Raw genomic sequence first — 107272 nt, forward strand, 5'->3', positions numbered from 1 at the left:
TGGTCTGGCCCTTGTTGGAAGCACAGCAGCCTTCCCAGGGAGTCCTGCTGGACAGGAGGGAGCCTGCACGTGTCCTTACCCAGTGAGCCAGGCCCACAGCTCTGGGTGCTGCCTGTACAGGGAAGAGAAAGGCTGCATTGCCATGTGGCTCCCACACTGCCTCTGTCCCTGGGCTGCTTTAGAGCAAAATAGAGCAAGAGCTCACCACAATGCTGCTGGTTTGCCCAGCCAGGTGCCACAAAGGAGGTCACCAAGTGCCACAAAGTGTAGCCACAGATGGAAAGCTTTTCCCTTAAACTCCTGGCTGTACTTGTGAAGGCCACATCAAATGTCCCATAAATATGCTTGTCATAAGTAATAGTGCTTTTTTATCTTCTCCTTTTATGCTGTTGGGTAGCTATGGGTGAGGTTTTTTCCTTTCTTTCTTCAGGGCAACAGTTGGCTGCACAGTTCTGCTCCTTTCCAAAGGAAGCACTGATAGCTTTCAGTGGCCGGAGGGGAAACTGACCTAGAAAGGAGAAGGATTTGCAGGTCACTCAGTAACATGGCAAAGTTAACCCAGTAAGGTGGGTTATCTTTAGTAATGCAAAGTCTGAAAATGAAATCACTGCTCCTGAGGGCAGCCTCTCCTCAGCTGCTCATGGTGGCCTCATGCTCTGATGAGTTACTTTGTCTTCTTGATAGCTGCTTTCCATAGCATTGGTCATTCTTGGCCTCAACAGCAGCAGTAAGCTCAGCTCAGCAACTGCCTGTGGCTTTTACTGGTTTGATGCCAATTTCAAAGCAGTTAATTTCACTAAAGAGACTTGATCGTTCTCAGTAGTCCAGCCAGCAAAAAGGAAAGGAGGGAATACACATTTACCTTTTATGTGTCTAACTTTGCTACTGGGACCTTGGCACAAGGACAAAAGTGTGCATTGGCACATTCTTATGAAAGGCTCAGTTGTCCAATACTTCACAGGTATGTTTCTAGCTATTCATATGTTTGTGTTTGCCTCAACATTGAAGGATGGGTAAGAGGTTTTTTGGTTTGGTTTTCTAGGCATGAAATGTAACAGGTAAGAAAGGTCAAAATTCAGCTTCAAAAGCACCTGTGTAGAGTGTGGCTTAACCTGGTGTTACGATGGAACTCCAACAAAAGAAAGATTTTCTTATAGGAGGAACTCACTTGGCTGGAAACCAAGAAGACTGCAGATACCCAAACGGACTGGCAGAAAGAGCGGTGGGTTTCAAGGCTGGCTTTACAGCTGGATCTCCTTTGGCTGGGGCCAGGGGTGAACAAACAATAGGAGCACAGAAATGCCAGTTGGCAGAGACCTCTGGAGATCTGCCATCCAACCTCCAACTCACCACGCTGGCTCTGGCCAGACAGACTTTTGTCCAGGAAGAGCCTCCAGGGATGACACGTCCTCCCCCAGCACAAGGACCTCAGGCTGCCTGGGACAAGAAATGGGTATCATCAGCCAGATCTGCTGATCTCCAAGCCTTTGGGAGCTTGGCTGTGGGGGTTGCGTGGTTGTTCTTGGTATTGTGGCCCTGCACAGAAGCCTCATCTCACCAAGTATTGTACTGTAGCTGCAGGAGTGCATGGACAGACAGTGTCCAGCCAAAATATCCTGAAAGAAAATACAGCTAAAGGGCTGCATGAAGGATTCTGAAGCTGTTGAGGTGTTGGGGCACAGACCACCCTGGCTGTTCCCCAGCCTCTGCCCGCCACTGAGCAGAGCCGTGCACAGCCAGAACACAACTCTCACCTAAAAGGAGCCCATTTCAGGAAATGTACACCCACACAGCCATAGGTAAATGAGGTGACTGCCACAGATCAGGCACCTTTTCACAGACAGAAGTGCCAGATAAATGGCAGAGCACTGGTAGGAATGATGATGATCTGCTGCAAGCTTGCTGGGACACTCTTGGCATGTCACTGAGGGGAGTAATAATGCCTTTTCTATATCCATCTTCTCAATGTGCACCTTGTCCCTGCTGTGCAGAGGGACTGCATCACTGACACATGTCAGTGCTCTGCCCCCCAAATGCTTAATTCTGGAAGAATTATCTAAATAAAAGTATCTCCCAAAAGAACGTTGTCTTTCCGTTCCCAGGGTTCGGCTGGGGACAGGCTGTTTCCCTCAGGGAACTCTATTTGTGTTGCTGAAGACCAAATCCCTGGGCAGAAGGAGGCAAATTCAAATCCATAGTGGGTTTTTGTTCCCCAAAGAAAACACTTCACATAGGAAAATATTGGTTTGACAAAATGGAAGTATTTTGGGGGAACTTACCAGTGCATTTACAATCATATATCTAAAACATGATAAAAATATTTTGTTTCCAAAGAAATCAAACCAAAAGAATGTAATAAAAAGGCAAAGGGCTTATATTTTATATTTAACACAGTATATTCAGAATTGCAAACATTAAAATGAACTGCTGTGACTATGTCATTTTGAAGTGTCCAGAACAGATTTTGGAAATGTAATTTCTTGGAAATTTCCAACTGTGCATTCCAATTTAGGCCTGAAGGATTGTTTTAACATTCAATTTCCCACATAGGAGGACCTGCCAACTTAAACTAGCTCTAAAAATAACAAAAGCGGTCAAACAAATCCAACTAATACCTGAAATTAAAATGAACTTAATTGACAGCCTCATCCTGCATGTAGCTCTGATGCTATCAATCTTCTTGCCCTCTTTTGGAGTTTAATCCATATTCCAGCCAGGGCTAGAAATGGGAATCACAACAGGAGGCTTCTGAGGATGTGATGGTCCGAGCCGGTGCCTGCAGTGCTGTCGGTGGAGGGTGCCACATGCTGTGGACAGACCAGGAGCACACAGAGCAGCACCCCCGGCCTGAGTCAGGCTCTGGCCAAGCTGCTGGGCCTGCTCCACGCAGCCCATTCCCGTGGCCGAGCCAATGGCAGGGAAGCATCGCTTTGTGAAGTGCCAGAGTGGGACAAGCAAAGGTTATTTACCCCAGCTCAGAGCTGAGGCACTGACACTGCTGGGCACAGTTTGCTTTAGTTTGTTGAAATGCTGTGGTTTGCTGATTTGGAAATATTCTTTTCTACTATGGTTAAGTCAGGGGAACAGTGGTGGCTGGGATTGATGTCCCAAGTGGCTGCCTGTTTGCAGCAATGCAGGAATGTCTTGTTATTGGGGTTTTCAAAATTAACCATAGCCCGGATGTGCTTGGCAGCTTTCCCAGTGGAAGGTAAAGAGTAGTGTCGATGACAAGATGTAGTGATGTGAAAGCATTTCAGGGTTGGCACTTTAAAGCCTTTAACCCAAGGCCCCGAGCAGACCAGCAGGAGCGAGTGTGGTGCCAGGGGAGGAATTCTCACACCTGCTCTGGCATAAGTGGAGCAGTGAGCAGTCACCACTCCTAAAGCCAGGTGGTAGCCAAGTATTTGTGCCCATACTAGTGGCACTAATGGACTAATGTCCCATCCCCTAGGGATGTTCTTCTGTCCCCAGTAGTTGGGACAGCCTGACACAGGGCCAGTGAGTAGCTAAGCAGCACGGATTGTCATGGTTTAGGAGATTTGTCATCTTACTGCTACAGAAGGACACGTGGGGGACATGGAGCCACCCAGGGTGATAGCCAAGCATATGTCTCCACTGTCACAGCTAAGCAAGGCACATGAGGTGCCTCACAGGTGCCAGGCTGAGAGTGGCATGTGATGCCCCCAGGAAAAGTTATTCTGGGGTGCCTCCATGTTTTCATGTCACCATAAACTGGTACTGTTTGATGGAGAGACCTCCTGGTATTTTTTGACTGAACTCAAATTCCACATAGTCATGGCAATCAAGACCAACCCTTGCCTTATGTTGCTCCCTAGCCAAAGCCAATTCCATATTCCTAGCAGCCTTGCACTTGGCCCTGGTAGTTAATACTGTTACGACCTTGAAGCCTGTTACTCAAAGTCACAGCAAAATGAAGAACCTCAAGCAGGTTGGAGGCAACTGGAGGCAGCCTGCTGAGCAACCGCGACGGCAGTGCCTCTCTCTGCAGTGCTTCACTCTTGTGTTTGGTTTCTATTAAATTCAGCCCACTTCAAGATCTCCTTCACAGGGTGAGAAACCTGGTGGCAAGCTGCAAAAATTCTAATTGCTCGGTGTGGCGATAGCTTGGAGGGTTTTGTAACAGCTGGCTCGGGAATCAGCTGATTAATACGTGGTTTTGCCAAAGCAGAGTAAATTGCTTCCAGCACATTCCTGCTTTGGTTCCTGCTCTACCTCAGCTGTAAAACACCTTGAGGTGACCTTATGCTGCCTGCTCTGAGTTCAGCACAGGAGGTTGGACCTGCAGGGCCTTTTCCAGCCTCGGGACTCTGGGGCTCTGGGGCAGGGATGGCAAGGAGCTTCTGGAGGTTCCCCTGGCCAAAGGGTGGAAGCGTCAGCAGCAGATAATAAAAGACCTAATAAATAAGATGGAAAGCAGTTTATCTGGAAGAAAAAAATCTCTTTTCTAGCAGCTGAGTAGCAGTAGGGAAAAGCATGAAGCATGGCTGTAAGTAGCAAAAAGAAAAAAACAGTGCTGATCAGTGGGCTTAGGAGACATTTTGTGGTAAGGACAAGTCGTGGTGTGGCACAGACAGCAACTGGACAACCCCAGTGACAGCAGCTGGAGCTCAAGGGGCAGGGAGGAAACTTTCTGAAATAGATTGCAGATCTTTAGTTCTGTCTGCTCTTTTTTGATACATTGAAATTCACTTTGCAGCTCAATGACTGACTTAAATTAAATGATTAACATCCTCACTCTTACAGAAATCATCCTCATCCCTTTATTATGAATTTAAACATTACTTTGCATTTTCTGAGTGTCAACATGCATAATCAGGCTTGACTTCCTTTTGAGAAATATCAATAAAATAACAGCTTCTACTGTCAGGCTCTGGCACAATTCCCAGTCATTGAGCTACTTGAAACAACATTGTCATTGCTAAGAACCATTTCTGAAAATAACACGAACTGCGCTGTAGAAGTTTAACTGCTGCCCTCTTTTGGGTAGCATAATTACTGCTCATCTCTGTCGGGATGCCCTACCACCAACAGATGCAGAATTAACTCTGCGTCGAGAGCACAGTGGTGGAATGGTTCTGTACACAGCATAATATCCTTGAATAGCCCAAATTCCACGTGCTGTTTGTGCTTTACAATCAACAGTGGCTTGTGTATGAAGGATTGATGCAGTCAGTGGTTTCTTTGTACCTCTGTTCTCTTCTACGGTTCCTGTGGGCACTGAAAAACTCTGTGCTGCAGGACACTGCGGATCACAAACTCACATTGCAGGCTGAGTTTTAAATGAGTTTTAATTGCTTGCAGAATACCAGGGAGAATACTGTAAATTTATCCAGTCTCCATAGCCTGATTTTCAGATGGTTTTGTCTTGTGCTGGGAAGCCCAGAGTTAATATGTACTTATATTAACATGAGCATATTGTGCTTCTATTAAGATTCTTTCCCCTGGTGTCTGTATTTATTTTTAAAGCAAGTAACAGCAGTTAAGTGGTCACAAGGGGGATAACCAGAATCTGTCAGAAAAGATACTGGTAAATGTCCCGAGACAAAAGCAGTAGAAATGTAGAGACAGGAAAGGATGTTTGAAGCTCAGGGAAAAGACATTAAAGAACACCTGTGCCTTTGCAAATCAGGTTCTAGTTTATTTTTAAGTCCTGGGATGTGAGTCAAAGGTGAAACATTTCCCTTTGAGTCCCTGAACAGGCAGCTATAGCTGATCAGTGAGAAGAAGCAAGAGGTGGCCAGTATGGAATCAGTGGAGATTTTTGGGGAAAATGCCTGTGCCTGGGTGGCGTGCTTTCCTTCCTCTGCCACACTTCCTTTCAGTGCACAAAAAGTGAAACAAGGGAGATGCAGGTTCAGAAAATGTGTTGTTCTGTGGTGCCTCCAGCCTGCCCTTACCTTTGGCTTCACTTGTAGCGCTGAGGCTAAGCAGAGAGGGTGCAAAGACTTGTCACAAGGATTATCTTCCCTTCCCTCTCCCTAACAGACTCTTGAGCAGTGGGTTGAAAGATGAATGTATCATATGTCAAATCTATGAAAGTAGCTGAACCACAATTCCTAGAAGGTGTTTACAAGCATTTGATTTCTTAGCTGCCTCTCTTTCATTTAGACAGCTCTGGCAACTCTCTAGATGCTGCACAGCCATCACAAACTGTTGCTCCTTCCCAAGTCCAAATCCCATGGAGTCCCGGAATTCATAGTGCAAAGACGCTCAAACATCAAACCTTGCTCCACTCCTTACAAGTTGCTGGGGGTCCTTCTTCAAGCTGATGCCAGGTTGGCCAAAACAAGATTCTCACTGTAGACAAGGGAGTGCTGACCTGACCAGGAGAGCCTATTTTGTTAGACATGTTGTGGGTATCTCTAAGGAAAAGGGTGGCTAATTGTGTCTTGCTCATTAGGGTACTGGAGTGGGGTGTGGGGTGAAGTTCCTGCTTCAGAACAGGATTTTTCAGCTTCTTTATTCCATATATGAAGGCAGACGCTATTGTATAACTTGTATAAATTTATATGCGTTTTCTGCAAGAGATTATTTTGGTAAGTGCAAGTATTCATCTTTCAAAGAAGTGCCTTGTTAACTGGAGATAGATGGTCCCTCTCTAGCTTGATATTGCTATTTATACAAAATAAAACATCTTTAACATGTGAAATCAAAAGAGCTTCCACTGTATGAGAACCAGTGCTCTGATGAGATGGACTGTCACAAGAGGGGTAAGAGAAAGTTTGGCTCCAGGAGATCTGAGGTCCAAGATCCCGAGCCCCGCTCCCACCTCCAGCCATGAGGCCACTGACTACGCTCAAGAGAAAGCAGCTTCCTGTTTGTTCACAGGGGAGAAAGCTGGGTTTGGGTGTCTCCTGCCCACAAACACATGCAGAGCTCTGGTCAGAGGTGCCAAATAGGTGACATAGGTGATGGGTTTTTCTCTAGACCAAAATTGGTTGTCTCTGGTGGTTCTTTCAACAAGGGGCTGCATTTATTATAAGCTTCTAATAAGATATCCAGCTGACCCTAAGAGTTATTTATGGGACCTGGCTGTGTACTTTGAGGCTGTATAAAATAAGTGACACCACAAGTTCAGGCACTGATGTCCCTTTTGTTGATCTACTCTCGGTGATTGTTAAGGCTGAGGTCTGGATGTCCTCAGCATCTGCTGATGCTAATGAGAGCTGAGAGCACCCCATGAACTCACTAGATTAAGTGCTAACCTTAATAACTGCTGATCTAAATGTTCCCACTCCAGCAGCCAAGGACAGGAAAAATGCTCTGGAAATTTAATTTAATCTCTCAGCATGAGTGTCCTGCATGGGGCTCATCCCTGCTGCTGGACTGTCTTCTCACAGAACGCCTCAGGCACCACCTTTGAGGGACATGCTGATTCCATGTTGAAATCTCATTCTAAATGTGATCCCTTTAGGTGTTGTTTGGCTTTCACATAACTACAACCAAGTTAACTGTGCAAAAATTTATGTTCATGATGTCTGCACCTTCATGAGCTGGGCAGAGAGGAGGACTCATTGTTTAGTAACTGTGGAGCCCAAGGGTAATCCCATCACACAGGCTTGCAGCGTTGGAAAACCATTCTGTGGAGTAATGATGATAATAATCCCCAGATGCTGTAGGAGATGGAAGCCAAAGCTGTGGCTGGTAAAGGCCATCTCATGGCAAGGCACTCGTGTTGTCATTTAAAAACAGTCCATCAGGAGATGCCCTTAGGTTAAAAGAAATAACTTGAGCCACCCCCAACCTTTCTGCATTACTGATGGTATTTTAGGGAGCCAAAAGTGAAAATGACATTTTCCAATAGGCACATACTGGGCAAGGGCTTGCCAACAGGGACAAAAGACAGTCTGGCCCCAGTCACAGTGTGAGCCGGGCTGCAAAGAAAAATGAATTTTATCTTTTTGAGGTAGATTTTAGAAACTTCTCACATTTCAAATTTAATTGCCTGGCAGTTTTGAAAATGGTGTCCAAGAATGCTTTTTAAAATAAATGCCATAGTTATGACAGCTCCACAGATACACTAAAACAAGACTGTAACAAATCTGCTAAACACAGGCTGCCACAGTCAGGTCATCATCTTCATGCTGGAGCAGAGCACAGCAGACTGCTGTACAGCCAGTCAAGGAAGTGAACAGTGTGCTGCCAAGACCTGAATAATTTTGGAAACTGCAATGGAAGTGCTCTGTTGCTGCATATTTTGGCCAAAGTGCAGACACTTGCACACATTCAGTGTTCTTTGAAGCAAAGCCAACATATCTGTCACCTCAAAAGGTGCTTACAACCAAGTTACACTGTGTTGTAACCAGCAGCAAACTGATGGTCTTCTGAAATTTTCCAAATATGAAACCAAATAAGAAGAGTTCTTATTTCACTTTAATATCTTGCTTTATACCAATGAAGCCTTGAATTTGAACTACATTATGTATTACTTGTATGTTGTTCTCACTGTATCCTTAATTAATTATTGATATCTAACAAGGGGCACTTACCTATCTGATTTTTAATAGTTTTCAAAAAAGCATCCATTCATAGAGTTGACTATAAGGTCAACTCTGCTTCAAATAACAGGTGACAGCAAAATATTTGAAGAGTAGTTCCAGTACCTACAAAAATAATTAGAAAAAAGCACACAGAAAGGTCATCTTCTCTTCATGCCAGAGAAACTGGATGAATCACTGTGTTACTCTGGGGGCTACTATTGCTTGATGGGTGAGACCTACTCTGCTCTTTCCCAGCCTGGATCCCAGTTTAGGGTTGATTGTTGCCATACAACTCCCTTTCCATCTGTGGTGATGTAACAGAACAGATTGATGATGGAGAGAAGCTCAACTGTATCAGGTGAGGAGGAGCGTGTACAGGACCACCGCTCAGCTCAGACAGAGGAGACAACTTTTCTTTTGCCTTTAGTTGTGCTAGACCAGCTGTTCTGCCTCCATTCACCATTGCAAATATGCAGCACCCCTGGAATAAGTGCAGCAATATCTTACTTCGAAAGATAGGAAAGGAAGGATGGGATCCACACATAGGCAGCTGGTGTTCTTTTCAGGAGCCTCTGGATACAGTCCTGACTTAAACAGGTCATGAAGGCTGAATGCTGCTGTGGTTTCCATAAGAGATTCCTCCAGTTGAGGATGCTGTTAATCCGCTGGGAAACTGCATGGCTGCTACCAGCATGGGAGGGGGCATTTTGCCAAACTGCTTCATGAAATAGAGAGAAGGTGGGTGCCTCTGGGACCCCACTTCCCTCCGAACAGTGTCATGGCATTTTTTAAGAAGCTGCCTCCAGCAGTGACAGCTGTTGAAGGGGTCTCTCAGGTGCTCCTCATGCCTCCCCTGTTTGCTCTTGCCATTTCACATCATGACACAGTGCAGCTGCCATCTCTCCAAACACCCTCTGTGACAGTGGTGGTCAGTCCTGTTTCATGAGCACCATCTTCACCAAAATATTTACAACAGAGAAACCAGGTTCACCCCTTCTAAATAAAGGTGGATGCAGTTGCAAGAGTGGCTGAAAAGAGATGAAATTGCTTGTTCTCAAACAAAAGTTAATGCAGTTGCCATGATTATTCCAGGATTTCAACAACATTGAGAAAATATGACTGATACATACAGTTATGTTGGCGTTGGTACATCAGCCTCCAGCACATTTCCTGACAATTTAGTAATGACCACTTCCTGGCTAATAAACATAGTCCTGTAGTTTATTTGCCTTAATCACCCTGGCCTTCCGCTTCAGAGTTCATGCAGTCCAAAACAATGCTCTTGCATTTCTTCTTTCTTTCCTTGTTTTATTTTTCAGACACATCCTAATGTCATAACTACAGCTAGCAGAGGAACAGGACAGGGGACATTACATTGTCTGAACTGTTGAAATGTCCCTCTGTTGGATCCCACAGACCTGCTATCACCTGTTGTGTTGTGTTTGTTCCCATTTTCCAACATATGAACACTAATGCATCTTCTACTTAGATTATTCTGGGGGGTTATTTCTAAATGAAGTTGCTGACAGTAAGTTATACCTATGCTAGCAAATAAAACAAATTCTGTACTAACAGCTTTAAAGAATGGAGAGATTCAAAACAGCAGCTAGAGAAAAAGCAAACACAGTCTTGACCTGACTCCTATCACGCTTACTCTCCCAACACCCCAACAGAAACTTCCTTCAGCATTTTGTTCAATGCACAAGTCCTTTGAATGCCCAACATGAACTGACCAAATTGAACTCAGCATAACACCTTCTTGTTACACATGTGGCATTTCTCCCTCCTTTGTCTGTGCCAAAAGTTCATTTGGATGACAGCATTTTCTCTAAGACAAGGTAAAGGACAATTTTCAGTCGGCATTTCTGCACACGAAATGTCACTTCTAAGCCTTAGAAATGTCTTCTTTCACTGCATTTTACTGAGACACACTGAAAACTTGACCCCTCTGGCCTGTTGAACAATTAGAGTCTGAGAAAAACCATCCTCTGAGTAAATCATCAATACTACTCTCCTCAAGGCTAACAGAACTGTTTATCTCAGTTCTAGTCTTTTAGGCAAGACTGTTTACTCTGCTGCTCACTTTCAAGTGACACATTATGTAAAGTTACTGAAAAATGTGCTGGCAGACACTACAGCTAAGAATAATGTGAAGCAGGTGATTTGCACGGGGAGGACTTCTGCTTATGAAGATGAGTAATAGAAGAAATTATCTTGTCTTCTTCAGTTAAACTCCTAATTGGGAATATTTTTCTTATGACAAATTATCACTACATTATCAATTTGCTTCTGAAATTTTAAGGTGAACTGTCACAGCATGTAGAAATGATGTGTAGATATTGTTTATAAATTAGGATTGCTGTCTTCAATTTGCCAAAGCAGGACCCTTACCTACTGTTTTTGATTGTATAGGACAATTACTCTCAATATTTAAATTTGATATTGGTTGTTTGTTCACTAAGTTGTGTTGGGTTTTTTAGTTTAAGTTGGTTTAAAACTTGAATTTTTTCATACAGTAAATTCATAATGAAGCATGCTATCAATGCCTCCCAAATCTCCAAGCCAAACCCAATTCAATCCCCAAGGAGTAAGAGTGATTCTGTCAAATCCATGGTATTTGGGAAGCAAATTTTTAAAATGTGTAAGATACAAGATGTATTTCCATTATAAGATTGTTACTGTTCTTTCCTCAATGGGTATTGTTTTGGGGGCAGACTAGGCTACTAATAAGACTGCTGGGCTCCCAAAGCTGTGATGTGACATTCAGGAACTGCACTATCTGAATATGTTCTTGGTACTCGCTCTTTCCGTACTGCAATGGCTTTTCAGCTCCATGTCATTTTCTTCCTGGGACCAGGGTTTTGGTGACCACAGGACCTTCCATGTTAGGGAATTAACCTTGCTGAAAAATAAACCTGGAGGGATGGCCCCCTTTTTTTTTTTTTTTTTTTGGTTAGGAAAGCTGCCCAGCAAGGGTCAATGTGCAGCCTCACAAATGCTTGTGCCAGAGCAGTGCTGGAGGCGGAGGAGACATGGCAATGGCAGAATCCAAATGTTGCCTGTTGCATTTGCTGCTGCCCACTGGCCCTGCCATGTCCCCTTGGTTGTGCTGGCATAACTGAATCACTGGTCAGCACACTGAGAGCAAAGAGCTTAGGCCAAAAAACAACCCAGTGAAACACTGGCTGTTAATTTTAGCTGGATTGATTTTCTGAACCACTTCAGCGCATGGTGACATGGACAGTCATGCCAGCACAATGGAGGAGCACAATGGAAGTGCAGGGAATGGAAGGATAATGTCAGCGTGGGCAGGGTGGGGACTGCCAGAAGTGTTATTCTTGCTGAAAAATGTCAGTGTAATCCTATTGAAAGTAGTTCTGTCACCACAGGAAATCCATTAGTACAATCTAGCCTGTCAAGTGTCATCAGTTTCCACGTTACTGTTTTTCTCTTGGAACAGATCACACATTGATTTCAGGGCATCAGCTTTCACCTCTAATCCTGCCCTGGGCACAGGCTTCCATGGGAATTACATCTGGAATAGGTCTCGAGGTTTTGCCCCTATGAGACCAGGAGCTCATTAAGAAAAAAAGATTGTTTCAGAAATTCAGCATTATGGTTTTCTTTAGTCACAAAAATATTTGCAAGCAATGGCAATTTTAACAGACTTAGTCTGGGAAGATGTGTTCCCAGCAAATTTCAGCTGTGTACTACAAATAGCCCTTTGAGAAGTCAAGGCTGCTTATCTAAGAGATATAATGCCTTATAATGTAATATTTCAATTTCTTTATGGGTAACCAAATTATTATGTATTTGCTTTTCCGGTCGATGCAAATGTAATCACAAAACTTCTGTGTGGTTAAATAAATCAAAACCTTTATCTGAAGAAACGAATGCAACTTCACCTGAATTTATCTGCATAATCACGTGAGTGTAACTTCACTGACAACATTACACATGGACAATGATATTTAAGTCACTGTTGAAAACCTTTTCACAATGCATTCCTTTAATACTCTACTGACAGGGAAGTTGTGACATGAGAAAGCTGTGATGGCATCAAGGAGTTAAAGCAGATTCTGACAGTACATTGGCTCACAACATCTTCATGTCCTTATTGTTCAAAGTACTCATCTTCAACCCCATCCATTATGTGAATCCATCTCTTAAATCAGCTGCAGTGCTGAAGGGTTAAGGGGCTGGCCATGATTGTTCTTGCATTGTAAAATAACTCTGTGCTGACATGCATAGGTCAGCAAACCTTTTATATGTATCTGACAAATTTGTTGAGTTGATACTTAAAGAGAGGATGCAAAAATGCCTAGAAAATTGTGCAATGCTATGCTAATGTTTAACTAACATGCTTTCTGTACAAGACAAGATAGTCATCAGATCTGTATAAATTCTGATCCAGAATGGGAAAGCCTATGTAGATATGCATTTATTTTATAGAAACAAAAAACTACAGAGTCAAACCATTATTTTACTCTAGATTAAATTTTCTGGAGCTCAAAAGCAGTTGCTCCATTGTCGCACAGAAAATTATTAGTGAAACTAAAGATGTTTATTAGAATAGAAATTATCAAAGAAAGAACTAGAATGGATTATACTGGAAAGAAAATGAGATGAGAGGATCATCTAGAGGAGTGTCTAGAGCCATAAAGATCAATCCATTGACAACTTTCCTCACATGTTCCTGTCAGTGGCAGCTTACAGCTGCCATGCAGTAGATCCAGTGTCTCAGCAGTGCAGTCAGGGAACCCCAGCTGGACTGATCAAAACTGACTGCACAGCACATAATTGGTAAGCAAGCAGCAGCAGTCACCTGGGCTTCTCTGGCCACTTCCAGGCAAAAACCCTTAACTTAGGTGAGATATCTATGGGAAGAACTGTGATCTTGCTAAACCCCCCCTTGAAAACAAGAGACAAGATTAAATACTTGTCCATCAACCTCCCAGGACTAGAACACCACATCTGGGGACCAAAGGGAAACCTAAACCAGGAAATAAACACTTTCAGAGAATTATCCCCTAGTTCCCCTATGCTCATACTGGAAATTGAGTGGCAGTAAAAGGATTTGCTGGCCACTTTCTTCAGCTAAGGTCACAGGGCTGGCCACCAAGGTACCCATTTGCTACCACGTCAAACCTCAAAAAAGAGAAGACAAAGCAGGGTCAGGGATCTCAGCTGCTGAAAGAGGGGCTGGCTGGGGGTCTCTAGAACTCCTGCTAGGAAGGGCTGGCTAGGAGGTGGGCACATACACAGATGGTGATATAATCTAAAATTTGTATACAGCTGCCTGAGAACTCCAGGTTCACCTGCAAGATGGAGAATTCCTGTTCCTTATTTATTATAAGGATTAGGAATTTCTTTATAGTTGCTTAAAATAATTGCCCTATGCAGAATTTATTCTAGTACTAAGAAAATCCATGGTGAAGTCCCTGAGGAGCTGCTGCTGAAGAAGAGAGATGGTATTTCTGCCATACAGACTGCATTGCAAAGGGACATGGTGAGGGCTGGAGAGCCTATAAATAGATCAAATTTTAATACTTTTATAAATGGCTTGAGAACAAAAAGTAGAGCACACTAATGAAATCTGCAAATAGTATTCAGGCACATTCAGTAAAAGATTATTAACAGCACTGTAAAAGGGAAAACTAAATGACTTTGATACATGGAATAACAAAAATGCCATGAAGTTTTTTACTGTGCAACTTCTGGAATTAGCCCTCCAAAATTCCTGCCATATGTGTATTCCTATGTGTGTATGTGCATCAGCTGCTTTGGGGACACCTAAGCCACTAAAACAATACAAATGTGAAACTAGGGGAGACAATTTTATCACCTTAGTCTATGCATTTCCAACAGCTACAAAAAAAAGCAATGGCCTTTTAAAATGTCATCTGGAAAATCACCATTCTGGTGGTCATTTTTTTGAGAAAGATCAATACATGTCAGAATAGATTAAGCATTATTTATGGAAAGGAATTTATTTATGGGAAAAATCTCTTCTAATTCTATATGAACTCACAAAATGAAGAATAAGGGCAACATAATATTCTAAATATACCTAGGATAAACATGAGGAAGCAAGGAAGAAAGTCTAATTGGGAGAAAGAATAGTATCTGTCCAAGTGCCAGCAAATATAGTGAAAGTAAATAAGCTTTTATTATTTATGCCAGAAGGATTTACAACTCTCCAAGTCAAACTCTGAAATAGCTGTTCAACAAGAGATGTGAGGACAAGCAAATTAACTCCCTTAGACACTACCATTTTGTGCATGGCTGCACATGACTCTGCAAAGTGAGGGGCTTAAATTTAGAACCCTTATTACTTCTGATTTATCACTATCTGATTTATCAGAATGACATGATTATTTTAGGCAGTAAGCTTCCGCTCATAGGTGATAGACAATTTTTTTTTTCCTGTTTGACTTCGTTAGGCTGTCATAGTTCTGGTCATACCAATGATCCATATGGATACTAATCTAATAATAATCTCTCTAATAAGGCTACCAAAAGTTTGAGCTATCTGCTGTAATTAGACCTGCTAAAGGATCTTTCTAATGTGTCAACACACAATGAACATTAATACTAATTTTTTCAATAAAACAGTCAAATCCACATGAGGCTAACAAGAAGAGTTCATTTCTAACAGTGCAGTGCTGTGATGTGTTGCAGGAGGCAGGGGGGATGTGCAAAATCCAGGCAAGGCTTTCAGTGGTTCAAAATGAGGGTGCCAGTAGTTGTCCCCACAGGAAACTTGGCAGGTAAGAGTGATGGCCACAGCTCATACTAACTTCATACTAACAGGAATCTCCTTCTAAGGTACACTGTCATGTTCCATCCATAAAACTCAAGGGAAGAAAGAAATTATTTGAAAATCCAAGTTTATTCTGGAACTGCCAAAGCCGAAAAATCTTCTCATTCTTAGGATAAGATTTTCAGGGAGCTGGTGCAAACTACAGACCCAAACTGAAGCAGTAAAAGGGTTCTATGCAATGATCATTCTATCCATGGACCCTCAGCTACTGGAGAATCTGTCACTGGCAGGGCAGGTATTTCTACTACTTGCCTCTTCTGTATACGGGACAAAAGTAAAGAGAAACTAAATGACGAGTCCTGTTGCATATTTCTGCTGCAACTTCAGAAGTTAGCCACCTTCAGATAGCCTAGCTAACTACTGGACCTTGCATTCTTTATTGCAGTTGATTTCATTATATGGCACACACTTATGGTGATTGTACAGAGAACTGGCCAGCTGAGCAATTAGCTTGCTTTCCATGGACTGCCTTTCAAAATAGGAAATGGCTAGATGATGAACCAGCTTGTGAGTACTCCATGGTATTTCTGCATCCAGGAGGAAAATTTTTCAGCAAAAGTTTGTGTCAGAGCTGCTTAAGGGAAAACCTCCAAAGTAGTATGGCAGCATTTCCAAACACAAGTAAAACAAGCCTGTGGGTGTGCACATGCGTGTGTTTGCACTAAGCCATAAAGGCTCCATTGGCACCTTCTGTGAACTACCACAGGTATTTCACCTGTCAGCTTCTCCAGACCCCACTCTTTTGTACCTATACAACACACAGGGAGAGTCACACATCCAGATTAGGCCCATGAAGGTGGTAAGTCTTACCCAAGGGTCTTGCTGAGGATTTCCACTTAGGTCCTTGCTTTTTATGCAGGATCAGTGACAACTTGGCTGTGCCTCGTAAGTTACTGAAAGGAAGGAAAAGTCACCTCCTAAGCAGATGACCTTAGGAATAAACTAACAGGAGTAGGAAGCCCTTTGCAGGCATCTTTAGAGGAGGGTCAGAACAGAAAAAATTTCAGAGGACAGACTGAAGCATCAGTACTCTAGCCTGTACTAATCAAAAGTGACTCAATCTTAAGTGAATGACACTTACATGAAACAAGTGTTTAAAGACAGTAGCCTAAAATATACTGGTGCTGCACTGAACCCTTTTGGGTTGGTAAGTTTGCCTTGACAACAGCCTTGAGATGAAAGAGGCAGTAAGCTGGCAGTCTGAGTTGGCATTTGTGTCATTCAACAGAGATACCTGCTGCATGAAGATTTTTAAGTGTTTGTTACAGACATGTTGAAAAAGGCTAGCTTAAGCTATCATCCTACCATCTAGTGTACTAGGAAAGTGTTCCCAAATACTCCAGAAGTCCATGGTAGAGGCAGCACAGAGGCTGTGTGGAGGAAAGCATACATATTTTCCAAATACTTAGTGTAAGTTATCACTGATAAACTTTCAAGTGTGAATCATAAGCAACATATTCTGGTCAACCAGTCATAAATCCTAAAGATAACTCTGAAGGTCAAAATAGCTAAACTTAGTGACTGTTCTGTTCAGCTCTCCCTTTTCTCAACACACTGCTAACACTGACACAGTGGTTGCCAGACAAGTGGAGTCAGGAAGACACAGGACGTAAGCAGATACAAAACCAAATATAGCAGGTTTCCTGCAAACCAATTAATGCACTCACTTGTTTTAAACAATGCTTAAGCTCTTACAGCTTCAAATACAGGAATGAGTATCACAAGATGCCAAATGTCTGTATCTAGTAACACTGCCCACCTAGCCTAATTTTTTAACTCTACTGACACTTTGCCACCCAGTGTCAATCTACTCCAATGTAAGGACTCGTTTGTGAAAAGCCAGTTCAAGTGCAAGGTGTGTGCCTCAATTCTTGGGCAGAATATTAGTTTAATAAATACTGAATGTGACTCAGTCATCTGCGTGTCTGACATCCTCCTGAATTCCCCTTCTGCAGGCTGCTGTTGTGGCAGGTCGACTGCTGCTTGGTGTGTGCTGTGGCTGCTCCTGGCCACTGTGACTGTTCACTGCTCTGACAGTGTTACAAGTGTGTGCCCACACACAACAACACAAAACACCAATTCCCTATAACCTCATTCTTAACCCCTGTATCCCTGTCTGTGTAATATGGTTAATAATTGTTTTGAATCTTGCTTCCAGTAAGACCCAGTCTCTCAGTGCAGAGGCTAAATACCTAATATTTTGCTTCTTCCCAGTTAAACTCATCTGTGACTCATGCATTCCCTGTCAAACTCCATTCTTGACAAAACTGAGAACTTGAAAGTAATTACTTGAATGACTAATCCAGCTTTGCAGCACTGCTTACTGTTGTTTTGTAAGAAATTGAGCACAAGTGACCAACAGCACTGGGTGGTGTTATCAAACTTGCTTACAATAATTTTGGTAGAAGCTTTTCCTCCAGAGGGGAACAGTGACTTACTGTGCCCAGGTAACTTGACTGAGGCCATTTGTATGGAAGTCTAGCCAGGTTGTCTGAAGGACTTAATCTGAATTGTTTTGAAGTGTCTGGTGGAAGATCTTCTGTGTCACTGGAGATGAGCATCACACACCACCACAAGTGGAATAGCTAGTACTGGAACCAGTACTCTGAACAGACCTCTGCTAGGGACTGATGAAAAGACAGCAATAAATCAGGAAGTATTGCAGAATTCATTTACAGAATTTATTGCAGGAATTGTTGCAGAAATCCATGCAGTGAAGGTAGGTGTTAGGAAAAATGAACCTGGGAAAGGAGGCCAAATGGACATCCCGGCCAGAGAAGTGAGGTCTATGGAGAAAATAAATGCAGGCTATGTAGGAGGAGATCTCTTGAACACTGTTGGAAATCAAGCTTAGGAACACCTTAGGAAATCAAGCATAGAAAATAAACCAAGATGTACATCCTTATAGGAGAGGATGATTTCTAAAGCTTCTACCTAACCAGTGGTGAAAGATTAATTCCTCCCCAAGCTTGCCACTTGCATGCGTGCAATTGTTATTGTGCTTTTGTACTAGTGATCCACTTCCCTACTGACTGTGATTTCCTTACCTCATCTAATTCACTGCTCAGTCACTTCTATTTCCTTGCACTAGACTTTGTCAGATGCTCCTGACTACAGCAGACCTTTGCTAGTTTTATTGTATGTGTGCACAGGAACGATTAACACATTTAAAACAAAACAAACACAAATCCACGACTGGTTTGAACAACCAACTGTTGTTTCATTTTCCTTAACATTTTACTCTTTAGCCCAAATTGGCAGTAGTTGGCTGTTTTCAGCTGCAGGAGAAGGCAAGGTAGAGAAGGACTGCTAGAGCAGGAAGCCCAGGCTCCGCTGCCAACAACACTCTTTCTGGCAACAAGTCCAAAACTTTGAACTATTTTAAGAGGATTAGCACCACAAAAGAGGAAAGCATGAAGGAACAATGTGACGCATCTTTTTTAGCCGATAGCAGAAATAGCTTCAGCATTCCCTCTGACAAGATAAATGAACAATCAGCTTTTCTAAGACTGGCCAAGAGAACATTAAGGTTGTAATATAGCTCAGAGAAAATGTGACTACTTCAATGTTGTGGTGGCTAAGTCCACTTTACACGCCCCAAGTCGCCTTAAAAGTGATCTCTCCCTACAACACTGTGCTAGAAAGTTCTCCCTTTGTCTAGATCCTGCTGGTCACTGGCCCTCTCTCCCCTCCCATCCCTTTTCCCATTGGCCCCTACTATGCCATTCAACCTTGCCTCTGGCCCCTAGCCCTCAGACTATTGGTTTTGGATGCTCTGCCCACCTTTGGGAGCTTTCGGGATAAAACTGGTGCGGGCTTTCAGTTTGGGGTTCTTCTTGCCTCTGTTCCCTTCGGGGTGTTGCCATTAAACACCTCGGAATTGCAGGCAGAAAAACCCCTCTTGCCTCTTCATCTCCGGTTCGTGCACAGCCTGTGGGTGTGAGCGGCTGTTCACAACCACCAGCGAAGGTGAGATCATGTGCACGCGTAGGTGCTGGCAGAGTGCTGCCTAAGTGTCTCCACGAATTCTCTGGAACAAACACGGCATTGATCCACCAAAGCCCTCATTCTATACTTGAACATGTAATTTTTACTGAAGATTACTCCACTCAGTCCTCCTACTCAAAATGAGGACAAGATATACCTGATGATGATATGGTAAAATGCATGGTTTTTTCTGCACATATCATACCACTGGTGAAAGAAGAGTGGATTTAATGAGCATGCTAAAGTGTGCCCAAATAGACAACTTCAGGGCAGAAGGGATAGATACAGATTGATCAAACCACTATGCCTGTTCAGGGAACTGAGAGATGGATCCTGTGGTATCATACCTTACCTAAAATGGAATAACCACTACAGCAGTATAGACTGAAGTCTGACCGAAGTAGGAATCTGGAGGTCCTGGTGGACTGGGGCAAGGACAGCATGAGCAGGGCTACTCCATGAGGATGAATAAGCTGAGGCTGACCACAGGACAGGCAGGGAGGGCAGTGCTCTCACCAACCAGGGTGCAGTTCCATAGGATTTGGGTAGGGCTGGAGTGGTGACAGGTCTTCTTGAGAGTCCAAGACAAGGCAAGATAATGAGTCATGTCCAGAGTCCAGACAGAAAGTGAAGCCAGAAACAGTAGAAGACAGAGTCAGAGTAAAGGTCCATGCAGGAAAAAGGGTTGAAAACAAGGCTATATAATACATAGGTCCATTGAGGAAATACAACTGATGAGCCACAATGAGAGGAGACCGGACTTGGCACAGGCAAACCTACAGCACTGTACATGCTGAAGTCCCAGGTGAGGGTGTCAGGGCAGTTAAGGCCCAGCCATGAACTTTTCTTGGCCTGACAGGAACCAAACTAAACATAAGTGAGCAGAACACCACAGCAGTGAGCAAGGCTACCTTTATAGAGACATATTAGTTTGTTTTTACAGGCATGCAGCCAGTAGATCAAAAGAAGTACTAGTCCTCTTTACTCAGCACTTGTTGCATCACGTCTGGAAAACCGCATTACACTCTGGGGCCTGCACTACAAGAAAGAAGTTGACAAATTGCAGTGAGTGCAGCTGAGGGCAGTCAAGTTGGTGTGGGGGTGGGAGCACATGCCCTCTGAGGAAAGGCTGAGGGAACTGCATCCAGTTGAAAGGCAACCCAAGAGTTTTCTTGGGTTGAAAGGGAACCCAAGGCTTGAAAGGGAACCCATGAGTTTTCTTCCAGTACCTGAGATTATCAAGAAAATGCAGGAACACTCTCTACTGAGGTGCACAGCAGCAGGATGAGAGGTAACAGTGACATGAGGACATTCTGATTTAAGTGGAAAAAGAGGTCACCATGACACCAATTAAGCATTGACATGGTTGCCCAGAGAGTCGTTCACTCTCCATTCTTGGAGGTTTTCAAGACCCTGCTGAACAAAGCCCTAAGCAACTTGATCAGAAGGCTGAAGAAAGAAATGGTATGTGTAGAGACCACTTGAGTCCTCCCAACCTGAAAAATACTACTTCTATTGCTTTCATGGCTATTCAAGTGTGCTGCTAAACACACAAGGCCACAGGAGAATGAAGGACCTTTGAGCATGCTGAAAAAGTTGTTGAAGAATCTCATTTTGAATATAAGTTACAAATACAGAAAAAAAAAGGACTGAAGCAGTCCTTTACTGAACACAGAATTCTTTAAAATAGTTTTTTCCATACCTTTCAGGGATTTTTTTGACATTTTACCTCTTTGTTGTCTTCTAAGTCTTTAGCTCTCATTTCACTGACACTCATTGTACATTGCCCTGTTTGCCCACACACTCCAGGGCTTAAGTGTGTTGTCACACACTCACTACCTTCGAACTGCTCCATCTCTGACTGTTGTATATTCATCCCTCCTTTCAGTTCAGCTGTGCTGATCTCTCCACATTTCAACTTTGAAGTTGAACGTTACCCTGAAATGCATGTAATATTCTTGCATGAATTACATTACCTCCTAGGTTTTACCCCACAATCAATCATTTACATGGTTCTGTTGCTACTTTTAAACTTGTCTAGTCATAAGCACTGCCATGCCCTCTTCAGCATTGGCAGCTGTCATTTCTTAGGAGAAAAATACTTGTATTTTTCTTTGGAGTAGGAAAGATGGATTTCTTGCTGTCATTCATTTCCTTGATTCCTTCTTCTGCCTTTGGCTATTACATTGTATCACCTGCATGGAAACATTGTCCACTTACACGCAGACTATGTGAACAGTCTACAGGCATTCAACACTCCTATCAGCCTGCTCAGCTAGCTGATAAACTCCAAACCTTGCATAAAATCAGCACTTGAGGTCAGCTAATGCCTCCCCAAGGCTGCGAGAACTATGGCTAGAATCACCTGACTGTTAAGAGCAGAGTGCTCCAGTGGGTTCAGGGGAACAAAACAGCTGATGGTGCCCAGTGCTCTGCACTGTGAGGGATGTGCTCTGAAGGGGATCTGGCCTCCTTGACAGTTGCAGACCTTCCATTTTGGCTTCATCTGAAGGTATCAAAGCTCCAAGTCTGCTCCAGTGTGCAAACTGAAGTGGAAACCATCAGATTTGCTTAAAAGGCAAATGCCAGTGAAAAATGAAATGCCAATGAAGGCACAATCTGAGAGTCCTTTTGCTCCTATAGGTGCACAACGATGTTCTCTTCAGCATATATTTCAGAGTTGACACTGTCTTGTAAGTCACAACCAGTATCATGGAAGGAGCTCCAGATGGTGGTTATAAGGGGGAAAAGTGTGTTTTAGAACAGTTTTAAACATTGGCTTTTTTTTTTTTTTTTTTTTTTTTTTTTTTTTTTTTTTTTTTTTTTTTTTTTTTTTTTTTTTTGTCTGCTGTAAACCAGTTCATTTGTAAAGATGCTGGCCACCCTCTCCCAATCTCCATCATTTTCTAAGCTATATTTTATAAACTCAGCTTCTCATCCCACCACAGATCTGCAAGCACTGCTATGCACAAGGGACTGCCAGCACCCAGTGCCTGCGGCCGCGCTGGCACCTGAGCTCATTGGGAAGCACAAGGAAGTGCATGTTAAGTCTCCACGGCGGGTGCCAAGAGGATGGTGCCAGGCTCTTTTCAGCGGTGCCCAGCAACAGGACGAGGAGCAATGGCCACACTTGAATACACAGCAAGTTCCACCTCAACATGAGGAAGGATTTCTTTCCATGGAGGGTGGCAGAGCACTGGAGCAAGCTGCCCAGGGTGGTTGTGGAGTCTCCCTCTCTGGAGACATTCCAAACCCATCTGGACGGGTTCCTGCGCAACCTGCTCTAGGTGACCCTGGCTTGGCAGGAGGGTTGGACCGGTTGATCCCCAGAGGTCCCTTCCACCCCTAACAACCTGCGCGCCGGCCACGTGCAGCGACCGGCGGCCGGCGGGGAGCGGCGGCGGCCCCGCCCCGCGGCTCGGGAGGTCCCGCCGCGTGCTGCGGGCCGGGCCCGCCCCGGAGGCGGCCGGGAGGGGCGTGAGGGGAGGGGCCGGGCCGGGCAGGCGGGACGGAGGCGCGCGGGGCGGGCGCTGATCCCGCCCGGCGGTCGCGGTGCTGCGGCGGCGCCGCCGCTTCGCTTCCGCGGCGGGGCCGGGCCGGACCGGGATTGGCCGCGCGGCCGCCTCGCCCCAGAATGCAGCGCATGGCGCGTCATTGAAGAGAGACCATGATGGCGGCGGTGGCCGCGGCGGCGGGGGGCGCCCCCGAGGTGATCGCCCAGTTGGAGAACGCAGCCAAAGTGCTCATGGTGAGGCGGGCGGCGGCACCGCCGCGCCCGGAGCGCCGCCTCGCCCCCGATGGGGCGGCCGCGCCGGACCCCTCTCCCCTCCCCGCCTCCGCTCCCGCTGCCCTCGCCCCTCGGGCGATGGGCTCGGGGCGCAGCCTGCCGGGGCGCGTCGCCTCCGCTGCCCCCGCTCGCTCTCCTTTCGGCCGGGCTCCCTCCCTCCCTTCCTGTCCCTCCGCCGCCGCGCCGGCTCGTCCGTGTGGCCCCGCAGCCGGGGCCGGCCCCGCCGCGCATGCCGCGCCGCTCCTCCATGTGCCGCCCGCTCCCCGCCGCCCCCGGCAGGCTCTGCCGGCTGCCCGCGCCCCGCGCTGCCCGCCCCGGCTGCGGGGTGCCCGTCCCCGAGCCCTCGCACCGCCACCGTCCGCCGCCGAGACCCTCGCCGAAGTTGCCAGCGAGCAACTCTCCCTCCCTCTCTCCCGGGGCCGGGGCCCCGGGCACCTCCCGCGGCGACGGAGGACCGGCGGGAGGTCGCGCCCGTCCCCAGCCCAGCGCGGGCAGCGAGGCGCCTTGGGCAGTTCGGAAGCGGCCTCGGGAGTGGCGCGATCCGGTTCCAGAGTTTTCCTTTAAGCGGAGGAGCACCGAGGAGCCAGAGACTCACGGTGCTGCCGCCTTGAAGCAAAGCCATTAGTGGTGCTTCGCACTTGATCTGTTTATTATCAATTAAATGTCCCTGCTGACTGTGTGTTATCTTGTTTTCGTAACTGCGTGGAAAAGCAAGCCCATATGGCAAAGATCAGAAGTGCGATGGAGCTGGATACCGGTAGTGACCATTGGTGTTAAAACATCCTAGTTTTGCATTCTTGTAGAAGCCTTGTTTGAATGAAAAGCTCTGTGTTGGGAGGTATAGTTTACAGATCTTTATTGAAGATCTTGTATACATGTCTAGATGAAAGGCTTCCCCACTGAATTTATCTTACCAAAAAGTGATTCTGACAGAAATAAAGTTTGTAAGGTGTTGATATTAATGGGATTTCAAAGGAGCCAAAGAAATAGTAGCAAAGTTTTTCTGATATCAGTAATTAATCAGTGACCAAAACCTGAATGATTGTGTTTTAATGTCTTGCTGAAGTAGCCTGACTGTAAAGTGAGAGGTGATCAGCTTTACTCCTGGGTGTCCCATCAAAACATGCATGTTTGTGAGGTCAAAGCCTGAAAAACACTGGTGTGTTTCCAACCAGGACAGTAAAGGTAAATAGCTTGGTAGCAAGCACTAGTCCTTTTAGAAAAATACTTCTCAAAGTATGCCACCAGTGATGGGTTTCAAGCTTTGAGCTGCTTTGGATTCATGCATGCTGTACAAAACATGTCTGTGTAGATCGTTAGATGTTCTGGTAAGGTGTATGTATCTCTGTTTCAAAAATAACACAAATGCAGTAATTACCAGGAGAGTTTGCATAAGGAAAATCGCTAGTAAGTATTACTGTGTAACAGAACACGTGTGTGGAATGAAGCTGGTGGTTAAGTAGTTTTCAGTATCAAGCTGATAGCATGTGGAGTGGCACCTCCAAAGTCTTGCATCTGTGCTTGAAGACTAAATGTAACTTGTGTGGGCATTGTTTCCCTAGCATAGCTCTGCTAACACAGAGAGGGAAAAGCAACTTACAGAGTTGAATGAAATAAAAACCTTAATACAGTGAAAAGGTGCAGGCCTCTTATGGTAGTGTTTGTGCTTCTGTTAAAGAATAGTTGCTGAACTTGCTGGTAAAAATACATCTTGGGTCTGCAAGCACATGGATGTTAGGATCCTTGTTGAATTTCTACCTTCCTCCCCACAGGCTCTGACAGTATGAAACCTGACTTGTGGTATTCAGCTTTTTCTTCTTCTATTTCTTTTCCACAGCTGATTTTGGAAGTTTCATAGACAACAGTAAACTGAGAATAATTAGTTAGATGGCTCTTACCGAGGAAGCTGCATGAAACAGAGATATTCACTAAAGCTATCCATGAGGGTGAGGACCCAGAATCAGGTTTTAAGCAGGGTTGGCTGTGGAAGAGCTGTGAGAACTGTTTAGGGTTATTGCTCTGTGTTCCTTCTCAAAAATCATCACGTCTTTGGAGGGATGCAGGAGAGGAGTGCAGCTCAGCAGGTACTTCACAAAGGTGGACGTGAGACCCCAGAGACTGAAAGAGTTATGAGATCTGCTCCTGTTCTGTCTCATTAGCAACTATGCAAAAAGAGGGGCCTTATTGTGTTTCAGGACTGCACCTGGACAGTGATGATCTGAATTTCATTTAGCCAGGGGACTGCACTGTTGTAAAAGGTCTGCTTGGGGATGAGGGCAGGAAGTTATCTCTGTGTGACAAATGGGAGGGGTGAACTGATCAAGCAAACTTCTGGGATCACTTAGGAAGGTATTTATGTAAAAATCTGAGGACTTTCGGGGTGGAGGGTGATGAACCTGGTGCTAGAGTCGGAGGTCATGAGTTAAGGTGGGCACCTTGCAGTGGAGCCATACCTGAAGCAATGGGAAAGGACAGAGCTGTGAATGGTCTGACAATAGATGGCAGAAGGTTTTACCTGGGCAGGGAGCTGTGGAGGGATTCAGCAAGGTTTTCTTGTGACAGTCTGTCAAAGCTGAGACAGTAGCAATCCTTGCAAAATACAGATGGCTAGGGATGCATCAAAGTTGTTTCAGCATTTCAAAACACAGAGCGGGGAGTGGTGGTGGTTTACTGGATACTTGTCTTGACTTTAAAATGAAATATTGAGCCTTGAGGAGAATAATGGCATGCTAATAAAAAGACCTGAATGTGTTTAATTAACTTTCTTTGAGGATAAGTATGGATTACTGTGAACTCTCTAAATCTTTGATAAGTATTTTCAAGGTTTTTTTTTTTTCATTGCTCTGGGTTAGTAGAGTTTTCCTTTGGAAAATTACTTTTTAGATATCAGATAAAGTACGCCTAAGTTCTGATCTCCTAAGTTGCTGATCTTTACGGACTTTACAAGCCATGGTGTGCCATGTTTGAAAACTGGAAATGCTCAATCTTTTCTCTCACCAAGCTCTTCTACAGCTGCATAGAAATGCTTTTCCTTTTTTACCAGTAATGCCTTTCAACAGGTTAGAGGTAGCTCACATTCAAAAGACTTAATTTGAAAAAGAATTGGAATTTGGTATAATTGAGGAGTTGTTATAAAAGATGAAACTTATGTTGTCATTAGCTGCCAAATACGACTTTGAAGGCTAGTACTGTGACAATTTTCTTTAATGTGTGTAAAAGTATTTGCAATAAAAATTTGGGTATGTAATTCCTTTCCAGTAAAGCTACATGGTGTTTATTTGAACTAAGATCCCCATTAGTGCTTTGCTGTGAAGTTTTTCAGTGCCACAGTCTGGTATCCACCTTTGGCCCGTGTGACTTTGGCTTAATAAAGACCGTGCACCAACATCTGTATGAACTGAATTAGTTTACTCCTCCTTCATTTCCTACTGGCATGGTGTCCCCTGACCATGTAGCTCCTATCTATTATGTTCTGTTTAGCTCAGGTGGTAATTAATGCCAAATATAATTAGTACTAGTTAAGCACTGTTCCAATAGCTGTCTTCATGGATTAGAGAAGACATTGGTTGTATTATTAAGGAAAGAAATTTAAATTTCGTCCCAGAAGTGAGAGGATGAAGTAGGAAGCATGCCTAACACCATGTAGTTATTGCTGATAGTTTATTAAAGCAGGTTGAAATACTCTAGCATATGATATTCTCTGACACCTAAATGTAAATTCACAGGTTATTGCTTGTTCACCACAGCTCCCTCCAAAAAGGGGTGCTCTGTTCTACCTGCAGCTCTGCTTTCTCTCTTGTGACCCTGTGCAGAAGATATTAATATTGCTGAGATGACATAGGAATTAAACAAGGGAATGGATTTCTGTCAGGTTAGCAAGATGTATTGGCTATCTGTGCAGCCATTTAGGTTGCAGAGCTAGCACAGGGGCACTGAAATTAGATTGTTGGACACATACGGGGCTGGTCTGCCCCTGTTAGTGGTGAGCTGTCAGGTTGGCTCAAGTGTATAATATACCTTCACTGTACAATTTACTTGCTAACACAGACTCTCCTGATATTAGAAATGCCAGACTTCACTTAGAGGTGCACACTGAAAGAGAAGAGGTTGCAAGTTTCAGAAAGGAACATTCCAGCTGGAGAGAAGACAAAAAAAATCACATTAAGTGTGATTGGTGAAGGCAGTGGAGCAGACTGTGTGGAGAGGCTATAGGATCTCCTGTCTTTGGAGATGTTTAATACTTGACTGAACAAGTCCCTGAACAACCTGATCTAACTTTGAAACGAGTTCCTTTTTGGGCAGGGGATTGAGCGAAGTAGGTCCGGAGATCCCTGTTAGGCTATTCTGTGTGGTGTGGCTCTTGGAAGGTGCAAAGAACATTTGAGCAAAGGCTTTTGCAGAAGAATTCCATTCTTTGAAAGTTTGTAAATGTTCTGTTTTGACTGTGGTCTGTTTCAAAGGGTGGGTGTTGGGTGTGTGTGTGGGGTGATGTGGATTCTCACATCACCACCTTCTCAGGCTACCACTTAGTTTGTGATTTATCCTGCTATTCTGGGGGATATTTCAGGCTGAAGTTGGGTAGTCTGACAGTAGTCATACAAACTTACTTTCAGAGCTTCAAATAAGCTTACAGAATAAGAGCATAAGAGAGCACATTAGTAAGACCAGATTGTTTATACCATCAACCATGACAGTTTGTATGGTTGGCTCTTTTTGGCTGATCTTGGAGATCAGGGCTGTTGCGGTAAGTGTATGAAATTGTCAGAAAATAAACTCCCTTATCTTCTAGCTATTCCTCAGAGATCAGAGGAGCTGGGTGCACGATAGGCTTAATTTCTCATTTATAACCAGTTAGGCACTAAAGTCTGGTCACATTGAATAAGAACTTTCATGGTTGTGGAGTCATGAATAGTCTGGTTTATTGAAGCAGCAGATTACAGATTCTTGTTAGATGCTGATAACTGCACTAGACCTGCAAAATATAAGTGCATAGCTCTGTGAACAAGTGTTCCCAGGTAAGCTCCAACACAGTCAGAGACACAAATCTTACCACAGAGTTGTGCCTGCCTTGGAGGGGAGATGAGCAAGCCCATCAATTTGTCTGCAGAGTAGGGTTGTGTTCTTGTCCTTCCATAGTGGAGGAGTTCAAATATCAGTTTTATACTTGGGACAAATGGGTGAATGACTGTAGTCAAAAATCATTGGCTGCCTGTTGCTGCGATCATAGATGTGGGGTAGGGCGACATCTGTTTTCTTATTTTTGTATTGGTAGGTCTGGTTTTTAATATGTAAACAAGGATAATGAGGGTCGTTGATTACCTTCATCAAACCGAGCTACCTAACTTGTGGCTGAAAAAAGGCAGCACTGTGGTACTTCAGTATGCTCCTCCACACAGCTGAGGCAGCAGTGGCAGCCATCAGACCTTCACCAGGTCTTTATTCCCATTATTGTCTCCTCAGAGGAACAGATCTAAACCAAGGCTTGCTGTGCACAGTGAAGGGGCAGTGAGGCTGAGGGCTGGCACAGAGACGTGGGTGGTTTTCTGCACTTCACTGAGACAACACTGGGCTGTGGGCCCTCTGCTTCAGCCCAGACACCATTCAGTAGTTAATCCTTGCTCAAGCTCAGGTGCAAGATGAACAAGTGGCTTAGCTTGTGGTTTTCCGGAATCAGCCTCATCAGTTCTTCTCCATCTCACATCTTGACATAACCCGTCAGTCTGTCTTCTACAAGGGCCATGACAATCCTTATTCCACAAGGAAGATCAGTTTCTTGTTGCAATTTGTCTTCATTGTCAGGCAGTTTTTCAGACTGTGAAACATGGCCCATAGTAAGGGTGAAAAGGAGAGATGGACTAGCTCTGCTTTTGTTATGGCAGGTTGCCTGTTGGAAGAAATCAGACAAATGAATCATTCCAATGCTGAGAAGATTTGTGAAAGTTCTCCAAGTTGTCACCCATAAAACAAGCAGGATGTGTGCTATATCATGTCTGGAATAGACAAAACATCTGCTCAGATGAATTTTTTCCATTGGTGGCCTCTAGCTGCTGATTTAGAGAAGGTCTGAAAAGTAAGGATAATCCTTTCACTAGTGGACTCTTTACCTTATTTGAATTAGCAATTTGAAAAGCTTGATGTGTTATCGTTGTTTTTCTTCCTCAAATATGTCCAGTTGTTTTTGGAATGCTTTTTTTTCTTTTAGTTTTTGTGTATATTATTCAGTGCCTCTCTCTCTCTCCCTCTCTGTGTATATATATATATATATATATATATATATATATATATACATGCTTGTCTGAGTGTAATGGGGTTTACAAGTGTCTTTGGAAAAACACAATATAGTTGAGTGAAGCCTGCTGTTTGATAATTTAATTCTTAAATTATGAGAAATACCTATAAAGTGTTCTGATTTTTCTTCTACAGTATCCTTTGTGATTTTATAATTTTCTATTGCATTGCACCCTCTAGTCATCTCTTAGCTAAACTGGAGGGTCTTGTCATTTTTTTATGTGGGATATTCCCCCATACATCAAATCATCCCTCTGTAATTTTTTGGATTTATGATACTGTATTTAAATGAACTGACCAGAACTAAATTCTTTTGTGATGTAGGTACTTGAGGATTTTAGATGGTTGTAAATTTTTTATATTCTTCTGTATTCCTTTCCTAATAGTACTTAACATTGTACTTTCCTTTATTGCTTCAGAGCAGCAAGGTGATGTTTTCAGAGAATCATACCCAAGCCATCCAGATCGTTTTTTGGGGCAGTACTGAGTAACTTAAGAATCCATCATATATATGTATAGTTTTTTCTTCTTTTGCTTAAGAACTGGTATGGTTGGTGCATTTTACAGGCACACAGTTCAGATTACAGCTTGGGAGGTAAGTACATGCAGTGTGCACTGTGCTAGTGAAACTCTTACCTGGGAGCTGAGAATAAATGTGCGTGGAGCATATCTGTACTAAGGTAAAGAATTGAGATTAGAGAAGTGAGAACTGATAGAGATTCTGATATCTTTGAGAAGTAAACATCGTGTTTGATGAAGTGAAAATCTAGTGAAATGGGATTCTGCATGCTTAGGGTTTATTCCCCCTGACTGTTTCACAGAGGGAGTATTTGTCTTTTTGAATCAATATGTTTCACACCCATTTGACATGTCACCGTTACATTGGCATATTTCTATATTTTGTTCTGAGTAGTTGATGTAAATACTGTGTGCTTGCTTCTACAGTCATCTGCTGGGGTGCTTCATTAGTCCATAACTCCATCTGGATAATTCTTCTTCAGGCACTACCTACTGCTGTTTTCACTTTAACCTGCTTCCTAAGAGTCTTATCGTTGTTATGCTAATCTGTGTTCATTAGTTAATTAACAGCTTTCCCTATGGAGAGGTGGAAGAAATCCTCTTGATTGTTAAGTTTAGCTGATCCTGTCACAAGCAGATAAGTAAAATATTCCTTTTCATCAGTTTCTGACAGTGTTTTGATTCTAAAAAGTCTGTCTGAGTTAGGTGTACATAAGATCTCTGCAATTTTGATGTGTCGTGGGGTGTGTGAGTGGCATAAACCCACATATGTGCTGGGAGATGTGGTGTACAAGGCAAGGTATCAGATCTGAGATGTAGGAGACATTGGTCCTTTGAAGTCCAAAACATCTTGTTGAATAGGGAGTGGTTGTTTAGATAGGGATTTTAGAGAATGAAGGATAACTGACAGGAGGGTATTTTTTAAATAGTCCCTCTTCTTCCTCTTTCCTGTTTCCCAAAAAGGAAAACCCCAAACTTTCCTACTTCAGAGACATAACCATGAGTGGCTGCTGTACAGTGCTGTCTTTGGTTCTGCCAAAACATAGGATAATAGTACACCCACCTGAGTGATTGCACAGTGAACTAGATTGGGAAGTGAATGCAGGGAGAAAAGAGTCTTTTAATTACAGTAATTTTCACTATGTTGCATTAGAGACAATTCTACTGCCTTGACTGAGATAAGAGAGCTTGCCTATGCTCCTGTAAGAAATTTTGGTCAAATTGTTGTTTAACGTCTTAGGAATTAGCATATACATTTCTCTTTCTTTTCAAATCAAGACTGATTTTTTTTTTAGTAGAAAATACAGTAAAAGTTATTTAAGTGAATGGAGGAGTAAGTGAATGAAGGTTTTTGCTTGTGTTGCTTTGTAAGTCAGATAAGTTGGTTTAGTGGTGCCTACCAAATTCAAAATTTAAACTACAAAAGTGAATATGAAGAAAGACTAAAGGTATATCATGATTTGTGCTGAAATTATGAATTTTGGTCTTCATTGCCATACAGGCCAGCTGTGCTATGTGCAGCTGTGCAAAATGCTAGAGGTGCAGCTGTGGTAGTGTTAAAAATATGCCTTATGCCAGGGTCTCTTGAAGGCTTTGTATAATTAATCTGTGGCTGTGAAATCAATGAAGTGCAAAGGGTGTTTTGCCATGGAATTTTAGAGTTTATGATGGTGGTCCCTGGGATTTCAAAAGCCTTGGCCAAGGTGAAGAACATCTGCAGTCCCAGGCTTGTAAGTGTGTTGCAGACATAGGCTGTGTTTTCACGGGAGCCTAAACTAGTCTAACACTGAGTGGCAGAGAAAAAACATTACTTGTCTTTTTTCTGGATTGATTATCTTCTGGGTTAGTGAGCTGGACTGGCTGTCAGAAGGACTTGCCACTTGCCAAAGCTAGCACAGGATAAAAATGTGTGTCTAGGGGCGGAAAGGAATTAACATGGCTGGAAGGAGAGGAAGATCTCCAGGCACCACAGCCTTGGAGTTCTGGAGAGGCAGCCCCTTTTCGTTACTGTTGACTTAGACTGGGATCCTGTTGTAATGATGGAAAATAATAGTACCAGCATCCTTCACAAATGTGTTTTGAAATCTGTTCCTTGGAAGAGCTGCAGAAAAGCTACGTGGTATTGTATTGGAGTGAGTGGGATGTTCCTCAGCTTTGTATTTCCAGTCTTTCAGAAATGGGTAATTTGATAGCTTTTAAGACAGCAGGAAGTGATTGAGCCATGTTCAACTACTTCTTCAGGCTGCTTTGAAAGAATCTTGAATTTGCCTCTTTCACATCACAAGTAAATACTCTGGCTGCATAGGTTTTTGCTCCAAGAATGTGTGAAGGAGGGCAGCGGCAGTTTGTAGAATTCAAATAACGTGTTGCAGCATCATTAACATGGAGTGTAAAAATCCAGTAGCTGTGTGTACTCCAGAGGCTGGTGCACTGACCTGTGCCATAGAGCATCTGTGGCTCTGGGACTTAAGCATTGGTTTGCACATAGATCAGTGGTGCAATTGGATGATAACCAACACTCAGTTATACCTTCCTTTATTACTGTGAAACAATGTTCCAGCTATCATTAATTGTGGCATTAGTGATGGCATGCAAGCATTATCAGAGCTAATAAGCAGCAGAAACAATTGTACGAGCACAAACCACACTGGCTCATTGATGTGCTCATTGATGAGTTACGGCAGAACTGCTACCTTTATCTTGTGGCAGCACAAGAGACGTCACATCTCTGTGCACTGCATGTCTGGGGACAAGTGGAAGGTATCCAAGCTGGTGATGTGGGATCAAGTGTCATCCTTTCTGGCCCAACATCTACATGTGTCACTTCTCTGCCTTGGGCAAGCAGCAAAAGGCTCTTCTCCTTTTGCTTATTTTGTTTGGCTCTGCAAATAGGTGGTCTTCAAGTTCATAACAAGGTTTTGTTATTAACTTCCCCAAAACTGATCTGCCACAGCATGGTCTTGTATTGGTAGTCCTGGCATTCACATGGTCCCTTAAGTCGGTTGCTCAATCATCTTGCCATGATGAGTTGCTGTTGGTGCTGGCAGACGCTGCCTGCCACTTCTGGGTTTCGCCTTACAGCTCAGTTGGTTTCCTCTTATGTTACACCCCTCATCTAAAAGCCACGTTTTACGCATTTGTCACTGGTAGATTTAATGAGGATATCTCCGCAGCATCTCTATGTAGATATGTGTATACAGGAACTGGAGATCCCCAAGTGGGAGCCTGTATCTCTGTTGCACAGGACTGCAGCCCTGGGCGGGGGGGAAGGAATGTGTTCCCCCTGTGCAGCTAGCTGCTGGTTTGATACTAGGTGCCTTAAAGCTGAATTGTGTCTTGTTGAAGCAGTGGCTGAAAAGCATTACATTAACCTTCACTGATCTTAAGTGCAAGGAGAGCTTTGCATTTTTTCTGCATCATCATTTTGTTTTTGTTTTGTTTTTCATCAAGGTCTTAACTGTTCACATTTAGTTTAGCTTTTTCGTCTCTTAGTTCAACAGCTTCTGCTGTTTATTTTGCTAATAATGTTGCTGCTGTTTGACTTCTCTTTCAACCATAATCTTGGTAGCTTCCCAGATGGCTACATCTTGCATTGTTATTGAGGAAATGTGCAAATAAGTTTACAAAACAGGCGCACTCGTCTCTGGTGATGAGAGTATGAATAGTGCTTTCCTCACCTGTCAACAAGAACCACCAAAGCCCAAGCAGAAAAACAACTGTGCTTCTTCCTGAGAGAATTAGGGAGGGTAAGCTGCAAACCCTTTATTTTGTGAGGTTGTTTTAAGTGGGATTAGGAACAGATGTTGGGTAGCTTCAGGATAATGAATTGTTTAGTGGGGAATATATAAATATTGAATTCTAATATCAAGAGAAATGACAATATTGTTTCTGGAGCTAGTCTCCTGTTCATTTTACAGTAATATTCCCTCTAATAGTGGTGAGAATAGAATATATAATTATGACCACATTTCTTCAAGATCATTTTTCAGTGAAGCCTGAATATATATGGAGCCCTGTGACTGTTCAGAACTTGAGACTTGGCTAATTTGTGCAGGTTTGTTAGAGTGAACTCAGGCACTCACTTTAAGGGAGTCCTAAAAATTGCATCTTCTAAATGAAACCCCAAAATGTTTCTATGTAGAATTTAAAAACCCCAACTTTGTAATAATAAACTCCTGTCTAGAAGAGGTTTTCTCAAAATACACATTGTGTGTCTGCTCTCCTGTATTCATCCTCCAATATGAGCCATCCTGCTCATATTGGAGGATGAATACAGAGATGTGTAACTTCTTCAGTATCATTGTTCAGGCTGTATTTGCAAGAGTGGAACAAAGTGATGAAACAAGGTAAAAGTAGAAGACACTTACTGTCTCAACTATGTACAACTCTAGATGGATTTTTGCTGTTTCCCAGTATGGACAAAATGGGGAAGGACCTTTTTCTAGGTGTGTTCAGTGAAAGTTCATAATTTTTCCTGGGTTTGAGTGAAAGATGTTATTCTCTTCACAAAATTAATTTCAATTTCACAATTTCACTTGGCTTTCTTATCTTCCACCTAACGCAGATGATGGACTTCCTCCTCTGGCCTCTATTCTGCTCCTCTTTTTTGCGAAACTGTAATTTCTTACCTGTACCTTGTATCTGTCTGTATCTTACCTGTTTTTTTACATGATTCAGATATTGTACTTTGTGTGTGTTTGACTTGTGTCTGTAAGTTTTCATTAATGCCCTAACAGTTAAAAGCCATTAATAAAGGTAGGTGTTCTAGACCATGCCATTTTGAAAGTACAATAAACCCAAAGGAGTTTTCCAAATAAAGTTTAGATCAACTTTAAAAACTGTCCTATCTTGCTTTTAATCAACTCTTCCTAAATAATTATGATAGGACAAAATGATTTTGACATTTTAACAAGATTGATGGTAGAGGAAGTGCTAAACTCTGAATTTTGGCAGGGAAACTGGCTGCCCTGTATGCCTGCCTTTCTTTCCTAGCTTGGTGGGAGGAAATGCCTTTTTGATAGGAGTCAAAGCCTAAAATGCTCAGAAACCAAAATTCATCACTCTCTCTTTAAATATTTCATGTGGTGATGGCTTTTGAATTGTGTTTTGGGGTCTGTATGTGAGGTGCATGGGGTTTATCCCTGTGATGTCTCACTCCACTGCATATGCTTACTGTAGAAGGCTACATGCAAGTAAAAGTAATGCCACCCTTACAGCAGTGGGTGGTTATAGCTGTTCTTTTAGCATGTATAATTTGAAATTGGACAACAGGAAAAAACAGATAGTATAAGACACTTCACACACAATATGAAAGTTTCTCTTGCAGAAGGAGAACAGATGCTGACTGTATTTAATGTATAGAGAGCCTGATAAAGGGCTCATGTATTAGTACATCTCAAGTTATGAACTTTGGAAGATGAGTATTGCCATTACCAGCATTATTGTGTTCTCCTGTGTAGTAGAAGAGGGATCACAATGGTTCTTTCTTTACTTCAAACTTTGTATTGAAATTCACTGTCACTATCCTGGCACTTTTTTTTAAGTGGTGTCTGTGCTGTCTTATAGGCACAGAAATGAGCAATACAGGGGTGAGCTACTTGAATCTTATGATCAAGTTGCAATCAGGATTTTGGAGGCTGTGGGTAGGCTAGAATCCTGTCTCTTGCTGGAGAACCAGGACCTGTCATGCAGATAGTCCACCTTGCAATGAAGTTTGTGGTGTGTGTTGATGGTGAGACTCCTTTCCACCCAATACCCGAGTATCTTGCCTCCTTGTGTGGAAAGAGAGAAGCAGCTGGAATTGGTGGGAGCTGAGAGAGAACTTTGGTTCATTTCCATCAACTCTTCTCTTTCTTGCTTCAGGGTAAGGAGGCCAAGCTCACTCCAGCTCCAGGAGATGGTCAGAGGATGGTGTTGCCAAATTGGCTATCACTCAGAATTTAAGGCCAGCCACCACCAGCCCCTGTGATACCTGAGGAGATACTAGAATGCATGGGGGTTATTTTCTGCAAAATCTCCCATCTCTTAACAGGAAGATTTTGCTTTTACACAATGAAAGGAAACAGAAGAGCAGGACTTGAGGCTAGTGTGAGTGTAGTTGTTTTAAGGGCACTTTGACCTTTTTGTATCCAGTTGTCTGCAGTGTGGTTGCCACAAAGTCATGTATCTGACGTGTGTTGTGCACATAAATGAAGGGCAGTTTCAGTGGAGAGCCTGTAATAATCTATATTTGTAGACCAAATTGTTAGCAGAGAAATAAAATCTCAGTAGTGTTTGTTGCTTGCCTTGGAGAGAAGTCTTACCTCAGAAAATGTTTATTATTGATGGTAATGATTTACTTTGGCTCTTTAGTAAATTAATGTATATGTATAGTATCTTATATAAGACCATTACCAAACTGAGAATAGCTCTTATTACAAACCACAATTTGTCTCCTGTTTTACTTGCAAAAGACTTAATAACATATTTCAGCTTAAAAAATACAAAGCAAAAGCTGATGTGAAAAAAATAGCTCTTTTTTCCCTATTGTTTAGTTTCATCATGAAAGCAAGATGTGAGTGAGTAGGTGTGTAGGATGCAATTCCACCAGCAGTCACATATTTGTTCCAAATATATACTGAAAAATGCTGGGCACTCTGGGGTTTAAGTAATTCAAGTCATAATTACTTTTAGGGAAGATTTTTTTTTAACAGTCAAAGAAAGTTTTTGTTCAGAAAGTCTTGCATCTCCACCATGTTGGCTCTAGTGCAGGTCTGATCGGAAGTTACTTATTGCATCTTTCTTACCAATCTTCAGAAATAATCTTGAGTATCTTTTAAATTGGAAGATGAGTTACTGCTGTAATTTAAATGATTGTTCCAAAGGTAAGTGTAAAGGAAGTCATTGGAACATAGTTAGAGATGTTTTTTATGCTAGCTAAGTTTTCTGTAGTAACTATTACTCAAAGCAAGGCAGTCATGCCATGACATATCTGACTGGGACAGCAGAAGCTGCTTTTGATACCAGTTGTCTAAATTTCTTCTGGCCTTGTGCCCAAGTAATGTCTGATCCACATGTAAAGCAGTTGCCAAACACTGCAGAGCTGAGCATCTTCATCTAGTCTGAATTGCTGGCTCATGACATCTGCTTCATGAGAGGACCAGACATCCTTGCATCATTAGGTATCAGTGTCTGCTAGATAAGTAGGGTGAATATCTAAGAACAAAAGTGTGGCTAATAGTCCAATTCTCTGTGCCTGACCTGTCCATTTAATCTCTTGGATTAGCTACTTTATTAAGACAAGTGACAGTTTTTGAGGGTGCTGTGATATATTGTAGGAAAAAGCTTATTTGAAACACTTGAAAAGTGTTACTGCTAAAACCGGAATGGAAACTTGTTATGGCTTGACTCCACAGAAGTCAGGGCAATGCAGTCTTGGGGGATGTTGCTTGATATGACTTTGGTAGAGTTAAACTTGGAAATCTCCTTATTCTGAGAGTCTGATTCTTTTGTATAAATTGCTTATACAGCAGAACTATTTTGGGGAGTAATTCTTTCAAGGTATTTTAAGATACAGAAATCGGTTTTTAGTGGGTTTTGGTCTTCTTGGTAGAATAGCCCAGTAATTTAAAATTGAATGACATTTGATTATTTAGTTATGTTGCAGCTATAACAATTGCTTACATGGGTGGAGTTGTATATTTAGCTGTCCTAAATGCAGTATGTGCACTAGTTAAAAATGATTGCTTGCCCTTGTGTTGATTACTTTTCCCCTTTTTTTCTCTTTCTCCTTCTATTTTTGCCTGTACTCCTCAGCTATGTTATCACCATCACATGGTGTTCCCCTGCACATGCTTCTCAAGTTCACTCATGATCTTTCTCCTTTGCATATGCCTCACTATTACTTGGCTTCCCTGCCTGCTGGGACATGTTGGCAAGCCATCTGGGCTTCCTTTATTCCTTGCTTCTCTGAGCGTGTCTTGCCTGATGGTGGCTGTCAGCAAAGTCCAGACCCAGCAGTGCCATTGCCATCTGTGGTGGCTTTTGCTTATCCCTGTGTATCGATAGAGATCTCTTTCCTAAGCTTTTCCCCGTTCGGTTTCCAGGCTCTCTGCAGCACAGTCTAGACGCCATTGTGAAGAACAAGAATGTCTTTAACTAGGTTTTCATAAGCCAAGAGTGGCCCACAGACCAGTTTGGGAACAGTTTTGTTGTACCTTTTGACTGTGAGGAAGGCAAGATTTGGAGAGTTTGTGGTGAATTTTATGAAGTCACACTTCAGTAGAAGTATCAGATTTTTGTTTCTGCCCTTGTCAAGTTTGTAATGTACTTCACTTGCAGACATAAACATTGCCTTTGGCAAGAAGGGCTCCTACTTGGCTTTAGTACTAGCAGGTACAAGCAATTTGATCCTTTTTTTTTTTAAACCCAGAAAATTCTCTTAGTAGGCATGTTTACCTTTCCATAATCCTACTAGTGTTTAGGCTGTACTGTTCATAGGGGACCTTTTTTGTAGGTGAGAATACTGTGGGTGTCAGCTTAAAACATTCCAGTGTACTCTCTCCATGTTCTCCCAAGCAGCAAAGTCTGGAGGAGTGCATGACTGTTCTTTGTGACATGGTAATTTGCAGATTTCCCCCAGTGTAATTGTAGAAAGATGCTAACTTTGGTTGTATTCAGTGTTGTCTTGCCATAGCAAAAGTGAAAAATAGAAATTTGTCTTAGCAAGTTTTTTTCCCTGCAAGGAATGAACGCTGCTCACCTCATCCTTAGTTATGTTTATATTTGATCATGGCCAGGATTTTTCTTAGTAAAATTATGATGCCGAAGTAGCAATGCAAGCTGGTTAACTAAATATTTAAATAAAAAACTACTCCATTATTGATTTTGATAATAATATTGTCACTTGAATGGTAGAAGTTGTTACTTTTAAGATACTGTCAGTGTCTTAAGTAAGCAACAAGTACTATTCAATGATATTAGAAGAAACTTCTAAACAATCGAGGTGTTGAAGATATTGAAGAGGTCAAAATTCATAGTCAGGAGCCAATTCAGTCTTTTTTTATTGGCTTTGTAAGAAGATAGAAATTTTTTACAATGAGGGTGGTGAGGAACTGGCACAGGTTGTCCAGAGAAGTTGTGGGTGCCCCATCCCTGGAAATGTTCAAGGACAAATTGGATGGGGCTCTGAGCACCCTGATTGGGTGGAAGGTGAAAGTGTCTCTGCCCATGGCGAGGGGTTGTACTAGATGGCCTTTAAAGTTCCATTCCAGTTCAAACTTTCATGGGATCTTGCAATTCTATTCTGTGATCTAAAACCATTAAGAAAATAATGTAACTTCTAATATATGATCAAAAAAAGTTGTATTTTGTATATCTGTGATGATTGACATGAAACTGCTTGAACAGAATCACTTGGGAGGGTGGAATTTGATGCTTTTATTTTTTTAAAGCAAAAAGTGTTTTCAAATAAGAGGAAGGAGCTAAAAAAGCAGACTTCAAATGTGGATGTGGTGCTACTTCTTCAGCCAGTTATTGGCAGATACAAAGTGACTTCAACTTTAGTCTTAATGAACATCTTGTATTTGCAACCTGTTTGCTTCTTTTGTCATCTATTACCTTAATTTCTTGGCACTTTCCATCCTGGCAAGTACGTCATCATTACATTATATTTTTAAAAGGTATGTTACTGAGGTAGGAAGTGCTTGTACAGAGCAGATGTTTCTGAATACATATGTGTAGGTTCAGTTCCTCTGTATACATCTTACTATTCCTATTGAAAATAAAAAAATCCCAAAGCCCTTATTCTTTCCACATGTACGTCAACAGATGTTTCCTGGTCATGTGTGTACTTTCCATGACAGTTGGTCTTCTGTCTTCTGCAGTTACATTACTTTCTTATTACTTGGCCAGGCTTTCAGATGAGTGTAGTGGTCCTGCAGGTATTAGTGCTAGTCTGCTACAGGGTTTCTAGTCTTGACTTTTTTCAGTGTCTCCTTTGAGTGGATAGCTGCCATTTGAAACAGTAGTCCTGCTGGATCCTGTTTGTGGGCACTGCTCCTTCTGCTCCTTTTCTGTATCCAGACAGCCTTGGTAGCTAAAAGGTTGTAATTTTATTTATAATACTGTGTCATAGAGGAACTCTCTTCTTATGGGGCAGTAGCTTGTTATGCTAAAATCAGAAAGATGATCATTGTCCTGGAGAAGTTTTTATACATAACTGGCAGGGCAAAAGAGAGAACAAATGGGTATTAGAGGTAATGTCAGTCAGTACAGGAAGAAAAGTGATGTAGATCCAAATGGTTTCAATATGCCAAAAGAGCCTGCTCATTGCCTTACTGTTTTTTAATTCCTTGTTAGTTGGATAGTAGAGAAGAGTTTGAAGGATACAATTAGAAAGAAAAAAGTGAATGGATGTATGTGTTCTAGGGGACCTTCCAAACATGATGAACGCCTTGGGTACGTTTCTAACCCTATTGTGCCAAGGAGGTGCTGGCAGCAGGGTACAGGGCTCTTGGGCTTATTAAGCCAGTGTTCTTATAATATGAAATTTCCACAGAATATGTATATGCTGACCTTTTCTTAAAGCAAAAATTAGCTGGACTTTACTTTCATTGTACAGATAAATATTGTCTGAATGCAGTGAAGGCAGTAGACTATGAGCTTTAAGCTCCCTCTGGTGGCTTTACAGTTCAAACCTTAACTGTTGCATTTGTCTGTTCTGGACAGTTTCGAGAATCAAAGTTTGTAGTGTATTATTAAGTTATTGTTATTTTAAAAATTAATACAGGAATATGATGTGCCATATGCCTTTTCAAGATGTCAAAGGTCTTCTGTAACTGGGCTTCAGAGAAGTAGAAGAGTTAAAATAATATAAAGCAAGAGGTCTATTTTCTAGTTATTATAAGCATAAAGGAAGTATTTCCTGTAAAACTTTACTTCTCTGGTTGTTTTTTCAGTGGTGCCAATAGTTTGAAGCTGATATCCCTGAAAGTGCCCTAAAGTATTACAGAACAGTGAAAACAGATAGGATCTCTGTATGGCAAGCTTAAATATAATGTGTTAATGCAAAATTAGTTTTTGGATCAGGTAGCCCTGATTTGGTCTTCTTGCTCTAAGGATGTGAATATAAATGACCCCAGGCTTGCAAAAACTTATGCTTTGTTACACCCAAAGAATTTGTTCTAAAATGGCTATAGTTAGTATAGCCATGAGACTGCAGAGCTGTGAGCTGCAAGGTCAGTAGTGTTGAAAGGGAAATGTCTCTCCATGCCTTTTCTCCCCATCATTGCACTGGCTCTGGCACTTGTCTGGCTTTTTGATGTTTATTAGGGTAACAAATGTTCATTCCCCTTGCCCCTGGATTTCCCCTCTATCCTCTTTTTCTTTTGTGGACTAGTTGATAGAAAGTATCATGCAAAGAGGTACCAAGACCATGCAGTTGGGACCAAGAAAGAAATAGGACCTCTCCTTTTGGTAGCAGAAAGTTATTAAAATAAGTCACTTGTCTCAAGAAATTTGATTCTTAGTTCTCATGATATATCTTTGGGAAAGAGCTGTGTGTTCCTTGAGACTTAAAATTTATTCCCAGGCACTGCACAGCAACAGAGGCTGTAGATTAAATGCACTTTAAATGATAACTGGTGCTGAAAAAAAGCAGCCTATCACCACCCAATGTGTCCCATACTGTGCTGGTTTAGGCTTTTTTGTTGGGTTATGGTAAACCAGACTGGGGAACTGATCCAGATGGAAAAAAACCTGCTTTTTTTTCTTGTTGTTCCAGATGAAAAAAACCTGGGATGATTTTTGGTAATCACTTCCCCAGTCTGGTTCTCTGCATTTGCACAAATGGTTGCCCATACAATGGGGGGGGGAAAAAGTGGGGACTGGTTTTTTTTTGGTTGTTTTAGTTTATTTGCCACAGCTCTGTCTGAAGTGCTGTTGCTGTGTAGGTCATTCCTGAATGTTTGATAACCTGCTCCAAATATTTTTCTGGCATTCTGTACAGCTGGTTCTGTTGCAGTGAATGTAGCTAGAGTCCATGCAGAGGACTGTCCTTCAGACTGCAGAAAACACAGATGGTTAGGAACAGCTCCTGCTGCATGCAGGAGAGTTGAGCTTACATCACAGAAATGTCTGTTAAATCAGATTTCTTATGGTTTATTTACTGGAAAATATTTCACTTGGGTTAAAAACCTTGGTCTGTACGCTAAGGTCTTGGTGCTTTTATTCCCAAAGCAGTGGCTATAAATCACAACTGAAAGATAGGTGGCACACATGTTCTCCTCAAACTGCTAGGGACAGAGCTGGAATGTGGAGTTTGGAAGTTCCACTGAAGTTCACTAACCTATGCTGTCACCTTGATCCTGCTCTGCAGTTTGGATGTGATCTTTGGGTGTGTGCACGTTCCTTTCTCAAAGGTGCATCAGTTTTGCTTACCCTGTTTGTGGTATCAATCCCCTGCAAGAATGCAGTGCCATGTGCATGTTCAGATAAATCCCAAATAGCAGAAGTGAGAGAATATTTATTAGTGATGGAAGTGGAGAGCAGCATGGTGCTGTGAGCTTCTGGTACTTTCTGCATGGTTGTGTTTACCTTGTAGGGTGGGGGAAGGGGTGTTGGGGTTGCTTCATGAAATGAGGCTGCAGTGCAGGCAGGTTGTCTGTGCTCTGTAGGCACCTCACAGAGGTCCAGGTAATTGCATGGTTTCATGCTTTACCTCTAGCTGATTTTCAGGTGGAAACCACCATGGAGGTGGCTTTCAACAGGAGAGCAGCAAGTGTTACCTGAGCAGCCAAGTTGCCCAGGATGTAACGGGGTGGGTGTACATATGGATGGGTGTAAGCTGAGGAACCACCATAGCCATTCCCAAATGGGCTTACTTGTCTCATCAATCACACCCAGTCCTCAGGATGTCAACTTTAACATTAAACACTAGAGGGTAGTATGTTACTGGTAATACTTTATTTTAGAACATAACTGTAGTTTTTAAATCCCTTGAATTTATTATACAATTAAATATTTTAAAACAAATGTAGAACTAAAGAAAAAACAGTGATTTGCTTCCAGGACCGTGAGCATGTGTAGCAGCATTTAGTCATGTGCAGTCGTATTTTTGGTCTGAGCAGAAAAAGGATTGGTTTGAATTTAGATCTGACTTTTAATTTTCTTCAGAAACATCATTAGGAAACTACACTTAAATTATTCACTCTCTGCCTCGTATCTTGATATTCACACCTATGTGCCTGCGATGTAAATACACAGTGGTGTATAAGAAGAGGCTGTGTCTGAGAGCAAGCAGTTTTGCCAAGAAATACTTGGTTTTGGTGTTAGACTTGTTAAACATTTATAAGTTCATGACATATAGCTCTTACTATGTTTTTGATCAGTGCTTGAATAATGTTTTTTTTTCTTTCAGGCACCACCTTCCATGGTCAATAATGAACAACGCCAACATGCTGAGCACATATTCTTATCATTTAGAAAATCAAAATCACCATTTGCTGTTTGCAAACATATTTTGGGTAAGTTTCAATAAATGAAGTTAGGTGTGTACATTCTTTTATAACTGGAACTGTGCTGCTCTTTTACAGCTGGGACTATGGGCATCAGTTTTGATTTTGATATGGGGTACTTTTTGGTGGAGGGTGAAGCCTATTACTGTCATTTTCTGTTTTATTTCTGTCAGTTTCAAAGCTGTAAGGTGTAACTTCATGTAGCTAAGTTCCTAAACTGATTTAATAGATTTCCTCTGCAACATGATTATTGTAATACTGTCTAATCTGTGCAGCTTGTGCAGCTGCCAGTAATGTGGTTGCTTGGCTTTGTGCTCCCCATTAAATCAGCCAATAATCCAATTTTATACACTTCTACCAGATTTTGCATTGGTGCTGAAATTAGAGTTTATTTCCAGTTGAACAACTTAGTTGCTGTTGACAGCCCAGCCAGAGGAAAAGAGGAAAAAGCTAGAGAAGTTTCTGTTCACCTGGTAGAAGCAAGAGAGTATTGATTTGAAATTTTGTGTGATTGTATGTGTGGAGATAGGAAAGAGGCAGATACCACCCTTCATCAGAAATTTCTTCTGTTTTAATGGAAATGCTATAAATGTGGTTGTGTAGCAAGTTTTTAAAAATAAATGTTTTTACAGGTGCTATAGAGACTTATTAGAGTTTGGCAGCTAAATCTGAAAATTACAGGTGCAGTAGGGATGTAAGATTGCTGCTCAGCACTGTGGTACTGACCACATGTGAGTGCTGGGGACGGGTGAGGGGGAGTTTCAATGAAAGCCGACTCCTGAGACCTGATGGGGGAAACCTCAAAGTTTGCTCAAAAGAACACATGCCAAAACCACAAAAAGCAATTTTTCTTTTAAAGAATTTGCCAGAATGAACAGAGAAATATTAGAGTTATGTTTAAAATATTATTTTCATATTTAATTCATTCTGCAGTATTTTTTAACAGTTATTTCTAAATTTACTGGGTTAGAAACTTACAATTCATGAATATTGTGATGTCAGTATTGCAGACCTACTCGTGTGTTATACAGACTCAGATGTGCTTCCTTTCCTACACCCGATCTCCAACGAAAATTTCTCTCTACAAATTAGTTTCTTCTGTGTTTAGTATATTATATTAGTACTCCATCTGGTTTGGAAGACTGCAATCACACTTTTTGCTTGATGGGTCAGCAAAATTGATGCTTCTTGTTTTCATGCTGATTTTTAGAGAAAACTAAGTGGGCAAAAACATCCTTAAGTAACTTTGTTTGCAGACCATTTGGAACTACGTGATGCATTCATAATCGATCAGAAATGAATAATGAAATTTCATTAAATCTTAAATGTGGCTGGTTGCAAGGAATATGATGCTGATTTTAATGCCTTTTGAATGTCTAGAAATATTACATCTTAAACTGTTCATATGCTATCACCACGGAGAAGCTGGGTGTTTCCATGGGGGGCAGGTTTTTTGTAGGAATGTAGGCAGTTATGATGCTGAGACCTGGAACTTAGAGACTTTTTCAAAACTTTGTGCTTCCTCAGTAAGTATCTGTACAGTCTGGACAGAAAGAACAGGTAGTTAAGATTTGGGAGTTGAGGAAGAAGAGACGGGGATTGTGAAATCAGGAACCAGGGAAGGGAAGAAAACTGTTCATGATGAAGAATAGAAGAGTTGAAGTGTACTGAAGGGATGTGTGCTGGCAGAGGACTAAGTAGATGGCTTAAAAAGAAACAAAAAAATGGTCAAGACAGGAACTGGAATGGAGGTAAAGAGAGATAACAAGGAGGTTGATGTCATTCGTAGAAAGAAGAGTGTGTGAAGGACACAGGGAGAATAATGGAGAAAGTGAGCATATTGGAAAAGGGGAACAGCCACTACTATGTTGTTCTTTAGAAACCTGGAGTTGAACCCAGGAAGCACGAGGCTCTGCGTTCTGCTGTAAGGTTGTAGCTGTTCAGTGCACTGGCAAAACTTGTCCTTCCTTTCTTTAGTAAGTTCCTGTGGGGGATCATGGTGCTCTGGCTAATTACAGGCCTACGCTGGGGCTGCAGGTGCGTGCTGTCGGCGATCGCAGTTGTGTGGCTGTGGCACTTGGCGCAAAGGGGAAACTGTCCAATTTTAATTGCATCCTCTTTTTTTGGGTGTGTGATCTTTTTACAGTTAGAAAAGCTGAAGACCCACAGTAACAAGTGCCAGAATTAAAATTCCCATGCAGGAATAATTCAATTTGTTTTTATATGTGTTAGACATATGCATTAATCTTTTATTTAAGTGGTTACTTAGTTTCCCAAATTAAGCTAAGTAGATTTAAAGGTGGTTTATTTTCATTTAAGCATGTTTACCTGGGTGGGTTTAGATATGGAGCCTGATTAAATTACTTTAAAATATTTTAGCAAATTATCTGCTATTTTGGATATAGTATTTGCATATAAAGGATATTAATATTATAAACTTGTGTGTATGCAATTGGGGGACGAAAATTTTTGTAGTAATTTAAATCCCTTCATCTCATGATTGAGTTTTTTTCAAAAAAGCCCAGTTTTTCTAGTCCTGGCAGGTCACCCACTATAGCTCAAACTCTGTTTCTTGTTTGGGAATTTTATTTCATCATTTCATATTTTATGCTTTTGCCACCCTGTGGCTGCACCCTTTCTGAAAGTTCTGTCTGTATTTTCTACACAGCTCAGAATGTTTTGAAACTGGCTTCTGAGATACTACCTGCTATTTCCAAGTTAAAATTTTTAAAAGCAAAGAAGAGCAACAAAAACATCTCTGTATCTTTTTATCATCACAGAAATTACATTCATATTCTGGCATTTCTCTTTAAATTGTACTTTGTAGTCACCAAACTGTTACCTTTCTCTGTAACATATTTTTATACTTTCCTTAGTGCATCTGTATACATAGTTATCCCATATTCAGATAATAATGCCAAATGATTCCTATACTGTGGTCAGAAATTGTATTTTGATTAACTCAAAATAAATCTGGAAACTTGAACATGAGGTAGAACACTTTAAGTACACCACAGTGTAAAATTTTTCTTGGATAATTAAATACAGATGTTACCTTTAAGTGTAAGTGGATTTGCTTCTTTTTGTTACCCATAAAATACATGTACTTTTATGCACTGTTGTTTTCAAAGGCAAGCACAGAAATTTTCAGCTTTGACATGCCTGTAAGATTAATCACTTTTACTAATTAATGTATTGGAACTAAAGCTGTCATTTTGTTTATTTTATTCCCCCTGTTGTTAGTATTCTTATTCCTGTTCTTTGAACCAGCCTCCTAGTGCAGACAAGTTTTCTCCTAGGTCACTGACTTGAATAATGTTGGACAATTTGGTATTTGGATTATTGACTATTTCACCCCCTTCTGAGTTGTAAATTCTTTTATCTGTTTTCATAGCACCAATATTCTATTTAATAATAAATGATAGTAAATTCCAATAATTTTTTTTGTTGGAAACACATTCAAGCTGAATACCTGTCTTCTAATACTCAAGTTGCCTTTGTTTTTTCCCACAGAAACTAGCAAAGTGGACTATGTCCTTTTTCAAGCTGCTACCGCAATAATGGAAGCAGTTGTAAGAGAATGGATTCTCTTGGAAAAAGCAAGCATTGAGTCACTGCGAACATTCCTTCTAACCTATGTCTTACAAAGGCCTAAGTAAGTATAGAAAACATACCTCAGAACATACAGAATTCTGCATAAAGGCTGGGTTATCATTTTTGTTTCCCTGGGTAGCAGTGCAAAATCATTTCAAGAATAATTTGTTTTTTAGTCTTAGCAGTTAACTTCTGTCACCTTTCCCTTATGAATTCACCCAAAATATTTGAGAAAGAAATGTTTAAAATTTTATTGAGCATCTATGTCCAGAATTATTTGCAAATATATTTGTGCAATGTTGTTTACAGCCTTCAAAAGTATGTTCGGGAGCAGATTTTATTAGCGGTAGCGGTGATAGTGAAACGGGGATCATTAGACAAATCAATCGACTGCAAAAGCATTTTTCATGAAGTCAGCCAGCTAATCAGCAGCGGTAACCCCACTGTGGTAAGTACTCAGGTTTTTTTCTTCAAAAGTTAAGCAGTCTGTATCAGCAGCTTAGGTTATGTACTTAGTGGCTATAAAATATTTTATACCTCTCTTAATCCAATTAGTAATTAAGTTGATAACTATTAAATCATTTACCAAGTTGGAGACGTTTTAATGTGTTGGGACTGGGGGTACTATGTGTACTTCTTTGGTATACAATGAGACCATATTTTTAGGGAATGGTTTTCTGAATAGCTGCTTTAAGTGACATAGTTGTGGGTTGGTGGTTTGTTTTGGGGTTTTTTTGTTTGTTTTCTTTTTTTCTCTGGTTTTCTTTAATCGAATCGTAAGATTTAAAACAGGTTTTCCATTAGCTGGAAGGTTCTTTGCACACTGTTCCCCTTCCATCTGTACTGTGCTGCACTCTGCTGCAGCTCAGCTGTTGAAATAGACTGCGAGCAGGAGGCATAGGCCTCTGCTGTTCTCTGGGAGACAAGTAGGTGGAGAGAAAGGGGTGTGCAGAAGTAAAACATGGAATGGAAATACAAAACTTATTCTTGATTTAATGTCATACTACAAGGGGTAAGTGTTACCTTCCATACTGAGCTCAAAGTGGAAACAAGGTGTCCAATATCTATCTATGCATTTAGTGAAATTCCGTTTGCTATGCCAGGGGATAAGTTTAGAATAGGTCATAATAGAGGCATGTAACTAGAGCTTAAAGAGGTGATTTTGTCTCCTACCAAATGAAAATCAAAGAGTATATAGATTCCATGCTGAAACTTTAACTGAAGCTTTTCTCAGACAAAAACCTTGAGAGAACTGGCTCCTAACACTGCTGAGCGTTTAGAGCAGCAGTTGTACTACACAGATGTGAGTGGCAAATGTTTAACTCTGAAAATTCAATCAAAGTGTACTAGAAGTAATCCAGCTCATGTCATGGTCCTAAAAATAGTGTGTCACCTCTGAGCAACAAGTAATATCCCTCCAGGGTATGGAAATTTCATTTACTCTTGTAAACCTTAATTTCATAGTTATTTACCTTAAGGTAACTGTTTTAGCCTTTTGATTCTGAATAATGCAGATAGAAATGGGTATTTATTAAGAAGAACCGAGCTAATGCCTTTTTCCAGGAAGCATAGTCTGGTCACTAAAACATAGTTACAGCTCAGGTTTTCGAGTTTTTTGCATGACACTGTGTATGCTCATGTAGTTTGTAGGATCTTTGCATAAAGATACAAAAGTGGCGCAAACAGAAGTGTGGGCTTTGAACTGGGTCGTGCACGGTCCAGCTTGTGCAGTTGTACTCTGTGCATGCACTGACCACAGATGCATTGCACTGACCACAGCATACAGCAAGCTAAGACTGCCTGCTCCAAGCATATCATCCTGGGCATGCTGTGGAGCAGAGCACTTTGCAGAGGAGCTCTGGCTGGGGGAAGGGGTGTTCTTCTCCAAGTTCAGCTCACTGCCAAGCTGAGCTCAGTTTTTTATTTCCTTTTATTTAATTTCCCTCTCTTCACAAGCATGAATTTTTCCATAGTTTTTCCAAAATATTTGTGCTCAAGTTTTAAGAATGGTATTGAAAATGTCTAGGGTATTTAATGATGATTTCTATTCTGGTGTGCTAATAAGACTTAATACCAAAAAAAACCCAAAAAACAAAAACGTGATGCTGCTGAAAGTCTTTTCTGTACGGCACGGTATATGGTTGTTAGTCTTTGGCAAACTGGTTATAAGCACTTGCTCCCATGTATATATGAGGGTTTATATTGTAAACCAGTTCTCATTCATGAAAATGTTCTTGTAATCTTCTGAGACTTAGCTGCAAGGGAGACTCTGGTACTGGCACCCAGGACGGGCATGTACAACAATAAGCTGTAATAAAATGGCATTTTAGCACAGTACCTGCCAAAACTGCGTTCTGAAGGGGGTCTGGGCATGCCTCTTGTATAAATATATAACTTTGAAAGGTTGTATGAAATAATTCATACAATGAATTATTTATTATTTTAGTTATCTTTTCAAATATGGCTGGGTGGTTTTGTTTCTTTACTAGTGTCCCTGTAGCATTCAGCCGTGCCTGTGGGGCCATGTGGGACCCCAGTGGTGCAGTTGCCTTGCTGCCGTGGGGATTCTCAGCTAAGGGTGCTTCAGGGTATGGTGTGAAGCCCACATCCTGAAGGGAGTGGCACTGCTTTCAAGATCCAAGATGTGCTGTCAGGATGGTGCCATGCACTGTCACAGGTGTTTCTGGAGATTGGTTTATATTAGTTACTTATAGGCGTCCATTCAAATCAGGGAAGAGGCTAGGATGTAGGTATTGAAAAAGATTGGCAGGTATTTTCCAGTCCTCTGTGCTTCCCTGTGGAAGGAATCATTCCACTTTTTTGACATGTCTTTTCTGTGGTGTGATACACATTCTTGCCTCCTTGTACACTCAAGTTGCGGAAGTCTGTCATACCTGTGACTCCTAATTCTTTTTCCGGTCTCTTTTGTCACTTTCTGTATCCTTCTCAGCCTTCTGCTCTGACCTTCTGCCCACCCATTTGTGTCATCCTGCCTGAGGTTCACTGCACGTGGAGTCAGCAGCCGGTCACTTCATATTTAAAAATGTTTAAAGCTCTCAAACAAGAACTATCGGCAGCTCTTAGCTGCTGCTAATTGGTTAGAGCATGGTGCTAATAATGCCAAGGTTTTGGGTTTGATCTCCGTATGGGCCATTCCCTTAAGAGTTGGACTCAATCCTCGTGGGTCCCTTCCAACTCAGAGTATTCTGAGGTAATGGCTTTCTACGGCAGTTTTTAAATGAGAGAAAGTCATTTTGAAAAAGCAAAGCATTCTCTTGTCTGCTTCTTGCTTACTTTTTGGTCCCTGTTGGCTGTGAAGCTTCTTGATCCATCTTTACCTTACAAGAATAATGTAGGTACTTAATCTTTTCCATTCCCTGCAACACTCCACCCGGTTTCTGTCAGACATCTCTACTAACTTTGTGATCATTAACAGTCCTACAACATGAAATCTTTGGGACTTTTCAGTAATATTTTGTCAAGGTTAAGTCTTGATAGTTGAGGTAATAAGGAGGGTAGTGAATGTAGATGGTAGTCTCTGTTATGTGTGTCCATTTGCAGGATTTGATGTGCTTAAATACCTCAACTTCTCAAGTACTGATTAAAAAGATCTTTAGAGATGGATTTATTTTGAGGCTAGTTATGTAGTGGCACACTGTCAATGTGAGCAAGACTGATGGATGAACTGTTGAGAATGAAAAAATAGGAGGTTGGAAGGAAGATAAGGAGAGGAATTGCGATGAGAGTAATAAAATGGCTTTAGTATTGAGTAATCTTTTAATAGTGGAACACAGTGTACATGTTAAGGAAATAACAGGACACTAAGGAGAGTTAATACTTCAGGGATGGGAAGGATGCATGGTTAGAGCCAGGTTTAGAACCTGGAGTGTTGGCTTCTGCTGCTGGTTCTCTGCCATTTGGTGCTTTATGATTCTCACAGAAGAAACCTTTGTCTGAGAAGGGAAAGTAAACTTTTAGTCTGGCTGCCTATTTATTTATAACTGAGTTTAGGTAGTAATCCTCTAGGAGGACAAGGATTAGCTTTGGAGTTCTTAGTTTTGTTTTTCCTGCCTCCTCCTGTATTATCGATATAAGCCATCCCTCTGCTCAGGAAGGAGAATCTGTAATCTGCCTCCAATAGCAATTTCAGGATCTCTTTTCAAAATCTTCATCTCTGGGGGACAGAGATTCTGGCAGCAGACACAGTATCATGAGCCAATCTTAAAATGCTAAATACATGTTTTCTATCACTGATTTCAAGATTTTGGAGAATTGCGTGGGCCAAGTTCTTCTCAAGTATACATGTTTTCAATTTCTTGGCTTTTTCTTCTTGTGTTAAAATATTCTGCTTTTGCACAGCTGAAGGATTTCATTTGTCCTTCATCCCTGCCAGAAGGACAGGAATCCTGGCAGCTAAGTGACTGACTCCCAGGAGGAGGATCTGGTCTGCATGTGAACACAATCAGATAGATTTTGTTTAAAACCAGACTGAGATATGGATCACACCTCAATTTCTTCCAGCATATGTATAGGCAGATGCAGAGGGGTCCAGCTGCTATAGACTTGACATGGGACTGGGAAGCAACAGAAGCTATGTTTTTAAAGACCTACAGTGCATGCGGTAGAATGTATTTTAATAAAAAGTTCCATATCTGAAGCCTACATATTTTTTTGTATATGGAAGATGACTTGTCAAGACTCACTGGAAAAGCTCTGGAATCCTAACCGTTCCTTCTCTTGTAAAATTTGTAAAACTGTTGTTCTGTTTCCCAGTGTTCCTAGTTGGGCTAGAGAGAAGATCTAGCTACTTCAGATTACCTAAAGCTTTTGAGGGATGTGCTGTGAATGGATTTCATGTGAGCAGTGGGAAATATTAATAAGCAAAACTCTAGGCATTCATCTTTATTGAGGTTAATCTATCCATTATAATAGCTGCCTGGATAGCTAGTTATATTTATTTAGTATTTACAGTTCTTGTTTCTATTATTTAAAGGGAATTTTACTTCTGGAAATCTGTCTAGCTGTTACTGTTTCATGTGGTAGGGTAGGAGTTGGAGAGGCTCTTCTGACTTTCACGTTTTGACAAAAACATATATATTATCCCACTCCCAAGCTATGTCTTCTGGTGTAATAAAATTATTACCTTGTTCTACGAACCTCATTGCCCTTCAAACATGTTGAATATAAAAAACAGAGGGTGAACCAGGATATTTAAGCTGATAAGTGCTCTATAAAGGCCTAAGTTAGTGTGTTAAAGATTGTTTTGGGAATTTTAGGAATCCAAAAACTAGTCCACATGTGGGGTTAAAATTCAGTAATAGAAATGTAAGAGAACTTTAAAATGCAAGTGTATTTAGTAGTTGAATTAATGAGGGTGCTTTTGGAGTTTTCAGATTTTTCTGTTGAAAGGGATCCGGTTTTACCAGAGATGCAGTACAGCAAGTCTCCAGCTTAGTTGCTTAATAACTACTAGAAATTGATAACTCCCCAGTATTATTTACACTAAAGCCACAGTTTCAAAGACAGAGCTGGGAAGTGAGGAAATGTGTTCCAAGTGGTGAGATGTGCATCACCTGTTCTAGGTATAGCATACCAAACCCTTTCTTTCTTCTGTTTTGCCATCTCATGAGATTTGCACCTGTGGAGTCCCTCACCTGTGACCTCAGAGACTCACTGGGAAAGAAGAAATTAAACCTTTCCATGTGTTACACCATGTATTTTTTTTATTACAGTGGTGACACACAAATAAACAGGCTTGAGGGGAAAAGCCTCTTTAAGACATTTGTTGTCCTTAGCTGCTTGGTGTTTAGTCATTCTTCCTCTCAAAGGTACCGCCCTTCAGAATAAATGTGTTCAGTAATATACTGGATCTTTCTGTTAGTCTGCTTGGAAACAGCCCCTTCTCCCTCACAGCTTCTCATTTTTTTCTTTGGGTGATCTGCTGTGGAGCACAGCCATGTAATGCAGCTCATTTGAGATAGCTGGTAGTATGGCAGTCAGAGGCAGGCAAGAAAGACCAGGAATGAGTACTGGGAAAAGTGGGGGAAGGCAGGACACCTGCCCACCAAAGAGCACTTGTCAGGATGGTGTATATTTAAAGCTGGGTGCTGCTGATGGTGAACTGCATAGCTAGCCTTACTTTTCAGTATTTTGAGTTTAATTAAAAGTCCTGTATTTGTTCATGCAGCTATGGTAGGAGTGAAGATCCAACTGATGCCGTTCAGACAAGAACCTGGAGAAGGATATGTTACCTTTATAAATGGTTTTCAGGCCTTCAACTTCTTTTATGAGATTACTACATTTTTTTTCCCCTCCTGATTTCTGCTTCACAACTTTGCCTGTCTCCAGAGAAACAAAGAAAAGCATGTTTTGCACCCTATGCTCCAGCTAACTCTGCCTGGACCTCTTCCATTATTAGTAGAGGCTGCTACTTCCCTTCTCTCTTTGTCCAAAGCCTGCATGCTTCACATGCCACAAGATTATCTTCCTCTGGCCCATGGTGATTCACAGGCAAATTGATTTTCTCTTTCTCAGCTCAACCCTGGGGGTTTCCCTTGGTTTGCCTGGTTCCCTTCAAGGAAGGGAAGGAAGGTCTTGCCTATTGTGCTGCTGTAGCTCTGATGTGTTAACCTGGTGCTGCTCATCTGTCTTTGCACAGTGGCAGAAAGGGGAAAAGAGGAAAGGAGTGCACTGCCCAGCCAGTCCCTTATTGCTGACAGCACAGAACTGCAGCTGTGGGTCCTATTGCTATCATCCTGTCGCTGCTCTACAGCTTTTTTCCACCAGTTGGCTCATTTGGGAAGGAACAAACAGATAAAAATCAGGGGGTTCTTCCTGGTGTTTGCTTACATTTCTTCAGATATGTTCTAGTTTTCTTTGGTTGGGAACCATGACTTCAACTCCTGGGTCCCCCACCCACCTTGCAATACTCCCACGCTGAAAAGTTGGAGTGGCCCCAGTTACTCTGCATACATAAAGATATTTCTTTTGGCCCTCTGGCCATCCTGTTAACCTTTCAGTTTGGAGTTGCAGCTTACATTCTGGAGATTTAGATACTCTGAAAACGTTAGCAAATACAGCTGTGCTTATTCAAGGAAGTTAGAAGTGTATTACTGCCTTTATAAAGAAAGCCTTGCTTTAAACAACTTACTTGGAAAAATTGCTTTTGATACATTCTCATTACAGAATTCTATCACCTAGGAGTAACACAGAAAATTCTGCTTCTGATACATTTACTCTTTGATTCTTCCTGCTCTTGTGCAAGTTAAATTTAGGTAGTTTAGGGATATTATTAAATCTTCACATGGCTTACTTTTGGTTTCAGTAACAAAGTTTACGTTATACATGTGGAGACAAAAAGTCCTCTAAATGCACAGTCAAGTTGGCAGTGATCTAATGTAACAGGGTAGATGTTATGATTTGCTCTATTCAGGAAAGACCTTAATTCTTTTAGATATGCTTACTGCTTTTCCTGTAGGTATAAATGATACTTGCAGAAGGCACTGCATGATAGTTTTGTAGGTTTTGTTGTAAAATGAATTCTTTAATCAAACCTCTGACAAGCTAACTGTATCTCTGCTCTGAATTCAAAACAAGGAAACAATTTTGGTATTGGAGTTCATTCAGCTTTGTCTGTTGGCTTTATTGCTGCAGAGCTGGTGTACCACATGTCCATTTTTTCCTAGATATTTGAACTCCTCTTCCTTTCAGATGCTTTGTAATCCAACTACCCTCAAATGAAGCACTTCATTTATTCCATGGGCAGCCCAGGCACAAGTGTGAAATCCCTTCAAACATTATGACTTTAGCGTCTTTTGTAGGGGACATTCCATTTGGAGGAATAAGTTGTATTTACCTTTTGCGTGTGAGTTTTATGAATGGTATATAAATGTTGTTTACTGTTAAAATGGTGCATGGTCTTTCTGTAGTGTCTGTGTTTTATTAAAGTCATTTGAAAAGAAAACTACTAAAACAGTGTTACTACTGGGTGTCTGATTGCCAAGTTAATCTCTTATCACAAGTCCCATTGATCTTCTGTTTGAGCAGCTGAGTGTCTATTTTATGTATAGCGATCTTTCATGAAGTTTACTCCTGGTAATAAAGCTAACTGGGGTGAGTGCCAAGCTATTCTCAGAGGCAATCCTCTCTCTCAACAAGAGAAGGATTTTATTTTGTTAGATGGGCTTATTGTTTGGGCATGTAGTTGTGGCAGAACTAGTGAAATTGCTAGCGAATGAGTCAAACTAGGTTCAGAGGTGTACTCTTACTGGTATGAAGTTAATGGCATTGCTGCACAATAGACACTCAGATCTGGCTTTTAATATGATGCCCAGAGTCACGTGCATTTTCTACTTATTACAGTGTGGTATTACTAACTTGCATTGTTAATCTCCTCTGCGGTGTGGCAAAAACCTTAAAAAAAAAACTTTAAAAAAGAACCAAAAAACCCCCACCACAAAACAAATGAACAAACAAACGAACCAGCCAAAACCACACCAAAAACAACAAGAAACCAAACCAAAAAACAAAACACAAAAAATCCCAAAACCCTCCGCCCTAGAATTTTTTATGTGTTAGGTGCATTGAATTTTCCTACATTTACAAGGAAGAAATTTTAGTTCACAGAGCACACCAGTATTGGTTTCTCTGAAATTGTTTCTTTTAAAATTTTTGAAATCTTTCTTCTGATAGTATTTGTGTTGAGGTACTTAGTGTCTTCACACCAAATGTAGCTGCATATTAAAAAATGTGATTCAAAATATTAGTAGTTAACCTTCAATAAAGTTACTTTATGAAAATAAAATTTTATTTTTAGTAAAATTTACTTTAGCTTTATTCCGGAGCTTCTGAAGTACTGCTGCATATTCAGGAAAGTTTACTAGATGGCAGGGCAAACATTCTTTTAAGCTAATAATTTGTTAGTACTCATGAAAATGGCCATCTTACTGCTATACACAACAGTCTGTATAAATTCCTGTAGCCTTATGGCAATTTTGGGAAGCAGTGGTGGTTTTGCAAAGCTCTGTGCAAATACTTGACATTGCAAGGACAGGTTAGAGTCTTGATCTGTTCCTCTGCTCTTGTCTGAGAGCTAAACTCATGGAGGCTGGCACCTGCCTTCTAGGAAACCAGTCTCAAGCCATCTCACCTCAGCCTGTTGTTGCAGTAAATTTTAAATTACTGGCCAGTATCTTCTCTTTGGTCTTCTCCTGCCCTGATGACCTGGAATATATGGGAGTGCTTACAATTCCTTATGGATGCAAGGGGTAAGTGCAAGTGCGGATGGCAACAGAAGTGTATGGATGTGCAAATATTGCACATGAGGCCCTTGGCATGGTGAGGGAATGGGGCAGGCACCCCAGGTATTGAAATACCAAGTTAAGGAAGTTGATGGGATGCTGGGAATTCAGTAGGAGGGAGTAAACCAGAGGGATGCAGTGTGCCCTAGCATTTGCTGTGAGCTAGTGTGCTGGACGGAATAAGGTGTACAAATCTAGTAACATCATTCTTCTCTTGTCATGCTCAAAGCAGATGCTGATGTCCCAAAACTATCTGAACTAGTTCTCACTGTAATCAAGGGTACAGGTCACTGCTCAAGCTGCTTTATTGGACTCTTAGCAGATTTAGTCAGCCTACCTGTACCCATTGCTCTTTACACTTTAAAAAAGATGTCTTTACTATCAGTCATAAAATGTAACCTTCCTTTTAATTTTTCCTTGAAATCAGGAGAAAAACACACAAAAAATCTGTAACACACTTTTACCATGCAGTAGCACATTACTCTCCAAAGAGAAAGGATTAATTGCTGCATACCTATAAACAAATTGGAGAAAAAGGAAGGAGCTATTGCAGCTAATATTAAGTATTTGTAATCACAGTGGAAACAAACTTTTTTTCCTATTGTTCTTGCCTATTTGAACTTGGTGATTTTTTTCCAGTAATTGGCAATGAACTGCAAATGATGGGTAGTCTGCATTGCTGCCCTGCTTGTTCTGTGATGGTCTGGATGGTGTCTCGGTGGCAAGATCTTAATATGATAAAGCAGAAGCAGTTTAGTTTTAGCCTGGTTGGTTGTACTGTTGGAGCCACTGATAGCACTTGGTAATCAGGGTATGTTACAGAGCATCAAAGTGTACAGATTTGTAATTGCAGCTAGTGATGTCCTTACATTGTGGTTGCTTTGAGCTGAAAAATGTGAGTGAGTCACTAATGTAAGCATCAAATAAAAACTTATATTTTTAACTATTTAGAGAGTCATGTGAGAAAATTGCCTTATTTCTTTAAAAACATGTATTCTTATCGTAAGCATTGTCCTAAAGTCAGACCTGAGGGGTTTTTTTAGTTGTTTGGGGGTTTTTTTGTCCTTTTTTTTTTTAATCCAGGTTATTTATTTATTTTCATATGGAACTTTTAATGTTGGATTTAAAACTCAATACTAGCCTATACTGGTTTTTTTTTAATATTAGATCAAATCTGTATTTCTTCTAACTAAAAAAATACTCATTGTGTGAATACCTTGCATAGAAATAAATAAAATTTTGGAACTAAATTAAATAAAAAATAAATAAAATTTGGAAATAAAATACTGAAATGTTTGAGCTAATTAGAAATACTTCTAGTATAGAAGTGGCAAAGTTGCACTTTTACTGGAGTAGTTTAAATTGTGATGCTGGTTTTCACTGTCTAAATGCTTCTTTAGTCATATATGTTGTTTGACAGAGCTGACTGTAAATGAGAAATAGTGCACTTGAAATAAATAATTTCTTTAAAATGGGAAAGCTTTTACTTAGTAACTGATCAGCAATATGCTGGTCTGCTGTACTTACACAGCTTTACTGCATAGTGGAAGAGAAAACCTGTATATTATCACAAAGCTGCTATGTTTGATCTGTCTGGAACTTATTTAGTGAGTAAGAATGTTAATTTAGTGTACACTGACTAAGATAACTAGTTGTCTGGGGGGTCAAGGTACTGACTTCAGAGGCATTTCTGAACAAAGATGTTGCAGTTGGTGGGTGGATGGCGCTGGTCTCAGCTGTTGTATGAGCTTGCATAAATAGTATCATCTCCACTTTAATCTTTCGGGTGTTCAGAGGTAGTGTGCATATTTCTGTTTAACCCCTGGACACTTGCTGGCATGCATGACCCTTTAACAATTCCTATCCCTCTGTCCATGCCTGGCACCTTGGCTCCAAAAAGTCTGGAGTAATTTTGGAGTTTTTTGTAAAGAACATCTCTTTAACAAAAAGTCTTTTCATTTCAGCAGTATACGCTTTCTATTCTGCTTGTTACAGTAGTGTACAGCACAAGTCTGAAGTACTACTTGCATCTCCACTGTGCAATACTTACTCCTCTTTGTGTGCAGGGATCAGTTAAAAGATATTAAAACTGGTGATGATGGTTTCTGGACTTTGGCATCAGGAAAAAAAGCTTTTTTTATATTTCAAGAAACAAAAAAGGCTGGAGCCGTGTGTTTCATACAGAAAGTTGGCTTTTAAGTTGTATTTTAGATAAGCATTTCATTTACCTTATCTTAAATTTTGAGAATGAAAAAGATGCTTAAACCTTCAGTCTTCATGAATCTGTGTCTCTAAAATTAACATATGCCTTTTTCTCACCAATTTTTATATCTCTTCAGAGACATAATTTTAATAGAGTAGTCTTAAGGGTTATTTCTGAGGCTTGTGGATGTGGTGCTTTGGAGGAAGATATCTAAGATCCTTCAAGCATTTGAGCTTTCTGTGGATTCCTCTTCTAATTTTTTTGATGGGGAGAGAGGGAAAAGATGTAGTGGAGACAGGGAAAAGATGTAGTAGAGAGTGTTATTGCAGATGTTGTTTTTGACAAACTTGTATCACTTTTGTTGCTATAAAGTTAATCATGATCAAATACCAACATGGTAAGTGTAGCAAATGCAAAGAAGGGCCAAAAAAACCTCCAGAACGGCCTGAACTGTTAGATAAATAGAAATAAGTGAAAAATGAATCTTCCCTGAAACTAATAACTGTAAAGGCCTGTGCACAGGGAGAGAAGGTAAATGGAAAGGCTGGGAAATGGTTTGCAGTAAGTTGGTTTCTATTTGTAGTGATGATCACACAGGTACCAGCTTCTATATTGCTCGAATACTCGCATTTCGTTTTTAAGGATGGAACCCTGATGATTCCAGAAATGGTTCATCCAGTAATCTATTTTCCTGAAAGTTTGCCTTGTTCTAGTTTGTGTTAGATGGAACTGAAGTAATAGTTGTATTAAAATGCTAATAGAAAAATGAAGGACACTGTAGGTGCTATTGCATTATTGGACACCTTTTAGTTATATTATTCCCCCTTATTTTTTTTATAGCAAACTTTGGCCTGTTCCATTCTAACGGCGTTGTTGAGCGAGTTCTCAAGTTCAAGTAAAACCAGCAACATTGGACTAAGCATGGAGTTCCATGGTAACTGTAAACGTATATTTCAGGTAAACTAGTTCTGTATTGATATATGCTACCTCTCTTTCTAGAATTTAAACATTGAGAAGCAGAAATACTTTATTGTGGCAGGTGCAGTCAGGTACATTGTGTGCCTAAAATCATTTAAAAGGCCAGATACTGAAAATAATGCAGATACTGGCTACTTCAGGAAAATTTATAATTTATTTTTTAAAAACTTATATCAAAAAGGTGCAACCCCTTTGTGCTCATTTTTATGAATGTAGAGCTACAGATCTTTATGCTGTTGGACTCTTTAATTCCTTGGCTACCAATTGCAAACAAAACGAATACTCTGTGGAACAATGATAGTCTTAAATATAGCTTTGGTTTAAAGCCAAGGAGAGCTATGTATGTATTTAAAAATATTATTGCAGATGGTGTAGTCTGGTTGTCTCAGATGTATTGTTTGGCCAGTCAGAAATGTTTTTGTGAAGGCATTGCTTTAAACTGACTGTTGTGGAACAAATTACCAACTTTTTTTCATGCCAAAGACCAACTCTTTTCTCCACCACTTATTAAAAACATATTGGTTTTTTATCTTTTAACGACTAGTATTTATGTGAAGATTTTTTTCATAGTCTTTGCAAACGTAGTCAATTAATTTTGACAAAAGGGGGGTTCTCACAATTTCAGAGTATTTTCTGTATCTTAATGAAAAATAGGGTGAAGCTGGAAATTTTTTTTCTCTTTGGAAAAGTGTTTCTTGTTGGTCAACGTTTCTAAATGTCTGAGATACTGAATGTATTGTGTTCGTCCTGACTGTAGGAGGACGATCTGCGGCAGATCTTCATGCTCACAGTAGAGGTACTTCAGGAATTCAGCAGACGTGAAAACCTCAATGCTCAGATGTCTTCAGTGTTTCAGCGTTATCTTGCACTAGCCAATCAGGTCTTAAGCTGGAACTTCCTTCCTCCAAATTATATCCTTTTCATGTCAGGCCCTTTTTTTCCCTTGACTTGCGTCACTTCGTGGGTGATGAGTAAAGTCTTTGCAAGGAGAGTAAACCATAAAACTTATAAACTTTAAGTTTAGTCCTTGATTTATGTTTCCTTCCATTAGTGCTTTTTGTCTCCACCATGCTTACTAAGAGATGCTTACATATGGAAGCTGCTGTTGGTCTTCATTAAAGTTTAAAAGTATTTTACATAAAAGAGAAAACAAACAGAGCACTCCCGTTTTACAGGTTGATGGTCTGTCTGGTTGGTGCAGGGAACAGGAAATGTGTAATTTGCTACTTCAGTGTAGAACCATATGATGAAGAGACTAAGCCCTGATCAATTTTTATGCAGAGGCCTGATCTGTCCTACTTCTCTCCCTCAGAGAAGAGGTAGGGACAGACAAAATGCCCCATCATGTAGGAATATGCATGTTCAACCAACTCCCCTCAAAACAACATGGTATATACTAGAACATAGAATAGAGTCTCTTCAGTCTGAAAAAAGTATTTGGTAGCAGAGAAAAGAAATGTCAACTTCATTTTACACAGGTGCCATTGCTTCTGTTTTGATATTTTTGTGATATATGCTGATCATTAGTCCAGAGAAAGGTGGAGTGGAAAGTAGAGGAGGAAATGGGAATCAGAAAGAGAAAGGGTCTTAGTGAAGGAGAGAAGAAAAAAAGATATAAAAATGTTCAGTCTGAAAAATGGGCTAGACAAATATTGTAGAAATACTCAATAATACTCTGTATTTAATAGAGGTTTTAGACAGAATGTCTGGTAAATCATTATGGTATCTGTTTTAATAGCCAGACTGCCTTTAAGAAGCTCAGCAAACTTCCCAAGAGCCAGATTTTTAAACTGGTTTATAAACTTTTTTCCTAAAACTTTTGAAATTGCTACCAAGTTATACATACTGCAGGAATATTGATGTTGCTCTCAAATCCACTGTGAAGGATTTTTTTTTGCTTTCCTGGTGTGACAGTCAGAAGGTGATACCTGTGTATTTTTGTTTTCTTTTAGTCTGTTCATTATGCAGCAGGCAGCAAAAGTAAATTTATTTGAAACTGGATATTCCTTGGTTCACATCTGTAAAGCAGAATGCCAGTTATATTGGCTTTAAGAAAGGTTCTGGGGATTAAAAGTAAATATCCCACTTCTATCGTCCCTGAAGTGGTTTGGCAGGGGTTCAGAGAGGAATTTAGCCCATGTGCCTGTAAGATGGAGACTGTAGTCAAATTATTGCACTTTGGAAGTGGATTTGGGATTTGAAATAGAAAGGAAATGCTCTTGTATTGTGCAGTGGTGGTTCCATCTGAATTTTAGTCTGCCTCTGCACAGACTTCTGGTGTAGTCCTAAATACAAAATCAAAGAATGTTAAGGGGTTGGACGAGACCTTAAAGATCATCCCCCATTTCCAACCCCCCTGCCATTTGCAGGGACACCTTCACCAGGCTGCTCAGAGCCCCATCCAACCTGGCCTTGAACACTTCCAGGGTTGGGGCATCCACACCTTAACTGGGCAACCTGTTCCCATGCCTCACCATCCTCACAATAAGGAACTTCTTCCTACTATCTAACCTGAATTTCCTCTCAGTTTGTGCCCATTACTCCTTGTCCTATCACTGCAGTTCCTGACAAAGAATCCCTCTCCAGCTTCCCTGTAGGCCCGCTTCAGACACTGGAAGGTTGCTGTGAGGTCTCCACACAACCTTTTCTGTGGGCTCAACAGCCCCAACTTTCTCAGCCTGTCTTCATAGGGGAGGTGCTCCAGTCCTCTTACCAACTGCATGGCCTCCTCTGGACTTACTCCAACAGTTCCATGTCCTTCTTATGTTGGGGACACCAGAACTGTAGTCAGTACTCCAGGTGGGGTCTCACAAGAGCAGAGCACAGGGAGAAATCACCTCCTTCAACCTTTTGGTGCAGCCCAGGAGGCAGTTGTCTTTCTGGGCTGTAAGTGCACATTGTTGGCTCATGTTGAGTCTTTCATCAACCATCACCCTTGAGTGCTTCTCTGCAGTGCTGCTCTTAATCACTTCTAACCTGTAGGTGTGTCTGGGATCTTGGAATAGTTTGAAAGTGAAAGCTGTAATTCTTCATGAGCTCTTTGTCCTAGTCTTTGCACTGGTGGAGCCATATAGATAGATGGATAGATACACGCAACATGTGGAGTCTTGGAATTCCAGCTTTCCTTTATACCTCTATATAATATGAAGTGATTTAGGTGCTAGTAAATAAATGTTACTAGAAATAGCAAAGCAAGCCATACTACTGCTTAAGGTTAATCGTGCTTTCTGCTATTTGGCCTTTAGATACTACAGCTCTTAAGCAGGTTCTGGCCATTTCTGGAAGCTGGAGGGACCTAAATGATCTTAATGGATCCATTTCAAATATTTTTGTAATTTCTGATCCACCTGATACTATCTTTTTGTTTTCTACCATTGGATGTTTCATTTTGCTGTAAGAATTACAGCACCAGCTTGCATCTTCTTTCTTTATGTATCAACCTGTTTTGACAGAAGTTGGACCATCTTCAGTCATCCTTGAGAAAAGTTGGCCTTAGCTGCCAAATATTCAATAACTATTGAGGTTTACAGTGCCATGTTGATTGTATTGTGGCATAAATCTTTTCCTTAAGATGACCTGTTTAACTGTTGATTGTTAGCTCAAGGGCAGTGAAACTTAGCTTGGCTGTAGTTTCTAAATAGATAGCACATTACATAAGAATGTAAGAATTGCTGTGTTGATTGATCGGTTAAAGTCCTTTTGGTGTCCTCTTTCCAAATCTTGACAGTACATATGCTGAAGCAATGGGCATAAATTTAATACTTGAAGCATGGAGTAAAATGATCCATTGTATTCTCAGATACATCTTTTTTCCTTCAGTTGGTATTTCCCCTGGCAAGATAGTATTGATTCTCAGTATTTCCTGCAGCATCACAGTAATCTGCAGCATATTTATGTAATCTTTAGCAAGATTCTTCTATCTCCAAAAAAGAGAAGTAGCATAAACGTGCATTAACTCTATGGTGACTATTGCAAAGTGGCACGTTATGACTACTGCAAAGTGGCACCTTCAAATCCCCAAGCTGTTAGAATTGGATCAAAACATACCACTTCTCAAGAGTTCTGTGCTGTTACAGGACAACTTGATAAGTGTGGCGTTGTTAAATGCAGTCTTGGACAGTGTTGCCACCAATTGCAGGAAAAGTTGCAGTAAGTCTGCATTGTCTATTGCTACCATGAAAGATGCATTCTGGAATACCCACCTCATTGGAGCAACAAAAGAAGAAACTCTGGCACCTACCTAATTTCAAATTGGAACTCAGTATTTTTAAATTATCTTGGGACGTAGTGCCTGCAATAGGAAGGACATGGCACAGTGACCTAGGAAACCTCCCTTCAGTCATGTGCAGTTTCTCCCATTTCATTTTCCAACAATCATCTATTGTTATTTTTATCTGCCACCTTGAGATATTAGTTTACCCGGTGTTTGTGGATGCTTCAGAGATAGTATCTTGTGGCATGTTGGCTTCTGTACAGTTTCTTTTTTCAGTGCTGTTACAGTATTGTTAAATGTTATTTACTCTGATGGAACTAGTTTTAACTGCATCTTTTCTTAAATGAATGTTTCGACTAATTAAGGAAGTACAGTTGATCAGTAGTAAAAAGTACAGCCCTCTCCTTTACAAAAGGTCCTTCAAGCATCTGGCTTTTAGTACATTGTGAGTACCCAAAGTGTCTAGTTAAGAAGCTGAATGTTGTTGGGCTTCAATGCACATTGGCATGGACATACACATCCTGTGAAGTCAGGATAGAATTATAGTTTTTATCATTTTACTTCCAGAGGTATTTCTCTCGTCGTCGTGACTTTGGGATTTTTCTGTTCCTGGTAGCCATATTCTAGTGGACTTTGACTGAATGTCCTCAAACATAAAAGTTCTTTAACAGAACATAAGAATTGTGTCCAGCTGTCTCCCATCTACAGAAAGATGTCTATTATCTGTCATTAGGAGCTGTCATAGAAGTACTTATCCCTTATTCTTCAATGTATGGATTACAGTATATGAATAGAGATACTTGAGCCTTAGTTCTTGTTTTGGATTTAGTGCCTGTACTTGCTTGGAGGCAAGCTGGCAAATTTTCAAGTGAATGTAGAATAGGGGATTTAAAATGCAGGTTATGTGGTTTGCACTCTACTAATAAACATCATTGCTGTTCCATTGGAATTGATGGTGCCAGGCAGTTGTATGAACTGACTGAAGTTTTTGTCTGATCTGAACATTTTTGTGTTCCTTGGCCATGCAGTTAAAGGAAGAAAGCTCATCATATCTCTGTTTCAAAATGTCTTTTAAACCTCAAGCCAGAATGAGACACCTGTCTGGAAGGTTCTGTGAACCATGTAGTTCTGCAGACTTTTAAGATTTGAACTCAGTCCAACCCAGATTGGTAGCATCTGTTGTGCATAATGGAAGTGTGTGAAAATCACACAGAGCATTCAAGGTTGGTTTTGAGGAATGATTCAAGTTGACATTGCTGCTGAAAAAGCATCCTGCCTTATCATCTCCCATGAGCATGATGCTGAGCAGGGAACCACCTGGCTGAAAATGTGGTGGGGTTTTTTAGCAGGTTGTGGCCCCTGGTTTGATTTGTTGCAGAACTACAGACATTATTCTACCTGTACAAAGGAGTGGCAACACAGATTTCTTCAGCAGCATGGGTGCTTTCCATAGGCCTTTGTGTTTGTTAGCAGCCTGGAATTATCCTGAATTTACTGCAGCAGTCTGTTTTTATCTGAGAAATGAAGCATTGGGCCACTATCCTGTCTATTGTTTGGGATACAGAGCAAAATTCAATGTAACTGTACATTGTACATTTCATTCAATGTAAATGAAATAGCTGTATTTAAGAGAGCTGCATTTTACTCTTATCAAACTTTTATACCTACCACTTTTAGGTGAAAACTGACCTGACTTTGAAATCCCTGATGTTTAGAAACTATTTCTAGGGCACTATGTGTTTTCTTGTCAATCCTTTCTAGCAACTTTTTAAGATGACATTGGGCAAACCCAAGAAGATTGGCAGATCTCCTGAATTCTGTCCTAATTGCACTAAACATATTTGTATCGATGTTGAACTTTTTAACAATTAATCTTTCATCATTTTGGTTTTCCTGAATGAATTCTGTAATCAGTTTGAAATGTAGGAACATCTTAAAAGCATTAATATCAGAAGAGGAAAAGAGACCAGGAATGACCTTTTTTATGAAAGGAAGCTGATATTCTGCTCTCTTGCCCCAGTGGTTTTACGTTTCCAGTTTTGCAGCGATGGTCACAACACCCTGGATGGCAGCTGGTGTGTGGTGGAAAGGTGTGACTCCTAAGCCACATCTGTGTGGCAGCCACTTGTGCACAGGTGCTTTAAGTGCAAGTTAGGCTGGAAGTGATCAGCTTGCATACCATAAGCTGCATAACCATAGCAGCAGAAATGTACCAAGAGCTGCAGAATCCACATGGGTGGTCATGATACCTTGGAACTGGCATGGCTCTGGAATCGGCAGAGTTTAAAATTAGCTTGGGTGTTCCTACACTTCCTACTCCTGTTCCTGCAATCTGAGTCCAGTGTCTCCATCACAAAGTATTGTTTCATTCTCGTGACTGTTAAGAATACTTGTGTTTAATAACATTTAAGCATATGCTCCTTGCCCTGGTTGCTGGATGTATTTGCTGAGAGTATGAGGTATGGAAAGGTCTGTGAAGGATTTCTCTATAGGGGGCAGCAATCCTCTGCAGCAGTTTTAGGCAGTTGCTCCTTAGACTCATCCCATGTGCTTGGCTCACTAGCTAGGAAGCCAGAGGAGGTCTTAAAAATCCAGATAAAATCAGTATTTAACATATCACTGGAGGGCAGGTAACTTTCTAAGGCAGTTTTTTATTTTTAAAATGCAAGTCTGTGACTGGCACAAAGTTGTCCAGAAATATTTCAAACAACAGAAGCAGAGTGATTAAAATAACTTTTAAGAAAGTTATTCAGACCTTAACACTTCAGGATTTTTCCTTGCATTTCTGAGATTTTTTTTTTTTTAACTTCTGTGCACAAACTTATGGATGGGGTTCTAGTAGAAGAAATCTCAGCTTTGATTTTTGAGTTCCAAACTTACTTCTTTGTGGAGATGAAATATTTTGATATTCATCTTCACCTATCAGTCCCTTCCTGGGACAGAGGCTATGAGTGAGAGGAAAACTACACATTTGTTGGTCTTTTATTTTTGTTGCTTTAGATGCTCCTCCAAGAAACACATAAAACCTCAAACTTTTTTTTCTAAATCAGTTAAAAAAAAAAAATTATAATGTATACAAAACTACTCTTATTTCTCCAGCTCATGAAACAAAACCAAGCATAGAGCTAATGTCTATATGCATAAATAGAGTCAAAGATAAAAGAAAATATTTTTTAACATTATGGTCTTTTCCCCTTCCTGTCTAGGCACTAATAGCCAGCATATGAGCCTTATCATACATGAAGGCATCTAATTATATTCTTATGCTTTTTAATAGAGTTTGGTTCGCATCACTGAATAATCTGATTCATGCAGAAGATTGCAGTCTCTGAAAGAATCAGTGTCCTAAGTCTTGCAAAATGGCTGAAACATTGACATGCTTCTGGTAGCTGTTTGTTAGCCTGGATTTCCATATCATTCGAAGTGAATTGTATTAAGAGTTAGTCATTCCTCAGTAGACCTGGTAATGGTAGAAACATTTGTATTATTACCAGAAGATAATTGCAATTGGTTTTCATTTGAGAAACAAAAAAACCCCAAACTGTCCAGGATGTCATAGTAGACTAATCTATGCTTATCATAAATCTATGTTATAAGTCTAAGACATAAGCTTGAGTGCTTAGAAAAAAGGTGTTATGCTTGTTCTGTACTTTTTTTTTCTTTGTAAGTTTTGAGAAGTAAGTGAATTTTGGATGATGAAGAGTGCATTTGTCCTGTGTACACCCATGTACAAGGTAATTTAGTGCAATTTTTTTCAGGTTTGGCAGAACTAGACTGCTGTTACTAAGACCAAACCATAGCACAACATAAGCTGGGGTACTTTGTGGCAGTAAGCATCTCCAAAGCCAGTTTCTGCTAATGTTTGCATACATTTAGCACACGATGGAAAACGGGTGCAGATCTCCATGATAGGTGGAGTCAAAATTTGTAGTGTTCAGTGACCAGATATTTTACCCACAAATTTCCTATTGTCAGATGTGTCATTGGTCCATTAGCATGAGAAACAGGACTAAAAATAACAGGATAGGGCTGCTGAATAGTGAGTCTTGTTAAAATAGTGACAGCAAACCAGTGCTTGTTTCATTCCATGTGAAAAGCATTTTGTAGCTGGTCCCCTCATAGACTCAACCTAGCGAAGAGTAAATTCATTTTCAGAGACTGATAATGTGTTTATGATTGGCTTGGACATATCATGGGAAGACAATAGCTTATTGGAGAGTCACAGCAAAGGACGTTCTTGTAAGTAAACAATTTAAAAATACTATTTTGACTAAAACATTCTAAATGGAAAGGAAAAAAGGCATAGCTTAATTTGCCAGATAAAATTAGTTTTTATTTAGAATATTACTCCTGATAAAGGATGCTTGCATGTGATAATTTCATACACTTTTTTTTTTTTAAGTGGGTCGAACCAAAGCATATTTGATCAATTAAATTGCATCAGTATTTCAGATGGAAGTAAAGTAGAAAATTCTGTGACTTTTAGTTTTTCCCCATCTGAAATAATGCAGATCTGGTATAGCTCAACATACATTGATAATTTTGAAAATTGTAAAACTGGGGTTTTTTTGCACTAATGTGAAACCCCCTGATGTTCTTACGCAGCGTAAGGTGCTGACAACAGTCCTGGGCACATACCACCAGTGAAGGTCCACTTGGTACTGTACTGTGGAAGAAGTCCCTTTTTTGGAATATGGTTTTGCACAGTGTCATTAGGAATTTTGTTTTGTGGCAGAACTCAGAAGACAAGTATAAATAAACTGAAATTGTGCATCCTGCTTTGTGACACAATTTTTCATACTAAACTACATGCTTGTTTTAAATATTGTTCCCTTAAACAAAACCCATCAACAGTTACGAGGTCTACTGTTTTGAACAATACCATTGTAAAATTTATGTGCTTCTAGACATAGAATTAGTTTCTTGCACACTTTTTTTATCGTACTGGATTACTTACAGTACAAAAGGTAATGCCGTTCATTACCAGTAAGTAAATTATGTGCAGCTGAACATGCTGTTACTTACTTTGATGGTTGGGTTAGAAAGGGATCAAAGAGGATAATCTGGGTTTAAGAAAGACAAATAAAACATTAGTAAAACTGCTTTAACTTAGCAACTATTACTTGAAATGGGTGGTGTCACAAAGGGAAGTACTTCCAAAAATTTTTGAGAAAAACTGTTGTATGATCAGACTGACAAAGAATTGAACCTGTTTTAAATGTTTTTGCTCATGTCTGTGTTTTTTCTGTACTAGAACATTTGCAGAATTTTGTAAATTAAGTTATGCGTGGTGAGAGCTGAAATGAGTGTAGCAAACTTGTGTCTTTACAGCCTGCACGTTTTTCACAGGCATCTCTCACGAACATGTTTAATATGACAATGCCTTGTGCTGACTTGTGCTTTTGTTCTTCTCAGTGTGATTAGAAAATGTAGATTAATGCAGGGCTAACGTATCTGCATTCTGTGACACATATCTGGCTATTTAGAAAAATAAGATATAGATTTCAATGAGCTATCTTTAGCTATGGTAAGGCCTTTTTAAAAGCTGCCAGGAACATTTTTTAGAAAATTATTTTCTATTTTGCATAAATTTTAACACCTGTTAATTGCGGTTGCTTTTTTCCCTTCTCGCTGTGTCACATTAGACACCCTGGTTATCAAAGTGATCGTATCACTATGGTATGTCTCATAATTACGATCAAACTGTTATCTAACATTCCTGGAGCATTCTTTTTTTCAATACTTAATACCTTTTATTCCTTGGCCTCATGCATGAATTATGCTGTGTATGTGAAGAGGCTTAAAGTTTGTTTCCATTACATTCTTTCTGAATGGATCCTGTTGTATCTAGGATTTTTTAAAAGCCAAGTAGGAATGTTATTGTTGACCTTGACACCAGATAACTGGGCAGACATTATATAGCTATGTTTGAATCCTCACAAAATGTGATGCTAAAGCCAACAGAATCCTGGCGCGAGACCCTCCTGGACAGCAGAGTTATGGAGCTTTTCTTTACAGTAAGTTTCTTTCTTCAACTTTCATAGTCCAGACCACAGGGAAAGCAGCTCCTTCCTGTTCTAAAACTGTATTGTCGGACTCTTCCTTTTGCATCAGGTAGGACTGATTCTGTTCACTTCACCTTGCTTATTGAAGCAGACAGAAGTATTGTCTTTTTCATAGGGTACTGAATATGTGTTTTGCCTATTAATTGCTTTAAATTGATGACTGCTAGCAACAGAAAAAGGCCTGTAGTTATCTAAACTTTTATACATTTAATACTTCTGGGCATGTACTCGTCAGGCAAAACAAGGCACGATGAGCAATAGAAGAGTAGTGAATCTTTCAGATAAGGTGTAACAGCTCTCAGAAAAGATCAAACAAACAGTATGTGTTCACTGATATTAAAGCATTTGCTCAACAGAACAGCTGAAAATAAGTCATGTAGTTATAGTTTTCTAGCCAGTTTCAGCATACAGAATTCTGCATCACTTTTCTCAGCACAAAGGAAATCCATGCAAGTTAAAATAGAGTAAGTCAGGAGGGCTGTGGAAGAGGTAGTGTTGGGAGAATGTAATATTCAATTTCTGTAACTTAAAAGCCCCACAATATTAAAAATGGATAGAACTCATGTTGTTTTATTTTTACAGCTGTTGGGAGATGTTTGTAGTCATTGCTCAGCTAGGACTTACTGCAGCAGCAACATATATTGGCTTATAAATTCATTTGCTATGCAATTTGACTTAGGTTACATCTCTTGGGATCTCAGAATTCAGCATTCTCAGTTTTTTTTTCATTTTTGCAAAGCAGAGAAATGTGCTCAAAACTTGGATGAAGTTATTATAATACAGTGTAGATGTAACTCTCCAGTGCTGCTTGACAGTATGTGTTTGGATATATGTCCTTACTTGATAGGATTTTTGATAAATTTAAATTTTTATTTTTATATTTTTTACTGCAAGTTTATCCAGCAATTTTGAAAAGGTGAAAAAAATCACTGGCAGAACTCTCAGCAGCTACACACAATCTGAACAGCTGTCTAGACTATCCAGACAGTTGCTACTGTCAGCTGCGAACCTCCACATGCAAATAACTTTTTGGCTTACATGTTAACCCTTCTTTGTTTAACAGTATGAAGTTGTCAGAGTTGCATATCTGTTTCCTTGATTGGCTTACAATTACTTATTTGTGATAAGAAAACTATTTTTAATAATATGCAGATTTGTTTTAATACATTTATGTTTTACTTAATAGTAACAAAGGCTCTCCTGTATTCTATTATTTTTGAATGAACACTAGCCAGGGCAGTATGCTGTCAGTTCTGGTTTTAGATTCCTGATTTGCAATGGTTGAGGCTTGCAGCAGTAGTTTGCTGTTTGAAGTAATGTAAGTAAATGGTAATAATTTTTATTCATTTATGTGATCTGAGAAATTTTAATAACCTTGCAAAAGTTGGCAGGCAGGACTGCTATGTTAGAATGAGAGCCTTCATTTCTAATCTCAGCCTCATGTGGGACATATATTAGGAGGGGTATTTCTGTTGCAGGGTTTGTTTTTCCTGCTAGTTTGATCTTTCAGGGATTAACTGTGCAGCTAATCCAACTAGTTATGAATTAGGTGAACTTGCAACTATAACACCACAGAGGAATGGTTAGTGTTTTAACTGTAGTTTTTGGTATAATATTGCTGAAATAATTTAGCTAAATTTTGCTTCTGGGTGAAAAAGTTACTTTATTTTTTTTTGGTTATTTTTTCAATAAATCTTCTGTGAATAAATAGGCATGAGCCTAAAAAAATTATTTAAATCCATACTTGACTGATTAAAATAAGTATGTGAGAATATGTTTACTGAAATAGTAAGATTCAAATGTAGAAAGTCTCAATGACAAAAATAATGACATAAGAGTTTGCACAAATAGAGGAAGATTACTGTTGGCCTTGTATAATATAAGGGTGTTGCCAAGGAAGTGATGCATTCATTTTTGTATATGTCTTCAGTGTTTACCTCTGCTAAAGAAGCATCTATATAATCTTGATTTAACTTGTTGACTAACTTTAGCAAGACTGTATAGCCCAGGCATAGTTAGCATAATAGAGATGACTGTCATTATTGCTGTTTTTAGAAGGAGCAGCATGTCTGACTGACTGGCATCTGTTTCTCTCTTTAAGACATAACATTCAATAGACAGTTCAATTTTCAACATGTTGATGAGCCTTAACTAAATGTTAGTTTCAGTGAGTTAATTCAAGGCTTCAGATTGTGAGCTGAGTCATGATCTTGATGTTTGCCATGGTTTAGGGAGTTGCAGAAACCCTTGTATTTCAGACTGAATGGAAGTTATAGTAAGCTTTTTTTGGTGTGTGCTCTTTTGGATTGAGAGCCATGTGACTGTTGTAAGAACACCCTGTTTTCATGTATTATTAACTACCTCACTTCCTGAAAGGTACATAGAAAAATCAGAGAAGATACAGATATGGCCCAAGATTCATTACAGTGCCTGGCACAGCTGGCGTCTTTGCATGGGCCAGTCTTTCCTGATGAAGGTTCACAAGTTGATTACCTGGCACACTTCATTGAGGGATTACTGAATACTATCAATGGGTATGTATGCCTGCTCTCTAAATTTAGATGGCATCTTTTAATCTTTAGTTTGGACTGTAGCATATCTGTGTGGAGAAGTGGTATGGCTTGCTTATTTCTGGATATAATTTGTGCTTACTGTTGGATTGCTTAAATTGAGAAAGAGTAGTTTAAAGTAGGTGGGGCTTATTATGAAATAGATTTATTGATTGAATGTGTATCAACAAAACCAATTCCCTTTTAGCAATTTTCTTAATGGCAAAAAACTGCTATTTCTATCTATAGAATTGAAATAGAAGACTCTGAAGCAGTGGGAATTTCCAGTATTATCAGCAATCTGATAACTGTATTTCCTCGCAATATTTTAACGGCCATTCCAAATGAACTTTTCTCTTCATTTGTTAACTGCCTCGCACACCTCACCTGTTCTTTTGGAAGAAGTGCTGCCTTGGAAGAAGTGGTAAGTAACTGCTCTCAAAAAAAATGGGTAGCCTTTTTTGCTTCTATTTGTGATAAGCATAAGTGACATGAGAATTCAGGTATTTTGTTAACAACTGTTGTGAATTCAGTGGTTTCAGGTATTTCTAAAATCACGTATAAGAGAATTTTCTTTTTATTTCACACAACGTAATGAACATAATTACACACTGTGTGCATCTTTCAGACTTTGTTTCAGACTTCGTTTTGATTTAAAGCACATCTTAAGTTTTTAATTTTAAGTGAAGGGATTTATTTAAAATATTAAAGTTTTAAGTATTGCTGACTTGCTGTTGTAGGACTCCTCTGGAAACTGTTGTAGATAATGAACAAGCTGCAGTCCTGAAAGTTTAAAATGACTACAGGAACATATGGACAGACTGTAACTTAACTGCTGCCTAGAGTTCTGAGTCAGGAGTTTCTGTTTTAAGTGAATGTAGCTGTTAAGGTCTGTTGTTAACATCATACTTCTGAGCTGTTCAGATCATCCCTTCGTTGCTGACACAGTTCAAATGGTAATTGTGCACACAAATCTAGCACAGGAATTAAGAGGATTTTTTTCTTTCAAAATTTGGTTGTAACATTAAAGAGCAGTTGGAATAGTCCAAGTGTTCCGCTCCTAAAAGTTGCATTGGAAATAAAAACTACCAAGGACACATAGTTTAAGGAAAAAAAAAAGTAAGAATTAAGGTGAGTAATCTTGCACTTAAGCTATTTATGTGCAGTGGCTATAGATTTAAAATGAGACTATCAAGATACTAGCCAATATTTCCCCCTATCATAAGAAAGTATGATTTTTTTTTTTTTTCTGTTTTGACAGTTGGTGTAGTAACAGAGGTTATTTACCTGAGTTTGAAAATAATTGTAGAAGTATTTACTTCTACATGGATGTGTTTCTTTACCAAGAGAGCACAGGTGTATTAATTAGCATGCATTGAAGAACATTAGATCGTGTCTTCACTGCAAGGTTAAAATTTATTATATTTATTATATTAAGTGCTCACTTAAACTTTTCATTTTTTTCATTTCTTAACCAAAAAATTGGTGTTTAAATTTAGAATCTAAAATACAGCTCCTTTTCAAACCTCATTGGTCAAAGTTTGTCTGCTTTTGAGATTTTCTAGTAGAATATTGAATATGTATTCTGGTGCTCACCAATACATTTAGAAATGCTCCTGAAGCCTTTGTAAGATTCAGCAAAACCATAGGCAGCTATCATTTAAATTCAAAGGAACTAAAGGGAGCGTCTTGTTACTTGAGAACTGGAATACACAATCATGTTTAATGAAAACAGTGCTTAACATGGTGCCATTTAAAACACTTAATCTCTCAGCAAGAGCTTACACTAACTTGTACCACTATCTGGTGCAATGATACAGTGTGCTGTGCCTGTAGAAGTACTACTATGCATCCCTGAAAACAATCTTTTGGCTGAGGAATGTCCTAGCCACAGCTAATGTGTTCCCCAAGTTTCTTTTAGAATGCGTGCAGTGATACTTTCTGTGAGCTCATGTGCTGTCTGTAATGAAGAGCTTTCTGACAGGTAAAATACTCTGTGTGTTGAGCTCAGTAGAATCCTCAGGTAATATTGCTGGAGCTTTTCAGAAATATGAAATGCAGCAGAACACAGGCGGGTGTACTCCTTAAGCTTTGCTGGTTGGTAAAGCTGTTTTCCCCATATTTCTGCTTCTTCATATGCCAGCAGAACTTACCATGTGAACATGGCAGAAACAGCTAGGGGGGCTTCTTGTGCCTGACGGGGAAGACCTGCTATGAAAACTGTCAAAATATGGAGGTCCTGAATCAAAATATGCAAACTACTGCAAAGCATCTGGTACTGATTTTCAACCACGGGAAAAACTCCACAATCCAAACATTATGTTCAAATGCTTCTTTTGCTTTAACCTGCTTGTTGGGGTTGGGAAGATCAGCTGAAGGAGGTTGAAACATTTGCCTGAGCAGCTACACTGGTGGACGGAGGGCAGTAAGCTTCAGCAGTGCTGAGGGTTAGTTTGTGGGGCAAGGTGGACCAGTAATCTCTTCCTTTAATGGCACTGGGTGTGTGAGAAGATGCTCATCCACAGCTATGCTCTGCCATGCTCAACACTTAATGCTTATGCAGAAGTAGAATCAAATAGTCCACCTGAATTAGTGAAGAGTATGAACAGGATGTTGGATGAGAAGTCAAATAAAAATTGTATCAAAGGCTTCTTTTTCTCAAAACAAATATTAATGTACTGTTCCTGTTTAGTGATATTTTTAAAAATATCATGTGATGACAGAGACCATTCTGAATTTAGTCCCCTCACTGTGCTTCCAACTCTTAGCAGCTTGTTGCTGCTTGACAAAGTTTCAAAGTGTTTTTTCTTTAAAGGGTCAGACAACTAGGAAGGAAGAAGGACCAAATTTCTTTTTGTTTCCCATAGAGGAAATAAGGAGGAATTAAGCATCTTTGCTTTAAATTTACTGGGTTTATCTTGCCTCTCCTGAAGATCTGAGTTCTGATCCATCAGAATGATTCAGCTCCCAGTCTACAGCACAGCACTTTGCCTGCATGACATCTTTGGTAGCCCAGCTGTAGCTAATTTGAAATAAGGACTGGGATTTTTTAGTAAGGTTTCTTTGGAACCAGATTGGTTCAATATGGATAAAATCTTTTTACTGTTTGGGCATTTATTTTATGGAGGCACTTGTTAGTCCTAGATTGCTTGTGAGAATATCTCCAAGTGTTAAAATAATTTTTCTTAATGGCATTAACTACTTTAGTACCTCTTCAAATAAATGAATTGGATATATTTGAGGGTATTTTGTTGTTCATAAAAACATGTCTGTTTGTTTATGCTCTCAATTATTAAAAATTATTAAAAGTCATATATGTAAGTTATATATGTAAATATATTACGTACTTTTCAAAATTCTTCAGGATTGAATGACTGTCTCTAAATTTGTGTGTCCTTTAGCCAAGTTTTAGAAAGACATGTTGTGCTGTCCTTCCTAAATTTATGACTTATGTTAGCGTTGAATACAATTTTGCCTCTCTCCTTGTCATCTTCAGGTTTTGTTTTCACAATTGCATCAGTATGTCCCCTGTTTTAACTTCTGAAAATATGACGGCTTTGCAGTTACAAAAGGATGCTGTGGAGCTATCTTGGAATGCTTCCAAAGTGATATCAGTTTTTCCTCTTAATCAGTCATCCAACCAGTGTTTTCTTTTTCTTGCCTGTTTATCCAACCGTGTTTGTAACTTCATTGGAAGTCAGGAATTCTTGTGTCTGGAGCATGATTAAGGCTTTAATATCTCTTTATTTCATCACTGAACCATTTTACTAAGCTCTGCTATCTCAGAGTAACTTCTGTGAGCCATCCTGTAAGATTTCCTCTAAGAAGTTTAGCAGGCTGTTTATCTATACAGTCATGCTGAAGTTATTTGAAGTTGGATGTATTTACAAACGTTCAATTTTTGCATCAAAACAAGAAGTTGATAGTTACATTAAAAATATTTTTAAAATAAATTGCCTCTTTGCTGTTTGGATTCTTTAGTTTGCCTGCAACTCAGGACTTTGTTTTTCAGATAAGGTATTTCCTTTTGCAACTTATGTACTATATAGAAGCACATGAATAATTAAAAACAAGAAGCATCAGTTGAAATGCACTAAGTAATTAGAGTTGCAGGCTTATTCTGTACAAATTAGTTGGGTTTTGGTTTGTTCCTAGAATGAGAAGTTGTGATTCATCATCAAAACTGGCTACCTGTAATAAGGTTTCTTGAACACTTGCAGTCTTGCAGTGATTTCCTCTGGAACAGAGAATTATTGTCTTTTCTCTCTCTTTATTTCAGAAATAGTGGAATACCTGTAAATCTATATGCACTATCAGGTGAAGAGAAATAGCTGAACACATTGACAGGTTTTTAAAGTTTAGCGGACATGAAAGCTGCAGTTACCTTTTCAATGCATTGCATCAGTTCACTCTGATATTTTCTTGGCTATCCTTAGATCGGTTTTGTGACTATTTTTTTTGTGTTTGTTTCAACAGTACATGAACATCTGAAAAATAATGATGAATATAAGTATGTTCCTCTGTTTTAGTTTAGAAATTAGATTTTTTATTTGGTTTTTTTGTTTTTCCATCTCTTACAGCTTGACAAAGATGACATGGTATATATGGAGGCATATGATAAGTTGCTGGAATCTTGGCTTACTTTGGTCCAAGATGATAAACATTTCCATAAAGGTTTCTTTACCCAACATGCTGTTCAAGTCTTTAATTCCTACATTCAGTGCCATCTAGCTGCTCCTGATGGCACAAGGAATTTGGTAAGCCTTCATTGTAGTCATTTTTGATGATAACATACAGTAACTAGCCTGTGTCCTTTGCTGTGTGTATGTTATGTAGCGCAAGGCAGCTAGTATAGAATTGCCATTTGTGACTTTGGAAATAAAATAAATGCTGAACTTGTTACTCATTTGTGATTTCCCAATCTGTTTCTCTCATTCTGGAGAGGAACTAAAGGAATGCAAAGTTGGAAATTGCTTAAAAAAAAGAAAATAAGTAAACTTGTAACTCAAACCAATGTGTATCTTGTTCTTTCCACAAATAGTGACTAAACTTTTGACCTTCCTTCTTGATTAGAGTTCTAGTTAAAATCCTCAGTGAAATTGGGGGCCCTTTTTATGATTGTTGCCTCCCATGCACTATCTTCAAAATATAATTGATATGCATAAATATCTGAAAAAATGTAGACTGACTATGCTCAAGGTAGAAGAAACTTGGAATATCATGTAGTCATTTTGGATAAAATAAATTCCCAGTTGAGCTTTTGAACAGTTGACTATCTAGAGAAAACTTAAAAGTACATCAAGTATCTCTCGAGCCATTGAGAAAGAAAGGTGATTAGTCTATTTTCCAGGAATCTGGATCTTACTAAAACAGATTCTTACACAGAAAGTTCAATGTAAATGTTGGATGAATTAGTTATTGCATAGATTCGATTCAATAACTGTATAAAATCTCTCTTTAATTTGATGCTGTGTAAAGATCTCAGAGGTACCTCATTCTGAAAAGAACTGTGTAAAATGTAATTCTGCTATCTCAATATGTAACAGATGGTCATAACAGTGCCAAAGCTGAGAGAAGTATTTCACAAGAGAACTTTGAATTCATATCAGGCGGTCTTGACATAACTTGTATACACAGGTTAATTCATGTCATTCTGTGAGATAAGTCATTTATCCCATGGGTAACCTTTAAAAGCCACAGCTGGCATTTTAGAATGCTTCTTGTTCAATATCAAAGCAGTAACAGGAACTTTCAGTCTCTGCTTTGAGAGCAGAGGCTCACCCTTCAGTAAACAGCTGCAACTTTGAAGTTGCCAAAAGAGAATGATTTGCTGGGTTACATAAAGAAAAGATGGGTTAAAAGCAGCTTGCATAAGGAGTTGTGTGTGGATTCAGTTTTCCAGGGCCTCTATAGAAACAAAGCAGACTGATAGCTTTCTCCACCTCTTGTGTTTTACTTGGTTACTTGCATAAATTTTATGATTATTTAAGAGATAAGAAAGAAACACTTTTAGTATTTATACTTGGTTTCTGCATATCATGGTTCATCTCTTCAAGGAATAAGGTCTGATTATAATTTAAATAATTTTATAATGCAACCAAGATAAGCTTTGAGAAATTGAACAGTGTAACTCCTGCATCAGCAAGAAATAAAACTGAGATCCTCAAGATTATTAGTCTGCTATTTACTGAGATTATGGCATTTACTTTTAAGGTACTTTTTTTAAAATTTAGTGGTACTTTTTAAACTACTGTGTCCCCTCAAACAGTAGGTATGGGAAAATCTTTAATGAAAGGGCTAACATTCATTTCATCATGAAAAATACTGCCTATTACGTGATTAAGATGTCAGACAACTGAGAACTACTGAAATGTTAGCAAATGAACTGAATGTGGCATTTTGCTAATGAGTTTGTGAAATACTGATTTTAAAACAGTATGAATCCATGTTGACTCTGTTTAACTCTTCTGTGTCTAATTTAGTACAAGTCTGTTGTTCATACATGCAAATTACCTTGCAAGAAAGAGCCAGAATAATGCAGAAAATTGTGGTGATAATGAATTTAACAAGTATGACCCTAACTGGTTGCTTCTAATTTTGTTGAAATAACCAAAGACTGCCAATGGTGTGGCCTCTCGGGAAGAAGAAGAAATAAGTGAGCTGCAGGAAGATGATAGAGACCAGTTCTGTGACCAGTTGGCCAGTGTGGGCATGCTGGGGAGGATTGCTGCAGAGCACTGCATACCTCTTCTCACAAGGTGAGTACAAAGAAAGTAGTCACGAATGCAAATCAATAAAGCCATCCCATAGGAAAAGCCTGAATTTGCCAAAACAGTTTAAAAACATTGAAGCTACTTTCTTGTTACTTGTCCACAGTTTGTTAGAAGACCGAGTGACAAGGCTCCATGGACAGTTGCAAAGACATCAGCAGCAGTTACTTGCCTCACCAGCATCAGGTTCAATTGACAATAAAGTGCTTGATGACCTGTATGAGGATATTCATTGGCTTATTTTAGTTACAGGTTAGTGAACAGCTTTAAAAATAGTACTTATTCCAGTAGTCTTACTGCAGCTGGAACACCTCAGGAAAAAAAAAATCCCTGTATATCAAATACTCTTGATTGACTATACATTTTATCCCTTATGATGATTTCATCTTACATACAGGACTTGCAAAGTCCTTGTCTTGCTATCATCTGCTTTGTGTAACAGGAATATTATCTCTAATGATTACCTCATGTAAAGGTTTCATCAATGTCAGTTGGAAACTCCTGCAACTTGCAACTAATTTTGTTCCAGTTTTTTTGAGTTGTGTTATCAGTCAACCTATTCAAGAAATTAGTCCGTTCATGGTATCAGTGGTGTTGTCTGGGTGCACATGGCTTTATAAGGGAACCAACATGAGATCAGGGTAATGGTGGTACTCAGTGGTGACAGATAATCAAGTAAGTTCTAGAATTTCTCAGTGCCAATGATCCATGACCTGCCATTTTGTTACGTTTCAGGGAACTTGAATTTAGAACCTTTTTGGGTTTGATTTTTAGATGGAAATATTTTACTTAAGTTGGCAAACATAATAACAATTAAAGACAGTCTGTACTTTGCTAGGAGAAATGTATAATACATTAAATATTTTGTGGTACTTTTTTGAAGATCTGATGTTTTAGTTGCTCTCAGATGTTGACATGAATGTGATTATGATATTTTTGTAACACTGGGAGATGGAGTTTGTAGCTCACAGATGGTTATGAGCTCAGATATTGAAAACTACAACTAAAGCTGGAATCAATATTATCTAGATCCCAGAGTATTTTATGAAAACACATGCTTCACCTGATCTGCAGTTGCTAGGCGAGGAAAACTGTGTTACAGCACATGGACTTGAGGTCTGAAAGGCTCTGACAGATCTGGAATGTTAGCGAAACAGAAGTCCCAAATGATATGGACTCTGTGGGGAAGCTGTAAAATCAAGGCTTTTTTACCACATAGCAGAAGAAGAAAAAAATGACAACAAAATGTTGTTTTGTCCCTCTCCCAAGTAGATGAATTGACTGTAACACTTTTACATGATGCAAATCTTGTCTCTTTTATCTGTTTTTAAATTGGTGGTTTCTTTTTCCATTCTTGGTTTCTTGTCACTTCAGGTTTCTTCCCTACTGAATGGCTTTAAGGATTCTAAAGTTAATTTGTATGCATTTAAGCAGTGTTAGTCAGCGTCTGTATAAACATTTGATTCTGGTGTGATGTCTGCAGTTAAGCATATGGATTCTCTAATCAGAAAGCCATAAGTTAACCTAGGGTAGAAAGTTGTGATCACTCTTTCTTTTTTAATGTAAGGCTACCTCTTGGCTAATGATACTCAGGGAGAGACTCCGCTAATACCTCCAGAAGTAATGGAATATTCCATTAAACATTCAGCTGAGGTTGACATCAATACCACACTTCAGATACTGGGATCTCCAGGAGAAAAGGCCTCTTCCATCCCAGGGTACAACAGAACTGATTCTGTAATTAGGTAAGGATACATCTTGTACTACTAAGTGTGTTAAATGCTTTTTCAGAGAAAAAACCCCAAACCTAGAATGTGAGTAGACTTCTGTGAATGTGAAAAGTAAGCAATATGTAAACACTGAACATTTGAAAAAGGAAGGATTGACCTAATAGTCTTAACAGAGGTCATGAGCCAAAGGAAATAAACAGAAATGTTTTTTATATTTCTACTGAAAACCTATCTTTGATCTATTACAGAAAATCCTTAAAACTACTTAAGTAAAAAAAAAGTTGGCAGTTCAAAATCTTTAGATAATACATACAGCTTTAGCAAACGCTTTCCAGAACATCAGTGAGCTTCTCTACTTTGAACATGAGTTACTGCCCAAGCTTGGCAGTAGCAGCAAAATTGATCCTCAGGGCGTGAGGAATTGTTGTCAGTTATGTACACACATCACTGTCAGCCTATAAAAGGAGCAGGAGAGATTTCCCTTCTCTTTTTGCAAGAAGGCTGATGCTCACAAAGGACTCCTCAGTTTGAATCCTCACACTTCAGAAGATTGCATTCCACTCTTAGTTGACACGGAAGAGGCTTCACACAAGATAAGTTGTTGTGTTCTTTAAATGTTTTTTTCTGGGAAGAAGGTAGAAAAAGCAGATCTTCATTAGCAATGAGGTATATGTCTAGTGTTCAGAAGCTTGAATATTGCTCACTTATACTATTGTCCACTTCAAGAAATGGCCACCAAACAGCATTTCTTGATGCAGTGTCTCAGTGGTGGTAGGAAAAAAAAAAACAACAGATCTAAATAAGGAGAGATTTGAGGCCCTTTGGCAATAACTCTGAAATAGTTCAGAGTTCTTCAAGAAATAGGCCACTGTCAACTCCTAAATTTCTTGTGTACAATCACATTCTTACAAAATTTGACATACTACCAAAGCTAGTATTTAATGCCGTTTTATGGGCTGATTGTATTAATGCAGTCACCTGGTGATTTACTGCTTCAGACTATTTCCCTGCAGTAATGAACAAGAGCAAAACAACTGGTCATTTCTGTATTTGCTTTTTGGTATGTGTCACACTGCAAGTGCTGCACAATTAGAACCCATTTGGTCACTAAACTTTATGGTGCAAGGAAGGGAAAAGTGGTTTTTTGAAACAGCTTTTCAGGCACTCCCAAATAATCCATTTGTCACAATGTTTGTAAAGATTCTTTGTTGCAGTAATTTTGATGTCAAAATTACTTTTAAATCTTATCTTTTAAAGCATAATTCTTACTTTTTGGATGATATTTGCCAATCTATTCTCTCTCTCTCTCTCTCTCTCGCCTCACATTTCAAAAACAATAAATTCAGGTGCTTTTTACTTGATTAAAGTTGAAGTGCTTTGTATTATCCTGATCCTTCTGTCATATTTTGTGAAAAATGAAAGTGGTTTTGGTAGTTGCATTGCTTCTCCAAAAGCCACTCTCAGCATCATCATTGTATTTTAAATCTGCAGGTTGTTATCTGCTATTTTAAGAGTGTCAGAAGTAGAATCTAGAGCAATAAGGGCAAATCTCACGCACCTCCTGAGCCCCCAGATGGGCAAAGATATTGTATGGTTTCTGAAGCGCTGGGCAAAGACTTATCTTCTAGTAGATGAAAAGTTGTATGATCAGGTAAGGATATAACTTTTATGAATTTATTTGTGAGTATTAGCAATAATATTGTCCTGTGAATGTAGATGTCAGTGTAGCTATTTAAAAGTGCAATGCTAAAGTATTTTTAATGTTAAATGGGTTGTGATTCATTTTGGAATTTGTTTGAAAATTGATGTTTTCTTCCATTTGCTAATTAGAAATACAAGTTGTTAGGGGACTCTTCTTGCACATTTTGCTGTAAATGTGATTTTTTTTTTTTGGGGTAGCCATTGCCATATCATAATAACATAGTGCTCCTGGGCTGTGTAGTGAGTGAAACTCACTGACTGCAGTGATGTTAGAAATTGTGACTGTCCATCAGATTTTACATTTCATCTCTAATACTGTGATTGCTCTTGACTGTGATTCTGAGTTAGATATTTAACACCATCACAAGGTAGTATACATTAGTTAATGTCATGCTACTTTCTCTCCTCATTCTCATTGTATATATCATGATTTCAATGGTGTGTTCTTTGTAAAGGGCAACTTCTTACTGTGCTTGGACAGCACTAATCGTGATTAGAATTTGATCCTGATTTTGCTTATTGAACTAACTGTAATCCAGCTAGCTCACAGAGGCCACCCATCCTGAGGAGGTCCTGTTGGCTCTAATTTTTGGGATTTCCTCTTCCTCCCCTTTATTTCCACCATTGAAGCAACTAAGAATACTAACGCTTCAGGAGGCCTCTCCTTAACAACAATAGGTATCACATAGACTTGTAAATATTTGAAGTCATATTATTCAGCTCATACATACAGCACAGCTAAAAATTTGTAAAGGTACCAGTTGGGCAAGAATTGGAGATCATGTTAGAAGGAGATCCATGTGAAAAACAGTGTAAAGAAACAAAACAGAATGTCTAGGAAATGCACACATTTTGTTTGTGTTGGCATGTGAAAGTGATTGAAACCTCTATTTAAACCTTATTTTTAGGTTTAAACCTTATTTATATACCTTTGAACCTCAGTCATGTATGAGTCCTTAAATGTGGAATCGTTAGCGGTGTGCTGACAGGAAGTCCCTGCACAATTACTACAAAGTCTTTGGTTTTCACTCTTGAGAAACTTTCTTTAAAGATAGGAGAACAGGCAATTTCAAGGAAGCATATTTTAATGTGCCAGGACCAGAGTGTGACATCTTTCCTAAAAGATGTGTAGATTGAAGAAACCATCTGCAGAAAGCACATTTAGAAAAACTGAGGTGAAAATTAATTTTAACAAGTTTCTATTTAGATCAAGAACTAGGTTTATTTCTAATAATTTTTACCACTGAATTTTGAGGATTTATGTCTTAAATTCATGTAAACACTTTTGGGAGGTGATTTTGGGATCTTTCTTTTAATTATTAAAGCTTTTGAACTTTCATTGGCCTTAAAAGCTAGGCATACTCAAACCTGATTTTGTAATGAGGTTGAAACTTTTCTTTGTTTTAGATGTTGTCCTTAAAATCGCAAGATAAATTTGGCAAAGGTTTTTCTGTTACAGATATTCTTTGCCTTTGTCTATGTAACATTTGTGTAATTTAAGTAGGAAAGAAGTGACAGCCTGAAAAGAATTTGCTGACAATGATTGCCATACACTTTGGGGTTCTGGCTTCTGTAAAACTCACTCATTTTAATGCTTTTCTTATAGATAAGTCTGCCATTTAGTACAGCATTTGGTGCTGATACAGAGGGTTCCCAGTGGATTGTGGGTTACCTTTTAGAAAAAGTGATCAGTAACCTGGCAGTGTGGAGTTCAGAGCAGGACCTTGCAAATGATACTGTACAACTGCTAGTAACATTAGTGGAAAGGAGAGAGCGGTAAGTTGCTATACCTCTGGAAGTCAAAAAGTTTCTTTTGCTTCCTTTAAAGTTTTTTGGCCCCAGTAATCCAGATATAGGGCACTTCATATTCATGTCTCTGTAAGTCAAATTACATTAGTAACATACTGTAACTGAAAAAAACACCACAAACTTGTCTGATAAGCTGAGGAGTGAGACCTGTATTTGACAAAACATCACCTAATTTTTATTACTGTTTAGAAGTGCACTCTCCTTCTCTGACTTTTGTGCCTCACTCTTAAACAGTGAGAAAGGAAAACTCACCTGGTCTCCACTCTTATTGCAAGGATTTTTGTGTTGCTGTTAATTTTGTTGCTTAGGAGTTCAGATACTGGCTAAGCCAGTATGAAATATGTTTTGTAAACCTAAATTTCTTTTTTTTAAATACAGGATTTTGTGGATTCAGACAAATTTCAAAGTTTTCTTTGGTATTACAAACTGTGAAGCAGGAAGTTCTTGAATGCTTTATTTCTGTCAATTGACCTGCAATTATACATGCAATCATGCATTCACAGTCTACTGAAAGACTGCTCTGAAGTATGAGGATTCTAAATGTTTGAGGATTTTTCTTTTAAAAAAAAATTAAACCCCACAGGAGCTAGTTTTAGAATAAATTGCTTATTTTATTATGACGTAATGAGACTAAGCTTTTAATCCATGCAATATGTCCATTAACTCTGTGTGTGTATGTGTGTAAAACTAAAGCACTTCCCTGCTTTTCTCCTGTATGAATTGATCTATTTTCAGAGTATCTGAGATAGAAATCTGAAAGCTGAGGCATTAGTAAGATGAAAATCAAAAGGCAATTTGGCCTCAGAATAAAGGAATTTTTTTTAAAATAGCAACAAAAAACCTCTGGCGACTGCTAGAAACCTGATGTGCTCTGTTCATACAATTTTGTGAAGTCTTTAATGAAATCTTTTTCCTCTTTTTTAGGGCAAACTTAGTTATTCAGTGTGAAAACTGGTGGAATTTAGCTAAACAGTTTGCAAGGCGAAGCCCTCCTCTTCACTATTTGTCTAGTTCTGTGCAGAGAACGCTAATGAAAGCTTTAGTTCTAGGAGGTTTTGCTCATATGGATACAGAAACAAAGCAACAATACTGGACAGAGGTAAGCTATTTTGATACTTCTATTACCTCCATATAAGCAAGCAGTACAACAAGTTTAGGGAATTTTATAGTGACACAAAATCAATTTGTATAATATATTTTGATATTTAATACTGATGATTTTTTAAATTATTCTCTCTTTGGTCAATACTTGTATCTATTGTATCTAAATTGTATCTAGAATATCTCAACCTAAAGAGAAACCACTAATAATTAGTTGGAGGATTTGTGAAGCAGACAGTAGAGCAATATGTTTGAAAGAGACTATAACAGAACATTAGAAATTTCCCTTGTACCAGGACATTTCTTCCTTTCATTTTAGTTTTATGGTGTTATGAATTATTCTGTTATCACTTAATCATAATGACAGTAATTGAAAAGCTAATGTGGAACATAATGAAGAATCTTGACCAGCTCTTTATGCCCTGGCTCCATTAAAGCTCAAATATTTAATACCAGAAAGGTTGATGCTAGAAAGTAGCTGAAATGGTATCAGGAAGCACCACATAACTTTGTAAAGCATTGACCTTCTGAGAAAAACTTGCTTTTATTGGCAGAGCTACGAAACTAGTGATTTAAGGTAAGACTGTAACGTACTAGAAGTAATTGGGAAAAAACATTTAACTATTTTTATGGAAGTTTCTAAGTTGTTTCCAAATAGAAATGATGAGAAGTGATTTCACTATTGAGAACCATAATGTGGCAAAGATAACTGTGGGCATTAATCTTAGTGGTTTCATTAATGAGCCGTAACAATTTTTTTCCCCTAATGCTGCATTTGAAGGGAATTGAATGCTTTGAACCAGAGAAAGTCATTGTTATTTGTTTAAACACTACAAAATTACCTAAAATATTTATGGAGGTGCTCATTTTGACACCTGCCTGCAGACCATGATGGACAATGAGAAGCACTAATTGCTACCATTTCTGCTTACGTTAATGTGACAGATAATAACATAACTGAGTGGAAAGTGGAAGTGATTGATTCTTGTACTGCCATGCCAAAGGCAATGAGTTTGCTAAATTATTTAAATCTCACATCTCATATAATAGTATGCTTATCTTAATGTGACTTTTCTGAAAAATGTCAAGGTTCTTCAGCCACTTCAGCAGCGATTCTTGAATGTGATAAACCAAGAAAACTTTCAGCAGATCTGTCAAGAGGAGGAAGTGAAACAGGAAATCACAGCTACTTTAGAAGCACTCTGTGGCATTGCTGAGGCTACCCAGATTGATAATGTAGCAATTCTCTTCAATTTCCTAATGGACTTCCTTAATAATTGCATTGGATTAATGGAAGTATACAAAAACACACCAGAGACTGTCAATCTCATAATAGAAGTCTTTGTTGAAGTTGCACATAAACAAATTTGCTATCTTGGAGAGGTAAATACATCCATAAGGGGAAGGAAGGGGCAGAGTGTGTGTGTGTGTGCACATGCATGTGTGTAAATGTGTATACAGTGCTATTCCTTAAAAAAAATAAAAGTAGTGATTTTTATAGAGAGAAAGAAAGACTATATGGACACATCTGTTAAGGAATTCCTTTGTTTTAAAACATACACTTGCAAAGATTAAAAGCAAGACATTTAGACTAGGATTTTTTTACCAATAAATTTATCCACAATTCATCACTAGTCTGACTCTATGGGTGGCAGAAGAGGACAGACAATGTTGAGTATTTTTTTATAATGATATTAAACTTCTCAGAAGTCTAGTCTAGGAGAATTGCAGCACTGTTTTATGTGGCAAATGCATACCATAGAGACACTGCCTTGGTCCTCGACAAGGCATTAATAGATCCCAAGAAGTTAACAGTTAAAATTCTGAGTTTGTGCAGTGCACTTAGATCTTTGCACTGTTGGCTAATTATGTTTTTGCCTCTGGAAGAGTTTGTGCCTATTCCAAACTGGGTATGTACAAACAGCATATTGTGGCTCCAAACTTCTATACCTAAAGTGTGTCCCATGGGCATTTTGTTGGTAATCTAGTTTGTGAGATTAGTGAGATGTGTCAGTCTGTTCCAAGCCACTCTTGTTGGGATTTTTGTTAAGACTGAGGAATCAAGAAAAGTAATGGTTTGCTCTTTCAATCAGTAGCACATCAATATGTGGCTGTAAGTGTTCTTATAGTCTCAGGTGGCTGTTTCCTTGATGATTTTGTGTACAGTTGGTACAAAAGTGGTCATATACTGAAATTAAAATCTTGATGTATTGTCTACCAAGTAATACCATCTTAGAACAAAGTGTGTCACTTTTAGCATATGGAAGTTTTCTTATTATGTAACATTGTTTTATAGGCCAAAGCCATGAACTTGTATGAGGCCTGCCTAACTCTGCTCCAGGTGTATTCCAAGAATAATCTAGGTCGACAACGGATAGATGTTACAGCAGAAGAAGACCAGTACCAGGATCTCCTTCTTATTATGGAGCTTCTCACTAATCTTCTATCAAAAGAATTCATAGATTTCAGTGATACAGGTATTAAGGAATTGGTAATTGATGAACCACAAGTTGTTTTCTAAACTGTAAGAACCATTTTGGGGCTTGTGTTCAGTCCATATAAAGGAAAAGCTGAAGCTTAGGCTTGACTAGGTCAGGATATGAAAATTGCTATTTAAAGTAGCAATAGAAGGACTTTTCACAATATTCTAACATCTGAAATTATTACTGCTGTTATAAAATAAATTGGGGTTGTATAAAACAGCTTGAAATCTGAATGTTGGGAGTCTGAACAGCAGTTTTATAGCAAAAAGCAGGTAGAGAAGTTGGAGTAGTAAAGTAGTACTAGAAAGCAGATGGATTGTCTTCTTAGTACAGGATTGAACTTTTGTGAAATGTTGAGCTCATTAAAATTCCATCATGTGAGGGTCTTCTGTATTCCTCTTTCACAGAACATGCTTTATGATTTCTGGGTGTAGTTAAGGGTTCCTTCTTGTATCCCAGCCTGTTACTTTCTTACATGTATTTGCCACGTAAAATTGCAGTTGTCCTGAGTATGTTCTGGCAGTTAGCTGTGGTGCATTGCTTTTGAATAAGCCAAACATTTGCATGGTTCATATCTCACAATGTTCTATATACTTTGCACAGATAACAACCCAGGCAGATTCAGTTTGATACCAAGCATATTTTGATATTAATTGCTTTTCTGAGGTACATCTTGAAAGAGAGAACCTTGTACTCCAAAATGCAGTACATAATTTTATTTTTTCATCATGTATGCACAACACAAGTACAGAACCAGACTTTGACTTTGTCCATTGAATGGACAACCCAGTGCTATGTAAAGTATTTGCTTTGAGATCTGGATGTTAGTTGTGTGGAAAACACTGTAAAATACTTACCATGAAATGAAGTAATGTGAATAAAACCTAGATGCAATGCCCAGAGATCAAATGTATTGCAAGTTTTCTATGTACTGCTGCTGACTCAATGCAGGAATTATAAAAGTAAGGTCACTGCCAGTTAATGGGAAACGTAGGCCTTAACCTGTAACTGGAGAAAACTTGGCAGCATCCAAACTGCAGAATTTTCTATATTAACTCTCCCATTTTTTTTCCTCTTTCTCTTTATAAAAGATATTAAAGTATATGTAAATATATAATATATATAAAAAGTATAAAAATGCAGTAGTATTTTACTCACTATGTGTTTATGTGTGCAGGCATGAAGCAGCTATCACTAGAAACAAATGCAATGTTCTGTAATGGAAGGGAGCCCTCAGTATTTGAAGTGTTCTGGTTTAGCATGCCATCTGGTACGAGTGATTATGAAATGCTTAGTCCTAATGAATGTAAATATAGAGTGAAGTGACCGCCTCCACTCACTACATTTCTATTTTAATACAGTGCCTCATGGTTTTTTTGGAGAGAGGGGACTAGTCCTATTTTTAAAAATGTCTGTATTTTAAAGAAATGGGACTGTTACTTCAATATGTTTAATCTTCCTTTTATACAAAATATTTTTTGTCTTTCCTGCAGATGAAGTATTTAGAGGGCATGAGCCTGGGCAAGTTACAAATAGATCTGTATCAGCAGCAGATGTGGTCTTATATGGGGTTAATCTAGTTCTGCCTCTAATGTCACAAGATCTGCTGAAGGTAAGTGTATTTTTACACAGAGCTGCTAGAATGTGAAAGCTTTATAGTAATGAATTCCCAGAATTTGTTCCTATATGCATTCAACCTCCATAAGTTGAATTTTCTAGACTTCCTAAATGTAAACAACTGTTCCATAGTTCTAGATACTCTTTGACAAGAAATACTGTAAGCTGAGAAAATGTATATCTGAAGATTCTAAACAAAACTGTTCTTCTAAAAGCAAGTCTGTGCAGATCAACAGCCAAACCTGAAATGTGGCTTATGGAGTCCTTTTTCTCATTGTGTCAGAAATGTGACAAGAGGTATAAACTGTGATATTAGTTAAAAGTAACTATTTATTTTCACAATACAGATGGCTTTCAATTGTAGGCATCAGCAGCTTGTCAGTAGAATAGTAAAATATGAAACAATGGGGCAGCAGCATTTCATTGGGTTGCACTGTGTTCATGTTTTTCTTTGAACCTGGGGAACACTTCTGAAGGGTGTCTGAGCTGTCCCCTCTTCACATGGCTTCTTGTCTGGTAGCAAGGGCTGTGTCCATTTTAGATCAAACTGAAAATGTACTTCGGGAGCCCCTTGATTGTGCTCCAAACGATTGCAAGGCTTTTATCCCACAGGACTAGATTTATCCACGTCTGAAGTAAAACTCCTTTAATTTGTGTAGAGCAGATACCAGACTGCCACCATCAACTGTTTATCTTTAGTAATCATTTTTTATTGTACCACAGTGTTTGTATTTATATAAAGTAGCCATTCTAATGACTTGAGTTTCCTACTAAAATTGTCTTTTCTTTAGTGCAAAGCATCAGTCCTGTCTCTTTCTACAACTGAAAATTATGCCAGAATAGTTATGTGATTGAATCTAAAAATACCATGTTTTTCTTTTGACAGTTTCCATCCCTGTGTAATCAATATTACAAATTAATCACTTTCATATGTGAGATATTCCCTGAGAAAATTCCACAACTTCCAGAGGACCTCTTTAAGAGCCTAATGTACTCACTGGAGTTAGGGATGTCATCGTATCCTTTATAGAGCTTGGGAATGTTTAAAAAAAAAAAAACTAAGTTGCTTTTATAAGGACCTGTTAAAAATAACAATATTTTATCTTTGGGGGTTTTTTCCTCTTTCTATGAATATCTGCATCTATGATTATATATCAGTAATTGACTCTTACTCTGCTCTCTGGGGATTGAGAGTTTCGCTGTAGTGTCCATTGAGATTCCAACATTTGCTGAATTGCCTCTGACTTGTGGTGCTTGGGCGCAGCCTTTAAGTAGCTTAGCATGTAAGTTTTTTCTGGCAGCCATTCCTGCCTCCTCCATTACTTCATTTCAGAGTGTGTAACTTCATAAGCCTTCAGCTGGTATCCCAAAGCCATTCCTGAATTAGTCTCTCAGCTGGTAATACAAAACATTGCTGCTGTTCTACTGGGCTGGCTCCAGAGCATTTCCTGTCAGGGTGCCAATGGGCTCTCCCTCTCATAATGGGAGTACCATTTTTACTAATCTGTGGCACGTGTCAGAAACAGATGAGCTTGACCATAAGGGACTCTTTCTGAAAATGTTATGTCAGAGAGGGTTATGTTACCTTAAGGCATGTAGCTAATAAAAGAAGGTAATGAAGTTGGAACCTTTTTTCCCCCCTTTTTTCTAGTGTTTTTTTTAATTAGCAACTTTGTAGTGAAAAGAAACCTTGAAACATACAAGAATTTCAGATATTTTCTAGTGTCACAGCTGGGTAGTTTGACCACAATTTAATTAAAATCTGACTTCAATTCTTTAACACCCATTATCAGAATGAGCTCAGAGGTTTGCCAGCTCTGTCTGGAGGCTGTAACACCATTAGCAGAACAGTGTGCAAAAGCACAAGAAACAGATTCAACCCTTTTTCTAGCAACGAGGCACTTTCTTAAGGTAAGGCATCTATGTTTTGTGTTACTTTGGTTTTTTGCATAAAGGTAGCGTCCAGAGGCCAAACAGTGATCATATCCAGATTAATCAGGATCACACATATAGTAAGAAACAGCCTGTCACCTAAAAAAAAAAAAAAAAAAAAAGTGGCAGCTTAAGAAGAAAAAGGGCATGAAGAACTGAAGATATCGGACTAGAGTACAAAAGAGGATGGAGATGTAGAGGGAACCACTCCATTATTGCCAATAAACAAAAGCCCTGAGTCTCTCAGAATGCAATTTATATATCCATGCTCTGCACTTGAGCTTTGAACTGATTGACACTTGTAGCAGTTACTGTGGAAGCTGTGAACAGAAAGCTTCCAGGATTCTGTGAACTGGAGGCTGGGTAGAGTGCTAAAAGGAAAGGCATGAAAAAGAGCATAGCTGGGAACTAAAAAGGAAATGCTGTCATTTATTCAATGTATCTAATGAACTACGTGTTTTCTTAATTCAATATTGCATTCGGTGCTTTCCTTTTAGGACTATCCACTTCAATAAATTTTGAACTCACCTGGTAGCAACCAGGTTCCTACTAACTGGCATTCCAAAATTGTGGAATTTGTGTGCTTATCTTCTGATTTTGTGTAGACTTCAGTTTTACTTAAGACAACTTTTCTTACCAAACTGACATGGGGACTTCTGAGGATTGCTCCTTAAAAGCTTCCGTCAGACAAGCTGAGAGAATGAGACACTTAAATAATTTTGTCTTTGTGTCTTCTAAGTTAACATAGTTTTGTTCCTTATTCCTAAATTTTCACTTAATATTATAATATTACTCTTTACTAATCTGTTCCCGGTTTGACTTTCTGTGAGCTATAGGAGTCTCCAAAACTTGAGGAAAAGTTCCAGATTTTATTCTGAAAGAGCAAAGGCTTTTTTCATTATTTCTCTGACATATCTGCAGCTTTTGGAGAAAAAATATAAGTGATGTCATGTTTCTCTGAAGAACAGTTGATGAAAATCAACAAGAGGTTCTAGTGCCCTGAGATGTGAATTTATGCTGTTAAGCCAAGACTCGACTTCTAAAAGAACTTGGTCTCTACATTACTGGTACCTAAATTCAAAAATAAAAAAAGGGGGCAACAAAGCAAACAGCAACCTTGGATGTTTGTAATACATGTTCATTGTTATTATCAGAAGTGAAGATGAGCTTCAGCAGCAAATGCTGGTAAAGTAGAAAGTTAAGTTTACACTTACACAAGTACTTCTGTTTTGTGATTTCAGATGGTTTTTGATATGCTGGTACTTCAGAAGCACAATACAGAAATGACAACTGCAGCAGGTGAAGCATTCTACACATTAGTGTGTTTGCATCAGGTATGGCATTCAGACACACCCTGAAAAGAAGTCATTTGTTAAAGGAGAGTGGTTATTTCTTGTGTCCCTGGTAAATCATGGAATTATTTGGGTTGGAAGGAGGGACCCTCAGGAGGTCTGCCTGTTTCAGCTGCAGGTCTTTGCATTTGTCCTTTTTGAGTTTCGTGACTTTCCTGTCAGCTCATTGCACCAGCCTGAGTAAGTGTCTCTAAATGTCAGTCCTGGCCTTGAATGCACTGACTGCACTCCCCAGTTTGATTTCATCCCCAGACTTGAAAAGAGTGTATTTTCCCTCCCCTTCCAGGTCATTGACTAAAATATTTAACAGGACAAGGTCCAGATGAGAGCTCTCAGTGCCACTTGGAACCAGCTTCCAGGTGGAATATGAGCCATTAACCTCAATCCTTTATAGGCTGATGGTACAGGTGTGTTTTTACACATGTTTTTACCCATTTAGACAATAAAATCCCAGCTTGGTTGCAAGGGTGCAGTACACAACTGCTAAAAACTCACCTTAGGCATCCACTGCACTCGTCTTATCCAATAGATGTAGTTATTTTGTCAAAGAAAAAAGGTTGGTAAGGCATGATTTCCCCTGGGTAAATCCATTCTAGCTGTTCTCAGAATCACAGAATATGCTGAGTTAGAAGGGACCCATGAGGATCATCAAGTCCAGCTCCTGGCCCTGCACAGGACCATCCCCAAGAATCACACCATGTGCCTGAGAACATTGTCTGAACACTTCTTGAACTCTGTCAGGCTGGTGCTGTGACCACTTCCCTGGGGAGCCTGTTCCAGTGCCCAACCACCCTCTGGGTGAAGAACCTTTTCCTAATACCCAATGCAAACTTTCCCTGACACAACTTCAGGCCATTCCCTTGGGTCCTGTGACTTTCACCTGCCCAGAAATAATTTCCAGGAGTACTTGCTTCATGATTTTCTTAGTCATTCAAAGATGATAGAGAGCAGCCAGTAGTGAATGACATGAACCAGCTTTCTGAACCCTTGGATAGATTCTGTCAGGTCTCACGAGCTTGCATGCATCAAGATTTCTCAAGAGATCCATGGGTTGATCCTCTTTACTATGCATAATTCCTCTCTTCCTTGAACCCTGTCTCTAGTCACAAAGGTCTGGAAAAACCTGTCAGTAAAGACCAAGGCAAAAGAAAGCATTGATTATTTCAGCCTTACCTCTTGTCTACGATCATTAAATCTTCTATTCCATTCAGCAGTAGAACCCATATTTTCCCTGTTCCTTCTTTTACTCTTAAAGTACTGGTAAAAGCTGCTTTTTTTTTGTCTTCGATGTCCTTTGCTAAATTCAGCTTTAGCTGAAGTTCATTTTTCTGGCATTGTTTTTGGCCAGACAATGTTTCTGCTTTCCTCCTTTCTAGCTGTTCCTGCTTCTATTTCCTGCATGTGCTGCCCTTGGGCTGGAGTTTAGTCATTAAGTCCCTGCTTACCTGAATCTGTGTCCTTATTGTTTTCTTCAGTATCTGGACAGACCATTCTTGTGCTTGGAAGAGGTTGTCCTTAAAGGCCTGTCAGACCATTCTTGTGCTTGGAAGAGGTTGTCCTTAAAGGCCTGTCAGCTTTCTTGAGCTCTTTTTGTCTTCATAGCTCATTCCCACAGGATCCCACCCACCCATCTTGAATAAGGTGACATCTGCTCTCATGATGTCCAGGTTCTTACTTGGCTGTCCTCTTTCCTCGCTTTCCTGGGAATCCTTAACTCCACTATTTAATGATAGCTGAAAGGTTGGCATTAATTACCACATCCCTGACCAGCTCTTACTAGCTGTGAATAGCAGATGCAAAGTCACACCCCTGGGTAGCCCATCTGGTATTTGAGCAAATGTCAGGGAGATAATCTCTTGTAAGTCTGATCTGGAAACTTCCTCAGGTTGCTTAGAGATGACTCAGTCCACTAAAAGCCCTGTTCTGGGGATTTGTAACAAGATCCCATCCCAAAAGATGATGTCATCTTTACTGCTTCTCCTCTGATTGTGATCCATAAGCACTCAACTAGATTGCTGCCCAGTCTGTAGAAAACCATCTTTAATTTGAGCTGACTTTTCACAGAAATGTCAATCTTCTGTCATCTTCTTCCTTAAAGCGCTCTAACAAGCTTCCGTCTGTCCCTTGAAACACTCCAGTCATGCCACCTGTCCCACCACATATCAATGCCTGCAGTAAGGTTGCAGCTCTGAACCTGCCCATGGAGCTCTAGCTCCTTCTGCTTCCCAAGCTGAACACACTTTTACACAGGCATTTCAGGTTGGCCTCCTTTCAGCCTGTTTCATCCGTCCTGGTGAGCACTTTTAAACCCATCACACTTCTTTGTGTTCTTAATACTCTTGGTCTCTCTTTATTTATCTACAAGTTGTTACCACCATCCCTCAACATGCCCTTTAAAGCCCTTCCTGCTGGCTTGGCAAGCCTTGGGCAAAGACGATGCTAAGCCACTTTATCCCATGGATCCTCTCTCTTGTTGGCAGCGTTATCCCTCAAAGAGGGACTCGTGAACATGTAAGAGGAAAGGACCCTGTGATACTACCCACAGGTGGCAAATTCTTCTTGTGTCTACCCTTACCCAACCCCTCATGGGTAGAATGGAGGGAACTGCCATTCTGACTCCTGTGTCCTTCACCTGTGCTCCCAGAGCTCAGTCCCTTTGGACTTGCTTCAGGTGTGTGTTCCTTGGCAGTGTCCTTCTAGTCACGTTTGACACGTTTCTTTGTCTTTTGTTTCTGTCCAAGTAAGCATGAGAGTAAGTAGGAAGCTCTTAGAAAGGAATCTAAGCTCTGTTTCAGGGAAGGGACCCTAGAAAATGGAGGACTTGTGGGAGGAGATGATTGGTGTGGAACATGGGGCAGGCATCAAGAATAAGCCTATGGTAAGAAAGAGCCAGAAGGCCCTTTGCCTTAAAATGGTTATCTTACTCTGCACTGCAAAGCACTGTACCTTGCTTTGAAGACTTCTTTAGCCTTACTAAAATACCCAGCCTGGATGAAGGATTTTATCTGGTTTAGAGGTAGGTGAAAGGCTGTGAGGACAGGTGGAGAGGTACTGATGGTTTTCTGTCACAGCCTTTATTCTGGCTCTTGTCCTGATGAGAGAAGTTGTATATATTGTATCTTTTTTTTTTTTTTTTTTTAATGTTTAACAGGCTGAATATTCAGAGTTAGTTGAAACATTGCTATCAACTCAACAAGATCCAGTAATTTACCAGCGGTTAGCAGATGCCTTCAACAAGCTTACTGCAAGCAGCACTCCTCCTACACTGGACCGTAAGCAGAAGATGGCCTTCTTAAAGAGTTTAGAAGAATTTATGGCAAATGTTGGTGGACTTCTCTGTGTAAAATAAACAACAGAACTCTATGCCTAATTTAGACCCTTTCTGCAAAATGCACTGAGAAATGCTGAATGCTGACTAAATCTTGTACCTGTCTCTGGGTTCTTTGCAGCCATCTCAGATTCTAGAGAGCCTGGAAGTTTGAACGCAACACCATGGAATACGAGAGGTCAACTTTGAATCAGCTTTTGCTATTATGTGTTAGCTGCAATCTGTCATACTTGGGTGTGGAAGAAAATGAACAGAAAATCTGAATTGAATTTTTTTCCATTTATACGCAGATATGGGCACAATAAAATAAATGCAGTGCCTTTCCCCCTGCACTGGTTTAAAATATGAGTGGTCATATAAACATACAGATTTCTTTTCTACCCAAAATCATGTTAGAGTGTGATGCAGATACATATAAAGCTCTAAACAGTTTAGCTGATTTTAAGCTTTATTTTTCCTCTCTTAAAGTTTGAGTTTGTGTTCCAATGGGGAAGAAAAACCAAATGGTATTTTAACTTGTGTTTAGTTCTGTTCTTCTACGTCAATCTGACATTGCAGGTTGAATGCAATGCAGGTTTTTACATTATGTTCTGCTGCCTAAAGTTCAGAGAGAAAAAAAGGTGTATATTTTTGTTCCCCTAAAATGAACTTTAGGAACTGTAGCCATTTCATTGCCTTAATTTAAAAAAAAAAAAAAGCTCATATACTTTAGGTAAGAAATTTAAGGCAAGATTTAAGGCAAGATATTACTCTTCAGAGTTGGTTTAGGATGTTGGCACTGAGCTGCTGTGTACCTGTTGCAGCCCTTCATGTTGATGTGTTGTTTTGGAATGAGTGTCTAATGCAAGGTTCATGTGTAGTTTTACTTTCAGTATCTGTTTTGATTCTCACCTGGGTTGCACACAACTGCAATGTATTTCTACACTGAACTGTTTGCTTAAGCAATAACAACCCAAAAGGTGTGAATTACTGGCAAACTTTGTAAAGTTGGGGCATTAGCTAAAACAATTATGCTAGCACAGGGGCATCAAACCCTTTTACTCAAGCATGTCTGACTCCAGTGGGGAAGGGTAATTGGGAAGTCTAGTGCTGTAGGAGATTTTTGTTTTTGCTGAATCTAGCCCCACTTCTGCAGAGGTCTCCTAGCTGCTCTGCTCTTGCTTGGTTTTTTTATATCAGCACTTTAGCTTTTATCATAGCAGAATATAGTGCCCTGAGTATATAGAACCAACAAGAGAGAGCAGCACATGACTATGAAAGCAAGGCCTGCTTTGTCTCCTGTCATGAGCCAGAGGAAACTGAAGCAAACACAAATGCTGCATGTCTAGTAAAATTATTTTTGTGGAAATACACAGAGGCAGAAGTGGGCCCTTCCATTTAAGATCTCTGCTAGATTATGCTGTTGAAAATTTCCCATGTGTTTTTAAAATTTATATAAAAAGTCTGGTATACACCTTTATATGGCTATGTATAGCTTCGTGTTTGCAATTCTGTGCCATTCTTCAGCTATTCATCTCAAAATTACTCACAATAGCCAGAATCTCACAACAGATGCAAATCTCTAATACTGTGCTATAAGTGATCTAAGGCTCTTTTTTTTTTTTTTTTTTTTTAAGTTAAATCTGTAAGTGTCTCAAGCATGGATCCACAAGGCCAAAAATGCCATCTCTTTATTATACTTTTCTCTTTTAATTGATGTGAAAACTGGGCAAGGGCAGATTTACACATTACAAAGTGACCATAAAACTTCTTAGATAATAGCGTACCTTCCCAGATAGCATTTTATTTTTAAGATAATTTGCATAGTATTTTAGAACAGGGGTATTGCTCTCAATTTTTTCTTGAAGCTCTAGTGCTTTTCTTTAAAGGATTTCTTGACTGTGCACTTGCACAAAATACAATGATCCTGGCAGATCATTCTGTTTCAAACTATAGTGATGGCTGAATTTTTATTTTTAAATTGGGGTTTGCTGTTTTTGAAACTGCTTCTGGAGTTTTTCTGAGTTTGTACATTGGATGGGACAGAAGTTCTGAAACCTCATTTTTTTCAGATGAAGGGCACTGAAGCCTGGGAACATCGGCGGCAGTAGGAGCTGCTGGTGTGTTATGAAGTGCTTGATGTCAGATATCCAGACTGAAGTCTTCAAAGAGATCATAGCGAATATTCCATATTTTGGGTCTGACTAACTGATACACTCAGTCATCCTTTCTTTTATAACTAGCTCTGTCACTATTGTTTAATTAATCCTAAAGCTGGCTCACTATTTAAAAATATTTATTAACTTTAAAGTTTTGAAATCCCCTTGCATATTGTGATGAATGGGAGCACAAATTGAGTTTGTATTCTGGGCAAAGTAATGTGTGTACCCATTATTTTTCTTGTCAGGCCCACTGTGTTGTAACATAAGAGACACACAGCATCTTTTGAGTATCAAGACATTAGCTGAAGTATGAACATTTACTTTCAAAGATTAGTTTTAAAGGTGGTTTAAAAATTTCCTTTGACCTTCATTTAAAAATAATATTATATGTTAAAGGAAAACTGTCCTAGTAAGGGTTTGGAGTTTTTTGTAATTTTCCTGCTTGATGTTACACTTTCCTGTTTTTTAATTTTTCTTTCATTCTCATATATTCAACGGGGATCTTTCCATGCCTTTTTATGTTTCTTTTAGAGCAATGCTAAGATGTCTGTGCTTAGTGACATCCAATGGTTGCAAAGGCTTCTGGGAATAAGTCCTGTTCATTCATACTCCACTGCTGGCTTGGTGACTGCTTTCTACCTGAGCTATTTGGCTTTTGTATCCCTACCAAAAAAAAAAAAAAAAAGAAAATAATCTTCTGTGAACTTCTACACATCCGGTTGCTGTAAATCTGGATGTGAAAGCACACTGAGGTCCACAGGAAAGACTCGTAGACTGTTTGTAGTGAACACTGAGAGCTGACTCCACATAAGTGTTCTGAAAGTTTTATAGCATCATTGCATTGATTTTCCATTCACTGTGCAAAATGAATAATGGTTCTAAAAATGCACCTGTTTTTTGAAGGAAGAAAAAAGACAATTCAAACCGAATTATAAATGCTGCGTGATATAATTGTAACAAATATATTTGTCTAGACTTTTCTTGCTAAAACAGATTATTAAACCAGTGTTTTCAGTCTGAGACTAGAAATTAAGTAGCTTCTTTCACATTTTGCCAGCTCCTTCCCCATTATAATAGTTAGTTCTAATGCTGGCATAATAATTGTCTGTTGTTCAACCTATAGTTTTCAACGCTGACAAGCATGACCATTGAGTTCAATCATAAAATTCAAGACCTTGTTGAAAGCACAGATACATAGGGACAGGGAGAAGTGGACTGGATGCATGAAACTTCCACTTTCACGTGCATTTATGCCTTAATTAGCTTCATTGAATTACTGCCAGAATCTGCTACTTTTTGCCCAGAGGCTTGTGTTTCACTGTTTAGTGGTAAAGGGCTCACCTTTTTTCTCAGGAATGAGAAACTTGTTTTCTCAGCATGTCCAAATCCTACTAGTTAAAAGAGAGGGGTTTGAATTGGAGTCATCGCTTTCATAGTGAGTAGAACTCACTGAAGCCCCAGTGTTTACCTGGGCAAATCCCTTTGTGTCTAAGCCATGTAGTTCTAGAAAATAAGCTTGCTCAGAGCAGTCAGTTGTCCATTTAAAATCTAGTTCTTTAAAAGGGAAAGCAAATTCTAATTTGTGATCTGTAAAACTATTAAAAATACAAATTTGCAGCATTTTGCTTGTAAAACACTTCAAGTAATTTCAGGTTTGGTTAAGTAATTACATAAGAAGGGGTGTTTTTTTATGGAAGTAGCTTGATGAATATAAGCGCAGGAGTAGGAGCCAGGCTCCTCTAATTTTGTAATGTTTTTCCACTGGATCCTCGGTAGCCATTGGCAAGTCACTAGAACTGTATTGTTGTTAAAGTAGCATTAACACCTACCTACCTCACAGGGATGTTGTGAGGATTAGCTTATGCCTGTAAAATGCATTGAGGATCTGAGATGCTATGTAAATATTATATACTTCCATTTTAGTTTTGTGAGGTGTAAGATTTACTGTAATGAAAGCAGAAGATTTTCGTAATTGTAAAGCCCAGTAGAGGCAGCAGTGGTGCAGTATTCCCAGGACTGATCTACTGCAGTACAGTAATGCTTGCTGTAAATTGTCATTAGTTCAATTACAGCCAATTGAAATGGCGGCTTCTTCTTAAATAAGGTGAGATTCCCCACCAGTGTGCCTCAGTTCTGATCTACAAAGGGAGAGGACAGTTGTTGGTTATTCAGGCTTCGGTGCCTCTGCTCGTGACAAGTGCTGCTTGTGCTGGTAGGGTTTTTTGTTTGGTTTACTTTTGGTTTTTTTACATTTTTCTGCAAAGAACAAACACCACTCATTTCTCCCATGTCTGTTCCAGTCACTCAGTATAACCAAAGTCTAATGATTACAATTAAATTTTAAAGAGCCAGCCCTGCTCCCCCACCCCCCATAAATTTGCATTTGAGTAGATTGTGCTCTGTTTTCAGTAAATTAGATTAATGTTTTCTAGCACTGATCATGAAGCAAATCATGAAGTGTGTTTTGCTCTAGAGCCTCAAGCTCTCAGCTATCTTATAAAACCCTTTTTTCAGTGCGAGATTTCTTGGGGCCCTAGAAACTGAGAAGTAAGATACCCCTTTTAATTCATTAAAGAGAAGGCTTTCCCTTCTCTTTAATGAATTAAAATTGATTCTGCTTTTTCATTTCTTCCCATTCCCTATTCTGTTTTTCCTGTCCTTTTAAGCCACTCTTAAGCTGATTTGGAAGGCCCTTCCAACCTCAAGAGAAAGATACTACCCATGTAATTTTCCAATCTGTTACAGCTTGATACTTGAAATTGATGAAAACCTCTCTAATAGCATTCCCCACACATTTGAATCTCCCATTGAACCATTCTGGAGTTTTTAATTAGAAAAAAAAAGACCTATATTATTTGTTCTCCTTGTGCAAAATAAGGAACCTCCATGCAGTGAACATGCAGTTTTAAGGCAATAAATGCTAGTACTGCTGTTGGTCAGGTGTGTAAATATTTTAAATGTGTCATTCAGTACTGTGTTGAGTTTATATACTAAAAACACAGGGAGTGAAGTGCTAGTTGATTTCAAGTATTGTTTTACCTGTACAGTTGAAGACATGAAGTTGCATAGAAGTATTTCACAGTTTATTGCAATAAGACTTGGGAAATGGTTGTGTAATCAAGCCTTATCACGACTGAATTTTCAATTTTGGAATGATCACTTTGTGTATTTTTAAGATCCATAAGCAGGAAGAGGATAAAATTGTTTTCCACTAAAGACTTTTATTATTTTGTTTTGGCCATGTGTGATTTGTGTGTATTCTTGTTTAATATTTTTCTAAAATCTCACCTGTGTTGAATCCCTGAAAAAGCATTTGTTATACTTCCTTACAGTGGAAACATAAATAGGAACATTATGTTCCCTCTTTGGCTACAGTGAATGCACAGTAATTAGATTAAAAGTTGGTGGAGTAACTTTAGTTTACATCAGCACTTAAGGAATGAGTTTGTCCATCAACAGAAAGGAGTGTGATTAGGGGTGCCACAGGAGTATCTCCCACTGGACTGCAATTACCAGAAGCAGCTGTGAATATATAATCAAATTAATCTTTTCCCCCATCTTCCAAAAGAAGTTTTAACAGTGACTTTTCAGGTCACTATTATCGGTAGTATTTGTCTACTCAAAAGGAATACTGATTTCTGGGTCTTTAATTTGTGTGAAAGTGTGTGTTTGTATTTAATCTAAACAGTTTTTATGATGATATCTGGCACAGAAATGTTCTCCAAACTCATAATCTGTTCCCATGTAAGGAACATCTAACAGTATGTTACTTCATGGATATCAGAGAAGTTCAGTTACAGGCAGCAGTTCCTAATGTGCTATAATACAGTTACATTTAGATAAACTACAGCTATTTTCTTTTGTTCCTCTCTTACTTCCATGCACTCCCATCATTTAGAAAAGAAAAAAAAGCTTCACAAATCCTGAAAGTAAAACTACGCAACAACTATGGTGGTGACAGCTTGCTATATATCTTGGCTGTATGTATCACTGGAATTTTACTGGTTTCAAAAGCAAGATTATGCAGTTATATATTTCTATTGGCATGGTCTAGTTCAGTGAATATTTTGGGGAAGGACAGAAACATTTAAAGTCATTTTGAGGAAATTCCTGAAAGCAGTTGGTAAGACTAACAGCAGCGTATCCAAGAGCCTTTCATGTAGAAAGTGGAACTATTCTGCTTTACCTTAAATACAAGTTCTGGAATAAACTTGAATGATTTGGGTACAAAGCCTTTATTCACAGTTCTTTGTCTAAGTATACACAAACCCCATCAATTTTGCCTTTTTGAAACTTATATTGGCTTCAGTTGTGCGTGGTGGAGTTGGTGGTGGATTTTTTCCTTCAGTGATTTGCCATGTCTTACAAACAGAAAAGTAGGAAAGCACAACTCTCCAAGAGGAATTTGTCTGGTCGGCCAACCAAGGAGCAGGTTGTACATGACCTGGAAGAGGGAAGGAGGAGGAGAAGAAAGTGATAACTTTGCAATCTTATCTGGAGAAAGAAAAATAGATCAATCTACAAGATACAAGTGTTATCCTGTAACTTTTAACCCTTGTCATCTTGAAAGGGATTAGTAAAAGTCTGCTATTTTATCAACACGTTGGTTGGGGAAAAGAGAGTACTGCTTTGGAATTCCATGAAATGAAATGTGATACTATCAGTGTGAGTTTTGTTGATTAAATAATAAATTCCTCTTTATTTTGGAAAACATTCCAGACAAATCTCTATATCCAAAGAGAACAAAGAAGCTACCCACTGTGACTGATACATAATTCACTACTAGTTTTTCTCCTGTCTATATCTGAATCTCGTGGAACAGCTGTTTTCACTTTAACATCTGTTAGATGGTATCGGATTTGATTTTCCTGACATGCCATGTTGCCTTTGCAAGTTAGAGTAAAGCAAAGCTATGGGTGTGATGTACTTCCCTTTTTCTTCCCCTCTGTGTCTGGCCTACTGTTACTGGTTGTAAAGACATGTATGTTTGATTTGCTTTAACTTATTGTTTTGGATGCTGCAGTTTAGGTTTGTGGCATATTCAAACTGCTTCCGGTCTTTGTGTTTGGTGTTCCCTGAATGAGTTATCAATAGACTCCAACACAAGTATTGATTTGAAAGCCTCATTGGTAACTTGGTTTAATAAGCTGTCAAGACATTTGCTTTAGTTTCAGAACGGCACCAATACTACTACTGGTCATTTGTTTCTGAAATGATTGTTGTAACTCACAAAAAAAACCCCCAAAGCCAAAAGCCCACCACCACACTGTGGAATCTTTAGGATGATCACCGATGTCCTCACATAAGATCAACACTGCTTTGGGGAAGGCTTATATTCTTCTGCCACTTTAAGGAAAGACTGTTCTTCTGAAGTACTTTTTGCCTGCTTTTAGGCTGTTATGCACTTTCATGATTTCTTAACAAACTACTGTTAAAATGTACTGTAACATGGATTTTGATAAGCGCACATGTATTTAAACAATTCACTCAGCCTCAGGAAAGCTGGAAAAATTGGATACCTGTTTTGTATCTTGGTTAAAATGTTTGTTACCTGCATCCCTTAAGATGGCCAGATAATGTCTAGATCCTGCGAGTGTAACTATTTAAAATACCAGTATAGTCTGTAAAAGGAGGATGGTGTAATTTTGCTTTAGGGACAGAGAAAAGGGTGTCCTTCTCTTATTTTTCTTAGAGGTATATATAGCCTGAATTGGAGTTTCAAAAGCAGAAAGCAGTAATAAACCCCATTTACTGTTCAGGAAAAGAAATGTTTTCTTTCGTAACACTATCTGATTTCTATTTTCTTCCTTCTCCTTAAAGAGTGTGTGTGAAAAAAGTGCAGAGGTATGTGTAGGAAAAACTGTAAAATCTGCTGCTGTATATGTTTGCTACTTGTCTGCATTTTCTGTTCCACTTTAATTTTACTGGTTTTGCTAAATATATTTTATATATTTTCCTTCCTACTTCTTGTGATGGCAGAGTGATTACATCTTTTGGGGGGAAAAGCAAAAACAACCATGACAAGGCTTTGGAGCCAGAAAATGCCATGAAGGTTGGATGTTGCCCTGTATCTTGGGATATTTTTTGAGAGAACTGTGTAAGTTGGAAGCCATGGTAAAGTCTATAGGGATGTGAAAATGTACAAAAGTATAGATACTGGTAATTCTGTTGAAGGGTTGGGGGTTTTCTTTCAAATACTTGTAAACTCTGTTTTAAATGTCAATACCACTAGGTGGTATTAAGTGACTAGTGGTCACTTATGTAGAGCATTTTTCTATCTGAAAGCTGTAGCCCTCTTTGTGAACCCTGAATCACTTCCAAGGGATGCACAAAGCCTGGCAAAAGAGAAAGAAGTCGCAGGGATCATGTATCACTGTCATGTTTCTAAGATTTATATCTCCATAGAGAAAGAGTTGGGACTACGTGACCTGCTTGAAGATGAAAGCTTACTACTGTACTTGAATTCATGGAGTGACTGCAAGCTTTTAAGAGGCTGACTGCCAGTCTGTCTTCATGTTGTGCCACAAGGTCTTGGGAAGCTGTGGTGCACCTGCCCTGCACAGCTACCCCATGGGGCTCCAACATGTTTTATTCTCCATCTGTAGGGGGAACAGCTTGGGAGTGAAAGTAAAAGTGCTTTGATTACAAAGATGAGGTGTTGGAGGTTGTTCTCCAACTAGAATATTTCCACTTTGCTATTTTCCATCATCAGAAGTAGGATTATGTAGACATTAACTAGAAATAATTCTTGTATGGTTGTAAAGCATTGCATGCTTGGCTGCCTTCCAAAACAATGTGCAGTTGGCTTGCCAGCCCTAAACACATTGAGGGGTTTTTCTGGGAAAAAGCTAATAGAAGTTTTTTAGACTTAATGGCAACAGGAAAGATTCTACAATTAGAATTTAATAATCTATTTTAATATTAATTAAAGCTGGTCATACTTTTCATATGGCTATGGCTTGTGCTATGGTGAAAACAAAACTATAGAATTTCATCAGTAGAGAAAAAATACAATAGAGTAAAAATAAAAACTCAAACACCAAAACAGAAAAAGCCTTGTGAGTAAGAAGTTACTATTGCTTTCCAGGGTAGAACTGTATTTTTGAACACTGCTTTTGATCTAGCAAATGCATTAGTGAAGAGGCAATGGTCTGTGTCATCAGGTTTGTCTCAAGGACACCAGTATCACTGCTGTGTGACATGGCTCTGTCAGTGACAGGACAGGGGAGATAGCTTAACTAGAAATACCTATCTGCAAAAAATATGAGGGAACAATAAAACCCAATTGTTAAGAAATTTCTTTCAGGGTCCACTTTACAGGTGTTCCTGTGTTTGTGGTTCATTTGTCCTCACATCCCAAAGAAACTGCAGCAAGAGATAACCTGGGTTATTTCCTTCCTACAGGGTTACTTGAGCTCCTTTGGAGCTTTCCTTCTAGAATTGTCTTGTAACAGGATTCAAGCAAGGCTTTGAGCTGTCTGTTTGCTGCCAAGTAGTATCTGATATCATAACCTAAATAATGTCACCCTGCCCACCCCCCAAGCCACCTCACAGCCTTGTGCCCTTATGTGATCTGTTTAACCTTTTTGGTGGGGAGGAATTGCTTGTCAAGGGGCAGACTGCTGCTCTGGGAAATCTGGACTGAGAGTATGTGTCATCCCAGACTCATTTCTACTTTCATTTTTCATGTTAAATGCCTTACAAACATGCATGAAATAGGAAAATTACTGAAGTGTCACTTCACTGTAATATCTAAACCACATTTCTTGCTGCACTCAGTAATGCTATGCAGGTATTAAGACAACTGTCACTTTGCACAATGCAGGGAAAAGGGATTGGTTTGCTTGTTTTAAATTACAGCAGTGGTGGTACCCTGAATAGATATGGATGCACTCCACATGAGACAGTCTTCTGTGCTGGGATGAAGACTTGTTTTAGCAAGAACTTTCAAAGATAGAGTGGCTAATGCACTGAATGCCAGATCCAGACTGCAAAGAAGTCTTTTAAAAGAAATGAAAATGCCCACAGCTCTCTGCTGCTGTGGAAAGCCTTGTTTCTACATGAGAAAGAGAGTTTAAAATATGGAGATCTGAAGGAAAAATTGGCCTACCCCATAGCCTGTGGTAGCAAGAAAATTTTATTCTCTGCTGCTTACATAATCTGTGCCACAAAACTATTTTATCATTAATTTAGTATTTCTGTCTTCCAAGGCAATAGTTCTGTTCTGTTTGTTGATGCCCAGTGCTGAGCCTGTGACTTTCTGTTCAGCCACAGTGAAGTGCTGCAGCAGATGAAGACTGAGCAGGTTGTAGGTAAAATAGCAGTTTCTTACTCAGCTCACTGCTGATACAACTCCTTGCTGTGAAGAACATGAGGAGAGTCTGCTGTTAGGTTAAATAATCTGGTGGGCAACCTTTGATGAGTTGGTTTGTAGGAGAGTCATTGAATGAAAGAAAGACACCACCATGAACATGATTTTTACAAACATCAGACTTTATAAAGAAGGAATGAGAAAAATGGGTGAGCTTTTTGTCTTGGGGCAGCAAGATCATGAGAGGTGCCAGACAAGCATGTTGTGCCTACACATGAGAAACAGGAAAATGGGAAGTTTTTATGACCAAAGGGAAAGATACAGTGAATTAATTTTTTCCCCTCTACTCTGCTTTTGTGAGACCCCGCCTGGAATACTGCATCCAGCTCTGGGGTCCCAAGCACAGGGACATTGCCCTGTTGGAGCAAGTCCTGAGGAGGGACACCAAGATGGTTAGAAGCGGGGAACATCTCTCACGTGAGGGAAGGTTAAGAGAATTGGGATTGTTCAGCCCAAAGAGAAGATTTTGGGGTGACCTAATTGTGGCCTTCCAGTACCTGAAGGGAGCCTATAAGAAAGATGGAGGGGAACTTTCTACAAGGGCATGTAGTGACAGGACAAGGGAGAATGGCTTCAAACTGAAAGCAAGTAGGTTTAGATTAGATATTAGGAAGAAATTCTTTACTGTGACATTGGTG

At 39.6% G+C, this 107272-nt stretch overlaps 1 protein-coding gene across 2 annotated transcripts; it reads left to right on the top strand.

The window, feature by feature from the left end:
• The first annotated feature begins 22975 nt into the window (after positions 1 to 22975).
• Positions 22976 to 101487, top strand: XPO4 (exportin 4). 2 transcript variants are annotated; one of them, XM_069013718.1, is made up of 23 exons: positions 22976 to 23059; positions 43302 to 43407; positions 46912 to 47053; positions 47302 to 47440; positions 59335 to 59451; positions 60230 to 60383; positions 69590 to 69702; positions 72127 to 72284; positions 72549 to 72723; positions 76880 to 77056; positions 78915 to 79057; positions 79176 to 79321; positions 80637 to 80814; positions 82291 to 82450; positions 84107 to 84276; positions 85234 to 85408; positions 86500 to 86793; positions 87707 to 87887; positions 89387 to 89505; positions 90397 to 90527; positions 91304 to 91421; positions 92684 to 92776; positions 95946 to 101487. In XM_069013718.1, the coding sequence occupies exons 1-23, from the start codon at positions 22979 to 22981 to the stop codon at positions 96141 to 96143; spliced, it is 3468 nt and encodes a 1155-aa protein (XP_068869819.1). In that variant the 5' UTR covers positions 22976 to 22978; the 3' UTR covers positions 96144 to 101487. The 2 variants fall into 2 exon arrangements, with proteins under 2 accessions (XP_068869819.1, XP_068869825.1); XM_069013724.1 differs by having other exon boundaries at positions 80718 to 80814.
• The last annotated feature ends 5785 nt before the right edge of the window (positions 101488 to 107272 follow it).

This window comes from Aphelocoma coerulescens, chromosome 1, assembly GCF_041296385.1.
Source record: "Aphelocoma coerulescens isolate FSJ_1873_10779 chromosome 1, UR_Acoe_1.0, whole genome shotgun sequence".
In the NCBI taxonomy this organism is placed as follows: Eukaryota; Metazoa; Chordata; class Aves; order Passeriformes; family Corvidae; genus Aphelocoma; species Aphelocoma coerulescens.

What these genes read in the sequence shown, in the direction of transcription:
- XPO4 (XM_069013718.1), top strand. Translation starts at nt 22,979, where the DNA reads ATGATGGCGGCGGTGGCCGCGGCGGCGGGGGGCGCCCCCGAGGTGATC. An exon ending in TATGTCTTACAAAGGCCTAA is followed by an intron (nt 47,054 to 47,301) that starts GTAAGTATAGAA and finishes TGTTGTTTACAG; the next exon opens with CCTTCAAAAGTATGTTCGGG. An exon ending in CATTAGTGTGTTTGCATCAG is followed by an intron (nt 92,777 to 95,945) that starts GTATGGCATTCA and finishes AATGTTTAACAG; the next exon opens with GCTGAATATTCAGAGTTAGT.